This window comes from Balaenoptera physalus (assembly GCF_965194825.1).
Source record: "Balaenoptera physalus genome assembly, chromosome: 16".
Taxonomy (NCBI): Eukaryota; Metazoa; Chordata; class Mammalia; order Artiodactyla; family Balaenopteridae; genus Balaenoptera; species Balaenoptera physalus.
The window spans coordinates 71,525,469-71,669,647 of NC_138898.1; the positions used below are offsets into that span (position 1 = coordinate 71,525,469).

At 43.5% G+C, this 144,179-nt stretch overlaps 1 protein-coding gene across 1 annotated transcript; it reads left to right on the top strand.

Moving 5' to 3' along the window:
* The first annotated feature begins 20,820 nt into the window (after positions 1–20,820).
* On the top strand, positions 20,821–114,126 carry HS3ST2 (heparan sulfate-glucosamine 3-sulfotransferase 2). The gene is made up of 2 exons (XM_082431115.1): positions 20,821–21,724; positions 112,745–114,126. Exons 1-2 carry the CDS (start codon positions 21,240–21,242, stop codon positions 113,361–113,363), a joined length of 1,104 nt encoding a protein of 367 aa, XP_082287241.1. The 5' UTR covers positions 20,821–21,239; the 3' UTR covers positions 113,364–114,126.
* The last annotated feature ends 30,053 nt before the right edge of the window (positions 114,127–144,179 follow it).

Here is a 144,179-nt window from a genome sequence, read left to right on the forward strand (position 1 = left end):
TAAAAAAAGAAAATAAAAGGCTGTTGGGTAAGTAGTTCACAGAATCGCTGAGATGTCTGGAGAAAGAAAAGTGGGGAAGAACCAGGAGGGGCTGGGCAGCAGGAATCTCTGGCCAGGTTCCCGCAGAGGGTCTGGCTGGGGCGGCACTGTTGCTGCCCTGAGCTGCTCTGATGACGTAACTTGCCCATCAGCATCGCAGGCAATGGACTGGGTGCCCCCAATTTCCCTGCTACCACTTTACCACTTACCTCCAGAACTTCAATCTTGCTGCAACCACTACTGCTGCAAACATACACACACACACACACACACACACACACACACACACACACACACACACACACACGGAGAGACGGAGACAGAAAGAAAGATCTCTCTGGTTCCTGCTTCCTGGTATCCTTTGCTCCTGACTCAAAGCCTGGAGCAGGTACTCAAGCAAATCTCATCATTTTCAGGATCTGGAGCAAGAACACAAATGGAGGTCCATATACTATATGCTTAAACATTTAAAAGTTATGAATAAAACCTACGAACTATTAAATAAGGTATGTTCTATAATCCAATCCTGACAGATATACCTTCAGAGCATCCTGGAAGGCCAAGTTCAGATTTAGAATTCTGACTCCTCGGAGATCTACACTTGAAGGTGAGGGTATGGGGGAACCCCCACCCCCACCCCCCGGCCTGTGGGCCACCCCACTTCTCTTTCCACTCCTGGCTCTTCCTTCACACAAGCATGTAAACATCAGAGCTCCATTCACACCCTGTCTTGTAAAGAGTCGTTTCTTGGCCACCCTTTGGGCTTCAGGGTGCTGACGCAGTCCACCCTCAGCAGGACAAACCTGGGGAAGAGATCTGTGTGGACTTTTAGAAATGAGTTGAGGCTGTTTGACCAGGTATTCCAGGATCCAGGATACCTGGAATGTGGTCTATAAGGAGGGGTGAGCACACCTCCTTAGTCCTGTGGACTCGTCACTCCGTGGGAAGGGACACAGCCAGAATCTGGCTCTCCCTAGCTGCAAGGGAGTCCAGGAAAGTGAGGTCTGACACTTTCAGCTTCTTAGTAGAGGACAGGTTCTGCCAGCTACCAAGACTCATAGCATGGGGAATTCCAGAAACATAGGAAAGATGCTCAGAGCTGGGCAGCCTAAAAGAAGAATAAATGTTTACTATGATGCTTTAGCACTTAGATGTTATCCATTGCCATCTCAGAGATTCATACATGGTGATGACGATGATGATGATGGCGGCTAATATCTATTGAGTATTCATTTCTGTCAGGCACCGTGCAAATCTCCTTACATACTTTATCTTATTTCATCCTCTAAGCTGTAGCCCCTTTTGTTATTGCCACCTCCATCAGAGATAAGAAAGCTGTGATGCTGAGAGGTTAGATAACCTGGGCAAGGTCACTTGGGCAGCTAGTAGCAAAGACAGGCTTTGAACTCAAGAATGCTTGGCTCCAGGGTCTACAAGCTTTACCACTACACAGGGTATCCTCTATAGAGGAGACTGGTAGAGATGATTTTGAACCTAAAAATCAAAATGTGTGCTAATAGCTATTTGCCTTGACTGTAGAAAACCTGAATAATACCCCCTACAAATGTCTGACCCTGAATGGGGACACCCATTGGGGTGAATTCACTGTAGGTGTGTCCCCTGGGGCAGGCTATCAAGCTGAGTTGAATGATATTTTACCACTGTTGCCCTGATACCCTTTCCTCTCACCAGTCTTCTTTAGGACCAAGGAATCCCAGAAGTCAAAGTTGTAGAGATAGGGCTAAAGAGTCCCCAGTAGCAATGGAGAAGAAATGGCAAGTGATTGGGAGGTAAGCATGTGTCATACTGGTGCATAGATAGTTGGCCTGGTTTAACGGAAAAATGATCCAAAAGGGTGTCTGGGCAGAGAGAGGATCCCACTAGAAATAAAAAGTCAGCACTGGGCTAGAGCAGTGCTTCTCCCACTGTGGGGTGTTTGTTAGTGATGGGACCAAGATAATTTCAGGTGTCACACAGCCATCAACTCACAAAGAAAGTTATTCTTTTACAAACATCTTCCAATCCTTCTGATTACATCGAGGAGACTTCTCAGTCTGGTGCTAAAATGTCCTTAACACCTCTCTCGTTTATTCACCTTTTGAACAAGGAGACAAGTCTCAAACTCGGTGTCTAACAGACAACAATACCTAAAGGATGAAACAACTCCATTTTGTCTTTATTGTATAAGTTCTTAAAGTTCCCTCCAATTTGGGGATATGATGCTGGTTTTTTACTTTTAGTAATGATCAGGCTCATTTTAACTATAAAAAGTGAGATGATATAAAGAAATTTTACAGAAATAATCATAATGTTTGTAGGGCAGAAATCACGAAGGTGGCATGTAAATGACTGAAGTTTGAGAAACACTGCCCTGGAATATCTCCAATTCCCTGCGTTCTCTCTCTTGAGAATCTGAGCATGGTGGAAAGGGCACCGAAAATTACAGAACCCCAATAAATAGTATCCACATCTTTCCCCCTTCCATTTTATTCTTTCATTTTATACTTAGAAGGGGGATTCTAGACATGAAAACATCACCTCTTTTAGTATGTTAATAAATTATCAGAAATGTGTCCTTGCAACTCACAGTATCATTACACAGGGGTTGGGATGGCTGGGAGGCAGAGACCGGGTGGAGGGAAGGATTAGGGAAGGGGCAGTCGCTGATGAAAATAAAGAAGCATTTTCGAGGTCTGCAGCTAAGCCTCAAGCCATCACTGTGTGAGCAAGGAAGTGCTAGAAAGTTGTTTGTGTGAAATGGAGCGTAAACTGCCAACGTGTTATTGAGGTGGAGAAGGGAGCAGAGATTGAGGGGGTAGGGATGGAATGTGCGGACAGAAGGAGGGAACTGCTTAGGAAGCACCAGCCCCCGCTGCAAGTGGGAGACCGTAGGAGTTTGGCTGTCCTTATTTACACAATACCAGGTAACGCTGCAGCTCACATGCCGTGTGTTTGGTGCTGCATCTCCATCAACAGATGGAGGTAATAAAGAGGCTAAAAATGGAAACACAAACTGGTGTGTAGCTTTGTTGTGGCAGTTTGTCATGAACAGTCAAGATTCCCTCGCCAGTAAGTGTGCTTGTCAAGGTCACCCACGACCTCTTTGGTATTGAATCTAACAAGACACTTGGTTGGCCAGGCTGTAGCAAGGCCAGGGAGGCCAGTCTCTTGGGGCATGAGGTTGGCTGCCGCCCACTTGCGATGAGCCCAGCTCAAGCAATGGTTTGGCTTCCCTGGGGCTTCTGGAGGCTGTTAGTTCCAGCTTTGGTCAATAACCTATGTAGTTAATCAACTTAAAGGGAGTGTTGTTAGCAATGGTTCTTGACCCTGGCTGCACACTAGAATCACCTAGGGAGCTTTAAAAATAATACCAGTCCTAGACCTCACCCAGGACCAATTGGTGAGGCCTCAGATATCAGCATTTTTTAAAAGCGCTCCAGTTGATTCTCATGTGCAGTCAGGGCTGAGAACCACTAGGTTAGATCATTAGGGGCCAAGTTCAGACACAGATACACAATGGCAATCTTGTTCCTTCTCTAGCCTGTGACCTCCTACCTCTCCCTAGTACACTCTGCATTGGGGTGGATATAGGGGATTGGCATTGAGAGAGCAAGAGACAGTAATTTATTTAAGCAAAAACCAATTGATGCAGTTTTAAGATTGCTTCCAGTTTTATATGAATAATGCTGTCACTAACCAATAACCTCATGCACAAACCTGTGTATGTATCCATCATTTATTTTCTTGGGATAAATTTCTACCCTGAGTAAAAAGGTATGAATACTTTCTGAAGTTTGTAATGTAGATTGTCAAATTGTCTTCCAGAACAATTGTTCCAATTGATATACTCAAGGATGCATGAGGGAGCCCTTTCTCCATATATTTGATGGCCTGGAGTTTATCATTTAAAATTACTGGCCAACTTGATTGGTAATAAATTCTACTTAACATGATTTTACTTTGCACTTCTTTAATGTTCGATTTTTCCATTTGTATATTACTCATTTGTATTTCTTTTTTTCTGAAATAGCCACTCATATAAGTTGACCCTTTTTCCATTGTGGTGTTCATCATTTCTTACTGATTTTTTAATGCTCCTTATTATACTTTTATAAAAGGTATATACTCTTTATATAAGAGGTATAAAATTCTTAATATACTTCTCTCTATATACCTCTGTATTAAGGGTATTAAAATCTGTGTCATTTACATTACGAATACTTTTCTTGGTGTCGTTTGCTCTTAATTTTATTTGAGACTTTTTAGATATATAACTGTAAGTTGCTTATGTAGCCAAATTTACCAGTCTTATCCTTTATGGTATCTTCCACTGCTTTTAGGTTTAAAAAGTTCTCTTTTTATCTCAAAATGTTCTTATAATTATTTTATGACTTAATTTCTAATATTGAATGCTTTGCTTCATCTGGAATTTGTTTTGGCTAACAAATTGCCTTAACTCCAATACCCAAATGCCAACTCCATCACATACCGAACATAAGAGCCTATTTGTGAGTTTTCTTTTTTGTCTCATTGATCAATGTCTGTTCTGTCTTGATCTATTAACACACTGTTTTAATTACTACAACTTTGTCATTTAAGATCTCACAAAGTATATCATTCTTATTTTTATTTTCAAAAGCATTCTGTCTATTCTTCATGATTCTCATTTGAATATTTTTTTGGAAAAGTCTTGTAAACTTATTACAAAATTAATGCATGTTAAGACAATATTGTCTGAAAATTTTGACAAATAGGTCTATGGATCCAAAGAGAGAGTCCAGGAATGAGAAATGTAGTATTTTATATCTGTGAGAAAAGAGAGGACTATTCAGAGATTGATTTTGGACAAATGCTTATTCAATTGGAAAACATTAGAATGCTACCTTAGATTATATACAAAAAGATTCCAGGAAAATTGGCAAAGTCCACAAACAGTCAGTTTACATACAAGGAATCCTAAATGGCCAAGAAATATATAAAAAGATTTTTACCCTCAGTGATAATCGGGGAAATGCAAATAAAAACAATTAGTTACCAATTTTTTCTTGCATATGACAGGCAACATTATTTTTAAAATATACTTTCTTAATAGTAGAGTTGATGAGGTTGGGAAGAATTGCTGGGGGAGTATGGATTAGCAAAGTCACATTGGAGGGAAATTGGGGAGGATCTATTAAAATTTAAAACATTCACACCTTATAACCCAGTGAATCCAACTAGAGAGATACTAGCATGTGTACACAGTAAGGGCAAGGAAAAGCCAGGCTCTACCAGTTGCTAACATACTGAAATACTTCTCTTTGGGTTGGTAGACAGCCCCACCTCAAGTCCTACAAGTGCTCTAAATCCCCACTGCCCAGGGCACTTTAACCTTTTCGCCTCAGCCTCAAACTGTCCCTACTGTCCCGTGATCCAGCAACTAAATAGTTATAATGAGTTAACTGACTGGCACAGAGGGAGCTCGGACTGCCCTCCAGCCCTGGCCCAGGGACTGTTGTAGCTGGCTGGGGATATTTAACTGTGATTCCTGTGTTAAAAGATGTTCAGTGAAGCATTGTTGTAAGAACTACAGATCGGAAATAACTTGAGGCAGAAACTGCTAACAGCCTGCCAAATATCCTTGTCTCTTTCAAAACAACTGAACCTAATACCATTACTGCCTGTCAAAAGAATACATGTCTCAGGTTTCCTTGTAGCCAGGTGGCCATGTGATTAAATTCCAGCCAGTGAACGGTGAGCTGACAGTTGTATGGGACTTCCGGGAAATCTTAAAAGTTAGGATGGGCACCCTTCTTTCCTTCCTCCATGCAGTCACCTCTACTGAGGATGTGATGGTGGGGACTGCAGCACCCATCTTCAACTACAAGGAGGTGAGACACACCCAAGGTTATAGAGAGCTGGAAGCTCGGGTGCCTGGTAACTTCTTGGAGCTGCCATGTAGATACAGACTGCCTACTTCTGGACTTCCTTTAAATGAGATGAATTGATATCCTATTCAAACTGCTGTTGCTTTGGGTTTCTCAGTTATATGCAGCCAAGTTAAATCACAATGGATACAAAGCTCAATGCCTATTTACAGGGAAATGGCTAAATCAACCCTGATCTATAAAAAATGTAAATTGGAAACAATTTGAGGCAGCATATATAGGATGAAGCACTTTGCAGAGACTGAGTTAAGTCTACAAGCATTAACATGTTGAGTGAAAAAAGCATGTTGCAGAATATCATAATTGTATACGTGTACTACTCCCTAAACCCCCAATAAAGAATGCTGGTTTTTTCGCCCGATTTTTCTGTACATGAAAGCATAGAAGAAAGACCGAAAGTATACTACCTAAACTGTGATAATGTTAGTAACTTTGGGGGAGAGGACAAAAATTGCTGGGGGATGGTCAAAGGGCACCATATCTTTGGCTGCAGTATTCTACATTTTTACAAAAGGAATGATTCATGTACTACTTGTATGGTACAAATTAATTACGTTTCCCACATACCCACCAGCTGACCTTCTTAAACTGTTTACTTGGCTGCTGCTTGCCACCTGCAGGGTCCACATTTGAGAACGGTCAGAGCTTAAGACTCAGACCTGGAGGAGCAGCCTCTCTGGCACACAGAGATTAGCTTGAAAGCCACCACCTGAGTGCTTTCTGTTGGAGAAGTTCAAGGTTCTTTCAGAACCCATCTGTCACACAGACTGTATTTCTTACAATACCACTAAGTCTAAAGGAATGAAATAAAAGTATTAATCTACAGGGACAAAGAAAGTGAGAGGACACAACAGCAAATGAGAAATTACAATAAAAAATTGGACGCAGCACCCAGCACAGCAGAGCTGAGAAAATTGCACTGAACGCCTAAAGTAGGAAATACTGCTGGAGAGAATCTTCTAAAGGCTGAGCTTTGGAGTCATTCGGTGTTGCAGAAAGCAAGAAAGAGGTACAAGTCTGAGCAGCTGCACCCTTAGCTACAGGCCATGCACACAACTGGGAAATTATGCTGCCCATTCTTTAGTCACTTATTCTACAGAAAAATTGACTAAGATGACCTCAAGCAGGGAGACCTCAGACAGAGTGGTGAGAAGGGGAGGATTGCTGGTATAAACCAAGGGGAATTAGGTTAAAGTCATCCTCCTATGTGGTATTTATTCATTGGTCCCCTGACAGATTCTTCTGTTAACTTCTCATTTTTGAATGAGGCCAGTTTTGAGTCTGCTAGTTGCTTGAGAATAGTGTGGGGACAGGGTAGAAGGGAGCAATCTGGGCAGTTGGCAGTTTTATCTTAATTTTATTGTCTCAAAACAATTCTTACCAGGTTTACAAGTCTTTAGCCTCTGAGGCAGATCTTCTCTCTGGGTGAGGTCAGAAGCCACAGGGGCTTTAAACAGAAGGACCCCTCTCATTGTTGAGATGACTTTAGGAAGACCTGTTGGGGCTGTATCAGTCAGTGCCTGCTCATGAAAACAAAATACTGTAGGTATTTTAAACAGAAAGAATTTAATACAGGAGGTTGGTTCTAACAGTCATGGAAGGATAAGGGAAGCAAAAAGCGAAGGATAAAATTACTTAGAAATTAGTAACTGCAGGAACTACCCATAGGCTATAGGAGCAAAAAAGAAAATGTTGTGGCCCATGACTGCTTTATCACAGTGATTGCTGGAGCATCTGCTACTGTTTCTGCTGCCTTAGGAACCACAGCCACCTCCACCCTGCAAGAAGCCAGGAGGTCACATTCCCACTAACACTGTAGGACCCTGAGGCCCCCTAACTGTCCAAGAGGTGGAGGGTCTGCTACACCCATGAGTTCTGTGCTGCTAAAGTTATAGGAATGCTCACTTCAGTCTCCATACTACAGGAACAAGAAATTAGAAACCTGCATTTAACCAACACTTCTGTTGCTGCTAATGCTATGTGAGACACTTCTAGAAGCAAAGCATGGTTTATCTCTTCCATTTGTTTTCCAGTCTCCTGCTAGGAACTCACATTGGGCATACTTAATTGGAAATCAGGTGGCAAGGGATTCTGGGAAATGTAGTTTTCAGGCTTTCAGCATCTTGCAACCCAAAGGAAAGCATGGAAGAGTGGAGGTAGAAATGAGAGAGAAGAAATGACTGAGTAGCTACTGCAGGAATTTAGGTGAGAATGAATGGTAGCTGGGACTAAGATGACGGCAATGGATGTGGTGAAGGGCAGTCTAATCCAGTATATATTCTGAGGGGAGAATCAATACGATTTGCTCATGGATCAGATGCGGGGTATGAGAGAAAAAAGGAGTCAAGGCTAGCTCTAGATTATTCTTTTCTTGAGCAAATGGAAGATGAGAATTGCCATTTACTTAGATGACTAAGACTATGATAAAAGCAAGTTTAGGTAACTAGTAAGAGTTCAGTTTGGGACATGTTTGGTTTGAGATGCCTACTAGATGTCCAGGTGGAGATGTCTGAGTAGACAGTTTAGGGGAAAGGAGATAGGAATTTGAGATGCAGTAGTTTATAAGTGGTATATAAAGACCTGAGACTACAGATCTCACTAAGGGAGTAAGTGTAGACAGAAAAGAGATGATGTCCAAGGATGAATCCCTGGGATACCCCAAGTTCGAGATCATGGAGACAAAAAGGAACCATCAAAGGAAGCTTAGAAGGAGAAGCAGAGAGGTGAAAAAAAATGCCAGAAGAATCTGGTGTCTTGAAATCCTGGGGAACAAAAAGTTTCAAGAAGAAAAGGGTGCCAACTGTGTCAGATGCTGCTTATAGGTCAGGTTCAGTGAAGACTAAGAATTGACTTGAGTTTAGCACTATGGATGTCGCTGGTGACCTTGAGAAGTTTTAGAGGAGAGGTGGGAACATAAGCTTGACTGAAATGGGCTCCAGTGTGAGTGGATGGAGAGAATATAGAGTCAGTGAATAGAGATCTCTCTTGAGGGGTTGAGATGTAAAGAGAAGAATGAATATAAATGGTGCTCTAGTTGGAGAAGAGATGAGGTCAAGACAGGATTATGTCTCTCTTTCCTTTTTAAGATGGAAGAAGTATCAATTTATTTGTATGCTGATGGGAAGGACCCAGTAGAGAGGGAGAAGGCTGATGATGCAGGAGAAAAAGGGAAGGATTGCTGGAGTCATGTCCTTGAATAGACAAGAGTGGATTGGATATAGTACACAAGTGGAGGGGTTGGCCTTATCTAAAAAGACAGACCATAACATCATATTAACAGGAGAGTAAATAAACTATATAAACACAGCTACAGGCAGGTGGGTAGAGGCGGTGGTAAATGTTTTCTTTCAATTGCTTCTATTCACCAGTGAAGTAAGAAGCAAGGCCATTGGATGATGGGGGATGGGGAGGAGGTGTTAGAGGTTTAAGAAGAGGTGAGAAGGAACTAAATGGTTACATAGGGGAATGGGAAAATGGATTAGGGAAATGTAGTATGATTGCTAGGAAGTGTTAAGGATCCACTTGAGATTAGAAATGGTAAATTTTAAGTGAGATTAGTCATCGTGCTTGTGCATTTTCTGTGTTCAACTGTCTGGGTGCAGGCATTGGGCACTGAGTGGGCAGAGAATTGATTTTAACTAGGAAATACGGCACTGTGAGAGAAGGTCAAGGGAGTTGATGACATAAGCAAAAAAGTGATTATTGTGTTTATCCATGGAATTTACACTGAATAAAGAGGGAAGAGTGGGTATGAAGGAGGTGATCAATAAACAGAGAATTCAGTCCTTTAAGTTAAGTTGTCCCATATCCTCAGGGCTAAAATTATTGTCCTCCAGGCAAAGGGGTCTTTGAGGGTATTACCTATCTATTTATATAATAAGCATTTATTGAACACCTGCTATGAACTGTCCAGAGAGGATATTTGGTTACTTCCCTAGAAACATGTAAAATATCAAGGAGATAAGTTAGATCCAAAGCAGGAGGTGTCTTAGGTGATTAATGAGAACAGAGATTTACTTTATTGTCAATAAAACTTTCAAATAGGTTGAAAGATACATACCTAATTGAAAAGTACATACCTGTATCAATCAAAATAGCTTCAGTCAAAAAGAATTTATTCATGGATGTAATCGAAAAGTTTGCAGCATAATAATGGCTAATGTTTATTGAGGGCTTATCGTTAATGAAGATCTGTTCTAAGTGCACTGCATTTATAATCTCGTTTAATCTTATTAGCAGAGCCAGGATTTGAACTCAGGCAGTACGCTTCCAGACACTGCACTCCTAACCACTGTACTTTACTGTCTCTTGAAGAGATAGCTTCAGGCAAAGCTGGATCCAGGGATTCAAACATTATCACCAGGACTCAGTCTTTTCCTCCCACTCTGCTCACTTCTGTGGTGAATTAATTCACATGCCTGCTAGGTTCTCTCCATTCATGGTAGCTGCAGGCTTACACCATCCTTACATCCAGCATTTCCAGAAGAAAGTTATTTTCTCTTTCTGAAAGTACTAGACCTACACAGGTCTATACTTAAAGATATGACATAGATTCACAATATCGCTAAGTTAAAAAAAAAAAAAACAGCTTACAAAACAGTAGCTATGGGGTGGCCCATAAATAAACAAACAAATGCATTTATAATTGGAAGGATGTAAAAAAAATTAATGACAGTTGTTTCTGAATGTTATGATTTGGGAGACTTTTTGCTTCTCAGTATTTTCATTTGTTTCTCCATTGGAGAATGTATTATCTGTATAATAAAAATGTTGAAAAGAAACAAAAAACTCAATATAAGCTGACAAATGTATCTCCCTAAATTGTTCTCTGTACCTAGGTAGATCTTCCATTCTTATACTACTAAAATCTATATCACAGGAAACTGATAAATTCAGGGTGACGACACCAGCAGTGACATTCTAATCTGCTTCCTTGTGGTTAAAGAGGGAGTATCAGGAGGTCAGCTCTACCATATTGTTGTACAGGTGAACAGGCTTAGTATCTTCCCTGACATTACAAATAATTCACTTTGGAAAAATTCTGAAATGAAATATTAGCTCTTTTTTGGAAGCCCTGATGGGGTAATATTATTTAGTGGTCCATCAAGAATAAGAAAGAAGATGGAGATATATGTATATGTATAGCTGATTCACTTTGTTATATAGCAGGAGCTAACACAACATTGTAAAGTAATTATACTCCAATAAAGTTGTTTAAAAAAAAAGTTAACTTGCATTAGTGAAAAAAAAAAGAAGAAGAAGAAGAAAGGAGATAAAGAAACCAAGGGAGTCCCAACGTGAATATGCAGCCCAAATTCCAAGTACCAGGCTGAGCTGGAACTAGCTGTTTAATCCCCACCACCAAGGAGTTTACAGTCTTATTAGGAAGGCAAGGTGGTAAGATAGGGTGGATATAAGACAATGTGGGTTAAATAATGCAGGATGGGAGGTGGGGGCGTGTAACAGCACTGACCCAAAGGAACATTATGGGTAAAGCTGATCGTCAATCTCCCCATTCATGCTTTTTTGCACTAGTTTCCCCCTTCTTCACCCTGCAGTATCTGTGAGAACATGGACAATTCGACCTACTTGGCACTGTTTCCTCATGTTTAAAATAGGGATAGTAACAATCTGTGTCATGTTTATTGAGAGGATTAGATTAGTTAATGCATCTAAATGCTTTGCCCAGTGCCTGCTACTGAGTAAATGCGCAGTAAGGAGTGCCTATTATTGTTATGATTATTGTTGCCAATGGCAAAAGTAAACCGTCATGGAGAATGATAAAAGGCTTGGAATCTAACAAAGTACTTAAAATCAACCATGGTTCCTAGTCTTCTAGATTTGGTTCCCTTCTATAGGCAGTACCTGGTCCCTTGACCTTTTGCCCTCTGATTTTATCCAGAGAAGGGAGCATGTGTAGAATCTTCTCTCATCCTCACTCCTAACCTCTTTCTTAAATGTGGAATATTCATTCACATCCTCTCGGCTCAGATGTGAATGTTGCATCTCACCCAACCTGCAGACCATGTGACTTCATATCCCAGCCTTTTGCCTCATAAGAACCACCCTCTTTGGAACATTTTTCTCACATTTTATAAAACTCGGCACTAGGGAAATTTTTGAAAATGACACTGAAATAAAACTGAATAATAAGACTTGATTGGTGCTGAATTGGGCGATTGGGATTGACATGTATACACTGATGTGTATAAAATTGATGACTGATTAAAAAAAAAAAAAAGACTTGATTGGGTCCAAAGACTTAAGGGAATGAAAATGTCATTTTATAATTTCAAATTCAAGGTCTTACACGCAGAGTATTAGAGTGGGAAGGAAGATTCAAGATACTGCTGATGCAAAAGAGAAAACAAAGACTCAGAAGGAAGAGGATGAGAAAGAAATGTGTTCTGTGGCTGCTATTCTGTTTACAAGCCCAGTTCTCCATTCTTCTTATTAAATTCATGTATTACTTGGAAGTTCTTCTTCTGTGTGAATTATTCCAAATTCTGCTTTTTGCTTTTGTTAGCCGGAGTCACTTTCTGTTGCCCGCAACTCAGTAACCTTTACTGATTTACAAATAAAGAAAAAAAGGGGAGTTGCCGCTACTTTTGGCTGAACCATGTGGCTGACAGGGTCTTGGTGCTCCAGCCGGGTGTCAGGCCTGTGCCTCTGAGATGGGAGAGTCAAGTTCAGGACATTGGTCCACCAGAGACCTCCCAGCTCCATGTAATTATCAAATGGCAAAAGCTCTCCCAGAGATCTCCATCTCAACGCTAGGACCCAGCTCCACTCAACGACCAGCAAGCTACAGTGCTGGACACCCTATGCCAAACAACTAGCAAGACAGGAACACAACCCGAGCCATTAGCAGAAAGGCTGCCTAAAAGCATACTAAGGTCACTGACATCCCAAAACACACCACCGGACGTGGTCCTGCTCACCAGAAAGACAAGATCCAGCCTCATCCACCAGAACACAGGCACTAGTCCCCTCCACCAGGAAGCCTACATAACCCACTGAACCAACCTTAGCCACTGGGGGCAGACACCAAAAACAATGGGAACTATGAACCTGCAGCCTGTGAAAAGGAGACCCCAAACACAGTAAGTTAAGCAAAATGAGAAGACAGAGAAACACACAGCAGATGAAGGAGCAAGGTAAAAACCCACCAGACCAAACAAATGAAGAGGAAATAGGCAGTCTACCTGAAAAAAATTCAGAGTTATGATAGTAAAGATGATCCAAAATCTTGGAAACAGAATGGAGAAAATACAAGAAACGTTTAACAAGGACTTAGAGGAACTAAAGAGCAAACAAACAATGATGAACAACACAATAAATGAAATTAAAAATTCTCTAGAAGGAATCAATAGCAGAATAACTGAGGCAGAAGAACGGATAAGTGACCTGGAAGATAAAATAGTGGAAATAACTACTGCAGAGCAGAATAAAGGAAAAAGAATGAAAAGAATTGAGGACACTCTCAGAGACCTCTGGGGCAACGTTAAATGCACCAACATTTAAATTATAGGGGTCCCAGAAGAAGAAGAGAAAAAAAAAGGGACTTAGAAAATATTTGAAGAGATTGTAGTTGAAACCTTCCCTAATACGGGAAAGGAAATAGTCAATCAAGTTCAGGAAGTGCAGAGAGTCCCATACAGGATAAATCCAAGGAGAAACACGCCAAGACACATATTAATCAAAGTATCAAAAATTAAATACAAAGAAAAAATATCAAAAGCAGCAAGGGAAAAACAAGAAATAACATACAAGGGAATCCCTATAAGGTTAATAGCTGATCTTTCAGCAGAAACTCTGCAAGCCAGAAGGGACTGGCAGGGCATATTTAAAGTGATGAAATGGAAAAACCTACAACCAAGATTACTCTACCAGCAAGGACCTCATTCAGATTTGATGGAGAAATTGAATCTTTACAGACAAGCAAAAGCTAAGAGAATTCAGCACCACCAAACCAGCTTTACAACAAATGCTAAAGGAACTTCTCTAGGCAGGAAACACAAGAGAGGGAAAAGACCTACAATAACAAACACAAATCAGTTAAGAAAATGGTAATAGGAGCATACATATCAATGACTACCTTAAATGTAAATGGATTAAATGCTCCAAACAAAAGACATAGACTGGCTGAATGGATACAAAAACAAGACCCATATATATGCTGTCTACAAGAGACCCACTTCAGACCTAGAGACACAACAGACTGAAAGTAAGGGGATGGAAAAAGATATTCCATGCAAATGGAAATCAAAAGAAAGCTGGAGTAGCAGTTCTCATATTAGACAAAATAGACTTTAAAAGAAAGACTACTACAAGAGACAAAGAAGGACAATATATAATGATCAAGGGATCAATCCAAGAAGAAGATATAACAATTGTGAATATTTATGCACCCAACATAGGAGCACCTCAATACATAAGGCAAATGCTAACAGCCATAAATGGGGAAATCGACAGTAACACAATCATAGGAGAGGACTTTGACACCCCACTTTCACCAATGGACAGATCATCCAAAATGAAAATAAATAAGGAAACACAAGCTTTAAATGATACATTAAACAAGATGGACTTAATTGATATTTATAGGACATTCCATCCAAAAACAACACAAAACAATTTCTTCTCAAGTGCTCATGGAACATTCTCCAGGATAGATCATATCTTGGGTCACAAATCAAGCCTTGGTAAATTTAAGAAAATTGAAATCGTATCAAGTATCTTTTCCGACCACAACGCTATGAGACTAGATATCAATTACAGGAAAAATCTGTAAAAAATACAAACACATGGAGGCTAAACAATAAACTACTTAATAACCAAGAGATCACTGAAGAAATCAAAGAGGAAATAAAAAAATACCTAGAAACAAATGACAATGAAAACACAACGACCCAAAACCTATGGGATGCAGCAGAAGCAGTTCTAAGAGGGAAGTTTATAGCAATACAATCCTACCTCAAGAAACAAGAAACATCTCAAATAAACAACCTAACCTTACACCTAAAGAAATTAGAGAAAGAAGAACAAAAAATCTCCAAAGTTAGCAGAAGGAAAGAACTCATAAAGATCAGATCAGAAATAAATGAAAAAAAATGAAAGAAACAATAGCAAAGATCAATAAAACTAAAAGCTTGTTCTTTGAGAAGATAAACAAAATTGATAAACAATTAGCCAGACTCATCAAGAAAAAAAGAGAGAAGACTCAAATCAATAGAATTAGAAATGAAAAAGGAGAAGTAACAACTGACACTGCAGAAATACAAAGGATCATGAGAGATTACTACAAGCAACTATATGCCAATAAAATGGACAACCTGGAAGAAATGGACAAATTCTTAGAAAAGCACAACCTTCCAAGACTGAACCAGGAAGAAATAGAAAATATAAACAGACCAATAACAAGCACTGAAATTGAGACTGTGATTAAAAATCTTACAACAAACAGAAGCCCAGGACCAGATGGCTTCACAGGCGGATTCTATCAAACATTTAGAGAAGAGATAACACATATCCTTCTCAAACTCTTCCAAAATATAGCAGAGGAAGGAACACTCCCAAACTCATTCTATGAGGCCACCATCACCCTGATACCAAGGCCAGACAAAGATGTCACCAAAAAAGAAAACTACAGGCCAATATCACTGATGAATATAGATGCAAAAATCCTCAACAAAATACTAGCAAACAGAATCCAACAGCACATTAAAAGGATCATACACCATGATCAAGTAGGGTTTATCCCAGGAGTGCAATGATTCTTCAATATATGCAAATCAATCAATGTGCTACACCATATTAACAACCTGAAGAAGAAAAACCATATGATCATCTCAATAGATGCAGAAAAAGCCTTTGACAAAATTCAACACCCATTTATGATAAAAACCCTCCAGAAAGTAGGCATAGAGGGAACTTACCTCAACATAATAAAGGCCATATATGACAAACCCACAGCCAACATCGTCCTCAATGGTGAAAAACTGAAATCATTTCCTCTAAGATCAGGAACAAGACAAGGTTGTCCACTCTCACCACTATTATTCAACATAATTTTGGAAGTTTTAGCCACAGCCATCAGTCAAGAAAAAGAAATAAAAGGAGTCCAAATCGGAAAAGAAGAAGTAAAGCTGTCACTGTTTGATACTATACATAGAGAATCCTAAAGATGCTACCAGAAAACTACTAGAGCTAATCAATGAATTTGGTAAAGTAGCGGGATACAAAATTAATGCACAGAAATCTCTTGCATTCCTATACACTAATGATGAACAATCTGAAAGAGAAATTAAGGAAACACTCCCATTTACTATTGCAACAAAAAGAATAAAATACCTAGGAATAAACCTACCTAAGGAGACAAAAGACCTGTATGCAGAAAACTATAAGACACTGATGAAAGAAATTAAAGATGATACAAGCAGATGGAGACATATACCATGTTCTTGCATTGGAAGAATCAACATTGTGAAAATGACTATACTACCCAAAGCAATCTACAGATTCAATGCAATCCCTATCAAACTACCAATGGAACCTAGGGGCAGGACAGGAATAAAGACGCAGAAGTAGAGAATGGACTTGAGGACACAGGGAGGGGGAAGGGTAAGCTGGGACGAAGTGAGAGAGGGGCACGGTCTTATATACACTACCAAATGTAAAATAGGTAGCTAGTGGGAAGCAGCCGCATAGCACAGGGAGATCTGCTTGGTGCTTTGTGACCACATAGAGGGGTGGGATAGGGAGGGTGGGAGGGAGACGCAAGAAGGAAGAGATATGGGGATATATGTATATGTAGATCTGATTCACTTTGTTATAAAGCAGAAACTAACACACCATTGTAAAGCAATTATACTCCAATAAAGATGTTAAAAAAAAAAAGGCAATTAAGAGTCAGAAGAAAACAAGATACAAAGAGGACTAGAGAAGATGGAGACAGTAGTTGGATCCTATGACTGTCCAGATTTTGAAGGATTCCAGTTGTAGTCTGTGTATTTCCTTAAAAATAAGCCCCCACCCCACCTTCACCATTTTTTAGTATTAAAATGGTCCCTGTTCCCTGTAATTGAGGTGGCACATGTTTTTTGTATTAATCAAGACTCTTTCTATTGCAAGTAACAGAAAGGTAACTAATCAGTTGGAGCAAAAAGCCCAGGGACCATGCTTCTGGCACAGCTAGATTCACATACCATCAGGAATCTGATTCTCCATCGTTCAGTCCGCTCTCCTTTGTGTTTGTTTCATTCTCCAGGGTTTCCCCTCTTGATGGCAGAGATGGCCATTGGAAGCTTCAGGCTTATTTTGTACTAGTTTATCATCTCAGAAGAAAAAGTTTCTCTTTCCAGTAGTTTCAACAAAAGTTCTGTGGTTGATGCCCACTGGAAAGTGCTGAGTAGCTTTCAATCACTGAAATGTGATTGGAAAATTGTGATTGACTGGGCTTGGTCATATGCCTGCCCTTGAACTAGGCTCAGACCACACACACCACATAGGAAAAGAATGAGAGAAAACGCTCTAAGAACGGTAGAGATTATGAATTGCCCTCCATAAGTTTTTGTCAAGTTCTTTCTGGGTAACAAAACACCCACATATTAGCCAGGAATATAGCCACCTGGAATCAAGACTACATTTCAAAGGATCTCTTGAAGCTAGAAAGCCAGGTGACAATGTTCAGACCGACTGAATACAAGTGGAAGTGATGCAGGTCACTTCCAGGAAACGTCCTCAAAGGGATATGTCATGATTGTCTGTCCTTTCTTCCTTACCTGTGTCCAGAATGTGGACAGGACAGCTGGAGATGAATAAGTCATCTTGGACTTACATGGTGATTTGGGGATGGAGGAAACACATGGTAGAGCCTGGGTCCTTAACACTGTGGAGCCACATCAGCACTGAATCATCTGTGTCTTCTTTCATGTGTTAGAAAAGTAAACATATGTCTTGTTTAACTGAGTGTTATTTGACAAACCACACAACCCAACGTAATCCTACCAGAACCCCCCGAAAGGAAAATCCTGGCATTCCTGGAAAAAATAGGGGCAGGGATGATGTGCAGGCATGTCCTCTGTCTCACTCCCTGAAAAATTTTATCTCAGTCACGGTCATTACTCTGGTTGGAAATTTGAAGAGGTAGATCTGCCTGGCTCTGATGTATCTGAATATCCAGAAATTTCAGAGTTTATGAATTCAAAGACAAAACTAATTTTAAAGTTGAGCCAAGCACAGAATTATGAGAAATAACCATATCCATGGTTTTTTCCCTAAAGAAAAAAGCACTTGTCAGAGTGGATTAATCCACATTTAACCTTGTAACTTTAACAGTGAAGTGTAGAAATAGCAGGCTCACAATGTGGAAAACTGTTGAGAATACATATTAGAACTTCTTTCAACATATTTGTTTTGACATTTTTATTAAGAATTTGAGTGAGGAATTAATTAAATTGTAATCAAACACAGACATGGGATGACACCAATAGAACGGTTCATGCCTTGAATAATGGAATCAGAATTACGCAACATCAGAACCCCAAGAGGTTTAAGTTTGTCATAACTCCCCATTGTACAGCTGAGAAAACTGAGGCTCAGAGCTGTCAACCCATTTGCCCAAGGTATACCTGGAATCTAGGGTAAAGCTGTTGGCATTCCTTCTTTCTACTTTTTCTTTTTGAATAAATGAAAGCTATGTCATGATTCAAGATTCAAGTAGACATTTTTTTTTTAATGGAGGAGTGAGATGATGAGATAAGATACAATTTAATCAGGTCAAATGTGTAAGGACCTACATGTTGGGTCCAAAAAAGCCCACTGTACAAGCACAGTATGGGGTAGATGTGCCTTAATCAGCAGCACTTGTAAGAAACACTTAGAGACGTTATCTGGCTGAAGCTTGAGTTGTCAGCAGTGTGATGTAGCTACAAGAAAAAGATGATGGAGTCATGGGAGGCATTACTAGAAACAGAGTTTACGGAAGGGAGGGGAGAGTCCTGTTGAAGTTTTCAGTCTGTTGAGCTTTTCAGTCTACACTGGGGAATTCCTCATTCAGCCCCAGGTGTCAGACTTCAGAAGTGATATAGACACATTAGTTCAGATCTAGGATGGAATTATGTGAGGAATAGTCAAAGGAAGTTAGGAAACTGCAAAGCACTCTAACTAAGAGCTTGAATCTTGGAGTCCGACTGCCAGGGTTTCATCCCAGCTCATCCAATTACTGAGTATGTGTTCATTAAGCCTTAATCTCACTGTCTGTAAATTAGGAATTATAATAGTACCTGTCGCTGAAGATAAATGAGGTAGTGAATGCCAAGTGATTTGCATGTTACTGGCACAAAACAAGCACTCAATAAATGTTAGGATTAAGGAAACGACGTGATGTGAGGATAATGGTAACAATCCCATAGGTTGTGGTGAATATTAAATGAGCTAACACATGCCCAGTGCTTGAAACAAACTTCCTAGTTATTATTATCATCTGTAAGAGAGGGATTGGCCTAAGGTTTCTAGGGATGGGTCTGGTTTGGGGACAGAATATTCCCTTAGCTTGGGCTAAAGTCCACAGAGCCTGACCAGATTATTCCCCGAAGAAGGACCCTGAAAAAGGATGCTCAGTTTGGGGAGAGAGAGGGGTGCAGTGAGGGTGGTGGTCACTCAGACATTTCACGAGGGTACTCACTTGGTGAACACCCGGACAGGATGACATGGCACTGCGGAGTGGCAGCCCAGCTGCGTTCTTGGCCATGGTCATTTAGGCCTGTCTGATGAACAGTTCTGATCCGCTAGTGTGGTCGCGCAGGGCAGTACTGGGGTTGGTCACTCAAGCCTGTTCTGGGCACGGTCACTGAGAATTGTCCTGTGGGCAGTCACTTAGGAGTCATTCGAGGAGGAACTGCTCCTGGATAAGTCCTCCGCGCCCTCTGTTTCCTCCTCCCAGTGCCACTGCGTGCAGAAGTCCTGGACCTTAGGGACGATGTGGGACCCTGGTCAGCTCCCCGGGGAGCAGCCCACCGCTAGGGGGCGGCGGCTGAGAGGGACCCGTCCTTGGGGAGTCCGCTCCTTTGGGGCTCGCTCTTCCGCCAGGCCCAGGGAGAGGTGGAGTGACAGTGGGTGGGGATGCACGCTTCGTGGGCGTGAGAGCGAGCCGCCTGGGTGTGAGTCAGCGCGCGGGGGTCCAAGGAGCTCCATGGATAGTCACGGAATCTCACTCACGCTCGGCTCCTCCACCCATCCCGTCCAGAGCGTGTGTCCCAGTCCCGCGCCTGCGTGCGCACACCGCACGATGTCCGATTCCGGGCTCTGAGTGTCCGTTGGGTGAAACGGGGGTGGGCGGAAGAGGGAGTGTCCCTGTGGGTGTTTCTGCGCCCAGGTTAGATTTCTCTCTCCCCTCCCCATGTGGGGTCTGGGGGTGTATCCCGCTCAGGTACGCGTGTACCTGTGTTTGTGCGTGCGTGCATGTGTCAGTGTGGTGGGACCTGTTATCAGTGCAGGGTGCTTGCGTCTGTGCCCGGGTCTCTGTCTGGGTCTGGATGTTGGCGCAGTCTCGAACCCCTGGGTGTCGGGAGGCCCTGGTGGCCGGGGGTATCCAGCCTCCCGGAGGAGCAAATGCCTCGACACCTTCCCCTCACCATCCCAAGCTGGCCTGGGCTCCTTAGGGAGCTGCCTACATGGGGAGGGCCCGGGGTGGTGTGTCCCTGGGAGGGATAGAGAGTGGGGGCCAAGGGGCTGGCCGGGTCCCCGGGCGGGGCGCGGGCTCGGGGGACCCGCGCGGCTGACGTCAGGCGACTCCTTAAATAGAGCCGGCAGCGCGCTCGGCCCCGCATTTCTCGAGGAGCCGGAACGCGGCCGGCGGCCAGCGCCACCGTCCGGCCCGCCCGCCCGCACCGCCGCGCCGCCGCCGAGCGTTCGGGGCGCCGCGGCGCGAGGATCCGGGATGGGGCTTCGGGCGCTGGGCGCGCTTCTAACCCGGCGCACGTGAGAACCGAGGAGCGCCGGGAGCCGCCCCGCTGCCCGGAGCCCCGGAACCCAGGACGCGGGGATGTCGGAGGCGCCGCCGCCCGTTCCCCGAGGAGACGCCGCCTCCGGGATCCCCGGGCATGGTGCGCGCCCGGGCCGGCAGCGCCCGGAGAAGACGGCGCCCCCTATGCCCGACCCCCGTGGCCCGGGCCGCGCCGCTCGAGCCCTCTAGGCGGCCGCAGGGCCCCAGCCGCTCCGCCGCCGGCGCCCCCTCGGAAACCATGACCCCCGGCGCGGGCCCATGGAGCCATGGCCTATAGGGTCCTGGGCCGTGCGGGGCCACCTCAGCCGCGGAGGGCGCGCAGGCTGCTCTTCGCCTTCACGCTCTCGCTCTCCTGCACTTACCTGTGTTACAGCCTCCTGTGCTGCTGCGACGACCTCGGCCAGAGCCGCCTCCTCGGCGCGCCTCGCTGCCTCCGCGGCCCCAGCGCGGGCGGCCAGAAACTTCTCCAGAAGTCCCGGCCCTGCGATCTCCCGGGCCCGACGCCCAGCGAGCCCAGCGCTCCCAGCGCGCCCGCCGCTGCAGCGCCCGCCCCTCGCCTCTCCGGTTCCAACCACTCCGGCTCGCCAAAGCTGGGTACCAAGCGGCTGCCCCAAGCCCTCATTGTGGGCGTGAAGAAAGGGGGCACCCGCGCCGTGCTGGAGTTTATCCGCGTGCACCCGGATGTGCGGGCCTTGGGCACCGAGCCCCACTTCTTCGACAGGAACTACGGCCGCGGGCTGGACTGGTACAGGTAAGGAGGGGAGCCCCACTCAGCGCGCCCCGGCTCCAATCGGCTCCGTCCTCTGAGCCATCTCCTGCGCTTTCGCTTCCCCTTAACCCGGCTCGCTGAGTGGGTTCCGGTTGACACGTGAGGGGGTGGGGGAACTCTAGCAGCAGGATTTATCCAGAACTTCCCAGTGATTGTGCAGACGGGCCCCGGTTTGTTGAACGGCGAAGGACAGTTGGCTCTGGAATCGCCGGAAGGGAAGGGAGATCTCTGGCCTGACCTCGGGGCGAGCTGGAGGGCTGGCTCCGTGTCCAGCGTCTGGGGTAAAGCCGAGGGCCCAGGGAAGCGGCAGCCAGGACAGGTGCTGCCTGAACACAGCCCCCTCCTGAGTCTCGCCAGATCTTTCCTGGCATTTGACGGACCCAGAGAAGGGAAAGTCCGAAGAGGGCCCCCTCGCGGCAGGGCTCTGCGCTTGGGCGAGGTCCCCGGAGTTCAGGCCGAATGAGAGGGCATCCCCTGAGGTGTCGGCATGACAAAGGTCCCTTCCGGAGTCTCATTCTGAGCTCCAGGTATTTGCTGCTGTATCCGGCCTGAGACTCCCAGTCACTGTGACCCTGAATTAGTGTTTCTGAATAGCGGAAAGGACCCTGGATGTGAGTCTTGGCTCCGTCACTTAGCTTGAGCAAATTCCTAAAATTCATTGAGCCTTGATTTTCTGGTCCATCACAAGCAGCAGGAAAAGTCCCTGCCCTGTGTGCCTCTCAAGGCCTTTCTAAGCGCTCTAAAAGTGTCAAAGAGACACTTTGCACTGGGCGATGCTTCTAAACCAGCAGCCAGGGTGTGGAGTTTGGAATACTTGTAGGCACCTCAGATGAAGGCTGGCTAGGGTCATAGGGGCAACCAGTCATAGGCAGACTGTCCACTCCCCCACTGCACGGCCAGGGATGACAGTCACCCAAGCTGGTGGTGTCTGGGAATAGCCTGAAGCTTCTGGAAGGTAGTAGCCTCCACTGTTCAATGCCCATTTCCCTCCCAAGCCCTGTATGGTGCTGAAGTGTAGGACTGGCCCATGTGTGGGCTGAGCAGGGCATCCCTGGGGGTGGTGTCATGTATGTGGTCCCCATAAAACCTGGGTCACAAATTTCTCACCATTTGCCTGACCCCTTGAAGACTTGCTAGAAATGTCTGCCTAGTAATGGAACTGGCGAGGGGTAACATGGTAGCTGACACAGTAGCTGAGGCTATTCTTTAAAAATTTTATTAAAGTAAACCCTCTAGGGAGTAGAAAGTCATAAGCATATTGGATAAAGGACAACTTCATTAGAAGGAGGACCCCACTGGGCTCATAATAAGGACCCTGGATTTGTAAGAATTGGGGCAAGAGGACCAACTTGTCCCCTTTGCCAGGGAGCCCTGGCCTGCAGTGGTCATGGCTTATGGGACCAGGGGTGGGACATGCCCCTTCCTCAGGAAGCAGACACACAGCCCCTCTCCAGTGGAGTGCCGCAGGGCACAGCTGGTCTATGGGTGGCCCCGGCACCGTTATGTTGGCTCTATGGAATAGGGAGGGTGGCACAGAATGGCAGGTCTGGTGCTTTCCAAGCTGTGACCCCCAGACATCCCATCTGGGTGTACGAAGTATTCGAGGACAGCGTCTGAGCCAGACCGTGGGGTGGGAGAGGTAAACACATCTAACAGCAGAGCGCGATGTGGGTCAGCCATGGCCATACTCTAATGCACGGCAGGGTTTCCTCGATGGAAAATCTAAAGATCATTATGAAACCCTTTGCCAAAGTGAAGTGCCTTTTAAGTGCAAAACAGCAAAATTCTGAGCATTGGCTTTTATTGAGCCCTCCACTAAACACCTATTCCCTGCACTCAGCCCCTGCACTCGCTCTTCTGTGCTCTGCCACCGAACACCATACCTCAGGCTTCCTTCTCGGAGCCTGTGTCATTCAGGGATGGCTGCTTTTTATTTTTAACCTTGGCATGTGTGATTCTAAGCCAGCTTAGCTGTGAACCTTAGAGATGGGAGCCGTGCCTTTTTTTTTTTTTTTTTTTTTTTTTTTTTTTTTAATATAGCACATTTGGATTCTGCTAAAATTCTCAGCTGAGTCTTGGTAGGTTTTATTTAACATCAAGCATGCTGACAGCTCCACTTCTCTCTCTACTACCCCCCACTTCCCAGGGTCTGTCTTACCGTCCCTTTCCCCCTTTATATTTCTGAAAGAACATTTAGCCTGCAGGTCTGGTACTAACAGCCCCATCCCCATCACTTCCCCAGGAAGGCTAGGAGCCTCTAGCATCAGGAGGGGCTGTGTGATTTGTGCTTATTTGGGTTGCAAATCCACACCCCCAGAGCCCAGGGTTTCGTGTGTGGATGGTCCTTTCTGCATAAGGTAATACTGCCCCATTTGGATGCTGTTTCCATAATTTCCAGAACATTTCTCTGTATGTGTTTTACTCTTTATTATCACTCAAGTAATATGCATTAGTTGCAGAAGTGATGGGGATAGATGGTTTTCTTTAAAACCCATGCTCTCACTTTATTCCTGAATTCCATGACTTAGGACGGCAGGTGGTAAGATGCTTCTCTCTCTGCCTGTTGCCCTTATCATTTCACAGATGTGAAAACTGCAACCCAAAAAGAGAGCATCTGGAATGGGACCCAAAGCAAGCTGATGAAATTTAGGCCCAAAAGTCATTGGCACGCACTGTCCCACCAAGATTTACACATACACGCTGTGTGTGTGTGTGTATGTGTGTGTGAGCTCGTGCATGTGTGCATTTCCAGCCAAGTACTCTAACCAGTGTTCTACACAGCTTGCCACCATAAAGCCAGTGTCCACTGGGTAGACATGGCCAAAGAGCCCTTGCACCTATTGTAGGGGACTGTGTTTTCCAAAGGTAGAGTTGTAGAGTTGCAGGCAGTGGATCTCATTATGATCTGCCCACCTTGAAGCCCCTGGGGATAACCTCCCAGGTCTGGAGGCCCCAATAAGGTAGACAATGGACAATCAAAAGGAGAGACTTCTTTCTGTGAGTAAGTGGAGATAAACCAGGAGGTGACAAACGGTGCCTGAAGGCAGAATGAAACAGCCAGAGAGGCACCATTGGCCAGAGACCAGGAGACAGAATCTGCACCTTCCTTACCCCCAGCCTGAATCCTCTCTTGGAACTAGCCCAGTTCAGGCCACCCTAGGAGAGCCCATCACTGAAGCTTACCTCACCTCTGCACCTGGCTAGCTTCCCCTCTCCCTGTTTGCTCCACATACAGAAGGGTCCTGGCCTTAAGTTCTACTTTCAGCTCTGCTTTAATTGTCCTTTTTTCCCCTCCCTCCCTTCCTTCTCTCCTTCCTCCTGCATTGGTAAAAAAATCACTTCTCATTTCTGGGTGTCGATGTGCTCACCTTTAAAATGAGAATGATATCTGACACTGTATGTGAAAATGCTTCTCCCAATCTAAGATTATATTCGGGATGCATCAAAGGTTGATTATGAGACAGAATATTCAGGGCCTTCATCTTTCGTAAAGAGACGTAAGTTGTGCATTGTCCAGTAGTTTTTAAAGTCTTAGGGGAAGCTGAATTTTGTGTAAAGTGTTCTCCATTTTGCTAGTTTTCAGTGACTGGGGGTGGGGGTGGCAGCGTGAAGAGGAAGTGAATCTTCTCTAAATGCATTGAAATGCCAACAAGAGCAAGTTAATATGCGATAATTGACTCTGTGCTCTGGTGTCAAAATTGTGATAGTTGAGCCTGTCCTGTAAATTTTAGGCTCCACAAGTCTGGTTATTTATTTGTTCAGTGGCAGCGGTGTTCGGCGGGTGGCGAAAGGCAAAGAAGACACAGCATTTGCCCGAGAGGCAATAGTCTAAGTGAGAAAGAGAATTAAAAGCACAGAATAAGGTCTATCACCCGATCCAGCTCATTTCAATCAAGAAATCAAATTTCAAGAGCGAAGCCAAACTCTAGAGAGGCAAACTTTAAGAAGAAATAAAACCAAAGGCAGAAGGCAGGGGAAGTAATGAACGTGGAAGGCTTTACCACCTTTAACAAACTGATGGACACATGGCACAGATGGACCCGTGCTTGCCGCGTGCACAGATGTGTGTGCACGCACAGCTCACACGTGGGCACCCGCACACACAATTCCAGTGTCTGTGCAGACACGTCTTCATAAGGAGTTTTCCTGCTTCTGTCCGGGAGGGTGTCACACACGCTGATTAAAGGGATCTGCTGAGTCCATAAATCCTCTGTCCGCCTTGTAGGTCTCTGTCAGCCTCGCAGCAGCTGGAGATATAGTAGTTAGTTCCAGCACGTGTACAGTTCTTGTCAGGCACTGAGGAACATTCAGGATGGGCAAGAAGGACTGTCATCGCTCAAGGAGGCTTTTTGAAGAACTGGCCTTGCTTCCCCCTAGAGCTGGGTGGGACAGTGGAAGAGCTTGGAATGAAGACTGGGCTTTCCCCATGGCCTTTGGTATGTGGCTATTTAGGGGGGAAAGACCCGGACCAGCCCCTGTGCTATTCAACCGGCACACATTATTACAGCTGTTTTGGATGTTAAAATATTACATAGATTCCTAGAAGCACATTTTCTTTTTCACCTTTTAACATCTCTCAAATTAGGATGTGTCTAATGATTGATGGGGTCTTAAGTCCTTGAGATATGATGCTTCTATATTGGATGGAAACTCTCTCCCCCAGAGATGCCCTCTGCTCTGGAAACTCATTGGACCTTACAAAGGGCCAGCAAGTAGGTGGCAAATGCCCAGCCCAGCAGGGAGCCCCTAAGACCCTGCTTGTCTCTGCAGCCAGCAGGGGTCTCTTCTGATTGGTGAAGGAGCTGTACCCATTTTAGATTTTTGATTGTTACCCATGCCATTTTCTATCCTGAAATGAGGGGAAGTGTGGGTTGACAACCACCAGGAGACAACAAGATGCTCTGGTGGTCATGTTCTTCACGGGCTGCTGTTCTGCCCAGATATTTGGAGTCATATCCCAAGAGTCCCTAACAGGTTCAGGGCATGCTTGATGCCCAACAGGTGCTGTTACCTGCAGTGCTGGCTTCTGTTCCATGCATCTGGCGTGCAGGACTGTAGAATAGTTTTCTTCTCGTTGGTTAGACCTCCACGCATCATTCCTGAATGATTGAGTGAGAAAGTGGGCGGGGCGGGGGCGGAAGCACACAGCGCCGGATTGATGGCAGTGCCCCGAAATGAGTGCCCTTGGAGGGCACGCCCTCTCTGTGAGCGAGGGCTCAGCCGTGGGTGTGGGGCAGGTAGGTAAGCTCGCTGGCTGTGAGTCAGGCTGGAGGGCGTCTGCAAGGTCACGCAGTCTACCTAAACCTGTGGGACCATCTCTCCCCTCCAGAACTAACCCCAGAGTGGGTTAATCCATTTATTTGTCAAACGCCTACCATTTGCCAGAATCAGTGCCAAGCTGCTGTAGACCGGCTGTGCTGCCACTTTGCTCTCCTAGTGGGCTGCACGGATGGGCTGCAGGGTTTTGTAGTCCATGGGCAGCTGGATGAGGTGGGTGAAAGCCACAGTGATGGAAATAACTTAGCGTTTCAGAGGTAATTGCTGCCTGTCAAGCTCCACAGCTGGGCTGTTGGTCCGATGCTGCACTCACAGGGCTTCCTCAGAGGATAACGGCCTAGAGAGAGAGGGGCAAGGGGTTACTACTGAGCGTGTGCTTCCAAGGAACTTGGGCCAGATGGACTTGTTGGGTTACCTGGGGCTTGAGCATCACATGATTTCCCGGACACAAGTCCACTGGGAGTGGCTTCCCAAGCTTTGAAATCAGCGGCGTTAATCGTGGTTCCATCTAAGTGCTCGTGGCCACCGGCTCCCACGAGTAAGAAAACCAGGGTGTCTGCTCTGGGTGGAGGCCCAAGGACCTCTCACTGCTGTTCTCTGAGAGACAGCGTCACGCCCTCATCTTCGGAGGGTAGCATTTTCCAGGCTTCAGTCATTTTTGTACCGCCTCATAGTTGCCAAAACCTGGCATGACCTCTACTATTATTTTCTTAATAATTTGTATGTTTACGTTAACATTTAAAAATTATAATTTTTATAAAGAACTGGGTTGATTTTTGTTCAGTGTGTACATTTTAGAATAGATAATATGTTCCCATAGTGCAGACTTCAAGAGTGACAAAGGATATTCAATGAAAACCATTCTGCTCCTTCCCACTCTGTCTCTCCACCACGCAGTTCCTCTTCCCAGAAGCAGTCACGGGATCCGTTTTTGTGTATCCTTCTAGAGATGTGCTGTGCATTTGTAAACCTAACACCCATTATGCAAATGTAGTCAAAATACATATTTTTAAAAAACAACTTTATTTGAAAACCACCTTAAATGGAAAACCAGCATCACTTGCCATAATTAGAAAGTAATTGTAAAAATAAGTAGATTGAAAACGAACAGTGCTATTGAGTTTTTGCTACTGAAAGTGGCTAGAATGTTCCAAGCCTGTAGCCTGCTCTATCTTTGTTTAAAAGAGGACGTTAGGGGATACTAAGAAGAGCAGTTAAAGAAATACTATATCAATGTGAAACATTTCTCCTTAATGTAATCAGAAGGAATGAAAGTGAAGTGGAAAAGATAATAAATTTCCTCACCAGTAGGTCTAATGTAGTATCTAAAATCACTGAGACGAGCTATGCGCCAACATCATAAGAAACACTACTAGTCTGCAGAAAATCCAGTGTAAGTAAATACAGTGATGTGTCTAGCGTTCAGATTCCTTTGATGTGTTAATGATTGGAAGAGACAAGCCAAAGGAAAACTCAGAACAAATATGAGCATTCAGAAAAGTATTGCTGCTTATAATATTTACAAAGTAGTCTAGCCTTCAGAAGAACAGGATTCCCTGAATAAAGGGTATAGCAGGTATTTAAAAGAAAAAAAAAACCCCACAAGTTTACTGTTGGTTTCATCACTGCTTTTGCTGGTGGAGAATCAGCGGTCTCCCCCGTGAATATCGTATCTCCATAGGTCGTTACATACCTGCAGGCATCAGTGTTACAAAAGTCCAAAGTAAAGTTGTTTCCACTAGGGACTTGGCAACTTACGTGAAAGGGGCTCAAAGATTTATTCTATTTTTTGTTTTTTAAATTTTGAGGCTCATGTGAGAGAGGATGTCTTTTTGAAATCTCAGGATGCAGAGTCCTTTTTTTTCCCCTCTGCGATGCCTGATGTGAGGCTTAAACATAACGGCAGGGCAGGGTGTCACTCTTGCTTTCTCAGACAGTTTGATTTCACTGTATAAAGAGGGGAAGACAATGTTATGTCTTTGTAAATACTTTTTAGCTGCATAAAAGGAGCTCCGATGGGGAAAACTGTCCTTGGGACTTACCATATGTTGTCAACAGAACCCATTTAGAGCGTGTCTGTGATAGCAGGGCTCCCCAAGCTTGCCTTCAGGTGGGTAAATAGTCATCGACCCTGATGAGGCGGAGGCTTCCTGCTTACTCAGGGCCCCGGGTCTTTGGTGCTCACTGCGGGTAATGGAATCCCAGATCCACCCTAGGCCTGGTGGAAAAAAGATCTGGCATTGAAGCAGTGCCTCAGGGAGCACCGGAAAGAGGGAAGGAGGGCAGCCCTGAGTTCATGGATGAGATGAACTCAAAATGGAGATCAGAAGACAGTTTCAGCACAGTGATTAAAAGCTCGGGCTCTTGAATCAGAATGAACGAGTTGGAATCTTGGTTCTACCACAGAGTGTCGGTCCACCAACAAGTGCCCCAGTTCTATCTGCACATGGGGACCAACCCTCTTGCCTACATGTAGGACTGAACGAGTGATATCATGTAAAAGTGCTCAGAAAATTTCTAGCATGTGGAAGGTGTCCAACAAGTGTTGGCTGTCATTATCGGTCGTTGATTTTCTCGTCATTCCTTTACTGAGCTAAGTGCTAAGAACCTGAAGGTGAATAAGACACAGGTCCTGCTCCTGGGTTCCTCCCAGTTTGATGGGTTATGAAATGTTCATGGGAAGTTTTTACAGAAGTCAGAGCTGATGATAGGAACCATAACAGAGATGCAAGCAGAGCTATCGTAGCGTTGGGGGAGACAAAATCCAATTGGGGGAATTTTGGAAGGCCTTCTGGAGGAGATAGTGTGTTATTTGGGTCTCAATGGGCAGATGGGATTTTTGCAGGAGGCGGGTGAAAGGGGTGGCCCTGTAAGGATGCTGTTTCTAAATACATTCATTGCACAATTTCACTTCCGATTACAGTCAAATCAAAAAAAAGTTTTTTCAAATCACTTTAGTTCTGCATGCATTTATTGACTACCTACTGCATGCCAGGCACTGTGTTAAGTCCTAGAAAAATTAAGATACAAAAGAACTCTCCTTTAAAGAATTGAAGGAGCAGACAAATCCAATAGCAAGATATGCTGAGAGAGAAAATGCTCCTGGCAGATGGGGTCACAGGAGGGGCCCCCACTCAGGGTGGGTCAGAGAGAATTTCCGGGGAGCTGATGCCTAAGCTTTAGGACATTTGCAGTGGCTGTTTCCTCCGCCTGAATCACTCTTCCCCCAGAGCGTCCCTAGATCTGGCTGCTTCTCATCATGCAGGTTCCAGCTCAAATGTCACCTCGAAGACGCCTTCCTTAGCTACCCAGTCTAAGCTGACTCACCTTCCGCATTACCCTCTATCTCTTGTCTCCACCTTGGTTTATTTACTTTTTACTTCTTATTGCAATTTGAAATGATCTTGTTCATTTTTCTTTTTACTCACCGTCTCCCCCACCAGACAGAAAACTCCGGGACATCAGGGATCTTGTCTGTCTTGTGCATGGTCGTGTCCCCTGAGCTGAGAGTGGTGCCTGGCACACAGTAGGTGCTCAATAAATAGTTGTTGAGTGACTACGCTTAGGTGTACAGGATGACTAGGGATTGGTGAGTCTGCTCCAAGGCTACAGACTGGCCCCAGCCTTTCGTTAGGCTTTTCACACGTGGGTCTCGGGAGGCTGGGTGAGAGAGCACAGGGTGCGGTGCCGGTGACTCAGCCTCCCCTTCAACAGATATTTAGTGAGCATCTGCTCCATGCCAGGTACTGCTATAGTCCCCGGGGAGAGAGCGGTTGAAAAAAAAAGCAGACAAAATTCCCTGCCCCTGTGGTGCTTACTTTCTATGGGGTGGGAAGGAGATGGTCAATAAAGAAGTAAGTACATTATATCTATGTCCGATGGTGACAAGTGCTGTGGGAAAGTGTAGGGAAGGAGGGTGGAGAGAGCTCGGTGGGCAGGGCGGGGGGCACTGCGATTCTAGACGGGGTGTTTTCGGGAAGGCCTTACAGAGAAGGTGACGTTGGAGTAAAGACCTGAAGGAGGTGAAGGAGCAAAGCATGTGTGATCTGAGCGAAGAGCACTCTAGGCAGAGGGAAAAGAAATGCAGAGGCTCTGAGGACAGCAGGGTCTCCGGTGTGACTGAGGGAAATCTAGGGGCAAAACGGCTGGAGTGGCCACAGCAAGGGGGTGAGTTAGGGGAAGTAAATTCAGAGAGGTGGCCAGGCCCCCATTCAGATCCATGCAGGGCATTGCAAGAATTTTTTTTTATGATTTGTTTATTACTTTTTAAAAAAGTATATGCTGTGTCATGCACCAGTGAAAACTGAGAGATCCAAAATGTTCCCCTCTCACTTTTAGAGTTGGAGAAACTGGTCTTCTCAGAGACTCAAAGATTTGACCAAAGCCACCTGGCTGGGGAGCGGCAGAATTGGGGCTTTTGTTTGTTTCAAACAAAATTAAGACCGTAGTGTAGACACATAAGGCACAATTTTCAGTCCTGCATTGTCTGCCCGATATTCCATCATTAAGATGTTCCCACACCATTAAGTATTTCCAAACCTTGATTTCAGTGTCTGGGTCTCATTCTATCCTGTGGTCCCGTGGAGGGCTTACCCATTCCCCTCTTCTTGGACATTTAGTTGCTGATCCCCAATTGTTTTTTTCTATTTAAGTAACTCTCCATTGCCTAGATCTCTAATTCTTTCTTTAGCATAGAGCCCTAGAAGTGAAATTACTAGGTCACAGTGAAGAACTTGTTTAAAGGCTCGAGATACATACTGCCAAAATGGTCTCCAAAACATTGCAAGAATTTTGGCTTCTACTCTGAGCGAGTGGGGAGATATATTGGATGGTTTGGAGCTAAGGAGTCATATGATCTGACTTATATTTTAAAAGGATCTCTTGGACTGCTTGACAGAAGCAGGGAAACTGATTAGGAGGCTTTTGCAGTGGTAACGGTGGAGGTGTGAGAGGTGGGCAGGTGCTGGGTACCTTCTGAAGGTACAGTTGCAGGTTTTGCTGATGGATTCATAGGGACTAGGTAGGAGAGGGGAGTCAGGGAAGATGCTGGTGTGATGATGACATCTCTTAAGGGCTTGCTGTCTTTCAGACCCTTCCAAGTGACAGCAGGCTGGGGTCTGAACCTAACATACTTCCCAATACAGCCCCTGGTTTGACGGGCCAAGCATCTACCTGTAGGTATCCTTGAACTAACCAAAGAAAGGACCGTCACGTTCTACTGTAGCTTGGAGGCTGCAGGGTCCCCCCCAAATTGGTGAGAGATGGCAGAGTCCCTCTTTCTGGAGATCTTTGTGGCCCTTTTTATAAATGCAGTGTTCTTAGGTAATCTCTTGAGATTTTTGAAGATTGAATTAGCTTTGCTCCAACCCAGAAAAGGCACGTGTCACTCAGTGTGTGTATCACCCAGCTTCTCATTCTTGTTCCAGCCTCATAAACATGCCTGGCAAGGGAGCTGCCTTGATGGCATTGCTAGATTTAGGGGGCTTACGTGTGGTTTCCTTCAAACAGAATTGAACACCATAATGCCTTCCCGCAAGATAATCAGGATCTGAATCTCCCCACCTTCTCCAAAGCTGCTGGAGCATGGGGAAATGTTCTCTGCCTTGGCAGCCTCTTTGCAGTGCATTTCTGCTTTGATGGTTTTAATGAAGGTATGAAATCATCCAACAGCTTTCATTTTGCTCAAGTGAGATGGCTTAAAGTGGAGGTAGCATTTCCCAGGATCAATCCCCATTTTTAGAAGTGGCTGGTTAAACTCTCTGCAGTTTATGGCCACTTCTGGCTGAAACAGTGTGGGATCTGAATTATTAATTCTGTGAGAAATGAGTTAAGTCACTGCAAAGCTCTGTGGTGGCAAAATCCCTACTACTTTAAGGCCTGTTTCTCATATTTTCTCTAGCACGAACATCTCTGTTAACCAGAAATTCTTGGGCAACTTGGCCAAATCTCTGTCTGACCGTCATTTTGTCAGGAGGGAAAGAATTTGACTTAATTCGATTGTTCTCTCCTACCAAGGATGACAAGGAGGAAATAGGCACAAAGACTCTGAGAGGTACTTATTTCAAAGCTATTTTTTTATAGGTACTCAAACTTGGACATGATTCAAATGTCAACTGTGCAAGCAAGGTCATCTCTAAAACATGAACCTCTGAGCACTTCTACCCTGTCCAGGTGGCTGGTGCCCAGGGAAGTGTGTAGAAGGATGGAGAGCTCTGAGCTGCTCTGATTATGGCACCGGGAGCTGGGGGTGGTGACCCAGCTGCAGAGAGCTCCTATCCCCTGGAGAAGCAGTTTGGAGCAGTGATGGCTCAGAGATTCATGTTTTAGAGATGACGTAGCTTGCACAGGAGGTGAGAGCCTCTCTGATTAGGTGGTTTGGTGCAGATAGAAGTCCAACCTGGAGAGTGAGGTCTTGGTTGCAAGGCGAGGCTAAGGGATGGGCAGGGGTGGACCTCTCTCCAGCCTAGTTGGCACCTGCAGAACGACAGGAGAACATTGGGACGGTGGTGCAGAGGAGACTGGAGGGAGAAGGGTATGATGGAGAAGAGAAGGCAGCCACCCCTCAGGAGGACAAACTGTGTCATTTCTGACACAATTCCCTTTAAAGCCAAGCAGAGCTTTGATGTGGAGAGAGCTCCACTGGGTTGGTTGAATGATGAGTATTGAGAGTCTGTGGGTGTGAACCATTGGTGGAAGAGCTAGGCAGTCATCCAGGTTTGTCTTGCCTCTGGGGTAATCTGTCAACAAGCTTCGCCCATCATAGAGTCAGCAAAGTTCTATCTAAAATCTGACACACTGTTTCCCAATCTTCAGTCGTTTGGGTGCCATCTACAAATACTTTTATAACCTTTACATGGTGTTAAAGTCCACTCATAATTTTTGCTTTAACCTATTTACTTAAACATGAAACTTTATATCACTATCTTAAATGAGAATCATCACTTGCCAGAAACAGAAAGTGGTCATAGAAACCAATGCAGTAAAAACCAAACAATGCAATTAGACTCCAGCCCAATACTGTTGCCTGTGCCACATTCTGCCTGAGGCAGCCTCTTTTTTTCTGTTAAAGAGAGAGATCAAAATCTGTTAGGGAGGCGTTAACATTATAGGCCTAAGACTTTCTCCATGATGTAATCAGAAGATTTGAATAGAATGAAAAAGGAGAGATGATTATTTTGTCATGATGTGATTAGGTGGCATTTAAAGGCATGTCTATGTGCCACCCAAATATTTTTTTAACCAGTAGTGGTACATATCTCACACTTCGGGAAATGCTGACCTACCCACCTGGATCCCTCTTGCTTTGATGTCACTGTATTATTTTATCATACTTGGTTGTCATGGTCCATCAACAGCTTGGGAGGGACTGGCTGACATTACAAAGTCTGGGTGGTTTAAAAAGCTGTGATTTCAATTTAAATTGCAAATTGATGGGGCATCATGGGAAAAGCGAATACAGACGTGAAGAACTGAAGGAAAAGATCCAGCTATGCAGTATTTTTAGATCTTTTTCTCTGGAATGATTTTGTATCATTTTTTTTCTGGACTCTGGGTTTGATCAGACCAATTACCTGAGGGCTACCCAAAGTTTCTTGACAATTCCAACCTAAGTGGCCTATGTAAAATCTTTATTTACTGTTCCTTAAAAAAAGCAAACAAACAAAAAAGCTGTGACTTGGATGAAGCTCTAAGGCATTATGCCGAGTGAAAGAAAGGTTACATACTGTATGGTTCCATTTACATGACACTCTCAAACAGGCAAAACTAAAATGATGGAGAAGAAATCAGTGTTTGCCAGGGTTTAAGGCAGGGGGAGGGTGTGAATATAGAGGCAGACAAGGGAATTTGTGGCGGGTGCGCGGTGGGGAATGAAACCCTTCTGTGTCCTGACTGTGGTGGTGACCACATGAATCTATACATGTGTTAAAATTCATAGTGCTTAACACTAATAAAAGTCTACTTTCCTGTGTAATACTTTTAAAGATAAAATTTAAAAGTAAAGCTTTATTTTAAAAATATCCATGATTGTAGAACTCAGCTACTGAAGGGCCATCCTATATCCCTAGTTCTTAATTATCAAAGCGAACCAGCTCCCATGTTTTTGGAGTTCACAAGCCTACCTTCCATCTTTGTTATGAGTTAGAATCAAGAATGTGGGTAGCCTTTAAATCTTCCCCATCCCACACCCACATTTCCGAACGATGCTGGGGTCTGACGCAAAGGTTGGGTTTCCATTGTGGTCTGGGGCCTTGGTGGCCAATGCAGATGTCCAGCCAGGCCTCCACCTAAAGGTCTGAGGTCAGGACATGGAGGAGGCAGCAGTGGAAAATGCATCTCATAATCAGAGTGCCTGGTGGTGGATAAGAAGATTTGGCTGAGGTCCTGGGGAGAGTTGGCGGGGCATGTGCGATGGGGGAAAATGGATCACAAACCACAGAGGAAGAGGTATCCAAGGATTTCCCCCCCAAAACAAACCAATTCACAATCTACCAACAGCAGGTCTGACCGCCTGAGCACCAGACAGCCTAAGGACGGAGACAGAAGCATCCCCTGCTCTCCACTCCCTCCATCCCGAGCCAACTCAGCAGGGACAAAAAGCTCCCCAATGCACCTTCTCCTGCCAGAGCACCCCCTCTTCTGCCCTGGGGAGAGCACCCACCCTGGACTGGAGATGCCCACAGCCCCCTCCTCCCAGGACTTGGTGAAGAACCCATGCTTCCCAGAGCCCCACAAGACTTCACTCCTCAGCCACCACTACGGATGGGCCACCAATCGTGTTCTTTCTTTCCGTGGCATCTGAAATTAGACACAGAGACCCCGTGTACAATAGGGAGAGGCCATTAAAGTCTGACTGTACTGCCTGCACTTTATATCTGCAAGACACCCACCCCAGCATCCTTTCACAAACCCCAGTTTTCCCTTGGGTTAGTTTGAATGGATTTCTTTTCACTGGGTGATGAAGACACAACTTGGGTGGTTATGCTGAAGTCACCTGGGCTGGAGGCAAAAATGTGAGTGTTGCCAGCCTGTGGGTTTTAATTGAATTCATGGAAGGAGCTGCAATAACTCAGGCTCCTGTACTGCTGGAGAGGGAGGTCACAAGGTGTGGCGTGACCAGGAAGTAAATGGACACAGTGATGGGGAGGGATAGAGACGGGCGGTTCGCACATAAAGCACAGTGAAGCAAGGGATACGTGCACCAGACGTGTCTGAGGTGTCCACCCCTCCGACATCTCTTACTCTGTGCTGGCCCCTGAGGAAAAGATGGTTTGTATTTCCTAACATTACCTTTTTCCCATGATTATTGGTCTATTTGGACTTTTCCATGGTCAGCTCTCGTTGTTCCTACTAACCTATTTCAAATATGATGATCATACCACACATCAAGACATCTGGCATCTGCTACTGAGATCATTGTCCCCAACATATAAATGCTTTAATTTTGCTGATTATAATTCATCTATAAGTAAATAAGTAAGCAAACAAAGAAAGATATGTCCACATGGTAGAATTCAGCATAGCAGATAAAGAAAGAAAAATGGAACGAATATGGAAAGTTCTCAAGATACATTATTATTCAGTTAAAAAATAGCAAGGTGAAAAACATATATCATCTTTTGTGTAAAAGGGGGAAAGGAATAATATATATTTAAATTTTCTTATTTGTGCACAACAGATTCTGAAAGAATACATAGAAACTAGTAATGGCAGTTTCCTGGGGGTGAAATTAGGTGGATGGGGACAGGGGTAGGAGAGAGACTTTTCACTACACACCTTTTATTTTTATTTATTTATTATTTATTTATTTATTTATTTATTTTTAATATTTATTTTTATTTTTATTTTTTGAGTACATTCTTTGAAAAATTAAAATAAAAGTTGTACATTGTGGAAAACTTAGGAAACTGATAAAATAATTTAAAAATCACCCAGAATTGGACTTCTGGTTGTAGCCACTTAGGATTTTGCTTTTTACCACATTTACCAATTGCTTTAACAATTTGACCTGGATATCTTTCCATGACAATAAGTATGCATCTGCAGAATCATTTAAAATGCTTTTTATAACATTTACTTGTGTAGATGTACCGTAAGCTATTTAACCAAATCTATTGATGGACATTTAGACTGTCCCCACATTTTATTATTTAGTAAGAAAAAGGATAGCAGCAAAAATTTGTCCATTCCCCCCCCCCCCGCAAGATATATCTCTTGCAGAGGAATTTGGGGTTTGAAGATAAACATACTAAAAGAAAGAAAAGTTTCTGATACAAATTGCTAACTTTCCTCTACCCCTATTGCAATATAGGTGAGGCATTTATTCTCCATTAGCAGAGCCTAAAAGGGCTCTTCCCCACAACCTTGTTAACACTATTAACAGTCTATTTGATCTTTGCCAATATAAGACGTGGAAACAATCTCTTTTTAATTTGAAAAATTTGATAGCTATTATAAAATGTTTATTATTGATTTGTATTTACTTTCTGAATTTTTTTGTTAATTGTTTTTCCTGTTGGATATATTTCTTTTCTTTTTAAAAGAGGACGTGTAGTGATTGATGACGCTTACTCTGGGTTGACGTCACACTTGCAGTGTCATATTATTTCAGATATGTTTCTGGTGGGGCAATAAAATTTGGCTGGCTTCCATGTTTTTATCTAGTCTGATAATCATCTTTCAATAAGAAAGTTTACATTTTTATATGTGTTCTGATTATTGATGTATCTGGACTTTTTTCTATCATTTATTTTGTTCATTTTCATTGTTTCTTTTTTCCTCTTCCCCTGACTCTCTGCTATTTGAATCGTTGGAGCTTTCTTAATTCCTCCTTTTCTTCCCGCTACTGGGCTGGAAGTTATACAAGCTAATTCTGTGCTTAATAATTACCTTTATATCTGACCAAACAAAGCCTTAACAAAGAATAACTTAGAATGCCGTGACTCCCAACCTCCCCTGCCCCAACTGGCTATGTTATGGTTGCCTAGTATTTTATTCCACTTGCTTTTGTGGTTTTAATGTTTGTCAAAGCCATATGTCTGCCTCGTCTAAACAGTTAAATGATATCATGAGGCTCGTCACAAAAACAGCAGCCTACTGCCTGTCTCCCCACGTTCTGATGTCCACTTTGTGGAGGCACCCGATGTTGATTCCTCTGGCTCCCTCTCCGTCTGTCCCTCCATGTTACTAAATAACATGTTTCTATTGCTGTGTCTTATACATCACAAAAAGATAACCTTGGGAGTTAAAACTGCACCTCTCAATTACTCAGGTAAGTGAAGAATTTCAAGATTGTAATTGTGCAATATGTGGAAAATAATGCTAATGTGTACAATACTTACTGAAACTAGTCAGATGTAGTCAAAACTCTACTCCACAGCAGCCAAGCTTCTTTATTAAATGAAGAAGATGAATTGACTAAGGACTCCACCCCAAAAGTTGGAAGAATGATAACACAAATGTAAGGAAACAAGGAAGAAATCATTAGGAAAGATAAAAACAGGAAATGAATCTAGGAAAACAGTAACATTGCTTTAAACAAAAAACCCAAGAACTGATTCTCTGAAAAAATCAATAAAATAGACAAACATCTGTGGTATTCAATCAAGAACAAAAAAGAGCACAAATAGGCAAAATTAGGAATGAGAAAAAGAGTAGATCCAGAAGGTTTTAAAAAAATCTGCGAAGGGCTCAAGCATCTTTATAATGCTGAAAAAGAACTAGATAAAATCGAATTCGTATTTAATCCTCATAAACCACTTAGTGCATCTTTTTTTTTTTTAATTGCTTCACAGTGGTGTGTTAGTTTCTGCTTTATAACAAAGTGAATCAGCTACACATATACACACGTTCCCATATCTCCTCCCTCCCGCATCTCCCTCCCTCCCACCCTCCCCATCCCACCCCCCCAGGCGGTCACAAAGCACCGAGCTGATCTCCCTGTGCTATGCGGCTGCTTCCCACTAGCTATCTATTTTACATTTGGTAGTGTATATATGTCCATGACACTCTCTCACCCTGTCACATCTCACCCCTCCCCCTCCCCATATCCTCAAGTCCATTCTTTAGTAGGTCTGTGTCTTTATTCCCATCTTGCCAGTAGGTTCTTCATGACATTTTTTTTCCTTAGATTCCATATATATGTGTTAGCATACTGTATTTGTTTTTCTCTTTCTGACTTACTTCACTCTGTATGACAGACTCTAACTCCATCCACCTCATTACAAATACCTCATTTTCATTTCTTTTTATGGCTGAGTAATATTCCATTGTATATATGTGCCACATCTTCTTTATCCATTCATCCGATGATGGACACTTAGGTTGCTTCCATGTCCTGGCTATTGTAAATAGAGCTGCAATGAACATTTTGGTACATGACTCTTTTTGAATTATGGTTTTCTCAGGGTATATGCCCAGTAGTGGGCTTGTTGGGTCGTATGGTAGTTCTATTTGTAGTTTTTTAAGGAACCTCCATACTGTTCTCCATAGTGGCTGTATCAATTTACATTCCCACCAACAGTGCAAGAGGGTTCCCTTTTCTCCACACCCTCTCCAACATTTATTGTTTGTAGATTTTTTGATGATGGCCATTCTGACCGGTGTGAGATGATACCTCATTGTAGTTTTGATTTGCATTTCTCTAATGATTAATGATGTTGAGCATTCTTTCATGTGTCTGTTGGCCATCTGTATATCTTCTTTGGAGAAATGTCTATTTAGGTCTTCTGCCCATTTTTGTATTGGGTTGTTTGTTTTTTTTGTTATCGAGCTGCATGAGCTGCTTGTAAATCTTGGAGATTAATCCTTTGTCAGTTGCTTCATTTGCAAATATTTTCTCCCATTCTGAGGGTTGTCTTTTGGTCTTGTTTATGGTTTCCTTTGCTGTGCAAAAGCTTTTAAGTTTCATTAGGTCCCATTTGTTTATTTGTGTTTTTATTTCCATTTCTCTAGGAGCTGGGTCAAAAAGGATCTTGCTGTGATTTATGTCATAGAGTGTTCTGCCTATGTTTTCCTCTAAGAGTTTGATAGTGTCTGGCTTTACACTTAGGTCTTTAATCCATTTTGAGTTTATTTTTGTGTATGGTGTCAGGGAGTGTTCTAATTTCATACTTTTACATGTACCTGTCCAATTTTCCCAGCACCACTTATTGAAGAGGCTGTCTTTCCTCCACTGTATATGCTTGCCTCCTTTATCAAAGATAAGGTGACCATACGTGCATGGGTTTATCTCTGGGCTTTCTATCCTGTTCCATTGATCTATATTTCTGTTTTTGTGCCAGTACCAAACTGTCTTGATTACTGTAGCTTTGTAATATAGTCTGAAGTCAGGGAGCCTGATTCCTCCAGCTCCATTTTTCGTTCTCAAGATTGCTTTGGCTATTCGGGGTCTTTTGTGTCTCCATACAAATTGTGAAATTTTTTGTTCTAGTTCTGTGAAAAATGCCATTGGTAATTTGATAGGGATTGCATTGAATCTGTAGATTGCTTTGGGTAGTAGAGTCATTTTCACAATGTTGATTCTTCCAATCCAAGAACATGGTGTATCTCTCATTTGTTTGTATCATCTTTGATTTCCTTCATCAGTGTCTTATAGTTTTCTGCATTTTTAAAAAATAATTAATTAATTAATTTTATTTTTGGCTGTGTTGGGTCTTCGCTTCTGTGCGAGGGCTTTCTCTAGTTGCGGCAAGCGGGGGCCACTTTTCATCGCGGTGCATGGGCCTCTCATTGTCGCAGCCTCTCTTGCTGCGGAGCACAGGCTCCAGACGCGCAGGCTCAGTAGTTGAGACTCACGGGCACAGTTGCTTTGCGGCATGTAGAATCTTCCCAGACCAGGGCTCGAACCCGTGTCCCCTGCATTGGCAGGCAGATTCTCAACCACTGCGCCACCAGAGAAGCCCCACTTGGTGCATCTTAAAGATACTTTTTCTCATGATTTTAAAAATAATTTTTAACATGACATCCTGAACTCACGTGGGTATCATTTCCCCCAAACTCTATCTGCTGATGAATCACAGAAGTGCTAGGTAAAGCATAGATAACTGATAAAAGAGTTCAAGTGTAACAGCTAAAAACAAAAAGCTTACCTGCGAACTGTAGAAAGAGACATCACCAGGGGCCACGGAGGGTGAGAACGGAATGGTAAGTGGCAGCTGCTGTTGCTGAGGGCTTTATTTCTAAGTAATTATTATTAAGTCATCTCATATAATGTATCTCATTTCAAATATTACATTTGATATTGTCCGTAAGCTTCATTACTGTATTCACAGCGTAAGTCTGTGTTTACTGGTGCCGGTATTCACCTTCCTTCCTCCATTAATTTATATCTTTTCTTTAGCTGTTTGTTTTTATTTATCTCTCAACCAGTTGGAGATCTTTCATCAATAACTTTTTTTTTTAAGTTACTGTTTTAATTTAAGCCCTTTGTTAGGTTTAAGCATATCTTTCTGCTTTTCTCACACATGAACAATAATTTGGCTGAATTAAAATTTTTAGGGCAAAACTTTTAAGAAAGAAAACAAAAACCCTTCTGAAAACAGCGTTCTACTGTCCTGTGGCGTGTGTGTTTGTGTGTGTGTGTGTGTGTGTGTGTGTATGAGACAGAAGAGAACTTTGATGTCAGCTGGATTCATCTTTTTCCTCTGCAGACAAACTGTTTCATTTTGTGTGGTTGTCTTTTTCCCTGCCTGGATGCTTTGTGATTTTTCTCTACTGTGTAAGTTAAAACATTGAATCAGGATATGTTTAGATGTGGTTCAGGAGTTTACCTTGCTACTTACTAACACTTCTACTCTGATCAATAGCATTCATCTGGATTTTCCATTAAATTCTTAATAAACTTTACAGATTTGTCCTCTAAAATTCTTTTCTCTTCTCTCTATCACTTTTTTCTTTTGCCTCTGAATTCTATAAGTGTCTCCTGAGTTGCTTTATTCACTGCTATGTAGTTTGAAATGTGGAGTCCCACCTCCATTTTTTGGCTTTTACTTTACCAATCAGTTCTTCTTTTCCATGCAACCCTTATTGACTTCAGATTATTCCCTCTCTACAGTTGAATGGATGTAGTGTTTTCTGAGTCTTGCTGAGAATGCAGCTATTTCTAATATTACTTTTGTCCCTTGTAGCGATTGTCCTGCTTTAACGTTTACTCTTATTTCTCTCACTGATTTATGAGCTACAGTACTTTATTCTTCCATACATCTGGTGATCTTTTCTCTTTTCTCTACAGGAGTAGACAGTTGACCTATTTTGGAGATGATTCCTGGAAGCAGGAAGGATAGTGGATAGAGGGACAAGGGGAAGGGGGGAAGTGAATTACGAATAGCTGGTTGGCACGGTGGTGACTTGGACTCAATTGTGCTGGGGAATCCAAGGAATTCTAAGGAATCCTCTAGAAAGTGCCTCAAAATTGTCTCTCCAGATGAGAGCCATTGGCTAAGAGTTTCTCCAAGGAGTGTTTCCCTCCCTGTGCTTCTTTCTGGACTGCCATGGGTGAGGGGAAAGTGAGCAGGGGTGCTGTCAGAGTTCACAGGAACTGTCCATCATAGCTCCCGCTGAAGTCCAAGGTAGGCTAAGGGAAGTGAAGCAGGGCATAGAATGTATCTGTCACATAACATATCGTGCACTCTTTCTTGCCCATGAGCTCAAAAAGAAGTCAAGGTCTCCAGCTGCTTACTCTTCCAAACTACTTTCTCTGGAAGCAGACACAGAGATCTCCCAAGGACCAGGGATCTACTTTGCTGCTCAGTAGTGATAGCTCAGCCGTGACTTTCAAGTCCTCCAGTGTTTTAGATTGAGCTTGGTCTAGACAGAGGGTCCCATCTTAGTCTCTCAGTCCCATCTTAGTCTCTTGTTAAAAGGTGCCTATCAGGCCTTTGTTTGCTCAGAATTCTTCAGACCAGGCCATCTCCTCCAGGAGGGTCCCTGAGGCCCAGCGCCAGGGCAGCCAGCCATTCCCAGGGCTCTGTGCTCCACTGTGTCCAGTCAGGGCTGACCTCGGGTGGCTGGGAGATAGCTGAGCCTTCCTAGACTAATGTCTCCAGCATGGTTCTCCCAGGGGAAGCTTGTGATGCTTGGAGGTCCTGAGCCTTGAAGGAAGGAAAGCTTAGTCCAACAGTGGTGTCAGAAGAGCTCTGGTCTTGGGTTAGGAAACCCATGTTCTAGTTCCCACAAGTTCATCAACATGCCTTTGCTCTTGGGTGGATGACTTGTGTACCCTTAGTGTCAGTGTTTTCATTTGTAGAATCAGGGAGTTAGACTAGGTTTGTGTAACCTGAGTGGGGAATGTGTCATAACTAGGTGGTTTGGGGTGATCCTTGAGGTGATTTGGGATGATGTACACTCATGTTACACACATCAGAGTTCATGGTGAAAACATGCCCTTTTCAATACCCATTCCTCATTCCAGTTGAGTCAAGGAGAAGGTCTGCTTGGTGTTCATAGCTAACACTGCAACACTACCTAGTTAGAGTTTAATCTTTTTTTCCTCTCTGTACTTATTTTTACGGTTACCTACCATTTGTGGCAAGAGATACGGTGTTCCATTTATGGTTCTAACAAAGTTTTTTTAAAACGAAAAAAATATATGTTTATGTAAGCAAAAAAAAGTGAGTGGATTTTAAGGAGAAATAGAAAGTAAACAATAGCGCAAGTATACGGCCAGGATTCTGGGGGTTGTATCTGAATGAATTTGGAGCAAATGGACTTAAAGCTCCTTTGTCTCGCTCTAGAATCTCTTTGAGCAAAAATCCATCATGCAGTTGGGACTCAGGGTGCAACATTCCATAGCCTGGGGTTTTGAATGATCCGTGTTGGATTCCTTTGGAAGGTGTTCCCAGCAGACCCACCAAGCACCACCCTTCAGATTCAATATCCTCTGCAACGTTGGATCAAAGAGGCTTTTTTGACAGTTGGTGGAGGCTCCTATATCTTACAGCAGCTTCAGAATGAGTCCTTAAAAAGCATAAATAACAAATTGCCTCTTTGGTTGCTTTGACATCTTTGTTTAGTTCAGTCCAGGTGTGTCGTAGCTGAATAGTTTGGGCCAGATTCCTCGCTGGGGAGAAAATCGTTATGAAAAGCTATCGATTAGGCGTCACGGCTGCTGAAACCCAGCAGTGGAGGCTCCTGGAGCTGCATTTATGAAAGGGCAGGGGTCATTGAGAAGTGCAAGAATGGGATTGAGAGAGGAGACAATTTGTTGAAAGGACAACGGCGTATGCAGGCAGGCGACCACTGCAAATCCAGTTCTTCCTCGTTGCAGGTGGCAGGGTGGGTGGTACAGGGTCTGCTAGGGCAGCGGTCCCCTACCTTTTTGGCACCACGGACCAGTTTCGTGGAAGACAATTTTTCCATGGATTGGGAGGCTGGGGATGGTTCAGGTGGTAATGCGAGCAATGGGGAGCGGCGGGGAGCGGCAGATGAAGCTTCGCTCGCCCACCTGCCACTCACCTCCTGCTTCCCTCCAGTGCCGGTCCGCAGCCCGGGGGGTTGGGGACCCCTGTGCTAGGGTGTGTGCCCTACTGCCATTTGCAGCCTCGGAAAGAGTCTGGGGGATGCTTTTTCTTCCTATAAGATCCTGCCTTGGTCTCATTACCCCAGGACTCAGGTATGGTAATGCTGATCTACTGTTTTTACCACAGGGTCCCAGCGCTGCCCAGCCCCGCCTGATGCTGCCCGTCACTGCCCAACCATGAACGCCCAGCCCACACTTCCCTGTGCAGCGCCAGCCGGCACTGTCACCCCATCTGTGAACTGCACTAAACTGTGATGATCACAGTTGTGCATCCCTACATTGCCCTTAGCAACCCTGTGTAACACACTCCCTCACTACACTGAACGTCCTCAAACATCTGTGCATTACTGCAAAATGAAGCCCAACCTTGTCCCTGGCCATCTCCCCTGTGCCTGGCACAATGCCTGGCACCTAATAACATTGATACCTGTTTGTTGAATGAATCAACGAGGGTTTGTAGCACCTGAGCAGGGCAGGACTCAGCCTCACTCACAGGCGCCCACTGAAACCACATTGCACTGCTGACTCACAAGAGAATGAAAAGCTTCTCAGGAAATCTGGAAGGAGCTCTTGAAAAGAACAAAATTGTAAGTAGCGAAGGAGGAGAGGTACAGTGTTCCTTTCTGCCTATAGCTTTAGAATGGTTGTAATTGTGAACGGCCTGTCAATCACATTTGATAAGTTAAATCATACCTTAGAGCAGTATTTCTCAATGTTGTTTTCTTCTTGGCACAAAAGCTTTTGCATGGGTAGCTTCTACAAGTTATGTGAAATTTTCTTTCCAGGGTAGAAGCCACTCCACTCTTTTTTTTCCAACTCAAGGTAGCATATTATATGCTTTTTTTTTTTTTTAGATAACACACAGTTTTGTCCCCTTTCACTCAAAGATTCCAATATGCCCCATACCTATCCCTCCTGCTAGTTAGAATTAATGTCTTAGGTGCTTCTAACTTCATTTTGCTCATAAATGTCTCCAAGAACATGATGAAAACTATATTCCCATTCCCCTCAAATGTATAAATATGTACCTGCAGCATTTTGCAGAATTCATCTTATTGCAGTGGAAATTGGCTGCCTTCAAGTCCATGCACTATGAATGGGATGCTGGCAAAAAGCATCTTTTTACCTCAGCTTTTTAATGTGAAATAAATGGTCATTTTCTAGAAAAAAAATGCTCAAAGTTGTGCAGAATAAGACAAAAAGTAGCCTTTAACTTTACTCAAAAGGAAGTTTCAACGATGCTGCCACCAGAGTTTAGCTGGTACAAGAAGCTGAGATTGTGGTGCAGTGCGCATGTCAGCTTTGACATCAAATCAATTATGACTTTTGGTTTTGATGGCGATGGGCACCTGACTTACAAAAGTAAGTGGAAGCAAGTGAAATCAGAGATTCTGTGGGTTGCTTTGCCCAGTGAGAGTGGCCTGGTGTCAAGGAGCACAACATTTCCCCAAGACTCCTTAAGTTGCATTCACACCACATCATTTCCTTTGTACTCATGTCGGGGAGGTCACCTTTCGCTCAGTCTGCATATTCTTTGCTTGGCAAAGAAACTTTATTATTTCAGTGATGTCGCCTGCTTTTGCAGTTACCCAAAGGAGCTCACAAAATAGGAAATCTTTGATGGTGTCAGAGTGCATATAAGAGGTGAAAACGAGCTTCTGGCTGCCCTGGGAGGGAGCAGCGATTTTGTCCACCTGCAAGGCCAGAGAGAATGGCGCAGGTATCATTCCCTTCATGACCTGCCTTATGCTATTAGGAGAGACATCGGTGGTTCTGGAGTGTGTGACAGTGTCCTACCGAGGCACGTCTTACATTTCTTCCACTGCTCCACACCGTAAGCCAGCTCACAAGCCACACTGACTCCTCTCCTTCGACTACTTTGGACGTTATCTGTAATACTCAGGTTCTTTCAGGGGCTATCCTTATAATTTTAACTTCATAGTCTACAACCTGTCAATATTTTACCTTCTTCCCCCAAAATACAAGGACCTCAGCATACAAATCCCTATCACCGGCCCCCATCTACCGTGTTTTTGTCTAGGATTTTAGTTACACCTTGTTTTTACCAGCCCACATCCTATTATCATTATTACCTCCTTTTTTAAAAACAGGAAACTTCTCTGTAGATCTATCCAGAGGTTTCCTAATTCCTTTGGTCACCATTGCATCTTTCATCCACTTCCTCCTTCTACGTTCACTTGCTGTCTACTCAAGTATGCCCTTCAGTAGTTTTTACTCTAAATTCTGTCGATATCTTTTTTTTTCTGAAAATGTCTCTATTTGCCTTCACTCTTGATTAATAGTTAACTCAGTACAGAATTCTAGGTTGGCAGTTATTCTCCCTCAGATCCTGCAAGATATAATTCCAGCATCTTCTGAACTTTCGTATCATTGTTGATAAATCTGCTCTGAATCAAGTTGTGATTCCTTTATAGGCAAATATGTCTTTTATCTCTGGTTGCTTTTCACTATCTCTTTGATGTTCTGTAATTTCACTACAATGTATCTAAAGTACGGATTTGTTTTATTTTGATCCGAACATACTTTGTTTCCTAAATCTGAAGATTAATGCTTTCTATCAATTCTGGGAAATTCTCAGCTGTCATCTCTGAGTATTCTCTTTTCCATTCTCTATTCTCCCGTCTTCCTCCTAGGTCCTCCTGTTAGACACGTGTTGTACCTTCTAATGCATTTCTCTCATCTCTTAATATTCTCCCCTGTTTGCCTTCTTTAATCTCTCAGTGTCAAACTATAGAACATTTCCTTTGTATTTTTTCATTTGTTGGAGAGTATTTGTTTTTAACAAGAGAAAGGCTCACTTTGGAAAGGTTAGAACTTTTACCAAAACTAGGATTTGCCTGGTTTTTCCCCCATAATGGGCTATTCTTTCATTCATGTTTCTGGGTTTTTTTAATCTCTTTAATTATGTTAAACATATTTATTTCATAGTTTCTTTTAAATGGCTTTATTATCTCAAGTTCTTGGGAACACTCATTCCCTTTTTGTCATATCATCTTACTCTCCATTATGATGGATTATTTCCTGGAGTGTTTTTTAATTTTTAAGTTTCAAGCTCATGTTAGTGGGGATTGTTTCTGCCATGTGAGTACCATGTGTTCTGGTTTGGAAGTATTTCTACTGAGTGGCTTTGCATTTGCTTCTGCTGCACTGGGACAGACTTTTGTGTTAATTTCTTGCTTTGGGACTCCTACACCGTGCTCAACACAAGCTCAAGGTTTCAGTTTTTCAAGACTTAGTTTTTCCTCCCAGAACCCTGAATAAAGACAAAGTTCCTTACAGTTCCCCTGGGCCAGTGGGACAAATTTCTCTAGTCTTCCTTCCAAAAGATGACAACCCTTGCAAGTTTCACAGCTCTATACAGGGGTCTTGATTCCAGGTAACCACCTCCCATGAGCTTAGGGTCACACCTTCAGTCCTTCTGAGGGCATAACAACTCCATCGACTAAGGCCTATATATGGTCTGTTATCTCTGTGGGCCACTGTGGCATCATTCTAACTATCAAAGTTCTCTTCACGTTTGCCATTCAGGGATTTCCCTTTCTTTTTTGTGAACTCAACTATGTATTTTTACTGTAATATTTTATCTAGAATTTCTATTGATAGGAGAGTCCATGTTAACTCAGGCTACTTTGCTACAGGGCCATATGATGTCTTTTTAATTATGGCTATATTTGCTTAGCAATACGATCAGCAACTTAGTAGGAGGTTGAAGGTAAGGCTTTTTGATAAAGCAAATTCAACTTTTGGTAAAGTTCCAGTCTTTTTTTTTTTTTTTTTTTTTTGATGTGGACCATTTTTAAAGTCTGTATTGAACCTGTTACAATATTGCTTCTGTTTTATGTTTTGGGTTTTTGGCCCCGAGGCATGTGGGATCTTAGCTCTCTGACTAGGGATCAAACCTGTACCCCCTGAACTAGAAGGTGAAGTCTTAACCACTGGACCACCAGGGAAGCCCCCTCCAGTCTTCTCAAATTGAGTTTTCTTCTCTTTAACAAAAGATGTTTATTGTCTGATTTCATTTCAGGGTGGTCAGGTGTAAACTGGTCCTTCAGCTTGGTTGCTGCGTTGAGCCAAGAGGCCCAGTCAGCACTTGTTCACGTATTATCGGCATTGGACAGTGATGTTCCCAATCTCATTTCAAACCCTTTTGTCTTCCCACCTTTAATGCCTCCCTTGTTATATGCTTGGTCTTACTTTGTACCCTCATGTAATCTTAGTAAGATCCTGGACCAGGTCACCTACTTGTTCCACATCACCCACAGTGCCAAGCACATAGTAGGCAGTTTAAAAAAAAAAAAAAAACCTGTATGCTTTATATGAACTCATTTGTAATTAGAGATATTAAAATTAAAACAATTTGAGATATCATTTCACACCTATTAAACTAGCAAAAAATCAGAAAAATGCTATGTGTCAGAGTAGATAAGAGGGTGTGAGAACTCTCGGGCACTGCTGATGGGAAGGCAGACTGCTGTAATTCTGTACAGCGATCTGACATGACTGTCAAATTAAACATATCAAAAACTCCAGCGTTCCACTCCTGGGCAGATAGCCCAAAGACATCCTCACAAATTTCCGTAAAAAGACATGTACAGGGAAAGATACTGCAGTGTAGTTATAGAGGTGGGGAGCTGGACACAGCCTCCATCCCCAGGAAAGTCGGTGAACAGGGGTGGGGATACACAGGTGGAGTCTTCTGCAGCCCTCAGCATCAGCAGATAGATGAGCACGAAGCAACACAGATAGACCTTAAAAGTAGAGCGCCGAGTGAACAATGCAGGAAAAGGAACGAGATATTCAGCGTAATACCATTTATGTAAATTTTTTAAAACCTACATGCCAAACAATATACATTTCACAAGAACATACTCAAGCAGAAAGATATCCAATAAACATATGAGGGTGGATTGCCTGTGGGAGAGGGGAATGAAGAGAAAAGTGTGTACATTAATTAATAAATACATAAGAAAGGGGCTGTCACAGACTAATGATGATGACACAGAGCAGGGAGTATGATTAACTCTCAACACATGGTGTTCAGAAGAATAAATAAGAAAGAAACATTTGTTCAGTTGGGAGTCTCATTTTCTCCTTGAATTCTTGCCTGATCAGGCCAGCCTTGTGTGTTTTCTAGAATCCTGTAATTATTATTTTAATATGTGTCCTTTCCTTCCAACTCACTGATAAGCTCTTTAATTGCAGGAGTTACGTCTTATTTGTTGTTACATGGCTGCAGCAAGATGTAGTTGAAAGAGGATGGATTTGCAGGTCAGATGAGCCTCTTCCACTGACTGTGTGACCTTGGGCAAGGTCATGTTATCTTTCTGGGACTCAGTTTCCTCATTTGGAAAACAGGAGCGCAAAGACCTTTGAGGATTTTTACCAAGACTAAAGAAGGAAATATGAACCACTGTCCCCAGTACAGTACCTGTAGTAGATATTCAGTAAATCCTAGCATCCTCTCCTTGATTATATTTGCTATAGTCTCCAACATATCGTAGGTGTTCCAGGAAGATTTTTTGAACAGAAAGGGACTGATGTTCACATAGACTGGAGCAGAAGATGGTGGCTTTAGGTGTAGCTAAAACAGAGCTTCTGCACAGCATTGTTTTAAAGCATCCAGATTGCTTCTGAGTGTGGTTGTGACATATTCTCCTTTGAGCACCTTTAGAAAGGAAGTCTCTGCTTTCACACATGCCTCTGCCATCCCACTTCCCGGCCCTGTTTCAGGCTTGAGGACTCTGTGACTTCTCACTCACCTTCCTCCCTGCTGGTCTTGGGGAGAAGGACTCTGTGTGTTCAAGCTGATTTCTCTCTTCCTTTTGTTCTCTGCTGTCTGTTAGAGAGACCATAACTTAACGCGAGGCTAGATGATTATCCCCACGCCTGCCACAGAGTCGAGAAACCCTGACACTCTACTGTGGACTGCGATGATTTTCTGAGGCCTTTAGATTGATTGCATTCATCTTAGCAGCAGGTTATACACGCTATAAAATTATCCAGCTGCTTTCTAAAATCTTGTATTCAACCTGAAAGTCTTTAAAAGCGTTCCCATTTTGAACATTTTAAATCCAGCAGGTTTTGGACAATGCAGCTGACTCACTGTGATTTGTGTGGGTTTTTCTTGCCCCTCTATGCCTTGTTTTTCTCATCTAGGAAACGGGAATGATCTTCAGCATGGTGTATTTAAACACCCAGAGGGTCGTGAAGCAACCAACGAGCCCTAAATAGCAGGTTTAGCAGAGATACTCTCACTTGCTGGCAGTTATCACTCCCCCACTCGTGTTATTTCACCACTGCCAGCCAGCAGGAGCTCACAGACATATACATTTACCTCTTTGAAATAATTGGGTCCTCTGTCTCTTTAAAATAAGCCAGCCCACTCAGATACTAAGACCATAAATTAAGAGGGGGAAAAAACCTTTTACTAAAATGTTTGCTGTATGGACATGTTACAGCTCAACTTCAGTATGTGGGAATACCATCCATTTTATTGTCTAGTTCTCATTCTAACTCGATTTAGACAGACTGAATAGGCTAGGTCATGCTGCATAACAAACATCCCCAACACATCATTAAGATTAGCAGAGCAAAGGTTTGTTTCTTGTTTATGCTACATGTCCTTCGAGTGTCAGCAGGGGACCTCTTCTCCTTGTGGTCACTGAGGGACCCAGCTCATGGAGACCTCATCTCAACATGGGCTTCCAAGTTCACCACAGTAGTGGAAAGGGAATGTGGCAAATAATATGCACTGGCTCTTAACATTTCTGCCTGGAAGTAGCTTCAGGAAAGGCTTGATCCAGGGCACAAACAAGGCCATTATGCTCTATCTTTTGGACCTGCTTCTCCTGGGTTATTTCTATCCTCAGGTTCTGGCAGCTCCAGGCTTCCCATCACCACAGCACCCATTTCAGCAAAAGAGACAGGGTTTCCTCAAATAGTTCCCACACAAACCCTGAAGTCCCTCTCTCTTTGTCCTGGATTGAGTAATATAGCCATCCTGAAGTGATAACCAAGGCTAGGGCAATACAATGCATTGTCAGCTTAGTGTAGTCATCTCCACTTTCAGGGCTGGGTATGGGAGTAATGTTGCTCCCATAAAATAAAATACAGGATACCCAGTTAAATTTAGATTTCAGGTAAACACAGAATTTTTTTTTAGTATAAGTAAATCCCAACTATTTCAGGAGACATACTTAAACTAAAAAATTATTTACTGTTTATTTGAAATTCAAATTTAACTGGATAGCCTGTATTTTATTTGCTAAAACTGGCAACACCATATGGGAACCCCCTTCCCAAGCCAGTGGTTCCTTCAAAGCAAAGAGCGGATGCTACATTATCAGAATAAGAGACTACTCAGTGTCATAAACCACAAGTGGTTCACCATAATAACTATGCCAGGGCTGAATGGTTGTGATGCTTCTCTTAGATGTATATGTGTGATATAGCTCTGAAATAATACCTTACCGTGGCATGTGTAACAAACAACCCCACAACTTAGTCACTTAAACCAATAATTTATTACTATCTCTCACGGTTCCATGCAATGACCGGGCTTATCAGAGCAGTTCTTACACAGCATCTCTCATGCAGTTGCGGTCAAATGTCAGCTGGGCCTGTTATCATCTGAAGGTTCTACTGGAATGAATGTCCAAGGTGGCTCGCTTACATAGCTGGCAGTTGATGCTGGCTGTTGGCTGTGAGCTCAGCTGGTGTTGTCAACCAGAGTGATGATGTGTGGCCTCTCCACCTGGCTTGGGCTTCTAGGAGCATGGCAGCTGGGTTCTGAGAAGAAGCATCTCAAGAGCCAGTGTTCCAAGAGGTCCAGGCAGAAGCTGCGGGACTTCTTATGACTTAGCTTCAGAAGTTCCAGAATTTCACTTTTGCTGGCTTCTGTTCGTCAGGCAAGTCACTGAAGCTGGTCTAGATTCAAGGGCAGAAAGGAATTAGACCCCATCACTTATGAGAGGAGAAGCATGTGTGTAAAGGGAGGGAAGGGATTGATGGAGTCATCTTGGAGACTGTCAACCACATGCATTTTATGTATGTTATGTAATTTAACCCTTACATCGACCCTACTGGGTAGAAACTGTTGTAGCCCCATTTTATAGACGAGGAAACCAAAGTCTCAGTGGAGTCAAAGGACTTGCCCCAAATCAAACAGCTACTAAGTGGCAAAATAAGGACTAGAACTCAGGTCTTCCAATTCCAAGTCAAAGTTATTTTTTTCTCCATTGCAGCCCAGCTGTCTATTCTTTGGAGTGGGACCATTATTACACATGTATTTTAGAATAAAGATGAAAACCCATCCACCTGAAGGAGGGTTTAATCCATATTCCCCTGATTCATGGGAATTTTCCACTCCCCACTTGTTGTATTACATTCCTGGGTCTCCCCTAGGATAACTTAAGATAAAAGGTAAAGAACTTATTAGGCTAATATAATTTTCAGCCAATGGTGGTGTTGATGGCTGGGATAGTTTGGATTATTATTCCATAAATAATCACTCTTGTCTCCCCTCCATCAGTGTTGGGCTTGGCCATGTGACATGCTCTGCTCAAAGGGATGTTAGCTGATGTAACATGACCAAAGGTTTGAATGTGCTTGTGTCATTGGGCTTGCTCCCTTGTGCTTCTATAACCACCACCTGGTCCTAGAAGGATGGGAGACACGTGGAACAGGCCTGGCCTCAACCAGAAGCTTAGGCCCAAGCCCAGGTGAGCCCAGCCCAAGTTCAGCCTGGACCAGTGGTTCTCAGCTGAAAGTGATTTTGCCCACCAGGTAACATTTGGCAATGCCTGGAGACATTTTTGGTTGTCATGACTAAGAGGAAGACACTATGGGCATCTAGTGGGTAGAGGCCAGGGATACTGCTACACATCCTACAAATGTACAGGACAGCCCCCATGACAAAGAATTATCTGGCCCAAAATGTTAGTAGTGCTGAGGTTGAGAAACCGTGGACTTCCAGCCTACCTGTAGACACACAAACAGAAATAAGTGATTGTTATTTGAAACCTCTGAGTTTGGGGGGAGGTTTTTAATGCAGCATTATAGGTAATAAATGGCAGATATGATGGCAAATGAGAGAAGCGTGTTTTATGGGGCAAGCTCATAAATGGTTCCTCCCAGCTAAGCTTTGTAATCTCCTTGCTGGCTCTGGTCTCCAGGCATTTCCTCTGGCAAAGGGCAGCCCAGCAGATCAGCTTGGATTCTTACTTCCTGGGGAAGGGGGGCACCACCTTAAGCCCCAAAGATTCCTCCCTCAAGCTTCATATGATCCTCTTTCTTGCCTCCTGAAGCCCTTAATGACTCTCTGCCTCACAAGGCCTGCCCCTTCCCCTGTCTGTCACATTCAATTGGTCTGAAGAATTTTCTCCAGCTGGTTATTAGTGCTTGTTTTCTCCTGCAGAAAAGCTCGCCTTTTCTCTCATCATTCCAGGCTAGACTCTCCAGTCCCGACGACTACGTGCGTTCAATGGTGACTCGTATCCCCAAGGATCTTAATTCATTCTGCACTTTTTCAGAAAAGATGAAAAGTGTTCCTTTTGGTCCTTTATAAAATCTCCACATCCCTTAGGATGTTTTTATGTAGTCTTGGTTCTCAAACTGAGAAAAGAATCAGGTTCTGACTCATCTGCACAAAAGAAATGTGTATGTATAACTGAATCACTTTGCTGTACACCTGAAACTAACACAGCATTGTTAATCAATTATACTCCAATGTAAAATAAAATGTTAAAAAAAATTATAGAAACATTTTTACCTACTGAATATGCAGTCCCGTTTTCTACCAGCTCACCTTCCTCATCCACTTGGAAGGATTTTTTTTTTTTTTGATTGCTGTATAATTTACATACAGTGAAATGCACAAATCTGAAGGGTACAGCTTGATCAATTTTTACATCTGTATACACCCGTGTAACCACTACCTAGATCAAGATCTAGAACATTCCATCACCTCAGAAAGTCCCCTTGTGCCCCTTTCCAGGCAATCACTACCCCCACAGAGGTCATCTGCTATTCTGTCTTCTATCATCAAACGTTCATTTTGCCTGTTCTTGAACTTCATAGAGGTGGAATTATACAGTGTGTCATGCAGCATTTATTCATGTGTGTCTGGCTTCTTTCCATCCACATAATGTTTTGAAACTCATCCATGTGGTTGAGTGTACTATTTACAGGATTCTAAATGGCTTCTTCCACAGGGAAGAGGAAAGATTTGGTAACATTTCTACCACTGCTATTTCAGGAGTCCATGAATGGGTGAAAGAGAGGATTAGAGACTTCTTTTTTTTTTTAACATCTTTATTGGCGTATAATTGCTTTACAAGGGTGTGTTAGTTTCTGCTTTATAACACAGTGAATCAGTTATACGTATACATATGTTCCCATATCTCTTCCCTCTTGTGTCTCCCTCCTTCCCACCCTCCCTATCCCACCCCTCTAGGTGGTCACGAAGCACCGAGCTGATCTCCCTGTGCTATGCAGCTGCTTCCCACTAGCTATCTCTTTTACGTTTGGTAGTGTATATATGTCCGTGCCACTCTCTCACTTTGTCACAGCTTACCCTTCCCCCTCCCCATATCCTCAAGTCCATTCTCTAGTAGGTCTGTGTCTTTATTCCCGTCTTGCCCCTAGGTTCTTCATGACCTCTTTTTTTTTTTTTCTTAGATTCCATATATATGTGTTAGCATACGGTATTTGTTTTTCTCTTTCTGACTTACTTCACTCTGTATGACAGACTCTAGGTCCATCCACCTCACTACAAATAACTCAATTTCATTTCTTTTTATGGCTGAGTAATATTCCATTGTATATATGTGCCACATCTTCTTTATCCATTCATCTGTTGATGGACACAGGTTGCTTCCATGTCCTGGCTATTGTAAATAGAACTGCAATGAACATTTTGGTACATGACTCTTTGAATTATGGTTTTCTCAGGATATATTCCCAGTAGTGGGATTGCTGGGTCGTATGGTAGTTCTATTTTTAGTTTTTTAAGGAACCTCCATACTGTTCTCCATAGTGGCTGTATCAATTTACATTCCCACCAACAGTGCAAGAGGGTTCCCTTTTCTCCACACCCTCTCCAGCATTTATTGTTTGTAGATTTTTGGATGATGGCCATTCTGACCGGTGTGAGATGATATCTCATTGTAGTTTTGATTTGCATTTCAGGATTAGAGACTTCTGAAGAGGATGGGCATCTAAGTCTTCCTCCCCTTCCCCCTCATGCCCATGACAAGGATCAACACAATAGGAGGAAAATCTGCATTTGTTTTATCTTTTTATAATTTTTATTTTTTATTGAAGTATAGTTGATTTACAGTGTTTCAGGTGTACAGCAACATGATTCAGTTATACATATACATATCTATTCTTTTTCAAATTCTTTTCCATTATAGGTTATTACAAGATATTGAATATAGTTCCCTGTGCTATACAGTAGATCCTTTTTGTTTATCTGTTTTATATATACTAGTCTGTATCTGTTAATCCCAATGCATTGGTTTTAGATATTAAGAATAGCTTCACGTGTTTGGTAGAAACTTCAAGGATTTTCTACTAGATCGGTTACAGATAAGGCTGGTCTGAAGGTGCCTTGGAAGGCAGCCTCACTTTCCCCATCCTGAGAGGAAGGAAGAGGGCCACGGGCAGGCGGAGATCCCTAAAGCAGAAGCCCATGTGGTGGCTGGGTTCCCTCCCAGACTGGAAGGCTGCCATGTGCTGCAAAGCTCCATGGAAGGCATCTCCCTGGGGCTAGCAGCCAAAGCAAATCAAAATCCACTGAGACAGGGCATCCTCCAAGGCTGCCTGTCTGGTCGAGCAAGAAGCCTAGCACCTTTATTGGTCTAAGCAGCTTGACTCTTCTTGAGTCAATTTTGGTAATTTATCTTTTCCTAGAAAAACATCCATTTCATCCAACTTTTCAGTTTATAAACTCAGACACGCATGGTCTCACAATTGCATTTTGAATCAGCCAGTGGTTGGCTGGAATATTACTGCAATAGAATATGGCCATTGAACCTTCTGAGCCTTCAATAGCTGAGAATAGCCTCCTTTTTGTGGCACATGGGGACAGCAGCTTGGCTGTGTGTTTAGAGACCTGGGGTTGCAGGCTTCCAGAACCCCCCAAACTCGACATTGTCTTCTGTTTGATGCTGCAGAGGTGAAGTCTGAGGCAAGGCTGACTCATCCTTTATAGGTTAGCTTTTCCCCTGAATATTTGTAGTTCTTTTCCTTGAAGTTAGAACTTTACCAGAATACACATCTAAGTTTTGGTGTCTTTTATGAATTTTTTTTCCTGATATGATTTTTGCATTCTTTTGAAACACAGATTTGGTTTTTCTTTCATTCAAGAAACTTTTTTTCTCATATCGAACATTGCTTCTGTTACATTTGTTTTGGAGTCTTGTTCACAGATACAAGTTTTCTTGCTGCTGCATCACACTGCCTGTCTTTAATATCTCCCATCTTCCACAATTTTCACCTCTGTTCTCTTCCTCTGAATCCTGGGGAACTTTTTCACACTTGCCATGTTGTCACTAAGTTGCTTTTCTGCATTGTTCATTTAGCTGTTACTGTATCAAATGCATTTAAAAATTTTTTAATTTTATATTGGAGTATAGTTGATTCACAATGTGGTGTTAGTTTCAGGTGTATAGCAAAGTGATTTAGGTATACATATTCATATATGTATTCTTTTTCAGATTCTTTTCCCATATAGGTTATTAAAGAGTATTGAGTATAGTTCCCTGTGCTATACAGTAGGTCCTTGTTGATTATCTATTTTACATATAGTAGTGTGCACATGCCAATCCCAACCTCCCAATTCATCCCTCCTCCCCACCTTCCCCCCTTGGCAACCACAAGCCCGCCCTCTAAGTCTGTGAGTTTGTTTCTTGTTCTGTACAAGTTCACCTTCATCATTTTTTTAGTTTCTACATATAAGTGATATCATATGATATTTGTCTTTCTCTGTCTGACTTACTTCACTTTAGTATGATAACCTGTAGGTCCATCCATGTTGCTGCAAATGGCATTATTTCATTCTTTTTGATGGCAGAGTAATATTCCATTGTATATATGTACCACATCTTCTTTATCCATTCATCTGTCAATAGACATTTATCAAATGCATTTTTAAATGGTTTAATTTCTTTCTGCCTCTAAACCAGAATCATTTTCATCCCTTTTTCTTTTCATCTCATCTATGTTTTTGTTTCATGATGTCTGCATTTTCTTTAATTTTATTGAAAGCCCGAAGCAAATGCTATAGGAATTTACTTCTATTTCCTTCAGTAAACCATTTTCAAAAGTATAATTGTGCTCTGTCCATTTTATGATGCAGTTTTCAGGCTTCATACTTTTCCTTTTTATCATTTTTAATTGATGAGAGTTGCATCCAGCTCTGGCATTTCCTCCCAAGTAGAGGGCAGTAGATTCTCCTAATAATTTTCCCTCACATGGATCCTGAGCTGGAAGATTTTGCAAGTTCCTGTATTGAGCATTCTGGGAGGCAGAGAAGGAAGGTGAGGCCACGGACAGTCCCAGCCCTGGGCTGTGCCTTCTCCACAATTGACCAGGCCAACATCACAGGTTTTGAACATTCCAGATGTCCAGACCTCTCAAAATCAGTGGGGGTTATGAGGCTCAGGACTCTTTTGTGTGCAAGTGACCTTAAAACAAACCTAGGCTGGCTTGAGCAAAAAAGAACTTTTTATCTGATATAACTGAAAAGTTCAGGGGTCATTAGGTCCGGCTGGGTACAGGGGTATCAGAAACAACGCATCAAGTCTCTCTCTTTTCTCCGTTCTGTGTATTGACTTCATTCTCAGGCCCCCTACAGTGGCATGATGCCCGCCACAGCTTCAGCCCTCATACCCTCACAACTCCAAATATACACCAGAAAGAATATTTTCTTCTTTCCCAGCATTCCCGGGAAAAGTCTGGTTGTAGGCTCGTTGGCTTCAATTGGATCACATGCTCATCTTTGAACCACTCGTCACATCTAGGAGATGGGATATTCTGCCCAGTTTCAGCATGGGTCACCTTCTCAAGCAGGGTTTGGAATCTACCCCATCCAAATCCTAAAAAATAAATGTTGGGGTACTATTACTATAAAAAGGACGAATGGATGGCAGTGACACAAACAATAGATGTCCACTGTGGAAACCTTCTCCACCTAATTCTGTGAAACCACTCTCCTTCCTCAGAGTGGTAAGTAGTGAATTGGCCCAGCAGGGATGCAATATACAGCTGGGCAGGTCGTGCACTACACAGCCATGCCACATTTAAAGGGGCCCAAGTCACATCATAGACATTATAGATTTGTGTAAATTTTACGGTTTCCCAACAGATGGAAGTATCAGATGGGGCATCTTTTACTAATTGCATGAAGATGGCTTACAGGCTGATATCACATGGCAGGCTTCTGGAGGTGTAGTTTACTCAGTGTTTCTTTCTGCAATCTGTAATTGCTTTCCCTCAACTGCTAGTCCTGATGCAGTTTCTTCAGCTTATTTTTGCATGTTTAAGTATGTATATCCTCCATCCTGTGTCATTCCCCAGAAATAGAAATCCTATTGCTAATGTAGGATTATTCTTACTTCCTGCCTCCATGCCTATAGCCCCAAAACATATACCTTCACTAAGAAACCAAAGCTTTCCCCATCTCTTACCTCGTAGGTTTTGAGCACTTCTGGTGGTAAAGAGTGGTAGGAAGTCCATTCTGGGGCAGGTGGTTTAGGCTCTGGAAGAGAAGGAGAGCTCCATGTCTGCTTCCATTTGGTAGCTGATGTGTCATCAGTTGGTAGTGACCTTAAAGTGCCCCAGGAAGCAGCAATCCTGATTTTTCTCTGCCTTGGGCATGTCATGTCTCTCCTCTGGGCCTTTACATGAGGGAGCAGGGCTGGGTCATTTCTGAAGGTTTTTCCAGCTCTCAGCTGATGCCTGAGGGTGTCATTCAAATGTAAGAATAGAAACATTTCAACTGTTGCTACATAGTCTCAATAACAACACTTTATTCAATGCTAATATACATGAGGCCCTGCCCTAGGGGTTTTATGCACTGCATCATTTAACCCTTTCAACAACTCCACAGGTATATATTACTGTCACCCCCATTTTATAAGTGAGGAAAGAAAGTGAGGCTCAGGGAGGCTGAATGACACCTGTTTATATAATAAAAATTCAGTTAGCTCTCATACGCATGACTTTATGTGAGATTTCCTGAATATAGTGACAAAAATAACATTAATTTTAATGACTCAGATCTGTACAACGAAGGTGGATGGCCTGTGACATGGATCAGACAGGGCTGCGTTCAGATTTGACCTTTGTCCTTTAATACCTCTTTGACCTCGAGCATGCATTTTCTCTTCTGTAAAGTGGAGATGATAATATTTGCCTCATGGTCAAGAGGATGAAATGAGTCGATATGACCACTTGGCAATGATATAAGCACTCGAGAAATGCTCTTCCTTGATTATTTACATTTATTTACTTGTTAACTTGGGTTTCCACAGTTGTAATTTTTCACATGAGCCAATATGTACTCTGTTTCACCAGACATTTCTTGCGTCTTTCCGCACGTGTGTTATCCAACCATCATTTTCTTTCTTCAAGCCTTTGCATGATTTCCCTTTAAGAAAGGCTTCTTGTTATTTCCACTGGAGCCCCTTGATGAGTATTTGAGATGATTTTTAAGCATAAACAGTGGAAAATGCATTAATATCATTTCCTTTCCAGCCCCACTTCAAAATGAAAGGAAAATGTGTTTGGGGAAAAATTCACTTACAACTTTGGCCAGAAGCCCAAACTCTCAAAAGAGCCTGACAAACAGAGAAAACTTTAACTCCCTCTAAATAAAAGCCCCATGTCTCTGTTTCTGTGCTGGGGAAAGCTCTTACAGCGACCCATTTGCTAATGATAGCCCGGACATCAATAATGGAATGTGAAAGACAATCTTCTAATCAATTTTTTTTTTTCTGCTGGTTTAGATTAAAGCACAGAAAATGCCCAAATACTCCATCTGCTTCCTCTAAGATTTCTGGTGGGCTGGAGCTCAATTATGGCTGCCTTATCCATTTTTAATAATCTACTTATGATTATGCAAACACAGGGTGTGCTTATACCCACATCAGCTTCTGTTTCAGAGCTTCCATTTCCATCCATAATTAATAAGCCACTCAGTGCATCGGAGGGGAGCTGAAGGAGAGATGTGAGGGATTCTTAAGTAAGATAGCTTTTTCCATTGTTGTTCATTCATTCATTTTACAAACATTTCCTGACATCTACAGCGTGCCGGGTGCAGTGCTAGACACAAAAGGTAAAAGAATAACATGAGCTGAGGCCCTCTTGAGCAGCTCATGGGGTGTCAAGGAGGATGTGTAAGCACATGCGTTTGTGATGTGGATTGTACTTGTTTTTAAACCAGAAAATTCACCCGCTGAGACAACAGAATTCTCTATGTTCTCAAATTATGAAGTGTAGGATAAGTAGATTACTATATTATTACAAATATAATTCTAGGAAGACCTATTTTGGAATCAATTTCTTCTGTTTGAGGGGGAGTGAGCTATTCTGGGGAGGTAGTCAATTTAGTAAGGAGGCTAGAGTCGTAAGACCTTTAAAGGTATAGTCAGACAGCCTGGGTTCAAGTCCCTGCTTTGTACTGTATGACCTTAGATAAGTCCCTTCCCCTCTTTGAGCCTGTTTCTGCATTGCAAAATGAGGGAAATGCCTCCCTTGCTGGGCGTCTCTGTGATAATGTACATGAATTCATTGGATATATTGCAAAGTGCTATATAATATAATATATACATATTATATATATAATAAAGAAAACCCAAAATCTTGCTGACCAGAAATACGATAAAACCACTCTGTCCTTGTTTTTTGATCTTGCCTCCCCACCCAATGATCCCAGTCAAATGTTACCCACGCTCAGGAAAGACCCACACCTCCACACTCGAGACTAGCACGAAGTATTTTGCCACACTCACGGTACACATTCTTGTTCGTGTTTGCAAACAATGCAAACGGCCTCTAATAATTCTTGGCACAAAGGGGATATTTGGGGAAAGATAGTGGGAACTCACAATATGCAGAAGGCTGGATAACTGAATTTAGTACCTATTCTGTGATTTTTCCCTGAAAATGTAATTGAGTCAGTAATTTACTACTCAGTCTCATGGTCGGTATTCCAACTGTCAGGCCTCCTGACAGCCTTTCTGGGCTGTGCCCGCTCTCCTGTCTCAAAGACTTCCTTGTTGGGCCAGAGTGGTCCTCTCCTGTCAGAGTTGGCTTCTTAGCCCAACTTAAAGGAAGTCTGTACCTCCCTTCAAAATTCCCACTGGCAGTCTTTTTTTTTAAAAAAAAATATACATATGTTATCTTTTTTTAAAAAATTATTTATTTATTTATTTTTGGCTTTGTTGGGTCTTCGTTTCTGTGCGAGGGCTTTCTCTTCTAGTTGCGGCAAGCATGGGCCACTCTTCATCGCAGTGCGCGGGCCTCTCACTATCGTGGCCTCTTTTGTTACGGAGCACGGGCTCCAGACGCGCAGGCTCAGTAGTTGTGGCTCAAGGGCCTAGTTGCTCCGCAGCATGTGGGATCTTCCCAGACCAGGGCTCGAACCCGTGTCCCTTGCATTGGCAGGCGGACTCTCAACCTGCGGACTCTCAACTGCACCACCAGGGAAGCCCCTCCCACAGTGTTTTAAAGGCAAACTAACCAGGCACCTGTTATTCTTGCAGTCCCAGCTGTTTAGCATCACTTGTCTTACACTCTTCCCGTCTCCCACATCTCTGTTACCTGCCTGGCTCTGGCAGCATTGACCGTTGGATCATTTTGGACTCCGATTGCTCAGACACCTTCTGTGGCTTCTCCTTCTCCCGGCGTGGATCAGAGTCCGTTCTCAGGAAGCTGGCTGGGGAACCAGTCATCTCACGTGTCTCTGATGTTCCCAGGCTCAGGGTGGGTAGCAAGCTATGCCTGCTGGCTTTCATCTTTCCAAAGGAGCTGAGCAAGGTTGACAGCCGAGAGGAAAAGAGTAAAGGTTTGGAACATCCCCTACGGGGATGGAGGAGGCAGCGCATGAGAGCAGGAAACAGGTTTGTTTTGTTCAATGCTAATATCCTCTGCACCGGCACAGCTTGGAAAATAGTGGATGCTAAGGAAATACTTGAGTACAATTTTTTAAATGGCGCTGGCTAAAATGACAGTGCTTGCTTTTGAATTTACAGCATCCCCATTTAGTTAGGTTTTATTACTTTCCCCATCAGCCTGGTAGGAAGAACAGAGAAAGCAGATACTGGTGATCTTGGTGTCCTGGGATGCCTTTAAAGATGCAGTGGGGCAAAAGTAATAGCGTGTGTGGGTAGCCCAATAAAAAATGCAACATACCTGCCAAGACCAGCATATCCTAAGAATTCCCTGGCACAAGCTTCCTACTGCCATCAACTTGAACTTGACAGGTAACAACTCACTTGGAGCAGAAAGCCCTTTGGTCCTCAAGATGAAGGTGTGTTGTCAAGCCTTCTGCAATGTATTAACCACCCATGCCCACCACTGGAATCCCAAGATCTCTGCACTGCCATTCAGCTTTGTCAACCACAGGTGCACTGTTTGCATCTCTGCCCCTACATCCACTTCCGAGTCTCACACCTCCTTGAATGCCCAGCCCCCTTGGCTGTGGTGATTGGTTCACGGTATGAGCTGAACCATAGTGTCTGCGGCAGGACTTTCCTGCCAGAGTCATCAGGGCAACTTCATTTTTCTACTGAAGTTACTGGGCTGATAGGATGCCTGCCCCTGGCATGTGGATAAAGCAGTGAGGGAGTTGGGACTGGGAGGGGCAGAGAGAGGCCGAGCTCTGGGGACATCATCTGAACCCCTGGATCCAGTGGGGTCTGCATGCTTCCATTTTGTGGCAAAAATTCTCTCTCCATTCAAACCCTTTTTGTTTTGGTTTCTGTTTGCAACTCAAAGACTCCTTCCAACCTCTTAATAGTCATGGGTCCACCAGCTCCTGCAAATGGTTTTTTCTGCCCTGAGATGTTGCCCGCTTGCCACCGGAGCGCTGCTTGGCACTCACGAGTGGCTCTCTGCCTCCTGACCCAGAACATTCCTGTGAATGTCCTGTCTCGTGGACATTCTGTGAATAGACACACTGGCCATGGGTGGTCTCGGGGAAGCCACAAGTACAGTGTATTAGTTTCTTAAGGCTGCCGTAACAAATTACCACAAAGTCCGTGACTTAAAACAATGAGAGTTTATTCTCTCACATAGTGGAGGCCAGCGTCCAAAATCAGTAGCACTGGGTCAAAATCAAGGTGTTGGCAGGACCGTGCTCCTTCTAGAAGCTCTTGGGGAAGATCTGGTCCTGGCCTCTTCCAGCTTCTGGTGGCTGCCAGCATTCCTTGGCTAGTGGCCACATCACTCCAATCTTTAAATCTCTCTCTGCTCTGTCTTCACACCACCTGCTCCTCTGTGCGTGTCAGATCTTCCTCTGCTTCCCTCTTACAAAGAATACCTGTGATTTAATTTAGGGCCCATCCTGATAATTCACGAAAATCTCCCCAGCTTAAGGTCCTTAACTTTATCGCATTTGCAAAGACTGCTTTTCTAAATGAGGTCACATTTACAGGTGCCAGGGGTTAGGCCCTTGTATCTCTGGGACCATTATTCCACCAACTACACAATGTCTTTCCAGTTGTGCTGTGCTGCAAGTGAAGCACTACAAGTTGCCCAGGACCTTATATAAGTTCTTCTGGGATTCCTGCTAACCCCACTAGTGCCCCCAAATGAGCAGATTCATGGTACGTGTTTGAGAATGCTGTGCCTCCTGAATCCTGCCTTCTGGGATGTTACATCAGTGATGTGATTGCTAGTTTGTCTCCACCTTAGGGCCATAAAGTTGTTCTTATTCTCATGGTTTTTATGAAAACAGCCATCTCACTCACGGGTGTCATTCCACACACAGGTCCCCTGACTCAATGGCCCTCTTCCTCTGAGAAGCACTCAAAGTTTTCTGACCTCCCAGGCCAGGACCCTTCTGAAGGACCCACGCCCTTAAGACCATCATCTCCTGCTACAACACCTCTGATGCAGCAAGTGTCCTTTACTCACAAGGCTCACACACGGGGGAGTGCCGAAAGTCCCATCAGTGAGGCAAAGATTCTGGCTATTTTAGTACAATCCATAGTTCTCCAGGCCATCCAAGATGCTCAATGGCAAATACCCACCACCCTTTCCTCTCATCCTCTGTAGCTCCCAGCACTCATGACAGGACTCCACTGTTCCTTCCTCTGTTGAGTTTGGCAGGGTTTCTCACTCCATCTGAAAGCCCCTAATCATGGCGCTCATGTGAGCAGGTTTTAAGACTTTGTTAAAATAACATTTGCTAAGTGGAACACAGGGTGTTGGATGGTGAGGAGGTTTAACAAAAGACCACAAGAGAAATTGAAATAGAGAAGTTAATTACTCACCGTCCTGGAGGAAGTACATGGCATCTCTCTCAAGTACATGGCATATCTCACAGGGCCACACAGGGAAGTCAAGGCAGGGGGCAGGCCGAAAGAAAGATAGGACCTGGGAAATATGCCTTTATTAGGGTCTGTGTGTGGAGTGCTTTGGGGTTCCCGGGCTAAGGCCAGATTGGTCAATTTGAACCAGAAAGAGTAGGATTTTGGAGAGCTCCATGGGGGTCTTATCTAAGGGGCACACAAGGGGAAGACCTTGGGAGGAGTGCGGGGCTGCTGGGGGAGTCATATCAAGAAGTTACATTTGCTTGTGACTCTGTGGGCTGTTACCTAGGGCACGTGCTTACGTGCGGGGGCTAGTGTCAGCTTAAAGCTTCCACAGCCCACTTGACCAAACAGAATGGATGCCAAGGCAGCAGTACCATGGAGTAGCTTAGATAAACTCTCAACACCACAGTAACTGCAAATGTATTGGACAAACGTTCTTTTGGTAAGTTGGGTAGAAACTGAAGTCTCAAGGTAACATATAAACTTAAAAAGTAAGGATATAGAGGGACTGAAAGTCATCTGATCCACACCGTCCCTTCAGTCAAGGCCACACCAACATGACCAATATGCAGTTTCTCTGTTTCTGGAGGTGGTGATGTGATGGATGTCTGACCCTCAGCGACCGTCTGAATCAAGTATCATCTGGTTGAAAATAGCAGAAACTTATTCAAATTAGGTAAAGCAGAAAAGGGGGGTTTATTATAAAGTTACAGGGATATTTCATGGAACCAAGTATAGGAAATATGGCAGGACCTCATGAAGAACTGTAGCCAGGAACCAAGGCAGTAATTACCTATTTGAGCAAATGGCAAATATTAACTAGTATATCTGATTCTCAGTTCCAAGTTCGCAAGATTGCTTGACTGCTGTAGCTTCAGCCAAGTGTCTACAGCTGCTCCGGTCCAGATTAGGAGGTCAGGCTACTCAGTACAAACAGGCTGCAGGGGCCACTCCTGTGAGTGAAGGGGTCGCTTGCAGAAAGGGAGATGTAGACTGAGCAGACAGCCCTGGGTACAGATGACTGAGTATCTACAAATCACACATTTACAACTTCTGCTAGGAGCATGGCCCTCAAGACACTTTAATTGATAAATAAACCCAAGTGCTGCTTCTTTAAAAATGCAAAATAGATCTCTGGAAAGGTAAATCAAGGAGGGGTGGGGCGGGAAGAAAACTTGAATGCACAATATTAGAAAGACAAAACAGCAGATTTTAAAATATATGTATTTCACTTATTAAAAGGGAAAACCTCATTTAAGCAGATGGTTTTCTACGGGAAAAAAATTGACTCAAGAAGATGTAGAAAAACTGAAAACATAGTAACAACCATGAACGTATTTGAAAATGATGTCCCCCCAAAAGCTGCTAGACCATGTATGCTAGTCCCTGTATGAATTCAATCAAAGCTTCAAGGAACTTGATAATTTATGCTATTCCAGACACATAAAAAATATACTTCCCTGTTTATTTTACTAGCAAGCAACTGGATTTCCCTGATACCAAATTCTGAACACAGATGCAGAAAACCTGAATGATAAAGGAGCAAATAATATTCAGCTAAATTAACACAAAGAAATATATGTCTAGAGAATTGGTGAGGGGGTATTTACTGTAGCCAAGTAGAATTTCTTCCAAGAATGCTAGGAATGGCTTGTTATTAGCGTGCTTAATAATACGAGCAAAGCATATAGTGCGTAAAAGGAAGGAAAAATTCACAATCAGTTGGATGGCTTTTAAATTAGGCATTGCTAGAAGTCAGTGGTCATTTCTGAAAACAAAATACTAAATTAGGACTAGTGGATAGTCTTTTTATTTATCTGACTAGCTTCCTACATTATGTTTAAGTGGCATTTAAAGCCCAGAACAACACCATTATGACTGCAGTTATTTAGTATTGTTCTGGAAGGTATAGCCAATGCAACAAGACAAGAAAAAGGTGAAACTAGACACAGATTCTGAAAAGAAGTCACCCTTTTTCTTGATTAGCAGATGATGATATTGTCTGCCCACAAAACCAGAGAATCAACTGACAGTTTAGGAACTAATAAAAGAGTTTAGCAGAGCTTGGCAGAGGGAAAGATACCTACACACATACACACACACACACACACACACACAGTAATCAGTTAAGAATATTGTGTATTGTTACACACAATACACAGGGAGGAGGGCTGTTTATGACAGAAATAAAATGCTAAATACTTAAATAAATGCCTAGAAAGACTGTGTATGAACTATAAAACTTTACTAGATAATGTAAACAAAGACCTGAATGAGTGGAAGGCATGGCATGTACCTGGATGTCAACTCTCCTCAAATTAATCTATTCCTTTCATTCACTTAAATGGAAACACCAATGAAAAGAAAAATCTTGACTTTTAAGGTTCATCTGGAGATCAGTGAGAACACTGGAGAAGATTTTGAATTTGGAGAATATGATTATATTAAAACATAATGTAAGTTTATAATAATTAAAAGTATAGTACTGCTATAAGAAAGTTCAGTGGAGTAGAATAGAAAATTCATAAAATATTTGAGTTTGTTATATGATAATGTGACACTTGAATCAGTGGGAAAGACTTATTTAAGAAATGGTATTGGGACAGCTGGGTAGCCATTTGGAAAATAATTCTTCCCTCACATATATCAAAATGTCTCATCATGCTTGTTAAAAATAAAACCACTTGGGGCTTCCCTGGTGGCGCAGTGGTTGAGAATCTGCCTGCCAATGCAGGGGACACGGGTTCGAGCCCTGGTCTGGGAAGATCCCACATGCCACGGAGCAGCTGGGCCCGTGAGCCACAATTACTGAGCCTGCGTGTCTGGAGCCTGTGCTCCGCAACAAGAGAGGCCGCGATAGTGAGAGGCCCGCGCACCGTGATGAAGAGTGGCCCCCACTTGCCGCAACTAGAGAAAACCCTCGCACAGAAATGAAGACCCAGCACAGCCATAAATAAATAAGAAAAAAAAAAAAAAAAATTAAAAAAAAAATAAAAAATAAAAAAATAAAACCACTTTATAGCTATAGAATGGTTAAAATTTTCTAAGCATGACACCAAGACAGAAAACATATAGGAAAAGACTAAGAAATTGGACTACATAAAAATGTAAAAGCATTTTTACACCAAAAAATTATACAGGTGAAGCGGAAATTAAAAATGGATAATGGTATATGCAACACAGACAGTCAAGCATTAACTATCCTTAACTTGTAAAGATTTATAACATATAGATAAGAAAGAGACAGACACCCTAATAACAAATTGGGCAATGAGCGTGAAAAAGCAATGTGTGAAGCAGAAATTCAAATGGACAATCTACAAATGAAAGAAAAGTGCTCAACTCAGTAGTCATGAAAAAAATGAAGTAAAATAATGGCAGCATTTTTTCACTTACGAAATTGGAAAATGTGAAAATACCCTCTTGTAGTGGTATTATGAATGTCAATTGGTATAACTGTTCTGGAAGGAAATTTGACTGTTTGTTGGAAAGCCTTAGACTCAGTCACATTCAGAAACTCTGCTTTTTAGAAAACAAATTCAAGAAAATAAGGGGTAGATGTATATTTAACTTCAAGGATGTTTAATATAGCTTCGTTTGAATATTTTAAAATGCAAACAAACAAATATCCAATATAAGAGATTGGTATGGAATACTATACAACTGTTTAAAGCAATGAAGTACACAGTGTAAACTATTAACATGGAATATTATCCATTGTATATTAACAAGTTGTAGAAAGTTACAGAACATCACGCTCATTTAGTGTGATTCTGTTTAGTTTTTGAAAATACACGCACAAAATCATATAAATAGAAACATAAAAAGTCTGAAGAATATACAACACACTGTTAATAATGTTTATTTGTACATGGTGGGATTATACAGGATCTTCGTTTTTTCCTTTTTACTTATCCGATATGTTATTTCCATGTAAATCAGCCAGAGAATGCAAAGTCAGGAAATATTTTAAAGTCAGCAGCAGTTAAGTTTCAGATCCATTTCTGAGGGTGGGCCGTACCCAGGACTGTTGTTAATCTAAAGATGAATTCATTCACAACTGTGCTCCATTTTATAATCCCAGGTATTGATTTGTTTCTTTTTGGAGTTACTTTTGCTGCTGCAGCATTCTGAGGTCTCCTGAGCTGGGGGGTGCCTGTTTAGCTAGCCGTCCTTTGTGTCCCTTGCTAGATTTATTCAGCAGTTTATCTGGTGCTTTTCCTAATTGAATAAAACCCATAATTTCATTTTTAAAATACATGAGTCCATTAGTGTCAGTAATTAGACATTAACAAATATGAAGACGGCCCATTAATGAAGCAGCAGTTTTAGGAGGCTCCACTGGTACAGTCTACAGGGGGAATCACTTATAAATGCTGTCCCCTGAGGACTTTTGATGGAACTGTTTGTGATCATCTGAACAGCGGTGGGACCTACAATGAAATTAGCATTTTCCTGACAGGTATTCAACAGCGAGACCTGCCGCTGCGATTTATGTTGTTGGAAGAGCAGAGGGAAGCCCAGTGAAGCTGGAGAAGGGGGGTCTCCGTAAAACTAGCCCTCCGAGGCAGGGCTGATTCTGACTTTGCCTTCTGTTAGAGACGTCCCTCATCAGCCTTGCTGGACAAATCTTTGAGGAGAAGGTCTTCCATCACATTCGGGAAGCAGCATGGTATTGTAAAGATATGGGGTAGCATCCGACAGCTGTGGGTTCAAACCCAGCCCTGCCATTTTCTAGCTCTGCAGTCTTGGGCAGGTTATTGCAAATTACTCAGCCTACCCAAGACTCGGTTTCCTGATTCAAGATTACAGAGCAGGCCTAAGCTAAAACCTCAAGATCTTCAACCTTTGTAAAATTTAAGCCAGGGGAACAAAAGGAGCCCTTTTATACCAGATGTGGTCCAGCTCAGGTTGAAGGCAAAGGCTTAGAGTCTCAACCTTATTTGGGTTACTGACACCTTGAAAAAATTGGATAAAAATAGCTAACGTATATTGAATATTTACTATGAAGTGTTTTACAAATATAGTCTTCAATTCTTAAAACACATAGGTAGGCACAGTTATTAATATCCCTGAGTTTACAGGTGAGTATACTAAGGTTTAAAAGCTTGTGTAGGGTTACAGAGAGAGTAAGGCACTCACATGGAATTTGAGCTCAGGCCATTTGACTGCAGAGGGCAGTTTATAATCCCTGGGATGTACTGTCATGTACTGACCCTCCCGTATATATACAATACACAAAACAGCATTTTGCAGACAATTTCAGGGGATCCATGGGCCCCAGCGAAGCCCACCAGCAATGCCCAATAAGCTTGTGGTGGCAGTAATAATCAAGAATTTGGGGATTTGACCAAATAGTCTGCCCACTTCTTACCCTCTCTCGCCAAGCCACCATCATCTCTTTTGTGAATGACTGTCAATAGCCTCCTAACTGATTCTTGCTTCTGCCCTTGGCTTTCTTCTGTCCGTCTCCAGCACTGCAGCCTGTGGGATCTGCTAAAACATAAATGGATTAGATTACTCCTCTGCTTCTCATTTCATTCAGAATAAACGTCGAAGTCCTTCTATGACCTCCCATGTCCCACACCTCAGCCTTTTCTGCTTTGTCCCTCTGACCTCCTGTCCTGCTATTCTGTTCCAGCAGCGCGGCCTCCTCACTCTCCCTAGCATACACCAGGCACAGTGCCACCTCGGGGATCGTGCACCTGTGTTTGCACCACCTGGAATGCTTTCTCCTCCAAGAGCCTCGTGCCCCCTCCCTTACTTGCTATAAAACTCTGCCCAAACACCTCTTCTGAGTAAAGCCTTCCCCAGACACTCTTTGTAAAATTTTAACCCCCTTACTTTTCATCATCCCTGTCCCTGCTTTGTTTTTTTCTCCTTAGCACTTATGTTCTCTAATATGCACTTATGTTCTCTAATATGCTATCTATTTCACTTATTCTTCTTGTTTATTGTACATCTCCCCACAACACAATATCCATGAAGGAAGAGGTTTCTGTCTCCTTTGTTCAGTCTACCTTTGGACTCTGGAACAGTGCCTCACACATAGTAGGTGCTCAATAAACATTTGATGAATGAATGAACCTGGTCCAATATCCTTCCACCCACAGGGGCCTGGGATTTGGAGGCAAAGTCTCCCAAGGAAGCCAGCAGGTCTCCTACACTGAGAGCAGCCTCTATCAGCAACACCTCATGGGCTAGAAACCTGTGTAGCTCAGACTCCGATGTTGGCAAGGAAAAGGATTCATTTTCAGAGCCAGGGTAGGCTCACCTGGGAGGTACAAACAATCCTGGAATAGCCCTGTGGGAACTGACCAGGCATATAAACATTTTGCTGGGTGCCAGTAGAACGATTACAGATGGTGCCTATTCTTCTCCAGACTGTGTGTTTATTGTTGATGGAAACGAGATCTGTAGACTGTTGTAGATACCCGAAGAGCCAGTAGCACAGCAGACTCTCTGAGATGGAAATTTCAGAATTTGGCTTGTAAATCTGCTCTCTACACAGAAATGGGACAGTCTTGTGATTTGTCAACTGAGTATTAGGATGTCAAATGGCAGCCCTGGAGATAAACCCAAGTGAAAGACTATTTAATAATCCACCCTTCACTTCTCTTATCGACCCTAAAGATGATTATTCCAGACTTATTTTCTAGGAGATAAATTCCCCCTTAAATTCATTCTGGTTTTTATTGTCATTTACCCCGACTTTTATCTCTTCTACCAAATATAGCAAATGCTGCTCTTGGGCAATATTTGGCTCAAAGAAGTTTTGTTTGGCTCACGTGGTATTTTGAGAAAAAAAAATTTTATTGGATGCCAACTTAAAAATAAAAACACATGAAAAAATTAAATTTCTGGCTTGCCTTGAAAAATGGGAAAATTGGGCAACAGTGGACCCATATTCCTGCCTGCTAACAATCAGCTGGAAAGAAATAATTTCCTCTTTCGATTAAGTGTGTAGCCAAGGATTCCCCACCAGCCCCACCCAGCCCATTGCCTTCACCAGTTACCTGCCTGGTCCATAGAAGTGCCTAAACTGGCAACTCTAGCACCCTCCACTAGGTGGTGGGCTGCTCTGTTGAGGACAGAGAAGGGGGCAGCTCTGGACCCCAGAATATAAGATTCTCCCAAACCTCGTTCCAAAGAATCCAAAACATGGGCTTGTCAGGCAATCTGCTTCCCTGCCTGGGGCCCTAGTATTGGTTTCTAAACAGCAAAATGAGAAGGAGGTAGTTGTATAATGACTTCCAGACTTTCAACCACAAATACTGAACAATCTGGCTAAAATGAGCCCTTGAGGCAGAAGGCCTGGTGTCAAATCGACCACTCATCAGATGTGTGACCATGCACACGTTTCTTAAGCTGTCCGTGCCTCAGTTTCCTCATCTGTTCAGTGATGGTAACAACGGTTCCTACCCGATTGGGTTAGAGTTGAGGATTAAATTATTTATGTAAAGCACTCAGAAAAGGACCTGGCACATAAGTAGCGGTCAACAAGAGTTCACTGGAATAGGGATCCTGTGGTAACATGAAAACACCTGAAGTTTGAATTAGCAGAGCAGATTTCAAACCCTGGCTCCTCCACTCCCGGGGAAAACAACGCCTCTTTTCTGAGCCTGGGCTTCAGAACCTGCGGAAGCAGAATCCATCTCGTAGGTTAAGCGGCGGCGAATGAAACCGAGAACGTTTAAAACACCAAGTTCAAAGCCTGGCACATGGTAGGCATTTAAATGTCCATTAAGTCTTATCTTACTTTAACGGCAAGTTTCTTGGACCATTTTCCCTTATTTCAACTTACATCCAACTAAAACTTTTGGGGGACAGATAAACTAGACTGGGAAGGGAGGGAGCATTGGGAGATGGCTTTTTCTTTCTGATACAGGTCACTTTGAATTCATAATCACTTCCTTTGTTCTTTAAATTTCTATAAATTGCCATCCTGGGATGTTCTAAACAGATATGTCAGAGTCTAGCTGGATTAAGTTGTGTCTACTCTGGCGATCTCTGACAACACAAAATCCACGTGTTTCCGTTTGCTTTTGTTGCGTAACAAAGTACTCCAAAACGTCGTGATTTAACAGCCATTTATTAAGCTCAACAACTCTGCAGTTTGGCAGTTTGGCCTGAGCTCACCTGAACAGTTCTGGTCTGGGCCAGGCTCACCTGAACTTGACTGGACTCCCTCATGCATCTGTGGCCAGCTAGTGGCCGGGCTGCCTGGTAGACAGTGTCTTGGTCCAGGATGCCTGAGATGATGGGAGCCCCATCTTCACACAGTCTCCCATCCTCCAGCAGGTGAGCCTGGGAGCTCTCAGTGGTGGCCAAAGGGTTCCAGGAGCAGCAAGAGGGCAAGCCTTGATGCAACAGCGATTTTCAAGTTTCTGCATGTTTCACATTTGCTGCTATCCTATTGGCCAAAGGAAGTCATGTGGCCAAGTTTAAAGTCATTGTGGGAGGGCTCTACCAAAGGGGGTTCATACAGGAAGGGGAGTTGTTACCATTTTTGCAAACAATACATCCTACCATGACTGTAAGCCTACTTGGAAAACTACTCCCTTGACTTCTAACAAGTGGAAAATCTAGAAAGGGAGTATTCCTCCCTTACTTCCAGTTTCCACATTCTTGGACTTGCGGGGAATTTGTTCCTTGGCGGATGCACCAGCCAGCCTTCCAGCGGGGCTGGTACCCTGCTCCCCTCAAGCCTGGTTCACGGTGATACTCATTCAAGTCCCCCAACCCCTGCTGCCCTGCGTGGCCTGACTTGGCCAGAGTAGCTTGGGCAGTGGGCCCATGCGACCGTGAGTTTGTGCCTTTTGAATACCAAACTCTGCCAAAGCCATATGCTGTCTGGGAAAAGGCATTATTCACTGTGAACATCACTGCTGAGAACTGGCAGAGGCAGCTGCTGGGGCTGGAACCTGTCGCAGTCGGGATGAGCGCTGGGACCCACAGGCCCCAGGAAGCTGAAACAGCGGACTAATGACAGCTCTCCTGGTTCTCCTCAGGTCTCTGGGTCCTACATCCTTAGGCCACTAGAACTAAAGGGGACTAGTGTTCTGAGTCCCTCAGGCACTCAGAAGACACTCACCAGGGTTTACACCCCAGAACTTTGCCTGTATCTGGACAATCTGGGACCTGCCTGATCCTTGTACCCTGTGGGGAGGCAACATGGGCTACATCCCCCTGTGTGGCTCCCCTAGGGCTGGGTGGATGCAGTGGGCAGGACTCTTACCTGTGGCTAAAGTAGGAAGGTCAATACCAGACACGAACAAGAAAGGGTGTCGGAGGCCAAGGCTGCAGAAACATGCCCTAGTGGGACCATCATAACAGCAGCCAACATTGACAGAGCATTTGCTATGTGCCAGGCACCATACTGAGCATGTACCCAACAGGTCGTATTATTGTTATCACTATTTAAATAAGGGCAAACTGAGACCCCAGGAGATGCCATCACTGTACTGGCCCAGCCAGTGGTAAGTGGAAAGAATGATGATCAAGCCCTAGCCTGTCTGCCTGACCCTGGGGCCCATGCTCTTAATTGGCTACACCTGAATGCCAAAGACAGGGAGGAGGAGGTGGCCATGAGTGGTTGGAATTGTGGGCTCAGAGGATGAAAGCAGAAAAGGGGGATGAGTGAAGCCAGAAGGGTGGGTTCTTGCCATGGTGGGTTCTTGCCGTGGTGGGGTTCTCACACAAATCAGATCCCTTTGAAGGGACTTGGACTCTGGGGCCTTGGCATGAGTGTAGGTGTATGTTGGGGGTAAAATACAGCCTCTGTGGGGCACTTAGTCTTCCAAGAGCACCCCCAGTTGGGTCCTGACTATAGATTCCCTGACAACTCAAGCCCAGGTCCTCTGCCTGAGCCTGTGACTTCTGGCTTCTATAGCCTTCCAAGACTTTATACCCTGTTGAAAGTTGGGGCGGGGAGGAGGGCAACACGTGAGATTGCATTCCTCTCTTCCCTTCCCAAGTTCTGAACCAGTTGAGTCAAGAGTCAGACAAATGGCGATCCAAAGGTCAGCTCTGTCACTGATGAAGGTGGCTGAGAATGTGGTCCAGAGAGCCTGCCGATGGCCCTGCTGAGTTAGACTCACACCTGGTCACAGCAGAGCTGGGACTTTGGGCATCCCCCAGCGCTGTCCCGCAGCGTCGATGGACCAGAGGAGTGGGCACTGCCCTTTTTGGGGGATAGCTGCTTCTGGCAGGGCTCTGAGAGGGTTGCTGACCACAGCATGGTTTGTTACTTCTTCCAAACTCACCAGCTAATCAAGGCAATGTGAGGAGTGACTGCAAGGTAGCGAGAGAGGCCAGGAGTGTTATTCTAGCTGAAGACTTTCCACGTGGTTCTAAGTGGGCAGGGAAATGGAGGTCCTTCTGACATACCCAGTTGGCCAGGTGACTCAGTGTACAGGGGAGGATGCATGTCCCTTTGTGCTGGGCTGGGACAGTCTCACTTGGATAGAGGAGAGGAATCTGAGGGAGCCCTAAGGTCCTGACTTACCCTGAGGAGGGTGCAGGCCAGGATCAGCTTGGATTTCATTCTAGACTCATCCCTGACCCCAAAGTGCCAGGCAATCAGATTGTCGTGCAGTGTCCATGAGATACAGTGTTTCACTCAACAGTTATTGAGCATCTGATGTGTGCGAGCCACTCCACACAGTAGATACAAGAGGCATAGGGCAGTCTCTGCTCTCAAGGAACCGTTGTCTAAACAAGTGCCATGTAATTCGTGCAACAATACAGGTATAAACACGGTAGACAGGCAGCAGAGAGAAGCAAAGGATGAATTCTGTCTTCCACAGAGAGATTGCAAGGGGCTTCTCAGAGGTGGTGATGGTGACGCTGACTTCTGATGCATAAGCAGGATTTCACTCAGAAGATAATGCTGGGATGCCCATTCTGGGCACAGATGTGTGAAACTGCAAAAAATGCCAGGGGAATCGTAAATCCTCCTGTATTTCCAGAGTCAAGGTGCATGAGGAGAGTATCTAAGAGACTGCACCAAGTGCCAGGTCGTGAAAGGCTGAGTGCACCGTTGAAGGATATTTTGAATCTGTTGTATACATAACGATTTCTTAAACTTGTGTCATTCGTGTAGCCCCTTCATGATTTTCTTCGTATCAGGTACTTGGACTTTCTACTTAAATTATTCAGAAAGTAAACTTTTTATCACTGGTAAATGAAAAACTGGTATCTTTTGTCAAAGAAATAAATACAACAAACACAAAATGATATTCTTCAATTATGATTAGACACTGTCGCCTGCTGAAAGCTCAGAGCCTGAGAACTGATCTCTCTGTTAAAAATGGAGAATAACATGTTAGAGACACGCTAACACCGACTGAGACTTTGTCCTTGACTAAGCAGGAGAGAGTGGAGAGGTTAAACTTTTTGGTCTATGATTCAATGTTAATAAATGCTGAGCCCAAGGACCAACCAAATCACCCACCCTTATGGGAGACCCGTAAGACATGGAGAACCGCTGAAAGATATTAAGCAGGGGCATAACATGATCCAAACAACAGAAATAAGTAGATTACAGAGTATATTAGGAAATGGTAAGTGAGGCAGAGAAAAATAAATCAAGACATGAGGGCAAGGAGTGCTGGGGGAGGGGTGTTGCAACTTTAAGTAGGGTGGTCAAGGATGTCTTCCTCCAGAAGACGCATTGAGTACAGTCTTGAAAAAGGTGAGGGAAGCATAGAGCTCTGAGGGAAGAGCCTTCCATGCAGAGAACAGCACGTGCAAAGGCCCTGAGGTGGGAGTGTGGCTGGCGTGTTCAACTGCAAAACAGCCAGTGAAGCTGGACTGGAGTGAGGAGGGGGGAAGTGGTGGGTGATGAAGTCACAGAAGGAAGGGGGAGGGTGCAGAAGGTCTCCTGGCATTTACCCAAAGCCCTATCTATATATTCCTGCCCCAGTCTTTGGGGGCAATATGTGAAAAATTCGGTCAGCCATTGTGTGCTCTGTTTTCACGAGCTGAGCACCAGCCTTCATCAGCCAGTGCCAGGACCGTCTATGCAGGTTACCTGGGCTCTGGCTACACACTCGGGCTCTGCTTTCTGAGCAAATAACCAGTTTGACTGATTATTTCTGTGGATTCCAACAGAATCCACCAAGAGGTTCAGCGTCTCATAGACTTAGGAGCCTTCCTGTGCCGAATCCCCTGCAGGGTGGGACTGTGGCATGGAGGGTTCTATCCTCGGAGCTGTTACTGAGCTCCCCACGGGCAGGTAATTGAGCTCCTCGTGTGAAGCATGTTCTTACCAGGCGCCCTGCGCACCCAGGCACCCTGTCCTTGGAAGGATGAAGGCAGATGGTGGATGGAGGTGGGGGGTAGGGGCGGCTTGAGCGTCCTCTGCAGTGTTGGTAGCCCAGCTGGGTATCCACCCCAGGGATCTGCCATTGAGTACACATGGCCCCATTTTACATGAGATTAACTGTGTCCAAGGTGTGGCGAGGAAGGAGAGGAACTCGGAGCTAATGAGCTGAGCTTGTGGCAGCATTAACGTGGTGGCAGGCCAGCAGGCATCACCATCCGTCAGTCTGTCAGCCTCTCTGGGGGCCACTGGAGTGTAAATTAATCTGGAGGTAGCAACTCCACTGCCGAATCCTTTCTGCAAATATGTTTGAGTCTGAAATCTTTCCCTGGGCTCCCAGCGTGGGTAAGGCAGCCACTTTCTTCCTCTGCCACCAATGCCTGGGGATCTTCCATGGCCAAGCATCCCAGGCAGGAGGCAGGGGCCGTTGGTCTGGGAGAGAGCCCCTGATGGCCAGCCGTGGGCTGGATGGGTCAGAGTGAGAGAGAACGAAGAACACCCCAGCCCCACAAAGCTCCAGACGGCATAGAGCCCAAAACTATTTAAGGACATTCTGCCAACCTAGATATTAAAGAGTAATCAAATGAATGAGGGAAGGCTCAAATTTACTAAGTCTCCTATCCTATCTTGATTTGTCTTCTTTCCCATGAAGGTGTGGGAAACGTTTTGATGTCAGAAAGTGTGGACAACATCTATTGGTTTTGCTCCCCCAGCGTCCATTCCCCTCTTTGGCTGGTACTAGACCTTGATTTCACCTTGGGGAACCTCCTTTGTGCCATGTGGTCCTGGATGAGGAGTATGTAGACTGCACCCAGTCCACTGAGGTGGGCACATGACCTAGGCTGGCCAATCAGGGAACTCTATCCCTCGGCCATTGTGATTTGTTCAGGGATGGCATGTGACTCAGACTGAGCCAGTCAAAACTTCCCTAAGATATGATATATGGACTCCGGTAGAAATGTCTCTCTTTCTCTGGGACCTCAAGCTGCGCCAATGGACATCTTTGCCAGTCACATGGAAGGAACGGTCTGCAACACGAAGCCAGCATACCAAGGACAGCAGAGCCAAGTGATGGAGACAGAGAGCCGCAGTGACACATTTGAGCCCCTAGATCTGGATGCACCTGAGACTAGATGAATCACTGGAGTTCCAAAGTGTGTGCGGCAATAAATTCTCTTATTGTTTGAGCTGAGTTTCTGTCACTTGCAACCAAGGGATAGACCTCTGTTCAAATCCTAGCTCTGCCATCTACTAATTCTGTGATCTTGGGAAAGAATTTACCTCATCTACATTCACTTTACTTATCTGCAAGGTAGGAATAATGAAGCATGTCCCTTGTGGGGCTGTTGGGAGGGGCAAACGTGAGTGCTCCTGATTATTTCGTGGCATTAACAGGTGCTCAGTGCAGTTCTGGTTCCCTTCCTTCCCTGATGCTCTACCTCTTGGTGGGCAGTACAGACATCAGTGCTGTCAGGAGGGGATACGGCGGGATCCACATGAAAACCGCAGGCTCTAAGGGCTGCTCTCAGGCACTGCTCTTGCACTATCTCTACCCCTTTCCTCTGTGTCCCTCAGTTACCAGCCCCCTCCATGCTCTAAAGAGGGTACCAGAATGCATGTCCAGCCATGTCAGAATGGAAAGTATCAAATCAAACCAAGTTGAAAGGAAGCAGAGCTTGCAGGAAGCCCACAGGAGTAGAAACAAAGGTTTACATAGGGGCAGCTGACTTCCATGGCAGAATCCTCACTGCTCACCAGGAAGGTTCCAGTGACCTTGGGAAGCTGGAGAAGACACTTCATAGCATCTCAGAAACTGATGCCTTAGGTTCTTGCCTTAATTTACTTATTTGCAAGACCTGCAATAGCAAGAACTGTGGGTCCTTTGCTTGCTTCTCTTCTCCCCACATCATCTCAAGTTCTTGGCATTTAATTGGTCTTTAATAAACATCTGGTAAAAGCAAGAACATGCCAGTGGCCTAAGGCACACAGGTTGCAAACTGGCAGCCAGTAGGCTGTAGCATCAGGGAACACATTTGATTTGGACCTAATCATGTTTTTAGTGGCTGTTGATGTTGTTTAAAAACACTCACCAAAATTTTATAATTGAGAACTTTCATAGGAAAATCTTTATTTCTCACTTCACTTAAAAAATAGCATATGTGGGATTTCCAAGGAAAGTCTTGGGGATCAGTAAGGGAGGTGAACTCAGCTACATTAAGATTCCCAGATCATAGCAACAATCCTGCCAACCATATGCTCCATTTGGGGCAAATTCAGATCACTTTATAGCACTTGCAGAATATTATAAACTGCAAACAGATGCCAATTTCCAAACATATTGACCATTTGTGCCTCCTTCTCTGAGAGTCACAGGAGGAGAGGAAGTGACAGAAGAAGCCCAGGGAACGCTCTCCAGGCTCATTGTGTCAGGCAAGTGCTGCCCAGATCATCAGCCCAGCAATGCAGAGGATTTTTCATACCCTTTAAGAGGGAGCCAGATACATCGGAGAGGCCAAAGGAAACAAAAAAACCCTGGTCCAACGGGCAAGAGTTGAAGGAAAAGGAGCAGTTTTGCCAGGACCAGAGAGTTCTAAGATAGAAGTATTTGAAAAGCTGTTCCATAGAAGAGCCGTTGATGGAAGGCCTGCCTGTGCTGTGGATGATGGATGCGAAGTTCAAGGCATCACAATTAGCACAATCAAAAAAAAAAAGAAATGAAGTGAGCTGTCTTGAGAAGTCACTGGAATGGCTGGAATAACCACTTAACTGGGTTTTTCCTTTTTTGGCTTAAGGATAATATATTAGATGGTAGTTGAACTGTATACTTCCCTTCTGTTGAGGTTTGAGGTTAGCAATTAATCACACTCCTCTTCACTTCCTGATTCTAAACCAAATTTAAAAAATAGATGTAGGTGGAAATGAAAGTATAATATCTGCTTGTATTCCTGGTGAAGCTAGATTGAAGAATGCATCTTGAACACAAGACCAAAAGTAGGCATTCCGCAAGTTCCCACCACCCCCTGAACCTGACTTTGGGCCAGCCTGCAGGAAAAGTTGGGGTACCCCACCAGCCAGCCACAGAGAGGTTCTGGGTCTGCCTCACCCTCTTTTGAGAAAAGCCAGAGGGTGGTTTCCAGACCTGTCTCCTGAAACCAGAACAGGCAGGACCTGCCCCAAGTGGGATAAGGGCTCCATTTCTAGGCAAGTCACAGAGACAGAGGAAGAGGGAGAAACACAGGGTCAGGAAAGAAGCTGAGCCTTTCTTGGCCCAAATATCACCATGTAATTAATTAATTCTGACATCTAACACTTACAAAGTGCTTATTACATGTCAGGGACCATTCTAAGGGCTTCACGTGATCTATCTCGTATTATCTCATTTAATCCTTGCAACAACAATCCTCTGCAGTATTACTATTATTGTCTCCATTTTATAGATAACAAACCTGAGGAACAGAGGAGTTCCTTGCCTGAGAACATACTAATAAAAGGTTGAGCTGAGCTTCAAATCCAGGTTCATCTGACTCCAAATTGGAGCTCCTGCCAAGATAGAAGGAAATGCAGAAGCTTCATTCATGATGCTTCTCGGAGAGGATACAAGTGTTGGCAGGAGTCTCCCTGGCCCATTGGCCCAGGACTCTGTAATAGAAGGAGCTTCATATCTTGTGTCTCCTCCCTGGATGCCAGGTCCTGCAGTTTCACCCTCCAGGGCAGGTGCTGGGTCAGACAGAGCTGAGTTCAAACCTCCGCCACTTTCTATCTGGATGACCTCGGGTAACTTCCCTAACCTCAGTTTTTCCATCTGTAAAATGGAGGGGAAAAAATATCTACTGTCAGCTTTATCCCCTGTGAAAAATTAGGCAGGATCTGATTCCATCTAGACATCTACCTTGATTGTCATTCCTTTTTGCCAGATACATCTTCAGACCTAGACCATCGTGTTCTTCACTCTTATATGAAAACACACAACCACAGTACCAACCGGCTTCCCCCATTTTTGCCTCTTTAACTTAAGGATCTGTGAGAGGTAGCTTGGAGGAAGAAAGCCTTCCCACCCTTGTTTTCCTAAACCTCAAATACAGGAGAATCCTTCAGAGGCCAACCCTGTCCACAGTCTCTGAAGAGGGAATTGAGAGAAGCCAAGAAAACCCCAGAAAGAGCAGAACATTTGAACTTGGGGCTCTTGCCCTCAAATGTCACTTCCTACCAGAGTGGCCTCATTGTATGTCCCTGTAGATTCCATTTTGTTCTAGATTTTTACCAGAGATGATCCTCTACTGGGGATATAGTGGGGACCCTTCCCTAGAAGAACAGCACTGACCTAACCATGGTGTATCTGGAAGAAATGAGGTCTTGGGTACAACACCAAGCGGGAGGTCTGGCCTACAGTCTTGGGGTCAGTACCGTCTGGTTGCCAAAAGCAGGGCACTCAGAGATTTCAATAGACTACCTCTGGCCCAGCCTGGCTCTCTCCCAGGGTCAGGTCATCAGAAATCAGCCGTTCTCTCGTGTGGGGCTCCAGGCTCCCTCACACCCAAGACCGAGAGCTACATTTGCATCAATTACAGGGGTGCAGTTAACACATGACTATATTCTAAGTAAAGTAACCCTGGAGGTTCACTTGCTTCTCTGCCGAAAATCTTTCCAGACCACCACGGATCCCAGCTTATAGCTTGAGTTATTTACACAATTAAACCCAAAGCAGCCCAGTTTATGAGTATGAGATGCCAAGTTTCCCTGCAAAACATAGCAAAGTAACAGATGCTTTAGAGCAATAAACAAACTGAAATATAGCTCTTCTCTCTCTCTCCCTCTGATACTAATGGGGAAAACCTTTCTGGGAAAATACAACTTGGCGAGGGGAGCTGCAAGTTAAGGGTAGGTTCACATCACTGCCTTGGACGCGGGGCTTGGATGGCCCGCCTTTGAGGAGCCACATTTGCCCCAAACCTTGGTAAAGGGGACTCCTTGTATGGAGCCCAGGGTCACCACCAGCCTCCTGCAAAACAGACAAAGTCATCACTCCCAGTAAACCAGCTGCATGGGAGAAACTTAGTAAACCTGATGGCGACTGGATTCTACCCCATTTCTCCCTCGGCTGGAACACCCTGGGGCAGGAGACAATTTGTACAACTTTAGGTCATGGGCCTGATGCAGGCACTTTTATGCTGCCCAGAAAGTGACCTCTGCTTCATAGATTTTTTTTAAAAAAACAAACTCGAGAAGCCAAGGAGACATTTGCTCCACTCTCCTTCGCTGGATTACACCTCACATTTGAAAGACGTTGCTATGGCCTTGATGCTACTGTTGAATTACGGATCCTACACTTCATCAGAGCCCCGAGCACTTCTGAGTGATTTGTGTGTGAGCCTTGAGGCCCCCTCTCTCCATCCCCCAGTGGTCATCTCAGACCTTTCATTCTGTGTTCAGTCTTCCTCTCGCTCGTCCCAGCCCTGCAGCCGGTGACCTTGCTCCCCCAAAGCCTTCCACTGATCACGTGCGGGGAACTGTGCTACCACGTTATAGACGCTTTATTTAGCCCTCACAGGAGCTCTGGGAGAGACTGTATCAGCCAGGGTTCTCCAGAGAAACAGAACCAATAAGACATATATAGATTATATATAAAAGGAGATTTATTATAGGAATTGTCTCACGTGGTTACAGAGTCTGAGAAGTCCCACCATCTGCTGTCTGCAAGCTGGAGGACAGAAGAGGTGGTGGAATTCAGTCCAAGTCTGAAGGCCTAAGAACCAGGGGAGCTGATGGTGTAAATTCCAGCCTGAGGCCGAAGGTCTGAGAACCAGAAGCCCCAAGTCCAAGGGCAGGAAAAGATGGGCGTCCAGCTCCGGAAGAGACTGAATTCGCCCTTCCTCGTCTTTTTGTTCCACCCGGGTCCTCAATGGATGGGATGATGCCCTCGTACGCTGGGAGTAAAGAGAGGGCCACTCTCTTTGCTGAGTCTACTGATTCAAATGCTAATCTCCTCCAGAAACACGTTCCCAGACACACCAAGAAATCATGTTTTACCAGCTCTCTGGGCATCTCTTAGCCCAGTCAAGTTGACACTTGACATTAGTGTTATAGTTGAAGTTCTCCATTGTAGAAATGTGTCACTTTCTCCCTTTCATATGTGTAGAAAGTGACTCAGAGTTGAAGTGACTTGTTCAGTGTAAGCGGTGGAGACTGGATCAGAACTCAGGCTGGAGCTTTCACTGCACTGAAATCATTTCCTTGTGGGTTATGCTTGACACATTCAGCAGGTTTTTACAACTAGGAGGTGGTATAAGACCTGAGATTTGGGGTATTACCTATAACCTTTTTCTGGGACATAATGGACTTTTGACAAAAATATTTCTTTAAAAAAAATAATAAAACAGACTAAAGAGCGACCTTTGGAGCAATGGCTATTCTTTTTTTTTCTTTTTAACATCTTTATTGGAGTATAATTGCTTTACAATGGTGTGTTAGTTTCTACTTTATAACAAAGTGAATCAGTTATACATATACATATGTCCCCATATTTCTTTCCTCTTGCATGTCCCTCCCTCCCACCCTCCCTATCCCACCCCTCTAGGTGGTCACAAAGCACCGAGCTGATCTCCCTGTGCTATGTGGCTGCTTCCCACTAGCTATTATTTTACGTTTGGTAGTGTATATATGGCCATGCCACTCTCTCACTTTGTCACAGCTAACCCTCCCTCCTCCCCATATCCTCAAGGCCATTCTCTACTAGGTCTGCATCTTTATTCCTGTCTTGCCCCTAGGTTCTTCATGACCTTTTCTTTTTTTCTTTTTAGAGTCCATATATATGTGTTAGCATATGGTATTTGTTTTTCTCTTTCTGACTTACTTCACTCTGTATGACAGACTCTAGGTCCATCCACCTCACTACAAATAACTCAGTTTCGTTTCTTTTTATGGCTGAGTAATATTCCATTGTATATATGTGCCACATCTTCTTTATCCATTCATCTGTTGATGGACACTTAGGTTGCTTCTATGTCCTGGTTACTGTACATAGAGTTGCAATGAACATTTTGGTACATGACTCTTTTTGAATTATGGTTTTCTCATGGTATATACCCAGTAGTGGGATTGCTGGGTCCTTTGGTAGTTCTAATTTTAGTTTTTTAAGGAACCTCCATACTGTTCTCCATAGTGGCTGTATCAATTTACATTCCCACCAACAGTGCAAGAGGGTTCCCATTTCTCCACACCCTCTCCAGCATTTATTGTTTGTAGATTTTTGGATGATGGCCATTCTGACCGGTGTGAGGTGATACCTCATTGTAGTTTTGATTTGCATTTCTCTAATGATTAATGATGTTGAGCATTCTTTCATGTGTTTGTTGGCAATCTGTATATCTTCTTTGGAGAAATGTCTATTTAGGTCTTCTGCCCATTTTTGGATTGGGTTGTTTGTTTTTTGATATTGAGCTGCGTGAGCTGCTTGTATATTTTGGAGATTGATCCTTTGTCAGTTGCTTCATTTGCAAATATTTTCTCCCATTCTGAGGGTTGTCTTTTCGTTTTGTTTATGGTTTCCTTTGCTGTGCAAAAGCTTTTAAGTTTCATTAGGTCCCATTTGTTTATTTGTGTTTTTATTTCCATTTCTCTAGGAGGTGGGTCAAAAAGGATCTTGCTGTGATTTATGTCATAGAGTGTTCTGCCTATGTTTTCCTCTAAGAGTTTGATGGTGTCTGGCCTTACATTTAGGTCTTTAATCCATTTTGAGTTCATTTTTGTGTATGGTTTCAGGCAGTGTTCTAATTTCATTCTTTTACATGTAGCTGTCCAGTTTTCCCAGCACCACTTATTGAAGAGGCTGTCTTTTCTCCACTGTATATTCTTGCCTCCTTTATCAAAGATAAGGTGACCATATGTTTGTGGGTTTATCTCTGGGTTTTCTATCCTGTTCCATTGATCTATATTTCTGTTTTTGTACCAGTACCATACTGTCTTGATTACTGTAGCTTTGTAGTATAGTTGAAGTCAGGGAGCCTGATTCCTCCAGCTCCGTTTTTCTTTCTCAAGATTGCTTTGGCTATTCGGGGTCTTTTGCGTTTCCATACAAATTGTGAAATTTTTTGTTCTAGTTCTCTGAAAAATGCCATTGGTAGTTTGATAGGGATTGCATTGAATCTGTAGATTGCTTTGGGTAGTAGAGTCATTTTCACAATGTTGATTCTTCCAATGCAAGAACATGGTATATGTCTCCATCTGCTTGTATCATCTTTAATTTCTTTCATCAGTGTCTTATAGTTTTGTGCATACAGGTCTTTTGTCTCCTTAGGTAGGTTTATTCCTAGATATTTTCTTCTTTTTGTTGCAATGGTAAATGGGAGTGTTTCCTTAATTTCTCTTTCAGATTTTTCATGATTAGTGTATAGGAATGCAAGAGATTTCTGTGCATTAATTTTGTATCCTGCTACTTTACCAAATTCATTGATTAGCTCTAGTAGTTTTCTGGTAGCATCTTTAGGATTCTCTATGTATAGTATCATGTCATCTGCAAACAGTGACAGCTTTACATCTTCTTTTCCGATTTGGATTCCTTTTATTTCTTTTTCTTCTCTGATGGCTGTGGCTAAAACTTCCAAAACGATGTTGCATAATAGTGGTGAGAGTGGGCAACCTTGTCTTGTTCCTGATCTTAGTGGAAATGGTTTCAGTTTTTCACCATTGAGGACGATGTTGGCTGTGGGTTTGTCATATATGGCCTTTATTATGTTGAGTAAAGTTCCCTCTATTCTGGAGGGTTTTTATTATAAATGGGTGTTGAATTTTGTCAAAAGCTTTCTCTGCATCTATTGAGATGATCATATGGTTTTTCTCCTTCAATTTTTTAATATGGTGTATCACATTGATTGATTTGTGTATATTGAAGAATCATTGCATTCCTAGGATAAATCCCAGTTGATCATGGTGTATGATCCTTTTAATGTGCTGTTGGATTCTGTTTCCTAGTATTTTGTTGAGGATTTTTGCATTTATGTTCATCAGTGATATTGGCCTGTAGTTTTCTTTCTTTGTGACATCTTTGTCTGGTTTTGGTATCAGAGTGATGGTGGCCTCGTAGAATGAGTTTGGGAGTGTTCCTCCCTCTGCTATATTTTGGAAGAGTTTGAGAAGGATAGGTGTTAACTCTTCTGTAAATGTTTGATAGAATTCGCCTGTGAAGCCATCTGGTCCTGGGCTTTTGTTTGTTGGAAGATTTTTAATGACAGTTTCATTTTCAGTGCTAGTGATGGGTCTGTTCATATTTTCTATTTCTTCCTGGTTCAGTCTCGGAAGGTTGTGCATTTCTAAGAATTTGTCCATTTCTTCCAGGTTGTCCATTTTATTGGTATACAGTTGCTTGTAGTAATCTCTCATGATCCTTTGTATTTCTGCAGTGTCAGTTGTTACTTCTCCTTTTTCATTTCTAATTCTATTGATTTGAGTCTTCTCCCTTTTTTTCTTGATGAGTCTGGCTAATGGTTTATCAATTTTGTTTATCTTCTCAAAAAACCAGCTTTTAGTTTTATTGATCTTTGCTATTGTTTCCTTCATTTCTTTTTCATTTATTTCTGATCTGATCTTTATGATTTCTTTCCTTCTGCTAACTTTGGGTTTTTTTTGTTCTTCTTTCTCTCTTTGCTTTAGGTGTAAGGTTAGGTTTTTTCTTTGAGATGTTTCTTGTTTCTTAAGGTAGGATTGTATTGCTATAAACTTCCCTCTTAGAGCTGCTTTTGCAGCATCCCATAGGTTTTGGGTCATTGTGTTTTCATTGTCATTTGTTTCTAGGTATTTTTTGATTTCCTCTTTGATTTCTTCAGTGATCTCTTGGTTATTAAGTAGTGTGTTGTTTAGCCTCCATGTGTTTGTATTTTTTACAGATTTTTTCCTGTAATTGATATCTAGTCTCATAGCGTTGTGGTCAGAAAAGATACTTGATATGATTTCAATTTTCTTAAATTTACCAAGGCTTGATTTGTGACCCAAGATATGATCTATCCTGGAGAATGTTCCATGAGCCCTTGAGAAGAAAGTGTATTCTGTTGTTTTTGGATGGAATGTCCTATAAATATCAATTAAGTCCATCTTGTTTAATGTATCATTTAATGCTTGTGTTCCCTTATTTATTATCATTTTAGATGATCTGTCCATTGGTGAAAGTGGGGTGTTAAAGTCCCCTACTATGATTGTGTTACTGTCAATTTCCCCTTTTATGGCTGTTAGTATTTGCCTTATGTATTGAGGTGCTCCTATGTTGGGTGCATAAATATTTACAATTGTTATATCTTCTTCTTGGATTGATCCCTTGATCATTATATAGTGTCCTTTTTTGTCTCTTGTAATAGTCTTTGTTTTCAAGTCTATTTTGTCTGATATGAGAATTGCTACTCCAGCTTTCTTTTGATTTCCATTTGCATGGACTATGTTTTTCCATCCCCTCACTTTCAGTCTGTTTGTGTCCCTAGGTCTGAAGTGGGTCTCTTGTAGACAGCATATATACAGGCCTTGTTTTTGTAACCATTCAGCCAGTCTATGTCTTTTGGTTGGAGCATTTAATCCATTTACATTTAAGGTAATTATCGATATGTATGTTCCTATTACCAGTTTCTTAATTGTTTTGGGTTTATTATTGTAGGTCTTTTCCTTCTCTTGTGTTTCCTGCCTAGAGAAGTTCCTTTAGCATTTGTTGTAAAGCTGGTTTGGTGGTGCTGAATTCTCTTAGCTTTTGCTTGTCTGTAAAGGTTTTAATTTCTGCGTCGAATCTGAACGAGATCCTTGCTGGGTAGAGTAATCTTGGTTGTAGGTTTTTCTCCTTCATCACTTTAAATATGTCCGGCCACTCCCTTCTGGCTTGCAGAGTTTCTGCTGAAAGATCAGCCGTTAACCTTATGGGGATTCCCTTGTGTGTTATATGTTGTTTTTCCCTTGCTGCTTTTAATTTTTTTTCTTTGTGTTTAATTTTTGATAGTTTGATTAATATGTGTCTTGGTGTGTTTCTCCTTGGATTTATCCTGTATGGGACTCTCTGTACTTCCTGGACTTGATTGAGTATTTTCTTTCCCATATTAGGGAAGTTTTCAACTGTAATCTCTTCAAATATTTTCTCAGTCCCTTTCTTTTTCTCTTCTTCTTCTGGGACTCCTATAATTTGAATGTTGGTGCATTTAATGTTGTCCCCAAGGTCTCTGAGAGTGTCCTCAATGCTTTTCATTCTTTTTTCTTTATTCTGCTCTGCAGTAGTTATTTCCACCATTTTATCTTCCAGGTCACTTATCCGTTCTTCTGCCTCAGTTATTCTGCCCTTGATCCCTTCTAGAGAATTTTTAATTTCATTTATTGCATTGTTCATCACTGTTTGTTTGCTCTTTAGTTCTTCTAGGTCCTTGTTAAACGTTTCTTTTATTTTCTCCATTCTATTTCCAAGATTTTGAATCATCTTTAGTATCATTATTCTGAATTCTTTTTCAGGTAGACAGCCTATTTCCTCTTCATTTGTTAGGTCTGGTGAGTTTTTGCCTTGCTGCTTCATCTGTTGTGTGTTTCTCTGTTCTTTCATTTTGCTTAACTTACTGTGTTTGAGGTCTCTTTTTCACAGGCTGCAGGTTCATAGTTTCCATTGTTTTTGGTGTCTGTCCCCAGTGGCTAAGTTTGGTTCAGTGGGTTGTGTAATCTTCCTGGTGGAGGGGACTAGTGCCTGTGTTCTGGTGGATGAGGCTGGATCTTGTCTTTCTGGTGGCCAGGTCCATGCCTGGTGGTGTGTTTTGGGGTGTCTGCGGCCTTTTTATGATTTTAGGCAGCCTCTCTGCTAATGGGTTGGGTTGTGTTCCTGTCTTGCTAGTTGTTTGGCATAGGGTGTCCAGCACTTTAGCTTGCTGGTCGTTGAGTGGAGCTGGGTCTTGGCATTGAGATGGAGATCTCTGGGAGATTTTTGCCGTTTGATATTACATGGAGCTGGCAGGTCTCTTGTGGACCAGTGTCCTGAACTTGGCTCTCCCACCTCAGAGGCACAGCCCTGATGCCTGGCTGGAGCACCAAGAGCCTGTCACCCACACGGCTGGCCCACGGTCCCCAGGACTGTTGCGGCTTCGGCTGCTGAGGCCCGTCCAGAGCCGGCAGCCTCAGTGAGGCCGCCCTCCCCTCGGGCTCCGGGGCAGTTCAGTGACGGCTGAGGGAAGAGGGCCCGAGCCAGGAGTTCCAGCTCTGCGGAAACGCGGGCTACATTCTGGGCTCGGGGGGTAGGACCGCCGCAATGGCTATTCTTAGGTTTGATTCAAGATATAGCATTTAAATGGTGACTACCTTCTTCCATGTCAAGATTCTTGATATAATAAGGACAAATCCACGTCTCCTCCATGACAATCTTGTACAATAAGAAAGGAAAAAAAAAAAATTCTGACATCTCTCCTTTGACCGCCTTGCTAATCAGAAAATTACTTTTCTCATAAGTGATTGGAATTAAATAATAATTAGTTACATTTACATGACAGCCCACCCCTTGAAAAATGTTGACATATGAGAGATACTATTAGATAATCACAGTAATAACCAGACTTTGGGGTTTTCTAAAAACATTTTCTTCTTAAAGGAGCATAGCTTTTTTTTTTTTTTTTCCTTTGAAAACCAATGAAATGTTTTTGACCATAATGCAATCATACTTTTAAACAGTTTTCCTCACATTTTCCTTTTTAGGATATTTGATAAGCAAATTATTTATAAACTTAACACAGAGGACAATGTGCATATTCTTTGTGACTGCTTTTTCTGGTCATTACAGGGCTCCTTAAAGAGAGCTCAGCTACACACATCTTTCTGAGGTAGGTGACTTCCCCATTGCCTGCATGAGGACATGATCCTTCCCGGGAATCTTCTAATGCAAAAGCACATATATCTTTGTTTTGTTATCATTTTTTGAGGCCTTGCCTAGCACCAGACATTGTGCAAAATACCTTTAATGCTCTTCCATCTTCACCCTTAATTACTACAAGAATCCTATGAGGTAGGCACCATAATTGGCCCCATTTAACAGATGGAAAAAACTGAGGTTTACAGAGGTTAAATAACTTACCCATGATTTGTCAGTTAAGAGGTGATCAAGCAGAATTAAAAGCCATCTCAGACCAACTCCAGGGACTGTAGGTTTAACCACTAAGATATTGTGCCTTCCTAATGTTGAGGAGCTATCAAACTGACCTACTGCATGAGAAATGCCTTACAGTGGTTTAAATGAAGGTTAGACTTTGCAGTTCAACTCCCCCTGCAGTCAGCATCTTGCTGGAACCACTGGTGGGGAGAAGAAGTTGCCTGTGCTTAACAGAAAAGGGCCAGGGTTTGCTGACATGTTTAGTTAATCCTCATGGAGATGGCTGATGAGGATTCTGGTTAATTAGTTGTGGAATTTTAAAAAACGAGCAGATGTGTTGTGGTAAAATGCATTTTACTTCCTGAACCCTAGGGGAAAGCACTGGGTATGTTCTGCGGCTGTGTGTACTTACATATCTTGATTGAACATTCAACAGCGTGTTTTGCAAGATTCAGGTATCCTGGCTTTGTTCCAACAATGGATAATTACATTCTGCTTCAGCTCTGCCTACAGTCTCAGGCAGGTACAAGATTAATCATAATAACCACAGCTAACAAGCGCCTACTATGCGCCAGCCAACACACGGGGAAATTTCCAAGCCTCACCTCCAATCCTTTCCACAATCCTGCAGAGTAAAGTTTATTTTCTACCCTTTATTGGGGAAACTGAGGCTCAGAGAGAGGATAGTTACTTGCCCAAGGCTGTACACAAATAAGTGGCAAAACAGAGACTCAAACTTAGACATGTCTGGCTCCAATGCCTGTATTTTTTCCCCTTCTGCATTCTTCATTTGAAGAAAAAATGCACTTGACAAAAAAAGTCAAAGGATATACAAAGGATGTGTAATGAAAATGGAGTTTCCTCCCAGCCCTTAGTCTCCTGGTTTCCCTTCCCAGAGGCCCACTCTACCATGCTCTTAAGTAGCATCCAATATAACTATGCATGTACACCTCATTTTTTTCTTTGAAGTTGTGGTTATAAGTTGTTTGGCTGAAATGGACCATATCTCTGTACTGAAGTTTCCCATTTAGAATTTATAAATGGTTTGGGAGCAAAACTGGGAAGGGTTTTGTATAAATATCAAATGAAGAACAGTCTGTTCTATCTACACATCTTTCAGGAAAAGTCATCAAGAACAGCAGGTCGTATATTTTTATACATAGTTGGGAGAAGTAGAGGAAACCAGAATATCCAGGGGTAACTATGTCCTCGCTTTTGCTATCCAAACACATACACACACACACACACACACACACACACACAGAAGACCAGTTAACATGTGTAATATGGTATTTTCTAACTTCTTTTTTTCAACCTACCAGTTTAATACCAGCATCTTCCCGTGTATTAAACATTTTCTGAAAAGTTATTTATAATCACAGCATAGCATTTCTCAAAATGCATATACATACCGTCATTTAATCATTATGGTATTGTGCGTATTTAGGTTGTTTCTATTAGTTCACCACTTTAAATAAAGAATATTGTGTTGAGCACCCTTACAACACATCTTTATACAAATATCTTAACATTTCTACAGGCTAAATTCTAACGAGAACCTTCCTTTAAATTATTTTTTGAAGTGTAGTTGATTTACAATGTTGTGTTAATTTCTGCTGTACAGCAAAGTGACTCAGTTATACACATATATACATTCTTTTTTATATTCTTTTCCATAATGGTTTATCCCAGGACATTGAATATAGTTCCCTGTGTTATACAGTAGGACCTTGTTGGTTATCCATTCTATATGTAATAGTCTGCATCTACTACTTTAAACTTATTTGCAAACCTAGCATTGTATGAGAGTGCATGTTTCTATGCACCATGGATAACACTAAATAATAACTTTGTGATAGGTCAAAATGCTATCTTATTTGGATTGAATTTGTATTTCTTTGATACCTAATGTATTTTAATATTTTACCAGTTTTATATCTTCTTTCAGGAATCATTTATGTCTTTTCCTCAGTTTTCTGTTGGGGTGTCTTTCTTATTGATTTATAAAAACTCTAGTAAAGATACTAAATATTTGTCTATCATATTTGGAACACCATTTGCTTTTTTGCATTTTATTTTCCCTTATGGTTACTTTCTTTGTCTTCCAAAACTTTAACTTTTTTTTTTTGGCCTCACCTTGCGGCTTGTAGGAATAATAGTTCCCCAACCAGGGATCGAACCTGGAGCCCCAGCAGTGAGAGCACTGAGTCCTAACCACTGGACCACCAGGGAATTCCCCAAAACTTTAACTTTTAACTTTTTTCTTTCTTTCTTCTTTGATATCATGGTTATAAAGCCTTCCCAGTTCTCAAGAATATATACATATTTACTGATATTTTAATCTCTTACTCCATTGTTTTCTTTTTAACATTGAAATGTTTCATTCATCTTGAATTGATATTGGTGTAGATGTAAATGAGGAAATCTGACTACATTTTTCCCAGCTTAATCACCTAATTGTCCCAACAAAGTCCCAATAATGCATAATTTCCCAACTGACTTGAAATACTACTTTTATCATGTGTTTTTTATGTAGCTGTGCTTATTTCTGATTTTGTATTCGGTTCTATAAATACATTTGCCTATTTCTGAGCCAGAACCACACAGTTTTAATTACTATAGCTTTATAATATATATTGTGTGACACTGGAGCTTCCTCCCCATGATTCTTCCTTCTAACACAATGCATTGGCTCTTATTTTTAATTTATTCATCCAAAAGAAACTTTATAATTGTAATGTCAAATTCAATTTTTAAAATCCTCTTGGGACTTGGATTGGTATTACATTTGATTTATAGATTAATTTGAGAAGTATGGATGTCTTTCTAATATTACAATTTCCCATCTCTCCATTTATTAAAGTTTTAATTGAACTGTCTATAAAATATGGAACAATCTTAAATATCAATTGTGTTAGCAGGCATCTTTGTTTTGCCTGACTTTAACGAGACTCATAGCCTGGAGGTTACAGCACATACAACTTGAATCAAAACCCTTGGGTTTACATCCTGGCTTCACCAATTAGTACCTTGGGTCTTTGGCAGATTATTTCTCTGCACCAAATTTCCTTATGTGAATAACAAGGTTAATACAAATACCTACCTAGTGATATTGTGGTGAGATTTAAATGAAATAATAGACATGAAAATACTTAGAACCATGCCTGCCACGTGGCTCTCAATAAAAGTAAGCTATTGAAGAGAACAGACTTGTGGTTGCCAAGGGGGAAGAGGATGGGGGAGGGAAGGATTGGGAGTTTGGGATTAGCAGATGCAAACTATTATATATAGGATGGATAAGCAGCAAGGACCTATTGCATAGCACAGGGAACTATATTCAATATACTGTGATAAGTCATAATGGAAAAGAGTATGAAAAAGAATACATATATGTATGTGTGTATAACTGAGTCACTTTGCAGAAATTAACACAACATTGTAAATCAACTATACTTCAATAAAAACTTCTTTTTTTAAGTTAGCTATTGATACTATTTCATCCTTCAATATACAAGTCCCTGTGGGTTTGAGATGGATATTCTTTTTCATGTTAAAGATGCAGCTTTCCTGGTTTCTTAAGGTAATTTTTTTCTTAATTAGTGATGGATGTTGAATTTACTAAGTGCCTTTTCAGAATCAGTTGAGAGGATCATTTTTCCTTTTGACCTATTTCTGCACTGAGTTATGATTCTGTATTACATGTAATGATATGGATCTCAATGGGATGTGGCAGCTTTTCTCTTAGTAAATTGTGCTTTGGTAGATATTACTTGAAATCTTGACTGGTCAGTTTCTCTCAAGAGGGATCTTTCACTTGTCAGCTTGAGGTAGATAAGCTGCCTGCCAGCATTCTGGCAGGTGTCTCGCCCCCCTCTTCACCTTGGCCAGTGTCTGGGGTCTGCCTGTTTTAATAGCACCACAAGATAATCTCCCCATCTCTGCCCTACTAGGAAAGTGGCTCCAGCCTGGCTGTAGGGCTGGGGGAAGCTCTGTAGGTCCAGCTGCTGGTTCTAGAGACCTCTAGAACTGACTGTGCTTCTGCCCTCTCACTCCACCAGGGTCCCTGGTGCCTCCAATTCCAGAGCTATTGGAAGATTCCACTTTCTTCTCAATAGTGACACCCCCTTCTCTCTGCAGCCGCTTAAGTTTCAGCTTTCTTTTCCAAGACCAATACGCCTCGTAAGTCAGCCTCCCTTCTTCCAAAAGTAAGTCTCTCTTCCTTGCCTGCCACCAACTCTTCACCCATTCTCTTGATATTTTGACTTTATACCTTTTATCCATTCATTATCAACTTAGTGGTGACCAGAGAAAGAAGAGAGATGAACACTGTGATTCCCCCACATTATATGAATGCACTACCATGAATTGGGCCCTTTATCAATATTAAATGATGCCCTTTGTCTCATTTAATGTCTTTTGCGTTGGATTCTACTTTTTCTGGTGTTAATAACGTGACTCTAGCTTTCTTTAGACTGGCATTTTCCTGCTGCATCTGAACCCCTCCATTTTCATATAAAATGTTTCCATCCCTGTGTTCTGGGTGGTCTTATAAACACAAATATGACTGACTAGGTTTTACGTGAGAATGAGAAATCTTTATTGTTGTCATTTTTTAAAATTATGGGGTTTAGCCTATTTCCAGTGATTTTTAATATTAACACAATCAATCCTACTTCTGCACTTCTGTCATCTTGCTCTACAATTTTGGCTATTTTTTCCATGCTTTCCTTTCCTGTCTCTTTTGTTATATGAGCTGCATTTACTTTGCTTTTCTATTTTCCAGTATTTTGAAAGATGTATGTCCTGTTTTTAATGCTTCATTGTATTTTTCTCTAATAGAACAAATGAGTAGGAAGGACCTTCTGGTAAAGGATCTCCTGTGCTTTCCCTCTGCCCCTTCCCTCCCCCTCTTCCTCTATTGCCAATTTCTCAGTCTGTGTTAATTTAACCTGGGATTTTGAATTTGATTGATGAGATTATTAATTTTTTCAACTGTATTGGGGTATAAATGATTACTTTTTACATCTAATTTTTAAAGAAAACTATTGATATTAAGAGCTAAATGTATTAATTCTTTAGACTCTGTGCTGTGTTCAATTCCAGTCACTCTCCTTTTATATTCAACTTCCCTTTCCCAAGTTCCTTCACACCATCACTCAGGTCACTGCTTTTATCTTCAGAAAACTTTTCGAAGAATGAGGTGGAATGCTTTTCAAGCTTATCTTATAGTGCTTTTCTTTTGCCTTCACAGGCAAATTGTCTAACTACTATTAGAAGTAACAATTTTTTTTTTCTGCAAAACTCTATGAATGATGATTTGTGTTTTCTAGCATTTACTGCTGCTACAAAATCCTTGTCTGGCTTGAATTTGTAGAAAAACTGTTTTGTTTGCTTTATCCATCCTGGGTATATATAATACTTATAAAACGTTTGCATTTTACGTATAATGTTAAATGTTTGACCGACGCATGTTTGTATAGATAGATGATGGATGGATGGATGGATGGATGGATGGGTTCACTGATGTAAGTTTTATTTTGTTTGGACTAAGCTGGCCTTTTGATCTGCCCACATTGCCATCTTTTATCTCTGGAAGTGTCTGTTTAGTGAAATCTTTGCCTATAGCTCTGTCCAATTTGTTTCAGGTTTCCTCTTCAGTAACATCGCAAACTATTGGTTGCCTATGACTACTCTGTCTTCCATGTCATCTTCTCTCCCAACAGTTCCATCTTGTGGATCTTTACTTGAGAAGCCCAAGATCAGGCTCAAGTTTGTTCTGATTTTTATTTTCTACGTTGCTAGTTCTACTCTTGATTTCTGTCAGTGTAGTTTGCTAGGGCATTTTTAGATTCTCTACAGTACCGTCTTACCTCATCCATACCTGTTTTTGTCTTATCCTATTGTTTTTCTCATTTCATCGTATGGTCTTTTCATCCAAGCCAATGCTCATCTCCTGAACTTCTGCTCAAATGTCCACTCTGGGGTTTCTTCGACCCCTCAATTCCCTCGTTACACTTGCTCTTCTTTTCTTCCACCCCAAATTGTAACTATATATTTGCTTATTTTTTGTTCATTATGTCCTCCACCAGACCAGAAGCTCCATGAGGGCAAGTGCTACATCTGGTTTACTTAGAGCCATGGCCTCGGCACCAGCAATGGCTGGCAAACAGTAGGTACTTAATAATTATCTGTTGAATGAGTCTATGTCTACATTACTCTGGCTTGGATTTCCTTTGGCCAAACTAACATTGTTTTGAGCCAGAAGTTCCCAAACTTGAGTCATTGTAAGGATCACCTTTTTTCCATACTCATGTACCATTTGTACTCTTTCCTTAGTATTTGTCTTTAGATCAAGTCACATTTTCTATGCTCACTGCGTATTTAAGCCTCATCCTAAGCAGTAAAATCTGTTAAATATAGATGATCTTCTAGTTCTATTTTTCTAAAATACATTAAAATAAACACAAAACTGTTTTAAAAAAATGTAATTTTCATCCATGAATCACTTGCACACCAGAGATTATATGTGACTGCACTTTGGGAAACCCTTTCTAAAGAGCTCAGGCTGCTGCATTTTCTCAAGGCGCCCAGGTCTTCTTGCCTTTAGCCTTTGATTCTTCCCCTGTTATTCATTTGAAAAGCATGAGTCATATGCTTTTCTGACTGCCTGTGGTGGTGTGGCCCAGTGACAAGGACTGGGACTCCACACTCAGCAAGGAAGACAGCATCCCTTCCTGATGGGGTTTGCAGACTAACTGGGGGAAAGGCAATAGATAAACAAACAGGTATGCAAAAGAATTACAGGTTGTGCTCGGCGCGAGGAGGGAAATAGACCATGGGGTTTAGAGAGTGACATTTGAGAGTGGTGACATTTGAACAGAGACCTGAGGATGAGAAGGGCTGAGCCATGGAAGAGTCAGGGGAGAGTGTTCTAGGCAGAAAGAGCAGAAAAGCCCTGGAGGCAGGAAAGGGTAGGACTGAAGGATTTGAGAGTGTCTGCTATCTCATCTTGCAAGGTGTCCTGGATGCCTTCCAGAACCGAAGTGCAGAGCTGGACCATTCTACACCACAGCCTGGACAGGAATCCAGATTTGCACAGTTTGGGAGAGACCTGGACCCTGTAGAAGTGCTGTTGACTCAGTAACCATACATGCAGCTTGGCCCGGATGATATCTGAGCAGCTGACTCCCCAATGCTTTGCTCAACAGCACTGCTCTCCTTACTCCCTGCGTGATCAGAAAGCCAACCCCTGCTCACCCTTGCAACCACTGGGCTTCGTGTATTCTGATACACCTGCCTCTTCGGGAGACAAAATGGAAAGAACTCCTGATGGTGGCTAACGTCTCCCAGGGAAGCGACGGAATTGTGGAGGACCAGGCAGGAGGTGTTGCCGCCAACAGCTGCAGTTGGATCACCTCCCACTAGGGGGCACTGTTATGCTGCAGGAAGCGGGGGGGCAGGCTTGTGGAGCTCAACCCTGCGAAATTTAGTACCCATAGGGACTCTGGAGTGTGACATGGTAAAGCTTGGTGTTAAAAAATAAGATGAACTCACTGATTCATCCAGTCTTTGGCTGGGGTATTTGCAGATACCTGGGATGCATTCAGATCTGGTGGGGACTGACAGGTCCTTAGCATGGATCCAGGCACAGGTGGAAGGTGGGCCTCCGTGGACACTGCAGGCAGGGAACACTGGGAGGTGGAGGTGGAGGTGGAGACGCGCAGGTCTGGGGGACTAGCATCAGAAGGCAACTGGGTTGACGATCTCCATCCTCGGCTGGTCAGTGTGGAAAAATTTATGTGTTTGGCAGCAGGATAATGAAGATGTTTCATGCTAACAGTTTCCTGTTCTCCATGGTGCGAGCTCATCTGCTGAGAGGGACAGAAAAGGGCTGGCTTTGATCATTTGCAGAGAATGGAAAAAAGGTCTGAGATAGTCATTGTGCAGAATGGGAGAGCGAGTTGGCCAGAGGAACATGGTGGAATTTGCTGGCTGTGCTGAGGCCCCCTTTGTGTCAAGAATAAGGTATTTGTAATGGAGCCATCCTGCCAGTTTCAGACGTTCTCCAGCAGCACTTTCCCTTCTTCCCCTCCATCTGTTTTCACTTAGATTGACTTCAGGAGACTGCAAGGAGGATGAAGGCCCCCTAAGCCACCCCTTGGTACCACCCCTGGTAGCCTTGGGGCCACTTGGTGGAGCAAGCTGGCCCAGAATGGATGCTGGCAAGCGGAGTCTACCTAGAGAAAGATGCTGAGCCGCTCCTTGCAGCTCCGACCATGAACGAGGATGCTGTGGTGGGTCCTAAGCTGGCAGGGACCAATGTCAGAAGAGACTGGGTGAGAGGTTACCAGCTGGATTTGGTTATAGATTAGATGTGAGTGTTGCTGGGGCAACTGGTGGATGGTGGGGCCATTAAGTGAGACATAAAGATATAAGTGGTAAGTGCGGGAAAAATAACTGAAATATGTATGGAGAAGGACTGGTAAGAGGGGTAAGAAGGAAACCAAGACCTTGTGTTCTCAAAGCCAAGAAAGAACACATTCCTGAAGAAGTCGGGAGTGGGGCTTCCCTGGTGGCGCAGTGGTTGAGAATCTGCCTGCCAATGCAGGGGACACGGGTTCGAGCCCTGGTCTGGGAAGATCCCACGTGCCGCGGAGCAGCTGGGCCCGTGAGCCACAATTACTGAGCCTGTGCTCCACAACAAGAGAGGCCGTGATAGTGAGAGGCCCGCGCACCGCGATGAAGAGTGGCCCCCTCTCGCCGCAACTAGAGAAAGCCCTCGCATAGAAACGAAGACCCAACACAGCCATAAATAAATAAATAAATAAATAAATAAATAAGTAGGGAGTGGCCTAATGCCTCAGATGCCACAGAAAGTTAAAACAAGGCCAGGACAAAATGACACCGGCATTTATGGGCTTGCTCAGAGAGAGCTGCTTTAAGGGGATGAGGAGGAAGGAGGCGGATGTGACAAGTTGAGGATGAATGTGAGGTGAGAAAGGAGAACCATTGAGCTTTATTTCATGAACTTTGGGAAGAAAAGGAGCTATATAGGGCTGTAGCAGGAGAGCATGAAGGGACAGATGACTGGCTTTTTGAACATGAGAAAGACAAACACTATGGCACAGTAACTACAGTTAATAAAACTCTATAGCATATTTGGAAGTTGCTAAGAGAGTAGCTCTAACCAGTTCTCATCGCGAGGAAAAAAGGTAACTCTGTGTAAGTCTGTGTGGTGATGGTGTTCACTAGACTTATAATGGTGATGATTTCACAATATATATGTATGTTGAATCATTACGTTGTACACCTGAAACTAATATAATATTATATGTATTTTATATCTCAATTTTTAAAAACAACTGAATAAATGAAAGAACAACAAAAAAGAAAAGACTTCAATGAAAGGGGGAAAATTAAGTAGAGAAAGAGGAATCCACTGATGGCTGGGTACAGTGCTTTATGGTTTACATGGGCCCCTCATGTGTTCATCCAGCTTAGACCTCACAGCAGCCAGGGGAAGCCCACCTTATCACCATCCACCTGCTGCGCTGAGGAAACTACTATGAAAGTCACAGGCCAGGAAATGGAACAGCTGGGCCTCCAATCTGGGTTTTCTGAATTCACATCATCTACAGTTCGTCATCCAATATCCATTAGCCAATTCCATTTAGTGCGTAAACAGTCACTGACTATGCAATTCATGCCAGGCTGGCCAGGACCTGGCTACTCAACCTGTGGGCCATGGACCAGCCTGTCAGCCTCACTGCAGAGCCTGTTAGAAATGCAGAATCTCGGCCCCCTCCCTAGACTTATAGCATCAGAATCTGCCTTTCCACAAGACCCCCAGGTGATACAAATGTGCCTCCAAGTGTGAGAAGGTCTGACTTAAGGGACCCACTCCCAGGGAAAAGGGAGGGTAGGCTTAGTGTGGGGAAGGAGCTAAGCCCAGACAGTGAGAGAAGGTGAGAGACCCAGAGTTACCCACAGAAGGTGCCCTGCTAGTGTCTCCATGGTCAGGCCAGACTAGCCTGATGGCACCTGAGAAACTGAGGTCCAGTTGCCTGGAAACTTATCAGAACTGTACGTGCAGCAGCAAAATCCATTCATTCAACACCCACGGTCGCCCTTCCTCCTTTCCGAGCCAAGATTCTGGAGAGCAGAGCTGTGGATTCCCGGCCTTCCATATCTTTGCTTCTCACCCACACCCCAGCTCCTCCAGACACATTTCCTCCCCCTCACTCCTCAAAACTGTTTCCATGCAGGCTATCTTCTCCCTAAACAATATCAATGGAGATTTTTTTAACATAGCTTTTTATTAGCTAGTTTTTTTAACTACAAAGAATGCATGCTCATGGCAAAGGAAAAGAAATCCAATGAGTGCAGAAAGATAAAGGTGAAAAAAAAGTCCATTCTATACCACGGGCCATCCAGGTCCCCCAAGGTGATCACTGCTAACAGTTTACTGTGTATCTTTTTAGAGATGGTATATGCATATCCATACTGGCATCTGTGTGTATATTTTGTATGTAAATAGGTGCATATTGAACTCGCTGTTCTGCATCTTGCTTTTTTTTTCACTTAAGAATACATCTTGGACTCCTTTCTGTGTCAATATCCATAGAACCAGCTTATTTTTTTAACAGCCACAAAATAAGCTATTGTCTGGCTTTATTTAACCAGCTTCTTACAATAGACATGTAGGTTGTTCTGGTCTCTTTCTGCTACAAACAGTGTTTCAGTCATTAGGTCAATGCCAGCTGCTGTAACAAACAAACGCCAAGAGAAAAGTGTATGTCTTGCTCACGGTAGTCCAAGGGGGTTGTTTTCCCAGTTATAAGGGGTCTTCGTGCCCCTTCTACTTTTTGGACCTTCTAGGGCCTCAGAGTTCTCTGCATTTAGCTAGTAGATGGAAAAGAAAATGAAGAGGACACACCTACTTTGTAAGCACCTGGGTCTGGAGGTAACACACATAGAACCAGCCACAGGGCCCCACCTGGATGCAGGGGGTGCTGGGAAATGTAGTCCGTGGCTGGGTCACCGCCCTCTAGAGACAGAGCTACACTATGGAGTGAGGGGCAGGGATCTTTGGTGGACACCTTCCCATCTCTGCCACAAATGCTGCAACAAACATTCTTGCACACAGGTCTTTACACACTTGCACAACTAAATTTCCAGAAGTGGAATTGCTGGGTTAAAGGGTATGTGCATTTTACATTTGGGTAGATAATATCTAATTGTCCTCCTAAAGATGCATTGATTTACACTCCCTCCAATATTGGCAAGTACTTAGTTCTACACACTCTTGCCAGCAATAACTGTTACAATTGTTTAAAGTATATTTTCCAGTCTTATAGGTGAACAATATGATCTCATCTTAGTTTTAATTTGCATTTCTTTAAAGAGAGGTGGAGTATCTTTTCATGTATTTATTTCCCATAGGTAGCTCTTTTGCTATTAACTTTTCACAGCCTGCGTTCCTTTATTCTAGCAGCTGGCTCTTTTTCTTATTAAGTTGCAAGAACTTTGAAAAAATATATAAAATATATAAACACATATATAGATATTAAAAATATATGAAATCATCCTTTGTTTCCCTATCTTATATGCCGCAAATATTTTTCCAGAGAGTTATTTTCCCTTTATTTTATTTATGGTATTTTTCCATCCCAGAGACTTCTATTTTTTATGTATCTAACTTTTCAGTCTTTTCCTCCATGAGTTTTGTCTCATGCTTAGAAAGGCTGTCCTCGTGCCAAGATTAATTTTATATTCTCATGTTTTCTTCTAGTGCTAGAGTCACACTTGCTTGAATCCAGATTTTTCAACTTGCTGCATCGCTTTGGTGACTGACTTTAGTTCCCTGTGTCCCAGATTCCTCAGCCCATAAACAGGAATAGTGAGAGTGCCGGCCTCGTGGAGTTAATGTGAAGGCTGAGGGAGGTGGTTCATACACAGAGCTGAGAACCGCATCTGGCCCTCGGTCACTGCGCAAGAAATGTTAGCTGTGAGCTTGTTTACATCGAAGGCATCAATGACCCCATCTCAATCAGCTCCGGCTGCTATAACAAAAATGTCATAGACCACGGAGCTTAAATGACAGAAAGCTATCTCTCACAGCCTGGAGGTTGGAAGTCCAAGATCAAGGTGCCAGCCGATTTGGTTCCCAGTGAGGACTCACTTCCTAGTTTATAGACGGATGCCTTCTTACTGTGTCCTTATGTGGCAGAGAGGGAGAGATCATCTCTCCCATGTCTCTTCTTATAAGGGCACTAAGGCCTCCACGCTCATGTCCTAATCACTCCCACAGGCCCCACCTCCAAATACCATCACACTGGGAGTTAGGGCATCAGCGTATGAATTTGGGGTGTGGATGGTGGGAACACAAGCATTCAGTCTGTAGCAGACGATGTGTATGGCTGATGTATGCTGTGTGTATGCACCATAATGATTTAATATACGTTTACATTGTGAAATGATTTTCACAGTCAGGTTAATTAACATATCTATCACCTCACCTAGTTACCATTTTTGTATGTGTGTGGTTAGAACACTTTAGACCTACCCTCCTAACAGATTTCAAGTATACAACACAGTATTGTTAACTGTAGTCACCAGGCTATGCATTAGATCCCCAGAACTTATTCATCTTATAACTAAAAGTTCGTATTCTTTTTCCAACGTCTCCCCATTTCCCCACCCCCTACCGCAGCCCCTGGCAACCACCATTCTACTCTCTGAGTAGGTTCTATGAGTTCGACATACAGATTCCACCTGTAAGTGAAATCACGTAGTACTGATATCTGTCTTTCTGTGCTTGGCTTATTTCACTCAGCCATAAAAAAGGAAGGAACGCCTGCCATTTGTGACAACGTGGATGAACCCACAGGACATTATGCGAAGTGAAGTAAGCTGTGTGCCCATTTCTTCTGATTAGCAAGTGGCAGAACTCAAACTCAGGTCTCTTTGATTCCAAATCCCATGCTCACAACCAGCTGCTAAAGTAGCCCACTGCCCTCCGAACATCTCTAGGATATATCAGGCAAGGAGGATCCCTTTCTTGTCTCCATCGGTCACATGACAGGACTCAAGACAAATTCCATAATGCACAAATTATGGGTGAAAGAATAGGTGTCACTGGGGGGACTTCCCTGGTGGTCCAGTGGTAAAGAATCCGCCTTACAATACAGGGGACGTGGGTTCGACCCCTGGTCAGGGAACTACGATCCCATAGGCTGCAGGGCAACTAAGCCCGTGCACCACAACTACTGAACTCACGCCTCTCAACTAGAGAGCCTGCGTGCCGCAAACTACAGAGCCTGCATGCCACAACTAGAGAAGAGAAAACCCGCATGCCACAACTAGAGAGAAACTCGAGCAATGCAACGAAGAGCCCACGCGCCGTAACATAAGATCCTGCATGCCTCAATGAAGATCTCGCATGCCGCAACTAAGACCCAACACAGCCAAAAATAAAATAAATAAATAAATAATAAATCTTAAAAAAAAAAAATGAATAAGCGTCACTGGGGAAACTTGCAATAGAAGAGGCAGGCAAGGGGTTACTCTGTCTTCTCACCGTCACCCTGGGGGACATACCAGAGCCTGGACCAGCTGTGGGTTTACGCTCCAGCGAAGGGACTGTGCCCCGACACCTACATCAGCTTCCCTTCTTACAGGGCAGGGGTGAGAACAGCCTTGTCAGCTGGGGGGACAATCAAACTACTAGGATACCAGGCAGGCTGGGCTGAGGTGCCAGCTGTGTACAGAAGTTATCTGGGAAAGCCAGCTGCCCAGCCCCTGGGGGCCTTGATGACTGTCAGAGACTGGGTTCAGGCATGGCCCCTCCTGGCAGAGGAGGAAGCCACCAGCCCTAGTGGGAAGCCAAGTTCAGTGCAGCCCCTCACACTGAGAAAAGGGAACCCCCTCATCCCTGGGGTTTACAAGACTGTTAACTCCTTGAGGACAGAGACTACACCATGCCTGTCTTTGTACCCTGGCATACAGCAGGTGCTCAATAAATCCTTGTCCAATGAATACATGAATGCGTACCAAGCACAGGACAGACCTTGTTGATAGAGATGTGCCAGTGGTGATCGCTGCCTTCCGTGACCTAACACTCTAGGGTGATGACAGATGCAGATAATGTGTAAAAAAATGGGATGTGTCTGTAGTGACTACCATGGAATCACAAGGGTAACAAATTGCCTAACTCCTGGGAAGGGGGAAATAATAAGGGCACAGTCAGGGAAGGCTCCCTGGTGGAGGTGATGATGAGCCAAGAGCTGAGAGATGAAGAAGTTCTGCCTGATAGGCTACAGAGCCTTCCCCCAGAGGGCAAAACATGTCAGAGATCCCTTAGCATGAAAAATGCAGTTTCGGGGGAGAACCCTGAATAGTCCAGTCTGGCCAGAGCCCAGGGCGGCTGTGGGCCAGATCAAGATGAGCCACATAAATCCTGTTTAGGCCTCTATCCTGTGAGCAGTGAAGAATTATTGATGGGGTTCAGGCTGGGACTCAGCGGTTTCCTCCTGGGTCACATCAATGTAAGGATCTGGGGCTGTGGACTTGGAAGGAGGAGTTGCCACAATGCTAGAGGGGCCTCATTTCTACCCTCACAGGTGCTGTGCCTGCGCGCACGCAGCCAGCATGTAGCGGGTGAGCAGGTTTAGCAGGTTTAGTTTAGTTTAGTTTTGTTTTGTTTTAACATCTTTATTGGAGTACAATTGCTTTACAATGGTGTGTTAGTTTCTGCTGTATAACAAAGTGAATCAGCTATACATATACATATGTCCCCATATCTCCTCCCTCTTGTGGCTCCCTCCCACCCTCCCTATCCCACCCCTCTAGGTTTAGTTTTAAGAACCAGTTTCTTGCAAGAAAGTCTTTTCCCCCCTCTTCCGCTCCTAATTATCCCTCTGGAGACTGCAATGATTTTTTTTGCAAGGAACCTGGTTGCCCAGCTAGGAGCTAATAAATCACTGAAGTCCCCCAGGCAGCCAGGCCTTTTAGAACACATACACAGAGTGTACAGATTTAGCAGGAAATGAAATCTTCCAGAGAACCCTCTCAGTGATAATCAGGGGTGTGCCGGCCCTGCTCAGAGGCCCCGCACAGGACGTCCCTCTGTGGACAGTGGAGCCACAGGAACTGCCTCTGTCCCACTGGGTGGGTCAGAAAATGCCATTTCCAGAGAGCCTCAAGCTGACAAGTGAGTGTTTGGATTTTGTGTGTGTGTGTCTTTTTCGGTAAGAGCTGCAGAAGTCTGTGATTTTTCCATTCGGGAGAAGATAAAATACAGACTTTTGTGCACACATCTCCACCGGCACACACAAATATGCTTCTTCCTCGTTGTTCCCAGACTTGGGAACCAAAACCTTGCCTTTCTATTTTTTCGCTTCAGCAAATATTGACTACGCCCCTACTAAGTGCCAGCCATCTCCTAGGTGCTGAGAGCACAGCCATGAACAAGACAGACACCAACACTCTTCTTTTGGAACTTTCAGTCTATGGTTGGGGGCAGGGGTGGGCAGAGACATCCATCAAATAAATATATAACATCTTAGGTAGTAATGAGCACCATCATGTTACTTATGAGGGTGCGTTTTACTAAGGCTGTGCTTCCCAAGCTTTTCTGATCATGAGTCCTGGGGCAGGGGGCTTGTTAAAAATGTAGGCTACTGGGCTGCACCCCAAACCCGCTGAAGCTGAATGTACTGGGACTCTTTAAGGCGCACCCCCAGGTGATACTCCTGAGCTACCATATTGAAGGCTACGTGCCTAAAGGAACATGCAGTCCTCAACTGTGGTTCTTAGGCCTGGGGGGCCCACTGGGATCATCTGAGGAGCTTTAAAGTCGCAGGTACCAAGGCCTCCGTGCCCACCCAGAGATTCTTATTTAATTAGTCTGGTGTGGGGTTATTTACATATTTCCAAAGCCCTCCAGGTGGTCCCAGAGTCCAGCTTGACTTCCCCAACTCCTCCTCTCCCAGCCACACTACAGATGACCACAGCCCTGTCCTCTTTCAACATTGGAGGCAGCCTTGGGCAAAGGACAGAGTGCAGATGGCAAAACAGAAATGGTACAAGATATGTTCCTTTCAATCTCATTTTACCTTCGTATATTGGGAGGTTTTGATTGAAGCAGAGCTTGGATTCCCCTCAGCCTGTGAGCCTGAGCATGTGTGGCCATGACGAAATTTTTAAAATGGCACAGCGATCCCCTCGCCCCAGGACTATGTGCTGGAACCTTCCTCTGCCCAAGGCCAGAATGCCAAGAAAAGACCAAGCTTCATAAAGCAAACACTGGTAACTTCTGAGGACTAGAGGTAACCTCTGAATAGGCACCTACCTTTGACACTGGATCTTTGATCAATTTATTGAGCACCTATGTCATGCCAGGTATTGTGCTAGGAAGGCAAAAAAGAATGAGAAACACACCCAAGATGCTGATGATCTGTTGAAATAAATGGATGCACACCTAGTAAGTTCTACACAATGGGGTGAGGTCTTAGTAGTTGGATTCAGGAAGTGCCAAGAAATTACAAGAAAGGGTTCACAGAGGATATGACTTTTCCTTTGGACTTGGAAACATGAGTAGACATTTACCAGGGTGAAAGAGACAAGAGAGATGACCAAGAGTCTTAAAAAATAAAAAAAAACTCAGCAAGTGCAAAACATACGTAAGAGCAGGATGTGTTTGGGGAGTGGATTTTGTGTTCGGCATAGTATAAGCATCAGATTGCCAGGAGGTGGCAAGAGATAAATTCTGGAAAGGTAGGCAGCAGCCTTGAGTACCAGGTCAAGGAATGTGGGCTTTCTTCAAAAGAATAACTGATGGTTGACAAGATTGGATTTGCTTGAGAAGCAGTTCCCTGGTGGACACAGACTGCAGAATAAATTGAAAGGGAGAAGAGAGTAGAAGCATGGAGGTCAGAGAGAAATCTGTTGTCAGAGGAACAGAGAGCCTGAGGTGTATGAGTGCTGGGGGAGGGGGAGGGGGAAACTTGAGAACTTACAAGGACGACAGACATTAGATGTGAGAAGGAGTCAAGAATGACTCTGACGTTTTTTCTGCTTTGTGAGTGGATTCACAGTGATATCACCTACACAAACAGGCAAAAGAGAGAAGTAAGCTTGGAAGGAAAATGGGGAGTTCAGTTGTTGAGGTGAGGTGTCAAGTCCACAGACAGTTGGACGTTCCAGGCCAGAGTGTGGGAAAGCTGGAGCTGCAGCTACAGGCTCGTGAGGAGTCAACAGCTCCTGGGCGGTGCTAATGGCTGGGGAAGGAATGAGGTCATCCAGGAAGAGCATGTAGAATAAGAGAAGTGGGAGATAGACTCCTGGGAAGATTCCCAGTGGTTTGGAGAGAGTTGAGAATGTGAAAAGGGATGAGGGCTTCGTTGCATAACTGGATTAGGTTGTTGGCTTCATGTAACCTCAGAAATATTGATGGAGACTTTACTTGTGCCACGGCTGTGGTAGACTTTGCAGATGTAGATGCAAATAAGGTGCACCTGCCCTCCCTCATGGAGTTTATAATCTAGTAGGGGTGAGTGTAGCTTCCACAGAGAGGAAGCCAAGTTGTGTAAGACACGTTGGAGTTCTTGGGTTGCAAACAACAGAAACGGACTCTGACTAATTTAAAGTAGTCCAGAAACAAACAAACCAACAAATTAGAAGGATGTGCAGTAACTCACAGAATACAGAGGAAAGTGGGAAAACCATGTCTCAGAAAGGGCAAGAACCCAGAGAGCTGAAGGGATTTGGTAAAAGAAATCGATAGGGAGGCTATTCCATGCTCTGTGTCTGGTTGGAAGATTCAGTCCACTTTCAGTCTTTATGATACATTTTTGCTTTCTGACACAATTGGCACTAATTAGCCTAACTTCAGTCATGTACTCTCCCCTTGGCCAGCTAAGATTTTATCTAAAGCAGGAGTGGTGGTTCCTTAAAAAAATCTGGGAGCTGTTACCAGATGTGGTGGAAATTGTTGCTGAGCAGGTTAAAATAACAGATGGGAGGTAAGTCCAAACGATGAGTGTTAGACCATTCTTTCAGTAATTTTTGCAGAGCTACACAGAAAAGAAAGGACGCTGAAGCTTAAAAGGGTTACAGGGTGAGAGAAAAGTTCAGCTGTTTGTTAGCAGCTGGAAACAAATCAGCAAAATTTGAACAATGACATGAGGAGGAAAAATGAGCCTTAAGGAAAAGCCTAATGCCCCCTTCCCACCACAGAGCAGGGAGGTGTGTGTCCATATGGTCTCCTTGTACATTATCATCTCACAGGCCTCCTGTACTCTATTCCAGTGACCTAATGAGAAATAAATATATAGGGGTGTCCTTTGGTGGGATAGAGAAAATTTGCAGTACACGTTTGACTCACGACGCGATGACCTTGGTGTGATGTTATTTACAGTCTGGTGTTTGTATCTTTCTTAGTATTTGTAATTTGATTTTGTAGCTGATATGCCAATTAGGAATTAGAAGGGTGGAACTTCACTTCAGTTCACAGCTGGAGGAATGATGTGACACTCTGAAGATCACTGGAATTGGTCAGAATTTCCCAAACTGGTAACAGAAAGAAGTGTCAATTGGTGCTCCTGGCAAAAGTAAGCTTTGGAAATGCTGCACCTTCAATTCCTCTCTTGGATGTTCTTTAGCGTATTAAAGGATATTGCAAAGAGGGACTTCCTTGATGGTCCAGTGGTAAAGAATCTGCCTTACAATTCAGGGCATTTGGGTTCGACCCCTGGTCAGGGAACTAAGATCCCACATGCCACGGGGCAACTAAGCCTGCGTGCCACAACTACAGAGCCCATGCACCCTGTGCACCACAACTAGAGAGAAACCCACGCGCCACAACTAGAGAGAAGCCTGTGCACCACAACAAAGAGCCCGCACACTGCAACAAAAGATCCTGCATGCCTCAGTGAAGATCCCGTGTGCTGCAACTCTAAGACCCGACGCGGCCAAAGATAAATTAAATAAATAAATAAATAAATAAATAAATAAATAATAAATCTTTTTAAAAAAAGGATATTGTGGAGAAATCTGTTTAATGGCTTATCAGGTCAACTTTTTGTGTGTTGATATCAATAACCCCCATAAAGTTTGGAAAGTCCTTAAGTTTAAATGCACTGTCACATATATGTAATTTCATCTACTCTTGTCATAAAGGCCAAAACCTCATTACAATGTATGCCAAGGTCGTAAAATATTACAGGCAGATGTCTAAGAAAATCCAGCCAAAGAATTCTATTCAAGTACACCTGTGATTATTTGCCAAGAATGATATCCAACTTAAAAAATGGCCTTCTCAGTAGTGATAAATACTTTAAAAGTTTCAACCCATAAGGGTGCATTATAGACTCTGGGCCTAGAAGCAAAATATCAGTCGTATCAGCTTATCAGCTGCAAAGAGAATTTGAAGATTCAAGGGGATAATGGGTAGATTTGCAGGGAAGGCAGTAGGGGGAAGGGATCTGACAGCACAGGTGGGCAGGTGAGCCCTTGCCTACCTTGTCTTCTGAGATTAGTGGGAGGGGTTCAGGATGGATAATAGTCACTTTCAAGGTGAAAGAGAGGAAGACTGAAGGAGTGGAGGTGTGGAAGCTTATCCTTTTCTAGAGTAGTGAGAGACTAGTTGTGTGTTAGGGTGGTTGAGTATGGTTGAGAGTTTATGGTGAGAATTTGGAACACTTACTATGAGGAATGATGGGGTGCTGTAAAGACAAATATAAAAGATTATTGAGCAGTGTTGAGGGCTCAATTTAAGCTAGAATTAATAAATATATAAAGGAGAAGCAATCCTTTGTCAGGATCAGCAATTTTCTCTACTGCTGTTTGGCAACCCAAAGACAGAATTAGAAAGGATGAAAAGTTGGAAAGATGCATTATTAGAGATTGGAAGAGCAAGTATTACAAAGAAATTAATGATGATGATGATGGCGATGGTGGTTAGGGTTAGGGTTAGGGTTAGATGTGAAGATGATGCTATTGAAATGATTGTTCACTGGGTCCAGAGAAGGTTTAGAAGAAAGTGAAATCAAGAATATCACAGGTGAATCTGAAGATCGGGTATCAATATAATGAATTTGAAACCGTGGTAAAGGTAGAAAGAAAGAAGGTTGTAGTCTGTGTTTGTTTCCTGTGGCCGCCATAACAAATGACCACAAAATGGCTGTCTTAAAACAATGGAAATTTATTCTTTCACAGTTTTAGAGGCCAGAATTCTGAAACCAAATTGTCAGCAGGGTTGGTTCCTCCTGGAGGCTCTGAGCAAGAATCTGCTCCATGCTTCTCTCCTGGCTTCTGGAGGCTGCCAACAATGCGTGCCATTTCTTGGCTTGTAGACGTATCACTACGTGCTCTGTCTTCATCATCACATTGCCTCCTTCTCTGTGTATCTCTTCTCTCCTTCTCTTCTTTTCTAAGGATATTCCTTACAAGGAACCCTAATCCAGGATGACCTCATCTTGAGATCCTCAACTTACTTCCATCTGCAAAGACTCTTTTTCCAAATAAGGTCACATTCATAGGTTCTGGGTGGAGGTATCTTTTGGAGGATCACCATTCAACCCACAACATAGTCCTAGAGTGGAATTTCAGTGTGAACCTTTTCAGAATTAGGGCAATCCCAAGGACAAGACCTAAGGTATGGCCATGAGAAAGAGTTGCTAAAAGGAAGAGAAAAAGGAGATATTTGGTCAAAGAACTGTAAGGCCAGGTTACTGAAGAGAGATGACGATAGGGGCTGGGACGAAGAAGACCAGGTACCAGGCGCCTCTATTCCAGAGGACTGTGAAGATGCATTCTGTGGGTGTTGGGAAGCCGTAGTGTTAAGAGTGGGGGAAGGATGCTGTGTTGGTGGTTCTCATCCCTACCTTCACATTGGAATCATCTGAGTAGCTTCACAAAGGAACCCACCCCCAAATATTTTTAATCAGTTGGTCTAGGATGGGGCTCAGACATTTGTGGGTTTCTTTTTTTAACTTTCTTGGGTGATCTAATGAACAGCCAGGATTAAGAAAAACTAGTTAAGGGTAAAACAGAACCTTCAGAAAGAAGTAGCAGACTTCCCTGGTGGCGCAGTGGCTAAGAATCCACCTGCCAATGCAGGGGACGCGGGTTTGATCCCTGGTTCGGGAAGATCCCACATGCCGTGGAGCAACTAAGCCCGCGCGCCACAGCTACTGAGCCTGCTCTCTAGAGCCCGCGAGCCACAACTACTGAAGCCCGTGCACCTAGAGCCCGTGCTCCGCAACAAGAGAAGCCACCGCAATGAGAAGCCCGCGCACCGCAACTAGACAAAGCCGGCGCCCAGCAACGAAGACCCAACGCAGCCAAAAATAAAAACAAAATTTTAATTTTATTTAAGAAAAATGTAGTGACTGGGAGCCAGAGGTGTTCCCCTTCACAAGGGCCTGAACGAGACACACCTGAGAAAGAGACATTAGCGTTTCCCACCATCCTCCCTTAAACCTTAAGCAGAACCAGGAAACTAAAAAAGTAAGGGAGCAAGAGGTTGCATTAGGGCTTCTGACTGAGGTCCCAACTAGCCTGCAGTTCTGTGCTTCTTCAGTCTTATACCAAGGAGGAAAAGACATCAGAACTCATTTCTAAAACACACGTTATTCCTACAAAGCATGCCTTTCCTCCCCCCAAAAGATTTTCTTAATATATTTAGAGAAGTATCTTTGGCCAGAACAATATTCGGTGGCTTCCTTTGTATTTTTTGAATATGTAATAAACACAATAAAAATTTCAAGCAGCGTAAAAGGTTACACAATAAAAAGTAATTCTCATTTATCCCTGACCTCCTTGCTCTGCTCCCACTCAAATCCCCTCCCCAGAAGCAATTACTTTTATTGGTTTCTTGGTATCTTTCCTGAGATAAACAAGTTGTATCTTGCTTTTTTTCATTTAAGCACTAAATCTTGGAAATCATTCCATAACAGTACACGCAGATCTACCTAACTCTATTAATTGGCTATTCCATCATTTATTTATTTCACACTGATGGACATTTAGGTTGGTTCTTGTCTTAAAGCAAACTGTTAAAGACCTAAAAAAAAGAGTCAACGAGAGTTAAAGTGGGTTCTTCATCAGATGAGAGCAGGTGAGCCTCAAATGTCCCATTGGTGAGGGGCGGGTGCTTCACTAGGGAGCTGGGTGGAGGGAAGTGATCTCCTCCAAGCCCCCAGCAGAGCCCTGGCTGATCATGTGCGTTTCTGCCCCGCAGGAGCCTGATGCCCCGGACCCTCGAGAGCCAGATCACACTGGAGAAGACCCCCAGCTACTTCGTCACTCAAGAGGCCCCTCGCCGGATCTTCAACATGTCCCGAGACACCAAGCTGATAGTGGTCGTGCGGAACCCCGTGACCCGCGCCATCTCCGATTACACGCAGACGCTCTCCAAGAAGCCGGACATCCCTACCTTCGAGGGCCTCTCCTTCCGCAACCGCACGCTGGGCCTGGTGGATGTGTCCTGGAACGCCATCCGCATAGGCATGTACGCGCTGCACCTGGAGAGCTGGCTGCGCTACTTCCCGCTGGCCCAGATCCACTTCGTCAGCGGCGAGCGGCTCATCACTGACCCAGCCGGCGAGATGGGGCGGGTCCAGGACTTCCTGGGCATTAAGAGGCTCATCACGGACAAGCACTTCTACTTCAACAAGACCAAAGGATTCCCTTGCTTGAAAAAAACAGAATCGAGCCTCCTGCCTCGATGCCTGGGCAAATCGAAAGGCAGAACTCATGTACAGATCGATCCGGAAGTGATAGACCAGCTCCGGGAATTTTATAGACCTTATAATATTAAATTTTATGAAACTGTTGGGCAGGACTTCAGGTGGGAATGAGCCAGCGAGATGCAAGGGCTCTTCCACTTGTCTCTTCCGCGAGGTTTGCCCTGAGAGCCCTTGACCCTCTGCCCCCAGGGAACCCAGGCTCCAACCCCTGTTCCCATCTCAGATTTCATCATCCTGGAACCGGGGAGCCCAGCTAAGGCCAAGAGACCAGAGGGGTCCCTGCCACTAGCCCTCCCAGTCTGTCCATGCAAAGCTGATCTGCTTCTGGCATGTCCGGTCAATTCTGAATGGTTTCCCTTCAGCCCTTAAGAGGCCTTGGGAAATTGCTTTAGGAGGAGTGGGAGTGCATCTTCCAATTACGATACATATTATAAGGGATGATGGTCTGTTGCTATGAACACAGCAGTCTGTCCCTGTCACCGTCCACCCCGGGGTGGGTTTGTTAATTTCGAGTGGCATGTACCTCCCCTCTCAGCTTAAGTCTCCGAGCCACCCTGGGTGACGGATGGGGGACCAGCCTCGTCCTCCTGACCTTAGCAGCTCGTGGCGAGATCACAGAGCTGGAAGTGTCCCCCTGGCCACTCCTAGGAGACAGACCCTTCGCTGATGAAATAAACCAGTGATTTCAAAGCCTGTGGTCTCAACGCTGCTTGAACTGTCTTTGAAAACCACTCTGTGACTCTCCCTGCTCCCTGTGGACAAAAGCACATAATTCTGCTGTTACGGGTACTTTCCTCACGCGAGCTTTCATGTTCAGCATGCGACAGAATCACGCTTGTCCATGTGAAATAAATACAGCTCTCTCGTGTTCTCATGGCTGGGCTTTCTCTGTAAGTCAGGCCTGGAGCACGGCGCATTCATCCAGCTCCTCCAAGCAAGATGGGGCTGCACTGGGGATGGTCTGGGAGGGCAGTGAGGGAAGAAGGAAGGGGGTGGAGGAGGGAGAAGAAGAAGTCCTTGCTGGCAAAGGCTGGGGAGGTCAGTGGGGACATCCTCTTTCTGCAACATAGTCTGACGGTGTCAGCTCTCTGTTTAAGCTTTACATCGGAAGTGAAGCCAAACTAGAGGCTGATGATAGGACATCAGACATGTTTTTGCTTGGCCAGCATGATGTTTTGAAATAATTTCCAACATTTAAAACTTGGTAGTGTTCATATAAAAATATGGATTTCCAGCTTCCATTTTAAAAATTTTTATTAGAGTATAGTTGATTTACATTGTTGTGTTAGTTTCTGCTGTACAGTAAAGTGAATCAGTTATATATAGCCACTCTTAGCCACTCTTTTTTACATTCTTTTCCCATATAGGTCATTACAGAGTATTGAGTAGAGTTCCCTGGGCTATACAGTAGGTCCTTATTAGTTAATTTATTTTGTATATAGTAGTGTGTATATGTCAATCCCAATCTCCCAATTTATCCCTCTTCCCCTCCCCCCGCTAACCATAAGTTTGTTTTCTACATCTGTGACTCTATTCCTGTTTTGTAAAAAAGTTCATTTGTACTATTTTTTTAGATTCCACATATAAGCGATGTCATATGATATCTGTCTTTCTCTGTCTGACTTACTTCAGCCAGTATGACATAGAGACTTGGCCACACTGAGCCTGTGCTCCAGCACGGCGACAATGGCTGTCACCTTTGGATGGGACCTGCACTTCTCGGTTTTTCAGTTCCCACCTGGCCCCCCTCATCATCTGCCTGACCCTGTAGGCATTTGCGTTCACAGCCCTGCTTTGAGTGTGTACCGTGGCCTCAGAATAAAGTCCAAATCCTCCAGCATGGTGCCCAAAACAACCCCAATGTCAGTTTGGGGATTATGCACTTCTCCTCCCTCACCCAGCCTTACAGACCTACGTGTCTTTTCTTGATCCTTTTCTGTCTCCATGCCTTGCTTGGAATGCTTCCCCTCATGTGTCTCCAGCTAATGGAAACCCCTGCTCCCGTAAGACTTCAGTCAATTGTCACTGGCTTGATATTTGTGAAGTCTTCCCCAACCAAGCTGAGTTATCTGCTCACTCTTCTGCACTTGGTAGTTTGTATGCATCTCAGTTCCAGCTTTTATCACACTAGAGTATCATTTGTGTAAATGTCTGTCTTGACCATAGACCATGAACTCCTTAAGAGTCAAGATTGTATCTTGCTGACATGTAGTAGGCACACAGCAAGTGTTTGATGGGTGAATGTGTGAGTGTGTGGATGGATGTTGGAGGTCTGGTGGCAGGGACAGGAATGTCCCATGGAACTGCACTTCTGGGACGCTTCCCAGATAGCTCCATAGGACCCACAGGTAACTGGGAAGGATTGCTGAACCTCCAGGGGCCACTTTGCCTTTGTCTGCTCTGTCAGGCATCATGGAAGCTTCCTGAAAATAAGAGTCTGACTTACAAGACTTACAAACATAAGATATTGGCTCTGTGTCTTAACCCATCTTTCCACCCCAAGCATCTTAGGAGACCAAATGACTGAGAACATTGTACCAAGAATCCAGTTCTGGGAGTCTGCCCCCTCTGTGCATCCCCCATGGGCATGGAGAAGGGACACAGAGGCCAATGGGAGCTGCTACCACCCAGAAGCTGAGCCCTGAATCTCTGGTGATGAGTTGTATGTGGACATTAATGAATTGCCCTTATAAATTCCCCATCCAAAAGTATTTGGTGTCCTGTGATCCTGGGCCATGCGGTGGCCAAGGTTGTATCCAGAGGGTGATAGAATTACATTGGGACACAAAGGAAATACCCAAGAAAGAGTCAGTGAAATTTGCTTGTTTATCCTGATCAGGGAGAATCCGGTTAGAATTGATGAAAATTCTGAATTTTGTGTGCACAAATGCAGCTTTATTCCTTTGCATTATAAGCATTCACAGACCTCCCAGACTAAGTAGCCTCTAAGTATTAATGAATAGGTCAGAGTCTATTGTAATTAGCGTACCAATCATCATATGCAAATGAAAGATGCTAAAGTACCTTAAAAATCCTAGTTTAAACGGGTGAAATCAGGTGTATACATGAGTCTGCTCAGCAACCTCTGATTTTTAATCCAGTGCAAAAGTACCCTTTCCCCCCAGCTGCCCAAGGGCAAACTTGCACAAGTTCCAAATTAGTATGGTTTAAATAGATGAGGTCTGACTCTTCAATCTGGGACAAAAAAGTCTCCTCTGGACCTGAGTGTGTGTGTGTGTGTGTGTGTATGTGTGAAGCGTTCTTCTCTCTCGCTAACAGTCCAAGGTGCACGGTGATTCCAAACTACCGGAGACTCAGGTTCCCTCCATCCTGGAGCTCACAATTCACGACGGCTCATTCCATACTCACCAGCAGGAAGGGAGTGTAGAAATCAGTGGAGATCGCCCAAAAGAGAACACACAGAGCGTCCTGACTCTTCAGGTGTGCCCTGAAGGTGGTTATTGGCTCCGCGAAGCTGGAGGTGGGCTAACTAGAAGCGGGCATCCTATGTGATTGCTTTGTGGGCATACTTGACTTTCTCTGGTGGGTCCTCAGTTAGAAGCAGGGACATAAAAGTAGGACAGCTGGCAGTCATTGAGCAGGTCCTGACCATTCCAGGCCAGTTGCTGCAGGGGTATGGGTCAGAGTTCTGTTGTCATATATGGTCTAGCCGTTTTCCTTTCAAATATTCAGTCTCCTGGGAGCAAAAGGGAGAATGGGCAGAACAAACCTCTTCCAGTCAAGGTTGCAACATCCTTTTTACTCACATATTCCTCATATTGTGAACAGTGCCCCCTAGGCTTGTGCGAGGATAGTGGTACTATTTTTTCTCACATCACCTTGGGTAGAACTCTTAGATGCGAGGGGAGTGGGGAAATATAATCTGTCATTTTGGTGGCACAGGGTTCGGCTAAAACTGGGGTATTCTATAGAAGCAGGGGAGAGCAGATATTGGGGGACACCTAGCTGTACGGGGCACAGAACCTTATCCACACATCAAAGCTTCCAGCTGCGTCTGGATCTCTTGCGTCTGAGTGTCGCTCTGTAAGTGTGTTTCTCTGAGCCTATCCGAATGTGCCTACACCTGTGTCAGCCTTGCTTTCCCTGCCTCTGTCTAAAGACAATATATCATTGGGAGCGCAGTAGGTCTGAGTTTGAATCCTACCTCTGCTCTTTCCTACCTATATGATCTTGGTCAGATTGTCAACTTCTTACAGCTAGTTTTATCGTTAGTAAACTGGGACAGAAATTGTACCTATGATAAGGGGTTTGTTGTGAGTCTTAGGTGAGAAAGCACGTGCCTGACACATAGTAGGTGCTCACTTGTATTCCCTTTATTTTCACTTATTTGGTTCCTGGCCATGGACTCTACCACTCCTGTCAGCTCAGATCCACCGCATCTCCAATAGAACCAAGCTCGTAGCAGTTTCCTCCATCCTATCTCTTCCAATGTGCGTAGGAATTAAGTCACTCTCACAACCCAGGAGCAAGTGGCTGAGTCTAAACTGATGAGCTGCAAAGATTTTGGCCCAATAAACTCAATACCCATTACGCCCAGGGTAGCGTGATCATTCACCCTGGTTTTCCCAGGACAGATCCAGTGTATATCTGATGTCCTGGAGAAATTATTGACAACTGCCCCTTCCACACTCAGCAGGGCCCCAGTTTGGGTGGTAAATTCCCTGGTGTCCTTATTGCCCTCAGGCCAAAATTGTCCCAGTGTTCTGCTCCTGCTGGCCTAGACCCTGGGTCCAGTCTTCTCCTAGGTTTTCTTTGGTTCTGACCGTTTGCCATATCTACCACTCTGATCTTACCCTGAACTCCAAAAGCAGCTTATTCTTCCTAAAAAGCTGATCCCCGAGATAGCATGGCTGGCTCCTTCTCATCGTCCAGTTCTCAGCTCAAATATCTACCCAGAGTTGTCCTCCCTTCCCCCTGTCATTCTCAGTCTTGTGATTCTGTTTTCCTTCCATTATGGCACTTACCGCTATCTGGCATTATATGTGAGTTTACTGGTTGATATCTTTCTCCCTCCTGGGTCTGTAAGCTCCAGGAAAGAAGAGACTGTGTCCATCTTCCTCAGCACAGTGCCCAGCGTACAGTAGGTACTTAATTATTATTTGAGTAAATGAATGAACTACTGGGGCTCTGTACCCTCAACGCATAACCCCACTGCTTAACCCCAAGAAAGGGTGCTGTCCATAAGCTCTACCTTTTCCTGGGATCTCTTAGGTCTCTTGGGGTCTTTACTGCCATTATTAGCCTATACAGCACCATTGTGAGAGTTAGGAAAAGGCACTCCCTCTTGGCGGATAAACAGAAAGGGCGCCCCTTTGGGATGCACACAGCCTTGGGGGACACACTATAGCAAACAGAGTGCAGGCTGGACATCAGCCTCCAAGCCCCCTGCCACGCCCAGCTGACATCTTTGTGTAGGGCACACACTGCACCATCACGCGTGGCAGTCCTGACGGCCATTCCTCGCATTCACTGAGATTCCCTGGCCCTGAAAGCACCTGAAAGTAGCACTGAGACATCCGGGATGTTTTCTATTCTCCCAGCTTCCTGCCCTGTCTTTGGGGCGCTCCCCCATCCCTACTGGTGTCGTGATGCGTAGTGACTCCCCACACTCCACATTCAGTCCCTCTGGTCTGTGCACGCATGTGTCTGAGGATGCATGCTTATGTGTGGGTTTGTGTCTTCTTGTATGTGTGTGTCTGTCTCTTTCCTATATCCTCATACACACTTATTAACACTCAAAACTAGTCAACATGTACTGAGTGTTTGCAAAAGCAGAGTATGGAGGTCACAACACATAACCTTTGTTGAATGCTTTTTCTGTGTCGGCTGCTGGGCTTTCCATATCTTATAAACCCTACAAAGCAAGTCCTATTTCAAACTCCAGTGAACACAGGGCAGATGGGTGTGGTGGTTACAAACATGGGCTGCCTGAGTTCTGACTCTAACTCACTGCTCTCTTACTCTGGGATCTTGGGCCAGTTATTTTATGCTCTCTGTGCCTCGGTTTCCTCATCTGTAAAACAGGGGTGCTAATTACAGTACCAACATCATAGTGGCCTTATGAGGATTAGACAAGTTAATCCATGTGAAGAGTTGAGAATCACATTCAAAAGTGGTAACTGATATTACCCCTATTTTTGAGGTGAGGAAACTGAGGCTGAAAAAAGTGGAGAAAGTCAAGTTCACACAAGTAGTAGAGCCAGGATCCAGACCAGGCGTTCCTCTCAAGGTCACACCCCGGCCCTTTTTTTTAAACATCTTTATTGGAGTATAATTGCTTTACAATGGTGTGTTAGTTTCTGCTGTATAACAAGGTGAATCAACTATACGTATACATATATCCCCATATCCCCTCCCTCTTGCGTCTCCCTCCCACCCTCCCTATCCCACCCCTCTAGGTGATCACAAAGCACCGAGTTGATCTCCCCGAGCGATGCAGCTGCTTCCCACTAGCTATCTATTTTACATTTGGTAGTGTATATATGTCCATGCCACTCTCTCAATTAGTCCCAGCTTTCCCTTCCCCCTCCCTATGTCCTCAAGTCCATTCTCTACGTCTGCGTCTTTATTCCTGCTCTGCCCCTAGGTTCATCAGTATCATTTTTTTAGGTTCCATGTATATGCGTTAGCATACAGTATTTGTTTTTCTCTTTCTAACTTACTTCACTCTGCATGACAGCCTCTAGGTCCATCCACCTCACTACAAATAACTCAATTTCATTTTTTTTATGGCTGAGTAATATTCCATTGTATATATGTGTCAAGGCCACACCCTTGATTGCTTCAGTATGGACACTGTCCTGGAGTAACTAACTCCCACAAGAGAGATGTGAGCAAATAAGTCCAGGGCAATAATTGGAGCGAATGCAGGGTGAAGGGTGGTGTAAAGGAGGAAACATAACACAATCAGAGAGGACTTCATGAAAAAGGATGGGGAGCTCCTTCCACTTATAACAAATCTCACCACCTATTGCATAAAGCTCAGCTTGTTTATTAGACACTGCAGGTGCAATGGCATTACATCTCCCAGGAAAGAGAAGGAAGCTATGAGGTCTGGTCCTCAAATTTGGTGAAGAAACTACTAGATAAAATACAAAAAATAGGAATAAATGGGATTTCATTCGTTCTGCATATATTTACTGAACAATTTAGGCTGACTAGCCTGACACGGAGGATACACAAATGTGTGAACCTTCGTTCCTGTTCCCCTCACAGAGCTCCCAGACTAATGAGAATGAGAGTCACATAAACAAACAATTACTCTATAATGTAATAAACTGAAACTTGGTGATGAGGGGCACAGGGAAGAGAACAGGAACTTTCCTGGAGGAAGTGACAATGGAGCCATGTCTTAAAGGATGAGGAGGAATTCATCCTTTGGAGAAGAGTGTTATATGCCAGCCTGAAATGCCCAGGAATGTGTTTTTCTAGGTTGGGGCAACTGGGAACAAGGATTAAGGGCACTGGGCTAAATTCTGGTCACTAGATTGGACCCTGGGCCCATCTACACCACATCCCAGTTCAAGGGCTACTCTCAGTTTTTCCACAAATTCAGAGTGTACCCCACACCTGCTTACCCAACACGAAGGGCAGAAATGGATGTCCACTCTTTTTCCAGGGTAAGATGGGCCACTAGTCAGTTTGGACATCTTCTATGGGAGACATATGTAATCTCTTCCTCTCACCCCACCTCCCATTGCCCAGCACTGGAGAGCTGAAGAACGAATTCAGGTGGATAAACAGATGCCCCAAGGGGCCCTTCGCACTTCAACTTCGAATGCTATGTTGTTTGATTTACAATATTTGTACCTATATGTGGATTATGCCTTTTATCAATATAAACATTCATAGTATCTCATTAAAAAAAGAAAGAAATGTATGTGATAAATGTTCCATGTTGATTGAACTCAAGCGTGGCTCTGAGTTTCCAAAGAGTCAAGGCAAAGAGGACAACTGATGGGTGATGTGCTTCCTATGACCTAATGTGAGCCCAAAGGAGAGAGAATCAGTTTCCTGAGGGCGATATTTACATGAGAGCTGGAAGTCAACATAATGTATCCTTGATAATTCCTTTTACAGAAATTCCTGGAATATCCACATATTTGTCTTTCTTACATAAAGTGATGATAGACACGAAATAGTAAGAATGATGAGTCTATTAAGGGGATTCTATGGGGGATCAAGGTAATATTGTGCAGAATTGCAAATGATGGCTGGTCCCAATGGATAGAGGGATAAATAAAGCCTGGAGAATTCTGAGAAGGAATAATTGTGATCTTATCCTTCCTAGAGCATCAGCCACCTGATTTTGGCATTAGTTGTAGGCAAATGATTCACCACTGATGTCACTAGTGAGCACATGAAATAAGTATTCCATGACTTCATGTGAAAGTAGACCTTCTAATAAAGAAACTGGGCAAATAGTGAACAAAAATGATAATTTATAATGAAAACAACTAAAATCTTGATTATTCTAAAAAGAGGAGGGTTATTGGAGTAACTACTGATGAAGCCAACAGTTTGTCTCCCCAAACGGTCCTCCGTTAATGAAAAATTCAATAAATCTACTAAATATCATCATGACCCTAACCTTGAAGATTCCACAGTTAGAAAATTCCAATGTTCCACTTTCACCTTGAAGTATACACACCTGCATATAAGGTGACCCCACAGCTAGGGTGACCCATCATTTTCCCAATAATATCTTTTTGTGTGTATTGCCAACTTGAGTTTATGAAGTTGAACCATGTGAAAGTGCCAACATTCAGCTGTTTTAACCTGCAAAAATGGCAATCTCATATGGTTCGACCTAATATAAACTTTTAGAAATTTAAAGGGGATAGTTATCTACTTGTAGTGTCTCATTTATTGTAGATCCTCAGATGAATTTAAAAATCACATTATCTGGACAACTATAAGGATTTAAAATACTGCTTTGTTCCCCTTCTTGCATCTTCATGAAATGATATTATTTAAATTCTTCTCATTAATCTCTGGCATCAGGACCTTGTTTGAGTTAATCTAACAGTTCTCTACCATGGCAGTCTTCCAGTTCCATGTATCCATTCTCAGGACACATGAAGTCATGATCCCGTCAACATAATCACTTAACATCTCATTTAAGATGACTTCCAATGGCTTGTTTATGTCCAAACTTGCACTGTGAGTTCACATCTCAAGGAATAAAGACTGAATTAGTGTTAAATTTCTCTGCCTTTTCTGTTACCAAGTCCATCCAGTGATCTATATGAATATCCTAAGTTAGCATTTAGGATAAGTGAGTCCTCATGGTGTCCTCATGGTTCAAAATAAAGTTATTTAGAGAATGCCCTTTAAATTAGATACATTTTAAGGACTCAGATATAAGACTCCATTTTCTCTAAGGGACTTTTTTAGTGGGGAGAGCTGTCACCCCTCATATAAACATATTTGGAAACTGCTTTCAATTTTGAGTGTACAAGTGTACAGCAATTAACATGTTGGGAAAATTTGGCAGCAAAATGGCTCCCAGGTAACCAAGTGAATGAACCTTTTGAGTAGGATAATTTAATGTTTCCCATTTGGATGTCAAGATTTTTTTTTTTGCCAAATGCAGGTTTTCTTTTTGGCATAATTCACATTTAGCTCGTTCTACCTGGCACCATTTAGCCAACAGGTTTGGCTGTTTTCTATTGTCTCCTGGAACCAGTGAATGTAACCTTGACATCCAAGGCATGAAAGTATACTGGTCTCCTTGTTTCCTGTGGCAGTAGGACATGCTTCTAGTTCACTTAGAAACTGCATCAAATTATTGAAGGACACAGTCTTATTTTATGCCATTAAAAAAAGAATTTGCTATTCTACCTACTCCTATTCTCACAGTGAATTTAGAAAAAATGAGAGAAAGAGAGAGGGAGGGAGCGGAGAGAGGGAATTAAAAGCCTGGGATCAATACTATTAAGATCATATGACTTGACCCAAAAATGATGTATATATATATGAAATCAAAGCTGATAATATATCAAGGGTATTGGTTTATTCGTTCTAACCACTCTCTATTGAATGAAACAATCAAACCATGATCAATGGTCAAATAACTGAGTTAAAGCTGCCTTAGGAGAACATTAGGATGAGAGACCGACCCTGATCTGCAGTGTGTGAATATGAAATGTGGCATTGAGATTTCAGGGAATATTAATTGGACCAGTGTTTCCCAAACATTAGACATTTGAGCATCATCTTTACAATTTTTCATATATCCACATATTACCTGTACTATTATTACCTTAATCTTTTTCTTTTAATCATCTCCTTTTTGTTCACGTAAATTTATTTTAAAAGGAAACCTTTTGTTTCTATCACACACGGAGAATCAGCTCCACTAACCCTGATTAATTAAAATACAAAAGCACAACTATTGCTATGAGGGGATGTTTTTCCCCCATTTCTCTGGTTTCAAACAGAAGGGATTTTCACAAAACACCCTTAGATTCTCGTCTATCCTTTCTCCTTTTCCCAGAGGGGTGAGAATTTACCTGGTTGTTGGGCCTAGTCACTGGTCCATATTTCTTGATTGTGTGGGTGTAGCTAATTTATCAAAATCCTAGTTTTTGTCTCTTTCTTCTTCCCTCTCTCCACGGATTGGCATCAAGTAGTCATCTGGGTAGGTGGGTCTGTTCCTCAAACTCACTTTCCCTGAAATGGGATTCCCAGGATGCCAGCAAGGAGGCGAGGGCGTTAGTAAGGTCCCTTGATGCTAATAAAGCCAGGTTTCAGCCTTGCCTTTGTCATAATAAGAATGTCATGGTAATCTCCCATCTGCCTTGTGCTTTTATCCTTTTTCTCAGTTGGTTCAGAATTCAGTGAATGGATGGACCTAGAGATTATCATACTAAGTGAAGTAAGCCAGACAGAGAAAGACAAATATCATATGATATCGCTTCCATGTGGAATCTAAAAAAAATGATACAAATGAACTTATTTACAAAACAGAAATAGACCCACCGACATAGAAAACAAAGTTATGGTTACCAAAGGGGAAAGGGGGGAAGGATAAATCAGGAGTTTGGGATTAACATATATACACTACTATATATAAAATAGATAACCAACAAGGATCTACTGTATAGCACAGGGAACTATACTCAATACTTTACAATAACCTATAAGGGAAAATAATCTGAATTCAGGTGGAAAGAATATTTTAAAATATTTGTAAAGTCTTTAAAAATTATCAGTGTGACACCTAAAATTCTCTCACATACCAACAATGAGGCATTCATCTCACTTTGGGATATGCTAAAAATGGACAATGGATCTGAGACACAGAAATTTATCTTTGTTTTCTAGCTAGAATAGATTACACTTTGCATTTACCTTGATGGATTCTATTCAAAGAGTTAATGATAATCATTTGTAATAATTGGGGCACTGAAAACTGAGAGCAAAATCTAAGGCATTCTTGTGGTCAAATGTTTTCTTCAGGAACAGGGTGATATTCAAAAGATTTAAAAACCCATACAACATTGGCTGTGACCAACGAGAACAGATTCCGGCCATGTATAAGCAGGGTGGCCTCCTTCAACCTGGGGACCACGCCAAGTCCTTGGAGCCTCTGCTACCAAGAGTGAGTTCTGCAGACCAGAATCATCAACATCCCCTGTGAGCTCGTAGAAATGCAGCCTCTCAGGCCCCACTCCAGACCTGCTGGGTCAGAATCCACATTTAACACGATCCCCAGGTGATTCCTATGTACCTGAACGTGTGAGAAGAACAGTGCATTTCTGCATTTCTAAAAAACTGCCAGTGGAGAAGGGAGAAATAGGGCATTATTGCTCATCAGGTATGAAGTTTCAGTTACACAAGGTGAACAAGTTCTGGAGATGTGCTGTACAACAGTGCATACAGTAAAGACTCTGGTACTGTACACTTCACATTTTGTTAAAAGGGTAAATCTCATGGTAAGTGTTTATACCACAATAATATAATAATAAATCACAAAGAGACACAAGGAAACTTTTGAAGGTGATGATGGATATGTTTATTACCTTGATTGTGGAGATGGTATCACGGGTATATGCATATGTTCAATCTCATCAAATTGTATAAATTAAACAAGTGCAGGGTTTTTTGGTATAAAATTATATCTCAATAAAACTGCTAAGAAAGAGAGAGAGAGAGTACTAAGGATTTTTTTCTCCTCCCCAAAACAAAAAATAAAAAACAGAAACACCTGCCAAGGGATATTAGTCTGCAGACCCCACCTGGAGCGGTCACGCTCTCGGTAAGGCAGGGATGGATGTCACTAGACTCTGGAATTTGGAGAAAACTTCCAGGCATCAAAGCTGTGTCTGCACCCCCAGCTGCCCTCCTGGGGGCTCTGGCAATGGCAGCAGTGCCCCAGAATCTTCTTTGGGTCCCTGGACAGCCAGGTACCAGGCTTCCCGTTGACAGTGCTGGCTGCCTGTTCCAGCGTCAAGAAAAAAGTTATTTCCAGAAAAACTTTAGAGAGTCCCTGAGTTAACTTTCTCTGATTGTTAAAGTGAAGCCTTTGATTGTAAAAGGAATAGATGTAAAAAAAAAATCTACAACAAGTAGGACAAATGTTAACATTTGTTAAACTTCTATGGTGGGTGCACGAATGTCTGTTGTTATTTTTTATATGCTTGAAATTTTGAAATTGAAAGATTAAAAATCAAGTAAAAATAATAGATTCCCAATTGAGATCAGAAAAATCGCAAAGAAAAAAATAAAAATCATCCAAAATTCCACTGCCCAGATATACCTCTGGGTATTTATCCTTTCAGTTCCTTTTCATGTGCAAAAGGAAATTTAAAATTTGCATTTTTATTATAATTAGTTAAGCACATGCTTTTAACACCTCTCCTTCAGAAATCCCAATTGCAATGATCACAGACAAATAAGTAAAAACAGGTGGGTTGGGGGCGGTCAGCCCTGAGAAACAGGAATCTTGCCAATCAACAAGCCTAATGTGGGATTTCCACAAAGAACCCCAACTCAGAGCAATGGGGACAGCGCAGGACACAGGCCTGGGGAGCTGTTGGCCCTGGCGAGTCCCCCGGCAGCACGCCAAGCCACTCTAAGCATTTCTTCAGTGAGCTCCTAATTAGGGCACTTAGAGGAGAGGGCAGTGCCCTGCTAACTTCTGCTGAGGAAATAAACTCAGAAAGGAAACTGCTTTGCCCATCAGGAAACTTCTCTTCTGCAATGCTGACTCTCCCGGAAATTCACTTCCTACTCATCACAGGCAACCAAAACTGCAATCCAGCAAAAGAAAACTACAAAAATACAAGCTTCCAAATCTCCCCTTTGTCTGAGACAAATAGATGGAACAAGGACCCGTGGGTTCTCTGACGGAACCTATTTTTTTTTAAAGCCAGGAATGGACAAGAAGATCTCCCTCTATAAAGATGCGGAAGGAGAAAAAAATTACAGGGGGGGGGAAGAAAAAACTAAGAGAAGATTCAGGAGTTTAAATAAAGATTATGCTTAGATGTAAGCCAAGAAAAGTGAAAGCTTTTTATAATTAATTTTATTTCATATTTTCTTGTGATTCTAAAAGGCATTATATTTTATAAAAAGACAGTAAGAAATACTATTTTTAACCAAAAGAAGGCATAAGTTAGGTTAAAAGGACAGGCTTTGGATTTAGATGACCCAGGTTCAGATTTGGCTCTTCCGTTTACTAGCTACGTGAGCTCGACGTCTCTGTGCCTTAGTTTCTTCATCTGTAAAAAGGGCTGTTAATGGTAATCCTCACCTCATAGAATTCTCGAGAAGGTCAATGTGATGATAGATGTCAAATGTCTGGCAAAACAGTCACTAATATTACGTATTCTTTTTGTTGCTTTAAAAAAAAAAACTTATCAAATTTTTAAAATGCAATGGACAACTTCTGGTTTCCAGAGGGTGAATTTAGCCTACATGTTTATCTCTCTATTCCCTCCCAAAATACCACTGAAGTGGTAAAAAGTAAAAATCGTAGTAACCCTGGAAAAGAGAATAGACAAGAAGTTCTAGGGAGTCCCTGGAAGATAGGAAATGGATGCAGACAGACTGACAGAAAACTCCATCAGGGCTGAGCACGCCCCGTCTGCCCTGTGGGCAACGCCAGGCTGCTCGCCCAGGGCTCCGTGGCTGGCCTGCCCCTCACAGGAAGCAGTGCTGCCAGAGAGGGAGGAAGGCAGAGGGGCGAAGATGCCCAGTCAGGGGCTGATAGAGAATGCAATAAGCTCTTTCAGAATTTTTAAGTATTTCCTTGGATCCATGGTGTATGTTGGTGTTTCCTTCCGAGGAAGGCGCTGTTGGCAGGAGTTACACAATATGTGTATCTGGGTATTGGGGGGGGACGCTGTGGGGATGGGGGGGGTAGGTGTATACATGTCTGTACATCCCAGGTCCGCAGGCGCAGACACATAGGCTCCTTTCTACGGAAGGTGACCAGATGGAAATGTGAGGAGCAGTAGAGAGAGAAGCCCTCCTTCCATCAAAGACAAAGGCAGCTGTACTTTGTGCTAGAACTTGTCATTCCAAACTCCTCGGCAGCTGTCTTCATGCCTCCAGGGTCCGTCCATCTTCCCCAGAGCAAGAAGACTCCAAGAGACATTGTTGATTGTTAATAATTTCCATAATCCTCAGTATCAGCTACTAAGCCAGCAGCCTACTCCACATAAGCAATAATAATTTATAGTTGCAGTTAACGGGCTGTTTTATAGGAACCCACAATTATAATTGGATGTCAAGTGTTGTGAATCTCAGCGGATGGAAAGCGACAGCCGCTGGGGCCTGGTGTTTAATTTTGTAATGTGATTATTAAAATTTCCCATCTCCTTGCTCTTCTATCTTCTCTCAATGTGGCTTCCAGCTGTGGCCCCATCTTTGTTTGTGCTGTCTTCTCCAGCCCAGAATCTTGACCCTTCCTTCTGTTAAACCTGTTTCTGGACCTGTGACTTTTTACTGAGCATGGGTAGAAAGCCTGGATCCTGCAGAAAGAGGGCAGCTACCAACTTTTCTGACTGGGAAACCCACCAAAACAAACCCATCCAAGAAAATATCCTAAGTCCCCGGGTTTGCTCATCTTGCTGTGCACAAACGGAACCCCCCAGCACTCGGCCTGGTAGCCCCAGCCCATCCAGAAGGTGACCATGGGAAGTACCCGGCTCCTTCAACCCAGTGGCCACAGGCTCTTGGAACGGACCGCCTTGGCACTTTGCAGTCAGAATCTGTCCTTAGAGTTCTCCTGTTCCAGACTCTAGGACTCAGATTAACACAGGGCTCACCAATAGCAAGTGTCAGGGAAGTGGTATAGTTGTTTGGGGAAGTGGCAAATAGATTGAGGAACCACGTAAAGCATGCTTTTATGTGTCTACTCCTGGGTGAGGAGGAAGCATGGCCTTCTTCTAAGTATGGTTGAGCAAGGGAAGGAAAGAGCAATCAGAGAGGGAGGGGCTGGCCAGGGTGTCACTACCTGGGGGTGGCCCTGAGCTCACCTGCCTTATCCATTTCAGATCCCAGCTCAGCCAAGAACCCCGTGTCTAAAGCCAAGTACAGAGCCTAATGGGGCACTAACTTAGTCCCAATTCTAGCCAAAATCAAAGCCAGGTGAGGACCCAACAATTCCCAGGGCAATTCAGACACAAGCCCAAGTCTAACCCAAGTATAACCCTAGAGCCCTCTCCATAACCCATTTTAGAGCACGGCCGAACCCAGAACCCAGTGGAACAGTAGCCCTGAATTCAGTCCTGCCTAAAATCCATAACCAGGGCCCAAATCCCAAGTCCATGTCAGGATGAGGAATAAGGTGGGGAGTCAAAGACATCACATTATTGGAAACCATCCTCCACTAATCATTCCTGAATCCAGAGCCCTGTGACCCAGCAATTCTCTCCTGAGAGGGAATTGCCCTCCGAATGGACTCGTCTCATAGCTCCCAAAGCACCACAGTTCTCTGGGGACAGAGGTTGTCTACCATTCGACTAGGAGATCCCAAGCTTAGCACAGGGCCCAGCATAATAGATGCTTACCCCGTGGCTAGATGGAAAACATGGAGTCAATGAAAAAGAAGGTGGTCTCTGAGTTCATCAGATCTGGATGAGAATCCCTACTCTGCCGCTTCCTAGCTGTGTGACCGCCAGCAGGGCCCTTCCCCTCCCTCTGTTGTGAAATGGTGTGAGGAGGAGATGGAACAGTGCATCTAAACCACCTGGCATGGAATGTTGGTTTCCTTTTTCTTTCTCCAAGGGCAATGGCTCTGAGGGTGGTATTAGATAATATCTTTTTTTTTTTTTTTTCTATCCATCACTGAGCGCAGAATCCTCAGAGGGTTTCAGATTTCTAGAGTCCTCGTGACCCGCCGAATCTGCTTCGCCATCCTGCTGCCCGAATTTCTATTGTGCATGGTTCCAGGGTGGAGTCGCACTAGCTTCCTGTATTAGACATCTGTTGCCACAATAGGGCCGGGTAACAAACAACCACGAAACTTCAGGCGTGTACGACAATAAACATTTACTGTTGCTCCTGAATCCCTGGGTTGGCTGAGCCGTTCTGCTGATCTGGGCCAACATCTCACGTGTGATCTAATGTGTCTGCAGTCAGCTGGGGTCCTCAACTCTACTCCATGGGGCTTCTTCTCATCCTCCAGCAGGCTAGCCTGGGCCACTTCACATGGCAATGGCAGGCTTCCAAGAGATGAATGGAAGCCCACAGGAGCCCCTGAAGCCTGGGCTCAGACCTGACACACCATCACTTCCACAGTGAGTAACAAGGCCAGCCCAGTTCCAGAGTGGGAACATACACACTGCCTTTTGATAGGAGGAACTTTAGAGTCATCTTGCAAGGGAAAAGGATTCAGAGAAGGGAAGGATGGTGACCATTTTTGGTAGTGAATCCACTATACCTTGTTTGTCCTTCTTCAGTCTCTTTGCTTTTGAGAAGGTGGATAAGAGGCTAGAAGGAATGATATGCTTCGACTCGAGTCAGAAACATTTGGGTTCTACCACTTGTATTAGCCTTTCTGAACCTCAATTTCCTCATCTATACAGCAACATCAATAGCAAGAACCGTTGACCCTTAGTCTATTCCCCTGACTCTTTGGGACATGACTAACCCTCTGGTACTAAGAACAGGAAGAAAAATCTAAGCAGCGGATTGTCAAAATCACTGTCTGGTGGCGGCCCTGAGCCTACCTGCCCTACAGAGGCAAGGATTGACTCTATGCTGTCCTTCTCAGATCCCAGGTGAGCCACGGCCCCAGTGTCCAAATCCAAGTACAGAGCCACGGGTCACCAGGAGGATGGCCTTTCACCGTCTCCCAGGAAAATGTTTCTCCAGGCAGCTATGCCAATGGTGGAAAAGAAAGTCAATGTGGACAAACAAGTGCATGATTTACTATCCAGTCCCTTTTCACCAAAGCCTGGGGGAGAAACCAGAGGTACGTGCCATGCCTAGTTCTCTCAAAGTGACTTTCGTACATAACGCAAATGTTTCCCTCCTGCCCTCAGCCACTGTCTACCTTCCCCTAAGGTGGTCCTAACTGGGCCACACACAGCTCCTTCCCTAATTACTATTTATTTCATTTGCATTTTTCCCATTATAATGTTATTATCCTAACGTGTGAATCCTATTACCTGGGCAACCAAAAGGGGTGCCTATGTGGATTCAGTCTTGACTGAGACCTAAACTCTACTTGGTTAAAATCACTCTTGGGGTCAAAGAACAAAAAACATCCCACTGTTTCACATGCCTTATTTCTTTATTTTGTCTTTGTCCAGACAGGACTTAGCTGACCTCTATGGTTTCTCCCAAATGCACTCACATAATTCATTTTACTTCTACTCACCAGCCACAATATCTTATCTCCTCCTATAAGCAGATCCCCCTCTGATCAGTACTGCCTACTCAAGACCTACCTCGTGGGGTTGGGGTTAAATGGATAATGCATGTAAGTTCTCAGTACGGTGCTCAGTACATAGCAAACAACTCAATAAAGATTAATGACCAGTGTTACTATTACTGCTAATATTAGTGTCAGTATTAGTCTGTCACCATCCTCCTTAGAAGTCACCGGAGTCTTAACATCAGTTGTTACTCCCATACCCTACGTCCTCTCTGCAAGACAAAAATCTTCCTCCCACCCCAGGTTCTGTAATACTCTCCTCCCAGGTCAACCCAGGTCAAGGCACTGTTACTGTCTCAGTTGGCAAAGAAGCTCCAGGGCCAAGTCCAGAGAGGAAGAGAGAAGAGACCTCACCCTGCATTTTCTCTCTTGACTCCTGACCCAAGCAGAGGCCAGTGCCGTGGGGAGTGGGTGGTCCTGGGGAGGTCCCTATGAGTTTCCCTTCAGAACTAAGATGAGGAAACAGCAGCTGGCAGGAAATTAATATGACATGAACGCTCTGCTGGAATGGCTATAAATAGGGAAAGTCAATGGAGTGGAAAGGAAAGCATTTAACAGCTAAGTGTTCTTTGCAACGGCAGGCTCACACCTCATTCTATCAGACATTATTTACACAAAAGAAGGTGTGATGGTGCTTACGGCATCATTAGGCGTGGATTACTTCCTTAACTGTGAATACAGAAGCCCAGGGGAGGCAACCGCTCTAGAACTCCTCCAGGACACCCTGGAAACCAAGCACAGACTCAGCTGCCCCCTGAGTCAACCGGAAACGCCGGCATCATTTCCTCAATCATTTCCTCCGTCACTCACTCAGTTCTCTACCCCCCAATAATAAATATAGAGGGGATACGAATCAAAAGTCAGCGTGAATCAAAAGTCAGGGGTATAAGAATGGTCACATCTCTCTAGCCTCAGTAACCAGCCTCGTTCCCTGTTCTGAGCTCACGGTGTGAGGAGGGACCTCCACCTCCGTTCTTCAGCCCTCCTTCAGCTCAACCCAGGCTGTGCTGTCAAGGATCTGGGGTCGGACGCAGTGCCAAGGCCGGGGGCACAGGATCTGCAGTCATCAGTCACCCCTGAGAGCTCTATCGTTCCATCTGTGTGGTGTTTTCAGCTCGGGGTTCTCTCTTTTGCTTCCTCTCCAGGCGTGGGACACAGGGGTCTCTGGTGAGGCTGGGAGCCCAAATCCCTTTGGTCTTATGTCCTTGACATACCATGTACCCGTTTCTCCCTGGGTCATTCTGTCTTCCCACTGCTTCAGGGGCCCACTGGCCACTCTCTCATAGCCCAGCCCAGGGGATATCTTTTTCTTAGTCTGAGGGAAGCCCCTCTCTCTCTCTTTCCTGAGCCTCCCAAGCCACTCCACCTCCTCCCACAAACCCATCCCTAACATGTTTAGGTTTTCAGAACAATGACAGAAATCTCGGGGATAATTCTACCTTCAGCTCTGACACGTTCCTCCCCTGAGGCAACCAAACACCAAGCCTGCCACCTGCCTGCAGGGAAAGAAGGAAAAGGGAGAAAATGCAAATTATCCACAATATTATCCAAACACTAGCATTTAAGAAACTCTGACTACATGTTCTGTCCACCCAGACAGTCTGTCCTTTCAGGAACACACCTGTACTCTCCGAGTGTTGATGGCCTGTTTTAACTAAGCCTTGAAGATATTCACTCGCCCATCAGCTCCCTGCTGGATCAGCTTGTTGGTGCCGGAGGGTGGGAGGTGGTCCAGGGAGAAGGTAGGTGGAAGTCTCTGGAAGCTCAGGATAGAGCTGGGCAGGACCCCTCATGGGTTGACCCCATCCTGCAGCTTGTTTCCCACATCGTTCTCTCTCAGGTTTCAGAGACGCCTCCAAAGAATAAAGCCACCATGCTGCAGACCAGCGTTATTCCTATCCAATGCCAAGGAGCAATTTCTTATTACCTGGCATTTGAACTTTCTGGAAAGATGAATGTTCACATTCCCTAGTTGTCTGCTCATGATGAGCTAGAGCTTAGATTTCTAACCAGGTGGTCTCTTGGGATGGGAAGGATTCCACCAAACAGGGTTCTCACTGGGTTTGAGTAAAACTAGTCTCGGGAGTGGAAGTGTTGACAGCTGGATTCCTCATCCAGCATCCCGGTGACACCAGCCTCTGCTCAACTGCCTCCACGTGATGGGAAACTTATTGCTTCCAGGACAGTCCATTTTGGCTATAGATCATTTTGACTACAAGCCTTTTTTCCCTAATAAAAGCTATCTTTAAACCAAATATGAGTCTATATATCTCTCCCTTGAACATATTTTCCTTTAATGCAAAAAGAGTTGGAAAATCAGAAAATAAAGGTCTTTACAAGAACTAGAGATTATTCCTTGTACAGTGTCTTCCATTTTCTCTCAGTTTTGTTTCATGTACTAGATGGTCTTTGTAGAAGGGACTCCTCTTTGAGGGAAGATGTGAATAAGCCCCTACACCTGATTTATGACAGAGTCTATTAGTCAGTATAGGCCAGCTGCTGTAACAAACAGTCCCAACAGTCCAGTAGCTTAACGATAAAACTTTATGTCTTTTTTACATCATAGTTGTGGCAGAGTAAGTTCTTTGCCACTCCTCCAGTTGAAGGCTGGGGTCTTTTTCCCCTACCTTAAATCTGAACTGGCCCCTATGACTGGCTTGAACAAAGGAATTTGGCAGAAGTGATGCTGTGCCAGTTCGAGGCATAGCCTTTAAGAGGCTGCACAGTCTCTGCTTGTACTCTTGGGTGGAAGCCTGCTACCATGTAAGAAGTCAGATTACCCTGAAATTGCCATGCTATGAGGAAGCCCAAGCTGCCATGAAGAGAGGTCACATGAAAAGAAAGAAACAGAGAGTCAGAGAGAAGGGGGTGCTGGCCAGCATTTCAGTCATCCCAGCACCAAAGTGTGAATGAAGACACCATCATGAACATTCCAGTTCTCTGCCTTATATTCTATGCCTGTCTCCCTCACCTTAGCTCAAGCTCCGAGTGATCCCCACAGCACCATCCTTCTTGACCATCACCTAAATGAGATGACCCCAGCCTCTGTGAGGAGGAATGCAGACAACGGAGGTCTCATGGAAACAGCACAGTCCTCTTTAGTTTTCAAAAGATAACGCCTCCAGGTGTGTGTGTATGGCTGGTGTTACATGTGCACATCCTCGCCCACTCACCTGTCACCTAGACCTTTAGGCAGGAGGCCCACTCACCTGTCACCTAGACCTTTAAGCAGGAGGCCCACTCACCTGTCACCTAGACCTTTAGGCAGGAGGCCCACTCACCTGTCACCTAGACCTTTAGGCAGGAGGCCCTCACAGGAACTATTTCTGATTTAGGTTACAGGATCCCAGAGCCAGGATGTCCAGAGGTCAGAGATGACCCCAATCAAGGGCCAGCAAGGCCTCAGAAAAACATTATACACAAACTCACTGTATTCTTTTCAAAAACTCTCAATTTTATTTTATTTTTTGCCTGACCTTATTCAAAATTTCTTCTCATAGACATTTTGGTTGATTTCCAAACAAATTTTTTTAATAAGCCATGGCTAATTCACTTCCCAGCTGATCTGTTGCTTATATTAACAACTCCTGCTGTTCAGTTACTGAATTCCCCCAGGCGCCTTGTAGTGACAGGCTACAGAGTGTACTGTTAAGATCCAAACTCTAAGGGCCAAATTGCCTAGGTTTGAATTCAGGCTCTGCTACTTATTAGCTGTGGGACCTTGCGCAAGTCCCTTGATCTCTCTGGTTCTCTTCTTCTTCGTCTGGAAACGCGAATAAGAGTATCTATCTCACAGAGTGACTGTGAGTATTGAGTTAATATATATCAAGCAGCTGACGTAGTGTCTGGCACAAGTGTTAGCTACTATTGATGAGAGCGGGCCCAGCAGGGACAAGGGTGCTGTTGAGTTCTTGCTCACATCCTTGCTGTGAACTGGCTTGGAATCTGACTGGTCCCGATATCAGCCAGTCATGGTGGTTGTCCTAGATTGGGTGTCCCAGAAGCAGGCCTCAGAACAAGGATTCACGTGAAAGTCATTTATTAGAGGTGCTCTCAGGAGAAGCCTGTGGGAGTGGGAAGGTGGGCCTGGGAAGGGAAGGGAAGGGGCTGAGTGTGGGCATGGCATCAGGCAGAGTAGTTTCTGTTTGTGTAGCAGAACCTAATCGTAGGTAAACAATGTGTATTCATACCCCACGTGCTGCAGTCACTGATATCTTAGTATTAGCGAGGGCTAACTTTTATGGAACAAATGCCATTGTTCTAGGTACTGTGCCAAGTAATTTACGTACATTATCCCTTCTGATCCTCAAGACCTATGAGCTATTACAGCATCATAATAGGTCCTAATAGGCAAATGATATGCCAAAGTTTCTGTTTGTCTTAAGTAAATATCTGATGATGTTTAGTTCATTAGAGTCTACACATCAAATGTCTCCAGATACATTATCTTCCTCTAAATAATGGCTGAGAAGATATGCACATTTATTTATAACATATTGGCTGATGCAAACCTCTCTAGTGTGATGAAAGTTGGAACGTGCTTATGTGCAATAATTGCAGGGTTATTCATTCTTAAGTGAAGCAAAGAGGTATAATTGTGATGGAGCTTGTAGTCCTTGGTCTGGCAAGGCCCAAGGCCAGTGATGATCTGTAGGTTTCATCCTGAGCACCAACCTTAATTGATTAGGCAGCACTTGGAGCAACAGTTGTGGCTATCTAGGCTTAGCAGGTGAGACTGCTATGATTGATTAGTTATGCCTGCATGGCTGTAGGACTGTCTTAGTCCCTTTAGCTGCTGTAACAAAAATACCATAAACTGGGTGGCTTATAAACAATAGAAATTTATTCCTCACAGTTCTCGAGGCTGGGAAGCTTAAGATCAAGGCACCCAGCAGGTTTGGTGTCTGCTGGGGCCCGGCTTCCTGGTTCATAGACAGCCCTCTTCTTGCTGTGTCCTCACACTGCAGAAGGGGTGAGAGAGCTCTCTGGGGTCTCTTTTATAAAGGCACTAATCCCATTCATGAGGGTTCCACCCTTATGACCTAATCACCTCCCCAAAGTTCACCTCCTAATACCATCACTTTGGGCATTATAAGTTTCAACATATGATTCGGGGGGGTGGGGGCGTTGGGGGGTGCGGGGGACACAGCATGCAGACCAGAGCAGACTGGGAGTGAACTGTGTATGCCAAACCTGTAAGAGCACATCAACTTGAGGAAGCTACTTTAATAATTCCATTTTGCAGATGAGCAAACTGAGACTCAAATATGAAATTTACCCAAAGTCACAGTGAGGCAAAGCTTGAATCACACACATAAGCTTTTTGAGTCCAGAGTGGATGCTGGCAACCACTGTGGTATTATGACAGGCTCCTAACTTGACACCAGCCCCTGCCTGGCCCTCAAGCCAAAGGGGATAATGGGGGCTGCTTCTGGTTCTGGCTACAGCCGCCCTTAGATCCAAGATCCAAGTTCCATCTCTGCCAACCTTACCCCAGCACACTCCCAGCAACCCCAGGATTCCTGGGATACAGGGGGCCCAGCCTCCTGTAGGACAAGGAGGCCTTGAGGTGGCCTGGCTTCGGCCCTGCCTGCCCAGTCCAGCAGTCCAGAGCACGTCTTGGCCTCGGCCCACTCCCCAGAATCCCCAACCCACCGCAGGGCCAGCAATCAGGCCGGAGCTGCGTGGCCCAGCGCGCTGGCGCTAGCTTCCCCAGACCCAGGGCTCAGCTACTATTGATGCTGGCGCTCCCAGCAGCCGCTTCTGCCAAGAGAGGCAATTTACCACCAGCTAGGAGGCCATGGGAGGGGCCCAGCCGCCCGCGGCGCTTTTATGCCTCTATAAAAACCATTTAAAGGGCCACTTTGCGAGCCACAAGGCGGAGGAGGAGGGAAGCAGCGGAAGCCACGGACCCACAAGCCCTAGAGCCTCCTTTCGAGCCCCCAGTCTGGCTGGAAAGCCCCAGAACCTCTGCTGCCCGCTCCCTGCCTTGGGGAGAGGCTGCAGGAGCTGCGAGGCAGGTGCACCAGGCCGGGAGAGCCGCCTCCACGCCGCCCAAGTGGGCAGGATGGGAGCAAGATGCCCACCAGCCCTTTTAAGTCAGATCACAAAGCCCAACCCTAACCCTCACACTGATCACCACTAGGTCCCCGCTCCCTGCTCTGTGCCAGGCAGCCCTGTGCGCCTCGCTTCCCCTGCCGCCTCTGTAGCAGCTCTACGAGGGCGTGGCCACAATTATCATCATGCCCATTTCTCAGAGGGAAAACCGAGGCCCGGGGAAGTTAAGTGACTTGCTCAGGATTTCACAGCCTGGATTTAAACTCGGAGAGCCCAACTCCAAAGCCAATGGTCTTTAAATTTAATCACCGAAAGACGCTGCAGCACCCACATTCTGACGCAATTACTTCGGCCTCAAAAGCCAGCTGCATAAGAATAACGTGGTTTATCAGCAACTAAGATGAAATAACCTTCGGCCGTACGTAGGGAACCAGTAACACCACGCTACCCCCCACTCCAACCCAGTCCCCACTACATTTCAGGCTATTTCTTGTAGGTCTGTTGGCTCCTAAATGCCCTTCCCACTCTCCTCTGCCTGTTCACCTAGCGCCACCTGCAGGTAGAGTTGGTCACTGTTTCTTTTGGGCCACCAGTGAATTCTCTCATTTCCTCATTCATTCGTTCGGCGCGTCTTTCCACAGATATTTACTGATTTCTGCTCTGTGCCAGGAGCAGGGAACTGGGCTGGAGGCCGCGGGACACAAGTTGCTTACAGTCTAACGGAGAGACAGACATTTAAACAGGCAATTATACAGGATAGAAGGATAGTGAAAGGGGAGGGAAGCTGGGGAGGGCTGCCCGAGGAGGTCTGCCCTTACTTAGCCAACATTTCCCCCAACCGCCTTTAGCTGCCACATTAGTGTCCTCCCATCAGAGAGACCCAGGGGCCCTTCGGCTGAGAGCCCTCAACTTCTGCCTGGCCCTCAGAATCCTTGGGTGTCTTCATGATTTCATTCTAAGCTCCATTGCTGCCTCAGAAGAAGCAGCTCCACCGCTTGGGTTGAATCTAACTTGTCTGCCTATAACGTGGATTCCACACCAGCCTGGGTTTTCCAAGACTTAGTTGCACAGATGGTCCCATCTCTCTTGAGTCATCAATATTTTTTCACTCTCCCTCTGCCAATAAGCATACTTAAATGTCCCGAGCTAAACAAATGACCCTTGACCCTGCCACCAGCTTTCTTTCTCCACTGTTACACTTTTCTCCAAAAAGTAACCTCTGTTCATGACCCCTGTAAGCTCACTCTAGGACAATTTGTCTAATGCCAGCAAGGCTACCTCTTCTTAAGCATTTGCTGTCAGCCAGCTCCATGTTGCTTTACATACATGAGCTCAGCCATTTCTCATACAATCATGTGAGTCATGATCATCCTCATAGTACAGATGCGGAAACTGAGGCTCTAGAAAGAGAGTATTAAGTAAATTGCTCAGTCATACCACTGGCCCTAAATCCTACCTCTGACCATCTAGTCTTAATGAGCCCTCCATGGGGGCAGCCACTCATCATTCCCTGCTGTACCTCCCTGGTAGGTTTGAGGCACTTGATAAGTATTTGTTAAATGAATAGATGTTCAAACACTTTGATGACTTTTTGCCAGTTTTTCTAGAGACGTTTTCTGCAAAGTTTCATAATTTAGTAATACACACATTTGTAGTAATGTTATGTGTATCATGTGTCTCATAATTCCAGAATTCCTTTATGAATTAAGTATCTTGAAAAATAAAATAGAGTGGAATTCAATATAATTCTCAACCCATCTATCTCGTGTCTTCATCCTTGCTGTCAAAATGCCCGTGGCTTCTTAAACAGGAGAGAATGCTGGCTACATATTAATTTGGTTTAGCTCCTGAAGTACACTCAGGCATGCATAGCGCAGAAAAAGAAAAATCAAGAATGAGACAAAAACAATCAAAAGGGATGAATCTGGTAAGTCATGTACAAAATGCTGCAGGTCTGAAAATATTTATTGGGAGAAACATACACATAAAGAGAGGTTCTTCAGCAGACAGAAGAAATAAGAAGACATTCACGAGAATAAAATAGTACACATTTAGAGAATGTTTCAAAGAAATTAAAAATTAAGCCAAAAATTTCCTTAAGCAAATTGAAGAAAACATCCTGATATTTATGTGTACAGGCAGCTAGGTGAAGTAGTATTAGATAAATTAGCTGGTACAAATCAGAGTGGGTTAGGTTCTGCTGCAGTAGCAACCCTCAAATCTCAGTGGCTTACCAAAGCAAAGGGTGTTTCTTGCTCACTCCACATTTCCAACCTGGGTTGAATGAAGCTCTGCTCCATGTTATCTTTATTCCAGGATACAGGCTAATAATACAGTTTCTACTTGGTATATTACTGAGATGTGGCAAACCATGTATTAGCATTAAGAGGAGTAACACACGTCACTTCTGCTCACATTTGACTGACAAAAGCAAATCTTACTGCTTGGTCTGAGCTCAAGGAACAGGGATGTATAACTCTCCTACAGGGAAGGCAGCGCATAGCAACCCTCCACTTCAGGCAAATTGGATTTAGGTAAATGGTTATCACTCTATTTCCTTCCTCTCCTCCCTATACATTCCCTCCTTTAGCTTACAAATTTTAATGTGCATACAACCACTGGGAAACAAGTTACAATGCAGATTTCTGGGATCCACCTCCAAAGAGGCTGATTTAGGAGATCTGGACTGGTCCCCTGGGATCTGCATGGTCACTACAGGTAATCTTGATGTCTAGTGGTATAAGGAGCATTTGAGAAACACTGATTTAATCTCAGATGAAACTTGCTAGTGGATCCTTCTCACATCAAATGACCTTTACCTCACTCCTCATCTTTAGCTCAAGATGCTCACTCCTTGCTCCTGGCAGTCCAGTGCTTAGGACTCGGTGCTTTCACTGGTGGAGCCCAGGTTCGATCTCTGGTTGGGGAACTAAGATCCTGCAAGTCTTGTAGCGTGGCAAAAAAAAAAAAAAAAAAAAGAAGACGATGCATATAACCAAAAACCCTCAAAATATCAGTAACTTAGTAATTAAAGAGACACAACAACTAAATGCAATGTGGGATCCTGGATTGGATCCTGGAACAGAAAAAGGACACTAGGGGAAACACTGAGTAACATGAGGGGAAATCTGAGTAAGGGCTTTAGTTTACTTAACAGAACTGTACTAATGTTAATTTTCTGATTTTGAAACTTGCACTATAGTTATGTAAGATGTTAACATTAGGGGAAGCTGGATGAAGGATACAGAGGAATTTTCTATACTATTTTTTCAGCTTTTCTGTGAATCTAAAATTATTTCCAAGTGAAAAGTTAAAAATGAAGTTATTATAAAGATACTCATCTCATGGGATCATGGTGATGTTAAAAGAGATTATATACATAAAGAACATGGTACTATATAGTGCTGTCTGCCTACTGCCCCGCACAGGACCTACGCAGTGGCCTGCCTTCTGCAGGTGCTTTCTCTGTAAGTACTCGACATATTGAATTAGCTTGAGAAAAAGGAAGGCACACTAACTTTATATAAATCACACCATTTCATTCTTACGATAACTCTATGAGGAGGGTATCATTATCCTCATTTTACAGATGAGGACTTCGAAGTACCAAAGCGTTTACATCTTACGTACTTGAACGCAACTTGTTTCTGCCGAAGCTGCAGTGAAACCACTCTCGCCCACAGTACTTCCAGCCCAGGGGAGCAACTGTCTGCTCTCCCCAGCACCACCCTTTCCAGCTTCCTGGTTTGTGCTTTCAGGAAACAGAGCTGCTTCTGCCAGTTTCCGGCTCCAGCATTTGGATTTCATTAGCAAGCACAGTTCTAATTGAACTTTTATTCACTAGCCACAACTTGGCAATTAATCAAGCTTCTCCCAGGCTCGGAGCCTATGTTCACTTCCTTTCACCGAGAAAGAAAAAAAAGAAAGCGAACCTTAATCCTCATTCCTAAGGCAATGTACCCTGCTCCTGTGCTGGTTTCTGCATCTCCCTGTGTTCCCAGGACACCGTGCACTTAGTAACTTCTAAAGAAGACTGTTAGATTCAGGTGGTAATCACATGCCCCTTCTGGCACATTCCCTGGACTCCTGGCCTCATTAGAAATCCTCTCATTGCTTGCTTCCAGCCGTTCACTTGCAAATAAATGCTGGTCTCTGCTCTCCTTCCTGCCAGAATCTCAAGGCACCTTGTTTACTTTTTTCTTAAAGTAACATTTATTGTTGTTTCCCCCCATTCTCTGATTAAAGAAGGAATAATGTTCATTGCAGAAAAATTGGAAAATGTGAAAAATCACAAAGAGAATAGAACTCAGTCATAAGGTCACTGGCCCAAAATAAGCATGGCTAATATATGGAGATGCAAGTGATCTTTGACTTTCTTAAATGTGGCTTTTGTGCAAATTGCCCATTATATGTCAAAACTCTCTAATTCAGAGAACCAAAATGCAAGTAAAAACAGAGGCAGGGCCACCACATTGCGCAATTCTAGTAGGTACCATTCATATTAGTCTATGGGACTGATACCCTCTGAAACTGTGCAGCGCACAATCTGTGCAGCTGTACTTGGCAGCTGTGTACAAAATCTGAGCCTGGAAGCTGTAGGTAAACTAAAGGACCAGGGCAGCTCCTGACAATTGCTGTAATGTAGGGATATGAGGCTTAGTGTCAGAATCCTGTGATTACTTTTTTCAAAGGGAGTTAGAAATCTGTATTTTTAGATAAAATCACCCAGTTTTTAAATACTGGTAACTAATTCAATTTTTAAAACTCACTATGCTAAACAAACAGGCCTAATCTGGACTGTGGGGTGTCTAGTGACTGAAAATGATTTCTAGTCATCCCAGGGCCTTCCCCTCTCCTGGCCCAGCCTCTCCTTCCCTTCCTACTCCTACAAATATTGTGCCAAATGTTCATGTACTATGTATGAGTGCTCATTTCCCCACCCCTTGGCCCACAGTAGATTTAGAGCTAGATTGTGGGACAAGACACCTAAACACTCAGCTGAGGCATCAATCAAAGCATAACTGGAGGACTCAAGTGTTGCTGAACATTGTATTCACCAAAATTCCTCTCAAGGAGAGGTTCCTATGTGGCTGGAAGGAATATGCTGATGAGCCATTTGTAGAGGATGAGTGAAGCCCTTCAAGAGGCTTATTTAAGGACCAAATAGATCGTCATTAAACTACTGTCTGAGGTAGGTGGTTCCAAATAACTGCAAGGACGTTATTTGCTCAATGGGCATGCAAGTTAAGGGTCAGAGCTGAATTGTTGGGGCATAGACAGAGAGGCTGAAAGCTACTGTGAATTGTCCTCCTTTTCTACTCTTCTCCACATAGCACTCAGCCACTCCACTTTATAATAACTGAACATTAGTTTTAATCATGTATTTTGCATTAATTGGAAGAATATACATGATAAACAGATAACTGAAAAAAAAGCAAGCTGAAGAGCAATAATTTTGTATTCCCCACTTTTTAAAGAAAACCTGTGTAAGTACTCATATGTTTCCAGATGTTTACATAAGCAAAGGAAAATATGGAAGATATACAACATTTTAAAATTTTTATTTTATTGAAATATAGTTGATTTACAATGTTGTGTTAATTTCTGCTGTACAGCAAAGTGATTCAGTTATACACACACACACATATATATATATGTATACATTCTTTTTCATATTCTTTTCCACTATGGTTTATCATAGGATATTGAATATAGTTCCCTGTGCTATAGAGTAGGACCTTGTTGTTTATCCATTCTATATATAATAGTTTGCATCTGCTAATCTCAAACTCCCAATCCATCTCTCCCTCACCCCCCAGTTTTTAATAGTGACTATTAGGGATATTAGTTTGTAGAGGGGAAGAAAATGTTATTGATTTTACTTTAGATGCTTGAATTGTATCAGTTGTTCGAATTGTGTCAACACGCACATACAACTTTTATAATTCAAATGTTTAACTTTTTAAATTAGATTTGAAGAGACACCAAATTGTAGCATAACCAGAAGAGGCCACATGTCTCAGAACATGCCTGACTGGATATTATTTTTGAAAATCATTGCTGAAAAACTGGCAGCGTTAAATATTGATGACATGGAAATCATAATAGGGATCTCTTTTTGCCCTTAACAATATGGGATTATTTCCAGTATTTTGCTTTTAAATTAATGAAATGTTGTTTTAAGACAGAAATTGTTCATCATATTAAGGAACTGCACCTTTATTCCAATTTTATCTAGAGTTGTTAAGAAAAGTGAATATTAAAGATTATCAAATGTTTTTTACAAAATCTACAGAGTTGATCATTTTGTTTCCCTCTTTGTACTTATTGATATAATCAGATGTGTTAATAACTTTCCTAATATTAAACCATCCTTGCATTACAAAACTAAGTTTCATTGGGTCACGCTTTAATGTACTTTTAGTACAGTGTTAGAATCAACTTGATTAGAATTGATTTGATGATATTTTATTTAGGATTTTTGCATCCATATTTATAAGGAAGTTTGGTAGTATTCTTTTTTGTGATGTTTTTATCATATTTTGCTATCCGTTATGCTAGCTTCATAAAACAATTTGAGAAACTTTTTAAATTTGCTCTACCTTTTCAGGTAGTCTGGAAATGACTTGTTCTTTGTATGTTTAAAAGAACTCATCCATAAAATTGTCTGAACATGGAATCTTTTGGGGAATGGGGTTTTGTTTGTTTGTTTACAACTTTTACTATTTCTTTCAAGGCTACTAGTCTATTTACATTTTCCACTAATTTCTTTAGTCAATTTTATTCATTTGTATTTTCCTTGAAAAGAATCCATTTCATCCAGATTTTCAAATTCATTTGCACTGTATTATAATATATCCTTTGATAATTCTTTTAAAACATCCTCTAATTTCACACTTCTGATTCCTTTTCCACTCTGAATTTTGCTTATATTTTTAGATTTGCCAGAGGCTTGT

Excerpts from the sequence above, each read along its gene's own strand:
- HS3ST2 (XM_082431115.1), top strand. The coding sequence starts at position 21,240 with ATGGCCTATAGGGTCCTGGGCCGTGCGGGGCCACCTCAGCCGCGGAGG. Across the intron at positions 21,725-112,744 it reads CGCGGGCTGGACTGGTACAG|GAGCCTGATGCCCCGGACCC; the intron begins GTAAGGAGGGGA and ends TCTGCCCCGCAG.